The sequence below is a fragment of the Eulemur rufifrons genome, chromosome 29, assembly GCF_041146395.1.
Source record: "Eulemur rufifrons isolate Redbay chromosome 29, OSU_ERuf_1, whole genome shotgun sequence".
Classification (NCBI taxonomy): Eukaryota; Metazoa; Chordata; class Mammalia; order Primates; family Lemuridae; genus Eulemur; species Eulemur rufifrons.
This window is the reverse complement of record NC_091011.1, coordinates 34167180-34275829: the sequence shown is the minus strand read 5'-3', so window position 1 is coordinate 34275829 and position 108650 is coordinate 34167180. Positions and strand designations below refer to the sequence as shown.

Genomic DNA, 108650 nt, shown 5'->3' with positions numbered 1-108650 from the left:
TAGTAAGAGAACCCAGACTTTTTACTGGTTACACTGAGGGGAAAAAAAGACTACATTTTCCAGCCTCCTTTGTGGATAAGGGTGGATAACATGAGTAAGTTTTGCAACCGTGTGCCTAACTGCCATTCTGTCTAACGATAAAGAAGAAACAGAATTTGGTAAACCAAAAGGGCCCGATAAAAAATAAGTAGCACTCCCTCTTCTTCCCTTGAATTTTGAAGCTATTGAGAAATCAGATGAAAGTATAAGCAGATAGAGAAGGGGGAGAAAGGTCCTCATTATTAGAAACCTTAACTTAGCATGAGCGCCAAAGGAGGACTGCCCACCCCATTCCCCTGTCTCCAGTCTGGAAGTTAGGACAGACTATCCTGGCACACTCAAGGTAGGGCAAACCTATTTCACGTCACAGCCTCCTACAATTCCAGATAGACACAAGGGCGAAGGAGACCAAATTTCTCATGTCCAGGACCACTGATAGATTTGCTTCACATATTTGAGGAATGTGGACAAGGGCTGCCACCCACCTTGCCCTTCTACGAGGGGAAGAATTAAACGGTCAGACAAGAGGCTGGGAGCATTCATCCTCATGGAAACCTGAGGAACAGGAAAAACACTTTTCTATCCAAACCATCGCAGACGTCATCATCATCGTCATTGTTATTATAAAGCAAATTCATAAAGTTTTGCCAATTTAACTAAAAAAATCTTTTGTTAAGGGCTCTTTCCATTGCCCATTATTTTGTTCAGTGGCTTCTATGTAGCATCTATAAGAAGCAGAAGTTTTAAGTCAGAGTTCAGACTTAGAAAAATAATCATCTCTTCTGCCAAAATGCTGTATAATTTATTTCATTTACCTCTTGATTATGCTTCCAGGAAGCACAGAATTCGGTTTTGCACTTAGATGCAACAGCTTCCCTTCTTCCCCTTTGTTTCAAGCAAGAGTATCTATGCTTCGGTATTGCTATCCCCACTTCATTTGTTACTTCCCTCTTGATGTCACCGGCTTTCTTTTAGTGTAATGCAAGCTGCTGCAAGTGTCTTTTACAGTAGGATATAAATTATCCATATACAAATGCAGGCAGTAAATGCAGTGACGCAGAGAAAATAGTGGAAGAGAAGTATGCTATTCGTGAGCGCCTTTAGATAAAATATTGGCCAATAAAACTTAGCAGCCTTTGTAGAATTTCGATTGGCTCAGTCTAGAACTAGTGCCCACGTTTGAAGCTCTGACTCGGGGTGGGGGGGGGGCAAGGGCAATATACGTAACCTGAACTTTTGTACCCCCCCAATATGCTGAAATAAGAATAAAAAAAAATAACTAGTGCCTAAGTAAAGGGATGATGACTATGAAGAATGGTTTCAATTCCGTCTATCCAGAGGCTGTGACATTTTCTCCATGCTCATTCTCTTGGACACTGGCTAATTTAAGATTCTTTGCAATGTCTATGAAATTCTTTGCTTTTGGCCTCTTTAATATTCCAAATCATAATTGTCTTAAATCATGTATTATTTCCTGTCCTCCATATTATCTTTTTTTCTTTCTAGGCCAGAGTAAACCAGAGGGGTCCGGGGTGGAAAGACTTGAGAGAGCTGACTGTGTGCATACGTGTGAAGCACCCCCTTCCTACTCCTAGTAAAAATAGGTGAGACAGTGGGGAAGTTGTAAGCCCTTCCTTTTGTAGATGAGGTCATACGGAAACTTGAGTCATCACTGCCAGTTCTCACAGGCTGATAAGAAAATTCAAGTTATGCAAGTAGAGATGAGGAAACTAAGGCCAAAGTGGCAAAATAGCCTGTTCGGGTCACACAGGTGGAGACAGAGACAGACCTAGGCTTTGCACCTGCTAATTAAGACCTCTTCCACAGAGTGGACCTTCTAACAGCCACCGTGTGCTTCATTCAGACAGGTTATCCCATTCACTCCCTACACCCCATGAGGCAAACATAAGTATCCCAGTTTTACACATGATAAAGCTATATTTTTTTTCCAAAAAAAAAAAATTTTAAAAGGCAATTGGAAAAAAAAAAAAAGCAATGAAAATGACCAATACAGTTGTGGTAGACAGACTAATGTCCCCACCCCCTGCAGAGATGTTCATATTCTAATACCCAGAACTATGACTATGAGTATGTTAATTGAGATGGCAAGAGGGGCTTGGCAAATGTGATTAAGTTAAGGACGCTGAGATGGGGAGAATACACCAGATTATCTGGGTGGACCTAATATAATCACAGGGGTCCTTATAAGAGGAAGGGTCAGCATCAGAGGAAAGGATGTGATGACAGAGCAGGGGGGGTGAAAGAGAGAGAGAGAGAGATTGAAGATGCTACACTGCTGGCCTTGAAGAGGAAGGGCCACAGCCAAGCGATGCAGACAGCCCCCAGAAGCTAGAAAAGGCAAGGACACTAATTCTCTAGTGCCTCCAGAAGGAACATGGCTCTGTCAACACCTTGATTTTAGGACTTCTGACTTCCAATACTGCTAAGATAATATATTTGTGTTTTTTAAGCCACTAAGTTTATGGTAAGGTAATTTGTTGCAGCAGCAATAGGAAATTAACACAATCGTCATAGATTTTAAGAAAGCAAGAGATGCATTTGGGAAGAAAATATTTACTCCTCCATGATATCATTTCTAGAGAAAAATTTAAAAATCTGTTCTCTGTATCTCTCCCTGGCTAAGACAACTGTGCTATTTTGCAGGGGAGGACTAGGAAGTTGTGGCAGTACTTCCCATCCCTCCTCTCCACCCTCAGATGCCTCAGAACCTGCAAAAGAACCTCCACTTTATGAGGCTGACAGGGGTGCCTAATGGGCTCCAGCCTTGCCTTGGCATTGCAAAGAAATGTGGAAGAACATAGCCAACTCGTAGTTTCATTACAGCTTTGCCTTAACTAGATGTTTAACTCATGTCAGAAGCCAGGAAATGCATTGCTTACAGCCCTGCATGTGTTTCTGAAAAGGGGTCCTGATAAATGTGTCTGGTCTTTGCAAATAATCCTACAAATTGGCCTGATTCCTAGAAGAAAAATGGCCTTACTACAGTGGGTTAGACATTACACAAACAGTGTCAGTTATACATCTTTAAGTGTTTGTTCTGTGTTTAAAATTAACAAAGCTATTTTGGGGATACTTTTTACAGCTATGCATCTAAGGCATTTGTATATGAAAAAATAAGTTTTTATGTATATCATGATATTATCATCTAGTGGAGTCTAAGAAAAGACCATTAAAAGAGAAAAGTGACCCAGAAACTGTCAGAAAAGCTGTTTTTTTCTAAACACAGTGCAGCATATATTTGTTCAGTGCTTTATCTGCTCTGCAATTTTGCATCCATTATCAGAATTGATTCTGACTACTACACTAGAAGGTAAGTTTTTATGGAAAAGAAAGAATCCAAGAAGATTTTCAACACTGCAGAACTACTAACTAGTGGCATCAAAGACTGGACTGAAGTCATCTGACTTCCAAGTTCAAACATTTTGTTAATAGTTCAGGGTGGTCTTTGATAGGATACAATAAGAAGTGAACCATTAGTTTAACTACATCCATCAAGCATTTCCAGTTTACCTTTGAAGTTCATGTGTAAACTATGGGTCAATCCCAGATGGATAATAAGGCAGGATTACTATTGTGGAATCCATTGAGGAATTATTATTCCTACAGTTAAGGAAATTGAGGCTAGAATGAGAGATAATTAATGCTTATTCTACCTAAAGTGCTCCTCATTTCTATAATAAATTAATATAACCCGATTTAGGAATCATTAGGCCATTTGGATGAACAATGTTTTAGGAGGTTTCTGTCCTCGATTCCAGTGAAATATGAAATTAAATGTTTCCCTCTGGACATTTTATACCATCTAGGATATTCCAGATGACTCTTCTCTTTCCAGAATTCTATCTTTTCTGGAGAATTAACATGTGCCTCTCCACAAAGGCCATTTACAAGATTTATTCTTACTTTGTATCTATCAAAGAAAAGTCCTTAACAGAAAATGGAAGATTTAAAATGTTATGAGATTATCTCAGTTTCAAGTAAAAGTATTAGAACACTTAGATAATAGAATCCCATATTTTCCTTCAATTTTCAAACAACTGCATTTAAAAATTCCTTTCAAAGAACAAGTTATCAAACAGATTTTATAATATAGAAAGGAGCTTTCGCTTGTATCTTCCATATGCCAGACATTCAATATATAATAAATTTTCACCAGCCTTTGGGGATTTCAATGGAGCCATATTTCCATTTTATACTCATTGGAAGTAGATATAGCAGAATTCTTTTTTTTTTTTTCTTTAAGATATACCAAAATTGTATTCCATTCTGGCTGTGGGTGTGCAAGAGCTATGAGTTAATGTCTCCTGTTTCCTTTCCCATAATATTCTTCACAATGGCATTTTCTTAGTGATTTTAATCTCAGTAGCACATTGAGTCAATGTCTTCAGAAACAATCTACAAAATGGCTTTCAATGTTTGCTTTGTAAGATACTAGTCATTCAAGATGTTAACATGTGGCTTATCAAATAAGTTTGGGAAACGCTGGGCAAGAAAAGTTAATCAGATCACTTTACCACAGGTCTCTAATGTGTTAATATACATTGTAATTTTTTTAAAAAATGGAATTTGGGATGCAATATTTTCCAAACTTATTTGATGCCAGAACCATTTTCAGAGTTTATCACGTGGTGCTAGCTTTTCAAGGAAAATACTTCGAGAAAATCTGATCTATGGTAAAAGATCTCGGGTTCTTTTCTTTTACCATTCCTATGGCATGGAGTCCTTAGTTGATATTCTTTGGGATACATATTATGTATCTGTCCACATTAAGGTATTTGACATTTCTCTACCTAAACACACAGAGTTATAAGAATTTCCTATATTTCTCTACCCCATTCCCCAATCCAGCTTTTTCCAGGTGTGGAAAAGCTTAATGTTATCTCCACACCTGAAGTATTCACTGTATTGTCTCCATGTGACTTAGAAATATATTCTCAAATTTTCTTTTAATCAAACTTGACTGTCAGATAACTCTTGTGGTTCACCCCTATTGTTATATTTTGGCCATCTGCAGAAAGTGTTTCACTTAGTTTTGTTTTGGTGTTTTTGATCATAGTTTTCATTGAGGGTCACTAAGAAAAGCAACATAGTTAAGCCCCTTAGAAAAGATCCATAGGCCTTTTTTTAAGTGTTAGACCTAGAAAAGACCATGAGTTTTTCTTATCAAACTGTAAACGACTCCCTTTTTATTTTGAACTCCAGGAAGCTTAAAACCAAATGAGGCCACAACTAGCGCAATGATTTATGTCCTTAAAAGCCTCCCTAATTGTGTTATATCTTCTCCTTTCACTAGCTTGCAGTAACCTTCTACTATTTTGTCTACTGTTATTTTGCCTTTATGTTTTTTTCATGCTACATACTATTTTACTTTATGCATTCTTGCACTAATGAAATTCAAGTCCTTCTCTATCCCCCTCGCCCGCCGCTCCCCCACCAACACTTTTGGGGAATGATTTGGAAAAAAGAACAAAACAAAGAATAGAAAAAATAGAAAAAAACCCATTCTGGTCACAGTCCTGACTGCTAGGAGTTGTGGTATCAGATATAAATAATGCTGACAGAATGTTTAATATTCCTAGTTCAATTTGGAATTCACTTCAACATAGCTCATGGTAGCGGATTTTTTTTTTTTTTTTTTTTCTGATTTCATAATGGTGTCCATATACACGAGAGGCTCCAGATCCTTCGGTTCTCCTTAATTGCACCACAGATCCATCTGTGTTTTTTAAGTTCCCCAGGTGACTCAGATGATCAGCTCTCTGTTGGGAAAGTGTCATAGATTGAATTTACTGAGTGGAGCAGGCCGAGCCGCTGGGAACTTAACCTGCGTGCGTCTCTTCTGTGGGTGCCCTTCACGGAGGTTCAGGAGGAAGTGACGATTGTGCCCCATTAGCCAGGTATGGAAAAGAAACTCTTGCCTTCTAGCGAGTGACAGGCTAGTCTCTTCTATTTCTAAGGTCCAACCTCTTCCTAATGGCACAAGGGACGGGATCCCATCTGCCGAGGGCGGCACTGGCCGGGCAGAAGCTAAACGTGCCCGGGGCTGCCACGCCAGCCCCGTGTGTGAGCAGAGCCCTGCACGAGGAGCCTGCGGGGTCTGCAGGAACCACCGGTCGGACGCCAGCCTCGGGCCTCCAGCCTCACCACCTGCCTCTCTAGGCGGGGCTCAAGCCCTCTGCGTTCTTGAATGACCTGGCGAGAGGAGGTGCTACTGGAGTTTCTGCTATCTGGTGGTTGGCAGCTAGGCCCAGTTCTAACTGAATTTAGGAAACGAAAAAATGTGACGTTATTCACAACTCTAGATCATAGAGCACTTTACACCTACACAATAATAAACGTATTTTTCCTATGCCCTGGTTTGTAGTAAAAAATAACTTTTACTTTTCTACTTTAATTATTTCATCTTTTTCAAAGGAAAAGTAACTTTGAGGGTCCCTCCAGTACTTCACAGAAACAGAGGCGTGGTGGTATCTGTGATTTGGCTTGCAGGTGTGATCTTGATGTCTCTGTCTCTGTTTTGCATATTCTTTTTTAAATTAGTTTTGACCAAGCAAATATTTAAGATGTTAGGTTGTATATAATACAGCATTTTTGTGTCCTCACATGTACGTTAATTCCCATATATATTTTTTTTCAATTTCAGTGAGGTATAATTGACAAATAATTATATATATGTAAGATGTACAATGTGATGTTTTGATATATGTGTGCATTGTGAGATAATTACTACAATGAAGCTGATGCAGTTTCTTGAATGTACAAAAAAGAAGCAAAAGTGTCATCTTCCCAACTCATTCTGCAGTAGTTCTTCAAAGAAACTGAATTGCAGATCAGTTTTCATCTTTGTGAACTGTACTGTAAGATCCTCCCACACCCAGCTTTTCTGTTTGCAGACAGTGTTCACTAGAAGGTAGCTGGGCAGCCCCTGCTTCAGGGCTCCAGAGGGATGACGAGGAGCAAGTGGGCCAGGCGCAGGAGCCCACCTTGGCAGAGCCCGCTCCTGCAGATGAGGCTGGTGCTGAGTAATGGGCTAAGTGACACACAATGTCCAGGCAACCAGGGAGGCAAAGGATGCTGATGCAAAGTGTAGGCCCAAGTGCCACCCAAGCGGCACAGCCCTTCCAGAGGCTCAGTTTCGAGGCTGGAGGTAGAGTTGTGTAAGAATGCAGTGACTGTACATTAATGTAGCTCCATGCTTCTGTGCATCTGTGGCACGTACTGGCCAGAGACCCTCTGTTTTTCACATTTACACTCACTGGGACAACCCAGACCATTATGGATTGTGTTTACACTGGAGGGAAAGGATACATTTCCTATAATGTTAGAAAAGAACTGAGAGACCCTCTCATCTTTACTCCCTCTTTTTACAAATGGGAATATCTGAAGAGGTAAAACCATCTGTCCTAATGCAACATCACTAGTCATAAACAGATGCCCACATATTCTGGTAAGAGTAAAATCCATTTTATTCACAATCTCAAACATTAGGACTTTATTACCATGGAATGAAGATCATCCAGCAGTGCTTCTTGATCTTTAACAGCTGCAGGATTCCCCGAAGGATCTTGTTGCAATGCAGACTCTGATCCAGCAGGTCTGCTTAGGGCCTGAGATTCTGCATTTCTAACACACTCCCAGGTGGTGTCCCAGTGGCTGTCCTATGCTTTTGAATATTGAGTGTTTATGGGTAACACCCTGGCCTGGTGTGTGTGGACATGAGCCTCCAGCAGGAAAGGAAGCAGGGCTTTCCACCAAGACTAAATTCTTTTTTTTTAAAGGTCATTCTTTTTTAATGCCAACTATCTCAATTCCTTGCAAATAACAGGCATTTTTTTTATTTCAGCATATTATGAGGTTACAAATATTTAGGTTACGTATATTGCCTTTGCCCCACCCAAGTCAGGGCTTCCAACATGTCCATCCCCCAGACGGTGCACACCGCACCCATTAGGTGTGAACATACCCACCCTCTCCTCCCACCTCCCACCTGCCCAACACCCGATGAATGTTACTACCATATATATGTGCACATAAGTGTTAATCAGTTAATACCAATTTGATGGTGAGTACATGTGGTGCTTGTTTTCACTATGACTAAATTCTTTCCTGGAATGGTGAGGAGTTCCCATCAGAGAATTCTTTTGTTGTGCCTAAGATGAATAGAAATTTCTTGTGAATGATTTCTTCAGAAATAAAGTGAAACTAAGAAGATGGGTCATTTAAATGTCTTCTTCTATTTCTGTAAATGCATAAATCGTATTCCTGAGTACGTCTTTAGCAGAGGGACTTTCTCACAGTTAAGAAAGCTCATATTTGCATCTCCCATTCAGTCTGAGCATGCTTTGTTTCTCTTAAGTAATAATCAACATTGCAAAATTGCAACTAGGCAACTAGCAAAATGTTCCCAGGAAACACAGCTGCAAGCTTTGCCTCGTCGCAAGTTCCCTTCCCTAACCCACAGCATTCCCTCCTGTGTGCACTCATTCCTGGGTTTCTCAACTTCAGAACTATTGACACCTGGGCATGAATCATTCTTTGTTGAGGGGCTCTCCTGTCAGCCTGGATGGGCTCTGGTGGGCTCTGCCTACTAGATGCCAGCAGCACCCCACCCCCAGTTGTGACAACTATCAATGTCTCCAAACATTGCCAAATGTCCCCTAGGAGACAAAATTTTCCTCAGTTGAAAACCACCACTTTAAAAAATAATTTATACTATGTTGGAAAGGATAACTAGCTTAAAACATAGACTTCTATAGTTTTAGATCTGAAAGGAGCTTTACTGCATTCTAGGGTCACACACTGAATTTAGTTTAGAAAGACCTGTTGGGTACAATTCTTTCTATTCAAGTGGTGAATTCAAGGTATTCAGTTAAGGAAAAATCCCGGATTTCATGTCTAGTTTGAGTCTTTGTTAATGTGGGGGAGAGTGGGAAGAAATCAACACTTCCTCCATGGTCATCAGTGCAGGCTTAGAAAAGAGGAGACTAGAGCTGTATGCAGCCCCCAACAGGTCCCCAGGTCAGGGAACATCCAGCTGGCTTGTGAGATGTCTTCAGTCTTATCTAAAACTTGCAAACACCACCTCAAGTTGCCCATCCCCTACTTACCCCACGGCTTCTCAGCTCCATTCTGGAGCAGCTCGTACTGACATTCAGTGACAGTAAGTCAGCTAAAGACTTTGAGGGAGTATGTTTTACTGATATTTGATTGACTAAAGTATAAGAGAGAGAGAGCAATTAATCATGTCTTCACCTAAATGCTGAGCAAAAGGGAACTACTAATCACTTGTTTTTAGTTGTGTTATCTCACTGTTAAGAACTCTGCAGTAAAATACATATATTTAACATTAAGTACCTAAAAACTCATTTCTTGGCCGGGCGAGGTGGCTCACGCCTGTAATCCTAGCACTCTGGGAGGCCGAGGTGGGCGGATCGTTTGAGCTCAGGAGTTCGAGACCAGCCTGAGCAAGATCGAGACCCCATCTCTACTAAAATAGAAAGAAATTATATGGACAGCTAAAAATATATACAGAAAAAATTAGCCGGGCATGGTGGCGCATGCCTGTAGTCCCAGCTACTCGGGAGGCTGAGACAGGAGGATCGCTTGAGTTCAGGAGTTTGAGGTTGCTGTGAGCTAGGCTGACGCCACGGCACTCACTCTAGCCTGGGCAACAGAGTGAGACTCTGTCTCAAAAAAAAACAAAAAAAAAAACAAACTCATTTCTTATTCATAGATTCTCTAACATTTTTAAGATATAACAGCCTAAAAACATGTCATGTAGATGTTAGTTGTTGATGGTACTAATATCAATAGCTTGAGGCCCTGGCACAGGGCCGATGTGAAGAGACCTTTGTTCCCTTCTCTTCTACTGAAAGAAAGGAACAGCCATTTGTCTCTCAGTTCTAAGCTGGGATGACACCCATTACCTGCCAATCAACATGGTCTGCTGCTTAGCAGCTGGCCCCACCACCTCCCTTCACACTCCACTAATATTTCTTGTTCACCCACCTCATGCCAGATACTAATTCAGGCACCACCACATAATTTATCCTATTTGATTTTTACAACTCAGTACAGTTGGGCACTAATGGGGAATCTGAGGAAAAGCATTAGGCTAATAAGGCCAAATCTAGAGTTCTTTGTCTTCAAAAAAATTAAAAATGAGTATTTGAATGAATTTGAAGTATTCAGATTAACTAGACGTTCATTACTTTCTTGCTTGCATGACTTCTTTATGCAACAGATGTACTCACAGAATTTGGAAGCAAGCTGCAATTTTGTAAGTTGAAATATTTTAGTGTGGCTCCAGAATATTTACAATTCATGCAGTAAATTTGCCTTTGATAAACAAAACATACATTGGCAAAATGACTAGCTAGTCTGATTTTTAATTCTAAATTTTTACTTAGTAGTTTTCTAAAAGATGGACAGACATATATGTCTTCCCAAGTCATCAGTGAAATCTAAGCCAACAGCATATCATATTTTGACAGCAATGTAAAAAACTTAGATACTTGGTGTAGGAATCAATATTAACACCAATACTTATACCAATCAAATGGAATGTACATCTGTATGCATTGAATGATGTCTGTGTTTGTATTCGTATTCTATTGTTACTATATCAAATTGCCTAAAACAACACAAATTTACTAGCTTACAGATCTGGAAGTCAGAGACCCAAGTCCAGTCTGACTAGGCTTAAGTCAAGGTATTGGCAGGGCTGGTTCCTTCTGGGAAACGAGGAGAATCTGTTTCCTTGCCTTTGGCAGCTTCTAGAGGCTATCTGCATTCCATGGCTCTTGGCTTCTTCCTCATGTCATCCCAACCTCACATTTCCACCTACTATTACTCTAATCTCCTGCCTCCCTCTTATAAGGACTCTTGTGATTACACTGAGTCCACCCCCGTAATCCAGGATAATCTCCCCACCTCAAGATCTTTAAATTAATCGCTTGTGTAAAGTCCCTTTTATTATACAACATAAGGTACCAGTCACAGGTTCTGAGGATTAGGACTTGGACATCTTTCAGGGGCCATTATTCATCCTACGACAGTGCTGAAACAAACCTCAAACTAAACTTACTAAAAATTGCTAGAGAGCCAACGGATTACCTAAGTCAGTTTAAGTAAATAAGAAATAGATCTGGAAAAAATTTAATGCCTGATGAATTTTAATCCAAAGTACCCATACAAATCTGGGACTTTCTGTTGTTACGGCAAGTAACAGCAGCAAGACTGAAAATAATTCTTAGAAGGTAATTGAAATATCCTGTAATTGTAACTTGCTTCCTGGAAATGAAAGGAAAACTAAAAAATTATCCAGAAAACCCAGAAGTTGGCTCTATTTAACAAAGACATTGATAAGTAACAATATCATAGAACATTGGTTTTGGGTTATGATCTAGAAAGATGAATGAGCTTGACTGAAACCATTTATTTTTACCCAGATGCCATTTCTGAGCAATTCTATGTATTTATGAAAAGCTGGTTTAGGATTAGAATATGGTGTATATATCTTCTCCATAAGCACTCTGCCCTGACCACCCTGAGTGAGCTCGCTTAGACATACTGCTTACTAAGCAAAGTGCAATTTATGGATACCCAAAAAAGCCTTCACTTCACCACTAGGCAATCTATGCATGTAACAAAATTGCACTTGAACCCCATAAATTTATGCAAATAAATAAAAGGCAAACATAAGCATACTTTCTTTAAAAAAAGGAATACAGTTCTATTTATCTTCCAATAGCTGTAAAAATCATTATAAACTATAAAATGCATTGGCTGTACTAGTGCGTTCAATAAATATTTCAATAGTTATTAAGATAAGTAGTATATACTTTGATGGAGACATAAAGATGGATATTATTCTCAAGTCTAAAAAGCATGTGAAGGGTGTTTGTCTCCTCTCAAGCAGATTTGTGACCACCTTAAGCAATAGAGTTCAGTAGAAGTAATGCAAAACGACTATCCCAGGCAAGGTCAGAAAAGACCAGGAAGCTGGAAAGACCACAAATGTTAGGTAGCACGAACATTCACTCTCAGAGCCCTGGCCCACCCTGTAAAAAGTCCAACTACTCTCAGGCTGAGAGGGCGTGGGGAGGAGGCCAGGCCACGTGGAGAGCCCACGTGTAAGGTATTCCAGTTGACTGTCTCAGCTGCAGCCAGCATTCAAGTCATTGCAGCCCAGGCATCAGATTTGTGAGTAAAGCCGCCTCCAGATGATTCCTGCTCAAGCAATTCGAGTCTTCTGTAGCTGTTTGAGCCTTCTCAGCTGCGTTCCCTACACCATGGAGCAGAGAGAAACGATAACTGCTGTGCCAGGTCCAACTTTCTGGCCCATAGAATCTGTATTTCATATCATTCTAACTAGAAGAGTCTTCATGGCTGACTAAAAATTAATGTAATGAAAGGGTAAATGAAACTTTTTGTGTTAACCTAGAATTGTAACTGAAGCCATAAAGCCAACAAAAGAAGGTGTTGTAAGTGTATCAATTTTCATGAGAGCTGCCCAAAATAGGGCCAGACCAAGCAGCAGCAGAATAAGCCATTGTATAATCACAGCAGCCCCCAGTGTATTTAAGGACAGGATACTTATTTTGCAAATCCTCATTTATTGCTAAGAATAAAGAAGTGCTTGCCTCATTTCCACTGGTCATCAACCTAGGTGATAGCCTAAGCCCCTCCCTACACGAATGAATCAGAACCCCTTGGGGTGGAGCCAAAAAGTTTTTTTTTTTTAAAGCTACCCAGGTGATTGTAATGTGCAGTCAGGTTTGAGAATAATTGCAAGCAAACACATCTCTGGGAAGCTCTCCGAAGAGTAGGCTCAGTGGTATGCACTTGAGAAGGTAAGAGTGCAGCCTTATGCTGGAAAGTGCTGTGGCGTCCTCGGGCTGGTCTGCTTGCTAGCGGTAGGACCTTGGCCCAGTTAGTGGGCCTGTGGTCCTCAGATTCTTTATCTTTAAAATGGTTTTAATAATGCCACCTACCCTCTGCGGGGAGGACGCAGTGAGGACTAAACGAGATAATTCACACAAGCCCTGAACTCTCTGGTCCTGGTAAGGTAGAAGTGCTCAAGAAAGGAGCTGTTGTTAGTATAAGGTTAGCTTGGAAATTTACAATGAAATATTGCCATGTAAGAAAGTTTTTTGAGTTTCTCAAGCACTTCGTAAATGTATTTTATTTCAGCTATGTTAGTATCCAAACAACTTTGCAAGATTGACTTGCTTTTTCTCAGATGTTTCTCAGTATCAGGAAAAACTGTGCTTTGCTTAAGAAGTTAGTTTTCATTTTTCTTCCATTTTTCTTAATTTGGATGCTACGAATCTTGCAATTTGTGTCTTTGCTTCAGATTTAGAAAACTAAATTGGTCCAAATCTCAGAACTGAATAATACTGGCTTTATTATTCTCTCTCCCTTTATTCCTCTTCTGCTTTAAAATCTCAGCTTTGGTTTTATACTTTTACATAAGACATATATGTTTTTGTAGGATGACTCAAGTACTTTGTGGAGTGGGAACAATATAAGTTATTTATATTAGAAGAGAAATGAAATAGAAATGATGACATCTGGACTAAATAGGTAACTGGTTAATGGAAAAATTCAGTTAAAGCAGAGAGTCACGAAAACTTGATATATACATGCCTTAAAATTTTTATTTTTAACCTAAAACATATTAAGTGTGCATTTTTAAATTAATCTTTTGATATACAGCTAGTGCCAAGCCCTTGTCTTTAGAAATGGATCTACTGACAGCTTGTCACACTGTCATGTATCTCCCAACCCGGTAATTAGCTACTGTACCCATTTTTTTTAAAACAGAGTGAGAACTTAGAGATACTTTTAAAGAAGAAAGAGTAAAGAATTCTTCTAGACTGTTAATATTTCCTCTCTAATCTTTAACAGTTTTCTTGCCCACATCTAATTCAAAAGTAATTTTTTAGTGATTCCCTTTCTCAAAATGTTTTAAAACCTTTAACCAAATTTTCATAGGAGTAGTAAATTTCTTCCTTGTTGCACTTCTTTCATTTGTAATATTCATAATTACAAGTTTGGATTTGGGATAAACTGAATCTCAGTCAGGACACAACTGGTGGACACAAAAGTACCTAAGGCCACCATCCAGTGGCTTGTTGGTTGTAAGTGGTCTGTGTTCTCTGCATTTGGTCTGTGTGTGTTGGACAAAGTGGGGAGCTTTGCAAAAATGGTTGATGTAGAAAAATAGCTAAATGAATAGGCCCATATAAAAATATATGGCTAAACATAGCAATAAGAACATTCAGAAGTATCCACATATACAAATACGTAGAAGAATGCAAGTGCTTGACCTCAGATGATTCATTTTCATTCTCTTCCTCTTGTGGTATTGCTTTTGCAAGGACCTGGCAATACCTTTTATTGGGTTGCCATTTCCAGAATTAATGCAACTTTCATTTTTATATTGGTTCCATTTAGTTCAAAGGGTGTTTCCTAAGCGGATGTTTGCTATTCTTTATTATTTCTGGGAATATTTTAGAATTTTTTCAAATTAAAAAAAATTATAACACAGTATGCTTGGTAGAGCACATTCTTTCCCTTGTGATTCTCTTTTTTAATGTCCTTTTTTAATGTCATTGTGCCTCAATTTATAGAGTAAATCTTAACTTGCTGGACTAACTTCATAAAATAATGGATCTCTTTAAACTGGTAGGTAGATTTAACATTGAGCAATGAAAACTACTAAATATTAAGGGAAGAGTTAAAGTTCTACCTTTTCTGCAGCCAACTGTGACAGGTACTAACATGTCACCTGAGGCTTTCTAAGACACTCAGAGAAAAAGAAATTCATTCCTCCCAGGGTGAGAGGAGAGGTCTTAGTGATGGGTGTGAAACTTCTTCAGGTGCACTCAATGAAAAGCATGTAAGGCAAAAGCTTTTATCTAATGGCCATTAAATCAATCAGGGAAATCTGTAGAAAGGTATGTTTTAGGTATATTTTAAATACAACATTTGGACCAAGAATAGGCTCCTGCAGGACCTTGGGATACAAATTGTTCACTTTAAAAAAGGCAATTTATAAAAAAAAATTAACTTGCCCCAAATTACCAAATAATGAAGCACAGATATACCTTATCAGAGCTCTCCCATTCACCCTATCAAATATTAAGGTACCTTTACTCTCTAGATCCCTTTATGGATCCACTTCTGCCCAGCTTAATCATTCACGTGACAAACTAAAAAGGAAATTTGTAGAAATACAACTATATTAAGTTCAATCACAAAGTTCAACTGGACAAGTGCCAATCTCTCCGCTCTGTGATTACAGATTACTGCAAACTTCTGAGAACTGCTGGGAAGCATGTCTAACTGTGCCTTACTATTTTTAATCACACAGCTTTCAGGTTTGAGGTTTTATGATAAATTCTAAAATTTATCCCAAAATACTTTCTTCCAATGCAGCTTTCAGTATGTGAATATTCTAGGGGTGGTATATTTTCATTAATAAAGTCTTTCTATTAATTATAAGTTAGAATATATGTCTTCAAATACGTTAAACATGGAGAAATGTTAAATCTTTAGGCAAATTACATACAAAACAATAAGTATCTTTATTTTTCTTCCCCAGAGACCAAAGGATTAATATGAATATGTTAAATGGTCAGTTTAAGTATTTATATTAAAGCAAAGTTGATTATAATTCACAGAAGAAATGCTAGCCAGATGAATAATTAACATTATGTGTCTCCACCGTTTGGGGAATGGTAACACTTGAAGGTGCTGACTCGGGAAGGGGGGGTGGGGGGGAGGGATATATACCTACATGATGGGTGCAACGCGCACTACCTGGGGAACGGACACGCCTGGAGCTCTGACTTGGGGGGAAAGGCAGTACATGGGCAACGTATGTAACCTGCAATTCTGTATCCCCCATAACAATAAGATGAAATAAAAAACAAAACAAAACAAAAAAACATTATGTGTCTCAAAGCCTAATAAATCAGTCATGGACTGAAGAGTAGCATGAAAACACTAAAAGCGTTAGTCTCTAAAGTGCAATTCTTGCCTCCTAAGAAGTATACCAGAGATCTACTGGGGTACAGGGAGTTAATACCAGAATTTAGAAATTTAAATTTACATCATATATGAAAAGGAAACAGGCAAATTTTACTGATATTTGATCCACTCTTCAACACCAGCGTCCACAGTGCATTTTTGTTGTCACAGGTCTTAGACTGCTTGTGAGATGTCCGAAGAGTAGGACAAGAGCTCTGCTACCCAGAATAGAGAGGTTGTAGCATCTGTAGTTTTCTGCCTTTTAAAATTTAGAGACTTACTGCAATTTACCTATGAAAAATTTTTGTTTCAATTTTCTTCTACATGTCAGAATAATTTATCTTGATTTTACTAATTGACTTTATTGCTTTTATTCGTATTCTAATACTTTATCTGTATTTTCCCTTAGTTCTTTAATAAATAAGTGTGAAGACAACAAATTAAAGTAGCTCAAAAAACGAGTCTGTAGCTTCTCGCTTGTTCTATTGAAATGTTCCAAAATATCTTTAGAACTTGCAGTTTAAAATGGTATATTTGAGCTTTATTAACTTTTAAAATAAAGGTTATATTTTGTTTCAGTTTGAGCTGTTCCCCTCTGTGTCTTTAAAAAATATATTTTAGAGAATTATCATTGTACCACCTTCCAGGGCCTGAACAACTTTGCAATGGGTGGACCATTTCATTAAATTTAGATTCTTTAAAGGAAAATCCAATTTGGCGTGTGTGTTTAAAATATTCCATCTTTGAGACAAACCTGAAAAAGTAATATAGAACTGTTATAAAAGCATGCAAATTGTCCACAACTTCAGGATGTCCTGAAGGTGGCTCCTCCTCTCATGGAGGAGCTTTTAGAGAATGAGCTGTTCACAGACATATTCTGTGTCCTTATTAATGTATTCAAAAGAATGCTGTCTATATCTTTCATTACAGCTATATTGTCAAAAGACTGATCACAAATAATGTCAGTCATTCAATGGCAGGGTACAATTGTCCAGAGCTGCTTTGCTGAGTAAAGTCACAGACAGATGGTTTTCAGTTGGCAAGAAAAAGTTAAAAATCACTCATAGGTTGTCTATTTTAATAGTTTCACATAATAACTGATTGGTGTTTGTCACATCCAGAGCAGAATCTGCAATAATAGACTCATGTTTGGTACTTAATTTATTTATCCCACTAACTACTTTATTTTATTCATGTTTTCTGATTATTTTGATTAATTTGTTGATAACATGAATTATTCAAATGTATTTGATAATATGTTGTTGCGTATAAATGCTATAACTGCTTTTTGAATCTTGACTTTTTACTAGCAACCTTTGTAGAAACAGGCCCAAATCAGCAATTCATTTAATGATCATATGATTTTCAGGAGATTTTCATTATTTGAAGAACACCATATTTTTATCATGCCCTTTGAAGGACAAACCTTTTTCATTTAAAAATGTAATAACTGCAAAGATCCTTTTTAGCACTTAAAGATAATACTAAATGTTCTGTCTCTTCTATTAGTCAAGATGTTGATCTGATGGGTTTTTATTTGATTTATGTGTAATCCAAGCAAATATAGTTTTTATTTCCATCTGCACTACCAAGACTTTGTGAGGTCCTTTGGTCTATAGGAAGTACACAGATCTGTGTGCTTTATAAACTGTGTTAAGCCATAAACTTATAATATCTTCAGAGAGATTAAAAATTATTTTTTATAATAGAGGTATCTAAAAGAACCTTGAGTAGATTAAAATATTTAATATAAATGGTCTTACAAACTTTCAATTTTAATTAAAGTTTGCATCCACTGAGACCCTTTTGACACTGAGTCTACTCTGCTTTTCATTAAAAGGTGAAGTCTAATAGAACTTCAGAAATCGGATAAATCCTAAAAATCCCTCAGGCAGAGCCAAACTAAAGCAAAATTTTCCATAGAAAGTAATTTTTCCCTCCCTGATCTTCTTCCAAAACATTTATCCCTCCTTCTTCTATATCCTCCAAGGTATACTTAATCTAAATCCCATACATATTTAATTTCAACTTTATGGTGCAATTGCTCATGAAAATTTAGCCCAGTGGAGATCAAAGCCTCTCCCTTCTTTTGTCAGTTTGTTAACTTTATTTGCAAAAGAATAGCTCCTTTTTCCATAGGGCCTTCTGTATCTTTAGTGAATTAACCTGCTGTGTGGTTCTAATCACATTTTTCTCCGCTGCCACAGCAAACAACCAGCAGCGTTTGGAAATCAAGTCAAATTGATTTAAATAAAAAGAAATGAGAATAGCTATACAGCATGATTTCAAATGAGTGTTTTCCTTTGTATCATTTATTACCCTCTTATCAGAAAATAGACCAACGACCACAGTGCTTATTTCACTAGGAAGAAATGTGATGATTCAGTGAGTTGCTCCCTACAGAACCAACAGAAAGCAGATGTTTCATTCACCGCCCCTACGCCTTGCAATGGGTTTTGGTGCTTGGAAGCCCTGTTTGTAACATCGTATACAGCATGTCTGCTTCTAAATGTGGATTGGTGTTATCAGAAGTCACATGTGAAGGCTTGCTGCCCCACTCCCATTTGAACACTAGGCAAGTGGGATGCATTTTGTTTATCACAACTTTGAACCAAAATAAGTTTGCCCGGATCTACACAGGTCCATCATGTTAGTCTAAATCCAGCTTCTTTAGCAAATGTGCAACTTTAAACTATCCTTATTCTTCCATGGAAAAATCTTATCCAGGTCAAATTAATTACTTCCCAATCAAAGAAAACAGCAGGCCAAGATAAGAATGATCTATGAAATAGGCTGTTTTAATCATAAAGTTGGCAGAATGAGTCCTACTGGTTTTATAGATTTTGGCTTTATCTTTGTCACTGTAAGCAATCATTTTGGGAAACTGCCACCTAAAATACATTGATGAAAGTAGTATTTTATTATATTTTTATTTTTTCTTATTAAAAATTCATGTCAATTATAGAAAAGTAAGAATATTATGAGTAAACAAATATAAAAAAATACAAACTAATATGTAATCCCACTAGTAGGAAATAACCATGATTAATTAGCATTCTGATAGGCATATTTCCAGACATTATAAACTCATCCTAAGGCTTTTGCACTGCTGTTTCTTCTGCTTACAGTGTTTTTTCTTAGATCTATGTGTGGCTGCTTCATTCAGGTTTCGATTCAAATGTCACCTCAGAAGAGAGGTCTTCCCTAGACTAAGCAGCCCTATCCCATCCTCAGTCACTCTCTACCGATACCCTATTTTATCTTCTCTACAGCCCTTCACGGTACCTGCAATTCATTTGTCTGTATTTGTAGGATCTTTCTCACCACTTCTATGTCACCTGTGATTTCTAGAGTCTAGAGCAGAGTCAGGCACATTTTTGTTTTTCAAGAAATGTTTGTTGGCCTATTGACTGGAACTGACCATACCATGAATATTACTCCATTCAGTAAATATGTTCCTAGAACATCATGCAGTGGTATGTGTGTATAGAAATGTGTATGTCATAAATTATTTTTATTGGTCGATCAACAATCATAGGACATTTTGATGATTTCCAATTTTTCACTGTGCTTAGGTGTATAATGATAAGCATCTTAATAGCTGCATTGGTGTGCACATCTAGGATTATTAGAAAAATTCCTAAAAGTGGGATGGCTGTATTAAAGGGTATGTACTCCTTAAGGCCTGTGGCAATAGGCATCAAATTCTGAGGCAGAAATATGAAACCAATCAACACTCTCACTAGTGATTTAGGAAAGTGCTCACTTACCATACTCTTGCCAATCTCTGAGTATTTTCATTTAAAAATCCTTGCCAGTGTTACTTTTAATGTTAAAACTGAATTGAAATTAAAAATATTTCACATGTATGCCTGTGCCAAGCAAGCATTGAGGAAAAGTGACCAGACCTAAGTCTCAAGATCACTTGTCAGGGCACTGGTCGTGACACGCCTCTGAGCATCCTCTCACTGTCAACCAGACCTCTTGTTGTTATCCATCTTTCTTGCTTAGTTGCAAAACTGAAACTGAATTTAACTGTCTCCAAATGGGCTGCTTTAAACTGTAAATATTATCCGATGTATTTAGCTCCAATAATGTTCTAAATTTAGATCTCATTGTTTTTGTTTACATCTAAAAATTATACAAGGAGAAATACGTCTTAGGCCAAAAACCAATTTGGTTTGGCTGTGGTACAGTCAGCCCTCTGTATCTACGGGTTCTGCAACCGTGGAATCAACTAACCACAGATCAAAAATATTTAGGGGAAAAAATGGGTGGTTGCATCTGTTCTGAACATGTACAGATTTTTTTCCTTGTCATTATCCCTTAAACAATACAGTATAGCAACTACATACGTAGCGTTTACATTGTATTAGGTATTATAAGTAATATAGAAATGATTTGAAGTAGGTGAGAGGATGTGTGTAAGTTATCTGCAGATACTATGCCATTCTGTTATACGTAAGAGACATGAGCATCTATGGATTTTGGCCTTGCGGGGTGAGGGGGTACTGGAACCAATTCTCTATGGATACTGAGCAACAATTGTATTTGGAAATTATTGTTAAATATCTAAAAGTCTTCATAAGAATTGCAAAAATACTAATAACATCTGAGTATTACATGGGTTTTAATGAGAAATTAATTCTATTTCCTGACAGACCTGAGCAGAAACAGAACGGGGTAGATTAAGAGAGCTCTTCCTGTGTGTTCAGGGTGTTCACACATTCCTCTGCTCAGAATTCATTAACTTGGTCAAAAAACAAGATCTGAGCACAGAATCAGTATAAGAATGTGCACTATAATATGGAGAACACCAGAAAGTGTCACAATTGATCCCCGAACCCAAATGTACTCTCAACTCCCAAAAATAAATACCAGGTAGAGAAAAAAGCTTCAAAGCCAGAGTTTCGAGTGCTCCCAAGGCCGTCTCTGACAGGTGAATTTTTGTTTCTTGGAAGAAATCGGGCACAGAGGGTTACGGAGGACTGCATGTGACCTGGCAGATGTGGGACTAGAACCTGAGCTCACCGTGGGAATCAGCACTGGAGTCAAAAAGCCAGGTAGGAAGATTAAAGAGTCTCTTCACCAAATCTGATGTGTGGGAAGGAATATCATTTATTCAGGAGATGGACACTGGGGTCCCAGGTATGGGAAACAGGGTTGGGGACGTTGGCTGCAAGCAGACCCCAGAGGGCCTTTGCTAATAGTGTGAGCAAGTTTGTTGAGAAGCTTATTCACTGAGAGGAATCAAATGGTTGCAGTAATATGTTTGTGTTACAGTTTAATATCTTTAAGTAGAAGAAAGTATTTCAAAAAAAGTTAAAACCTCATCTATCCTTTTTTAGGTAGATTATGGACAATAAAAACCTGACCCAATTGCCCTCAGAAATAATCTAAATTTATAACTTGTGACTTAACTTCCAGCATGGGTTCTAAATAGCCTTTTCAGTTTTGTCCCTTCAAATAGCATATGTTCCAACCAATCCAGGTGACGTACTGGTCATTCTTTCCCATTGTTACCTTTGCCTTCATTGTTTCCTCTGCCTGAAAAGTATAGATCTTCCCATGTACTTAATGTTACTTTCAAAATCCAATTCATTGGGGGCCTTAGTAGATACTATCTTCGCTGTTAAGTATTTGTTTTATCCTCTGCTGGATCAATTTCCTCTTTTCTTTGTGCTAGTAACACATTCTGCCCTGATAGTTATTCCTATTCTTAATTTGAGTCCCCAACTGAATTCAAAACTTCCTGAGGACAGATAACATGCCATTCTTTTTTAAAAAAATCAAGTCAAATGTTTCAATAATTTTCCCTCTTTTAAACTAACTCATACTCATCATAAAATGTTAGAAGAATAAAGTCAAAGATTACCCATTGTTCTACCAAGTAAACACATATTTATATTGTGGGATGTTTTTTCATGCATATTTTTGTCATTGTGATCTTATGTATGAGTATGAACTTATATGAACTTATGTATATAATAATAGCAGCTAATATTTGTTAAGTATTGATAGGAACCAGATACTGCTTTAAACTCGTTCATATGTTAATTAAATGTCTTTACAAGAACCATATGGGGTAGTTAGCATTTTTATCCCTCTTTACAGAGATAAAAACTGGCCCAGTGAGGTTATGTCACTTGCCCAAGGACACACAGCTAATATGTGAGGATTTGAGAAATGTCAGGCTGGTCCCAACATACCACTGCTTTCTGAAAAAACTCAAATATCTTTTTAAGTGGGAGCAAGGTGTTCCATCATGTTGATAGTGATGTACATAATTTACTTAACCATTTCCCTGATATTGACATTTAAGTTACTTTTATTTTTGTCATTTAAAATGGCATTGTAATTGTCATTTTGATGTCTGAGACTTAAGATAAAGTAATAATCCAAGTAAATTATTGGGTCAAAGGATAGGGTGATTTGAAGGCTTATGGTGCATATTACCAAATTGGTTTCCAGAAGAGTTTTAAAAATCATGGTTCCTGGAGCAGTTCATGAGAGAGTCCTGTAGTGATCACATATCACTAACACTGAAATTTTAAAAATTTTTTCAGGGTTGTTAATTTCATAGGAACACATATTACCATAATATTAGTTGGTACCTTTTCCATTTCTAGTAGAGATAAATACTTTTATGCAAATTGCCTTTTTGCATCTTCTCTTTTGTGGCAGTCCATTCCAATTCTTGGCCTCTTAATTTATTTTTAATCAGCTTGAATAAACAGCTCTATAATTGAAGTAATAAAATATGCCTGTTAGAATTATTATAGACTATATCTGTGTTGTTTGGCTACCTATTTCAGTTATTTCTAGAAACATGAAATTTTTTAAATTATATATTTTGATATTTCAATTGTAATTTCTTCTGGCCCTTTTAAATCTATGAAGCCCTTGCTTCTTTGGAGAGTTATCATGTATTCATTTCTATTTTCTTTTAATTTTTTAAAAAGATATATTTTTAACAAGGAATTCTTATTTTATTTGTAATTGGTTTGGTAATATGGTTGAGACAAAGATAAAAATTTAAGAGAAATATATTTTCTCTAAATATTTAATCAGTTAACACCAGTGGCTCCATCTTAGTCATGTATGTACATTTTAGAGGGCTCAACATAGAACCTTACAAAATCCAGGCACAACATAAAAGCTTGTTATACCCTGCCCGGGACTTTGGTTTTATGCCATTGGCTGTGATCAGAAGAAACAACTTAAAGTCATTGAAATGAAAAGTCAGTGGTGCAGTGCCTTATTGAATGTTGCAGTTTGGCTTTGCCATTTCTTCCAAGATTCTTTTACTAAAAGACTTCTTTCAAGAGAGGAAATAAAATGCCTAAAGAAAGATTTTAATGCTTCTGTAAGAAAAAAATATGCGGTATCACGGGCAGGGATTCTTTGAGTTTTCCTTTCATTATCTTATACTGTAGCAAATAAGTATTTACATTACAGCACAGTTCAGACATGCTGGCTTTACCATTCTTGCAAAACAAAGAAAAACTTTTACAAAATAAAAGGCATATGACTAATACTGAAACATTAAACATTACAAATAATATTTATGCTAAAGTCAAACAATATTTGGAATACAGTAGAATTTTGAAATCTGCTAATGTGTCTAGTTTACATGTTATAAGCATTACATATGGAAATATATGCAATATGTACTAGTATGGCATATTTATATTAGATGTAACTATTAAACGAGACCATACTTAAATACTTTGAGAAATGATACCATCAGTTTTGTAGTGACTAAATTGAAAGTATAATGCTCATTTGCATATATAAGTCCCAAAATCTTTGTTAAAGGCTATTTTATATAAATGTCATACACACACAAGAAACTTCTGTGTATGTTTTAGCCCTTAAGTATTCCTATAGATTTTCTCCAAATATTCTATCCAAATTCTTTTACTGAAAAAAAAAAGGTATACAAGGCAAATATTTTGTCAACCATGGATTAATATTGCTGGGTAAACAAATGAAGGAAAACTTTACCCTTCAACAAAAAACAAAAACAACAACAAAGCCTAAGTCTGAGGTTGAAATGATACATAAAATTCAAAGAATAGAGAACAGCTTTGTTGTGACTAAATGAGAATTGTAAATCTAATATTTTGACAGAGCCGATGACTTTTAATATTGGAGAATAGTGTAAATCCATGTGGAAATACTTTCACATAAAACATACTCCTAAATGCAGACATGTAACACCTACACAAATGCATAGTGGCTTGTACCAAGAAGTACAATAGATGGAAATTAAGTGTGAAATTTCCAATCTGAAGTCTTTGTCAAAGAAAGTTCTCCTCAATGGTAGAAAAATTCAAGCAGTTAATTCCTTGGTAGAACTTTTAATTTAGAACACATAGGTGTCAAAAGTCATTTTCATCATAAATGCAATGAAGTATGGCTCACCCTGTCCATGTGCCTTGCTTCTCTTATTTATAATCAGGGTTTGATTCCTGAGGAAATTTGTAATTTAAAATGACACAAAACTCTTTTATTTCCTCTAAAGTCTTGCTCTAAGAATTGATTTAGGATTGGAAGCATTCTGAACAACGTAATTGGGCCCATTATTTCCTGCTCCCAGGCTGTATTAAAATTCTTTTTATGTATCCTGCAATGAACACCATGATCTTTCTGAAAACTCAGCCCTTTGTTGTCATCTTCTGAAGCTTATATTCTATCCTAGATCAATATCCAATTTTATGCAAATTTCTTTTTATTTGGAAGTTCTCATGATTTTCACACAAACTTGTTTCTTTATTTACTGTATTTTCTGCCTCTCTAAAGGAGAATACATATTCCATGTGAGCAAGGCCTCTGTCTTAGCTACAACTGTATTTCCAGCGCTTGGCATCTAAAGATATATTTCAAGAATGAATAAAAACATATTAATAGCTTTATTCCAGTGACGTAGCAATTTGCAAAACATTCTTGGTGCGTTGTCCTATCCTTGTTACCAAGTCTTCTCATAATTGGTATCAGAATTCTTCACCTAAAAGTGTTGGATACAATGCTTTTTTCCTAGACTCCAGCCCCTTCTCACCCTAGACAAGCAGGTCTCAAAGTATGGTCCAGGGACCCCTGGAGGGTTCCTGTGAGTCCCTCAGGAGGTCCATGATGTCAAAAGTATTTTTGTAAGAATACCAATGTGCTCTTTGCCTTTTTCACTTGTTCTCTCACAAGCAAACAGTGGAGCTCTCCGGAGGCCACATGATGTGTGAGGATGTCATTGCTCTGACCTCTAAGGGAACAGGTGCTTGTGTACTCTTGTATTTCAAAAATTTCTGTTTCAGTATGTTAAATGTCAATAACTGTGACCCACATAAACATAAGCCTTTGAGATCCTTTCTCAAAGCATGATTTAAACATGGGTTTTAGGAAACATGAACTCAATGTTCCAAATAACTTAAATGTGGACCTTTCGAAGCACCATTCATAAATAGTGCACCTGCTATTTACGTATGGAATAGGATATAAAATCAGACCTTTTCAGTTGTCAAAATTCAGCAGAGGACCCTAAAAACCAATAAGTGCCAAGAAGCCCAAGATATTAAATAGAGGAGCAAAACTATCCAGGACATGCTAAATTGTGCAACTGATCGTCCATATCCAGATTATATATAACAAAGTCTTGCATGAAGATGAAGGTAGTAAGGATTCCTCTGAAGCAAGTAGTAAATGTCTTGTATGTGTTTCCTGTGGGGAAAGGGAAGGGATTCTTCCCATGTACCTCAAACTTGTCATGCTTCCCCTGGAGTGTGGGGTTAGGACACAGTCTAAAAGTAGTCCAGAAGCAATGTGCAATAAGTTGGCAGCATTTTGAGAAGACAGACTGAAGAGAGAAAGGGCTGCTCTTCAATGAACAGTGGAGAAAAGATGTTCATTTTCCCTGGGCCAGACAGGCAGCTGGCTCAAGCTCTCTTGGAAAGGAAGAGGGCTCCTGGCTGTGAGCAGCAGGTATCCATTAAGAAAGCTGAGGGTGCTCCAGGCAAAGGCAGTGGAAGGTCTGGGAGGTGAAGGGGGTATAAGGTCTAAGGAACTCTCAAGAGTGTCCCATGAGTCAGCTTCTGTCATCTGCCACAACTGGAGGTACAGTGCTCTGTTAACTGTACTAATCAAGCAAGACTCCCCTTCACTTACCTCTTCTTTCTGCCCTCCTCTGGCCACCAGTAAATGCAGCTAGAAAGTAAGGGAGGAGGTGGTCCAAGAGAGAGAAGGAGCCAACCACCCCCATGTTGCCCACTGCAAGCTCTCCAGCCTGATGAAGAACAGAAGTTGCAGATTAGATGACACCTTTGAGTTTTGATATTATACTGGACAAAGCCTCTTGCTACCTGGGAAAGCAGACTACTTATTACCTGGGAAAGCCATGACATCCACCTAAGATTCCACCCAGGAGTGGGAGGATAGAGTCCATAATGTAGATTCAAGGGGACAGAAGTAAAAATAAATAAGTAAATAAGCCATCTTCTTGTAGGATGTATGACAGGCAAATTGGTTTTGTGCTCTAGCAACTAGAAATGCTAGAGACATGCTAACCCCTGCTAAATTTGTGAATATCACAACTTTCTCATCCTGGTTTTCAATATGACCCCAATTCTCTTTTCAGCACTGCCTCTCTTGAAACACTTGTTTATATATATTTTTTCAGCCAAATATAGCTATTAGCTACTGCCATCTCCAACCTCCCCCACTCTTCTGCACACCTGTATTTACATGATTTCCTCTTTCTAGAATTTTCTTCATCTTATTTCTGCTAGTTGAAATACTTTGTGACTTTCAAGGTTCACTTCAAAAGCTCTTTTATAAAGCCTGTAAAGAAGAAACAGCTGGACGCTAAATCTTAAAATCCTTTACGAGCTGCCAGTGGCAGATGACACCACCTCTGCTGGATTTCTGAGGGTTATTTTCATGGGATTCATTCCCCCCCAAAAAAACTCTTGATTTCTAGATAAAGATTAGGAACAAATCCTGAGCTCTCTCTTGTTTAGCACACAGAGCTGGGCTGTTTGTACTTCACCACTACATATATCCCTTTGTTATAATACCAAGAATAGGATGTGCCTCATTTCTAAAGGGCCCAAATAAATGCTGCTTCAGAACACTGGACACTCCCATAAAAACCATATCAGCCAAATGAGATGGAAGAGAGCACGACAAAGAGGAAATTTAAATTCTTCCTTTTTCCCATGGAAAGAATGCTCTACTCTTTATTATAGCATCTTAAATATGCATATTTGAGGATTGAATTTTCTCTATCCTGTACTCATTATCATGTTCTTCTGTCTTTGGATAGGTGATCTTATTTATCAATTTATATCTTAGTGTTGGTTGTAAGAATGGGAATAGGTAGCTCTCCCCTACAGATTAGAGAGTGACACCTGCAAAGCTTTTTCCTGATCTACTACCTAGAACGCAGAAATATTGTCTCTCTTATAACACTTAAGTTATTTTGTCTTATAGAATTGTCATGGCCAAATGCCTACATGGGAGACCATGAATTCTACATAGGCAGGGTTTTTCTTTATTACTAACACTATATCCTCTGTGGAAGCCGGAGTATAGGAAGTATTCACTAAATAGTTATTGATGTTCATATAATTAAAATATTGCTGTATTGCAATTCTTCTTGAATATAATTTGAGATAAATTATGACTTTCTTGAACTACATTTAAGAGGTTCATTTGTTGGTGTCCCAGAGACCCTTCTCTGTAAAATAGTCTCCTTTTAAGACTCTTTTCATGTATGGACACTTCAAGGTTACAGTAGGACTCAGTATGGTAAGTTGCTTATCACCTCATTTATATACAGTTCTTAGAAAGTCTGTTATCCATTGTAAAAGTTCTTGTGAAAGTGCATGGGCCAACTTTATTCTACAACTCTTATGCCAAGTTCAAAACCACAATATCTTAGCAGCTTTATTTTTCTTCCAAAACACCATAAGTTATTGCGCTATATTATGCATTGCATACTTGCCAAAGCATTTTAGCCAGACTTTTTTGTTACATAAGCACAAAAGCATCCAACACTAATAAACTCCTATTTTTCTTTCCACTTTTATATAAACTCAAAGAACCAATGCACATTTCTTATACCCTTGGGTTAAAAAAATAAAAAGCAATCACTAACACTTAAAAAGTATTGTTCCAATCCAAAATCATGAGATATATTAATATTCCTCAACAGACAGACTTTTTTTCACTACAGGTATAAAACCTGGTAGCATATGAGATTTGTAGCAATTTTTCTTGGTAATACATCTGAAATGGGGTGCTTTATGGATCCAACACAATGACCACTGGTTTTTCTTTTTTTTTTTTTTCTAACTGTAGTATGTTTGAGTCAGTACCTTGCTTTTTGTTTTGTTTGCCCAGCTACGAGGTTAATCCTAGTGTCCTAATTTTTAAAATTGAAATGCACACACATATGCATATTTAAATAATAATTTGGGAATTTTTGGAACTATCTAGAGAAAGATAATGAATTTTCTATCAACAAATGTAGTTTTGCAAGCAATGGTCCAAATCTTGCTTAAAAATTCTGCATAAATTTCTCTATGGTTTGTATATTAAGTCATTTTATTCTATGCATTTTTATAAGACAGCACCAGTTTCTCTTTTTTAAGACTTACACATTCATCTGAAAATTAGGCTTCCCACAAAAAAACAATAAAGGACTATGGAACTACTAACTGCAGGAGAGTTGACAATAGCAGAAGCTGTGTACTTAAGGAACAAGAAGACAACATTCACAGAAGAGAAGCCATTCAGAGGACTAGATCTGTAGCACATCAAGAGTTATTTTTCACTTTACAAAACCTCACTCAAAAATATTTGCAGTGTTGCCAAAAAAAAAAAAAAAGCAATTGTGAATAAATATGGCAATTGAAAGATGTAAAGTGATCTGACTCAAATTTTTCAATGAAATGATAGAAACATTCTCCAAGATTCTTCAGAGCCCTATTAAGTGACAGATGTTCTTTTCTGTGCTTTAGTAAGTAGTAGCCATCGCCAGCATGGCCATTTTGAAATATGACATTTGAAGAGTGACTACTTCGCAGAGCATCTAAAACTAAAAACAGGGTCAATATGACACCAAAATAACTAGTAAAAAATATAGAATTTGTCAACCTGCTCCTTCCTCTGCAGAACACAAACCACCAATTTGGTTTTGTTTTCTACCTATCCATTATCAGAATGAGTTGGGGAGCCAATCTGGGGGACAATTACAATCAAAGTGGTCATTACGGAATAATAAGTTCTGAGTTTTAGGCCTAGGCTGACCCTGCCTGCCATATCTGATAATCACCATGATGAGACTGACCAAAATTTAGTGTTGGAATTCTTCTAGAAAAATTACATTGCTGGAGATACCTCCTTAGTTAGCTGGTAGTTTTTCTATCTTATAGGTGCACTTACAGATTAGGGGGAGTGTCATATTGCCTCACTTCATTGTAAAATTTACTATGGCTTCAAAGTTTCTTGTGAGACATCTGGAGGCAAAAGTGAGATGAAAATGGAGGAGAGTTAGAAGCCAGAAATAATTTTTATTTAAAAGGAAGTTGACCAGTTGATTAAATAAGATTATTCATATGCCCACACCCACCAATACCAAATGATGTGCTGGGGTCTGAATACGCAATGGAAAATAAATCAGATACTGTTTCTGCATTCTTTTAAATGATATTCAACAGAAGAGACTGGATTTAAACAAATAAATGCAAAAATGCCTACTTACAGGTTATGACAAGGGTGGTTAAGGAAGAGAACAAGGTGTCATGAGAGGATAGTCGTGAGAGACACACTTCAAATTGGATGGTCAGGAATGGCCTTTCTGAGGAAACACTAGGTAAAATGAGGATGAGGTAGCCATAAACAGAGAACATTTCAGGTTGACAAAAGGCCCAGAGGCAGAACCAAGCTTGGCTTGCGGGGGAAACGAGACACAGTGGCGGGAGACTGTGAGCAAAGGGTTGGCTGGGACAACACGAACCGAAGGCTGCTTAGGGCTGAATCACGCCAGACTTTGAAGCAAGAGAGAAGTCTGGCCTTTTTTCCTGTGTAAAACTACAATCCAAGGAGGGCAAGGGGTGGGCAAGACACAATTTATAATTTTTAAGAAATTAGTCTGGCTGCTGAGTGGTATATGGCGGGGACAAAGGGTAGAGTCAAATCTGGAATGTTGTGAGTGTGTGTGTGTAGGTGGATGTGATGGGTGTTTTCAGCATTCAGGGTGTTAAAACACTCTCCAAGCTTCTAAAGAAAGTGTTTTTATGTTTGAACATTCTATACGTCAAATAATCATGTCAAAAAAATACTTAGACGAGAGGAATGGTAAACAGAAGAATTTTAGAGGTTATGTTCCAGGGATTTCTCCCTTTACCAAGAACTGTTAATATAATTTCCTCATAGCCAGGGTGAGCTGCCTTCTACGCACTGTGCGTATTTGTGTGTCACACGCGTAGATACTGGATATCTAAGTATGTGTACAATTACTCACTTCCCCTCAGTGTGTTTTTTGTAAGGTCAATCATATTTTCCTCTGTCTTGGCCTGTTCCTTGGGACATCGGCCATTCTTTTCTAAGGTTGAATTAGCATTTTGTCTCATTCTGTGCTGTCAGGTAGTCCTGTCAATAATGCGTAGGAATATTTTTGGAAAGGCAATTGTTGAAAGTGCAGTTTTTATTCGTGTTGTGGCTTCTGTTGAGGGACTTTCCAGAACTCCACATTCTTAGATTGCCAAAACTGCGGGAAGTTTATAATTTGGGAGTCATCTCTAGTGTTGCTTAAGGCTCTAGAGTATGCAAAAGAATACTGACTTAAACTTTTTTAAAAAAACAATGTTTTATTATATATAAATGTATATGTGTTTCAGTGTATATGTATATATATTATATATGGTGATATATAATATACAGTTGACTCTGGAACAACAGGTGGGTTAGGGCACCAACTCCCCAAATAGTCGAAGATCCATGTATAACTTTTGCCTCCCCTCCAAAACTTAACTCCTAATAGCCTATGGTTAACTGGAAGCCTTACCAATAACATAAACATCAATTAACACATTTCGTATGTTATATGCATTATGTACTGTATTCTTACAATAATACTAGAGAAAAGAAAATATTAAGAAAATCACACGGAAAGGAAAAGATATTTCCTATTCATTAAGTGGAAGTGGATCATCATAAAGGTCTTCATCTTCATCAGTGTCACACTGAGTAGGCTGAGGAGGAAGAGGAAGAAAAGGGGTTGGTCTGGCTGTCTCAGTGGTGGCAGAGGTGGAAGAAAATCTGCATCTAAGTAGACCTACACAGTTCAAACTCGTTTAAGATGCAACTGTGTGTGTGTGTGTGTGTGTGTGTGTGTGTATTATTGTTGGGGAGGTCAGAGTAGAAGCTGGGGGCATGTGTGTGTGTTTATATATGCATGAGTAGAAAGAGAACTAGTCACTGAAAGTTCAATATCTAAAGAAAAGAAACACCTCTTTTCTTTCACACATCCATTCATTTTCTTAAGCCACCTGGAAGAATATGATATTGTTTACAAAGTCCACCTGCTGGCTTCTAAAAGCCAAATCTTGTAGCTGTAAAATGAGAAGCTGAAAAATAGAACTCCCTGCATTTCTTCCAACCATTTCATTGTGTCCTGAGGGTAACTGATTATCACATTTCATGACATATGGCTTTCAAAGAGGATGAATGACAGGGAGGGAGACTCTTTCGGTGTCAGACTCTGGGTTGTGTCCTGGATCTCTTAGATTTGGGAAAAGAAGGAAATAAGCCAATATTTGGACATAAGATCTTCCATTTAATTAGAAGGATCTGTGGAATTGCCTTAAGGAGAAGGGAAACATTTTGCAACTTCTAATCACTTTCTGGACACATCTCTTTAAGGAAGAAGTGCTCATGACAGGATCAAAATATCATTTTCCCCCCAAAGGACAGCAATATTACTTTCCCAGTGAGAAACTAGTTCAGTCAATTCAAAGGCAGGATTTTAGGATATATTATTCATGACTGGGCTTTTAAAAATCTAAGTATGTGTTTCAGAACTCTAAATCCAAAATTGTCTCTATGGTTTCACTTTGAGAGTTCCGCACAGAAGTCCAGCGGATCTTCTGAGGCAGAGTTTAAAATCTCAGGCTTAGAGGTCAGGCAGCTTCCATTCGAACCCTGGCCTAGTCACTTACTTGCTGTAGGACTGGCCGGATTGTTAAATCTTTGTGTCTCAGTGTCCTCACCCTTTAAATGGGGACAAAACTTGCACCGGCCTCAGAGTTTGTAGAACGATAAAACAAATTACCTCATATATTACACTTAGCACAACTCCTTATGCATTATAATCACTCCATCATAATAAACGTGAGTATAACAGCTAAGGTAACAAATTATTATGTTGAAATAAATTATTTAATTGAGTACGGGCAGGGCCTGAAATGTTGATGTGACTTTGGCATATGCTAATCTCTTAAGGAGAATGTAATTTCTCCTGCGATGGTGCAGATTGAAAGTGTCCAGCCACATGCAGGCAGAGCTTTTGCTCCTCCTTCAGAGCCCTCAGTATCCTACAGCAATCAAAGAGACACCTCGTCCAATACCTACAAATCAAAACTGAAAAGCAAGGCAGGGCGCGGTGGCTCACACCTGTAATCCTAGCACTCTGGGAGGCCGAGGCGGGTGGATCGTTTGAGCTCAGGAGTTCGAGACCAGCCTGAGCAAGAGCAAGACCCCTGTCTCTACTAAAAAAAGACAAAGAAATTATCTGGTCAACTAAAAATACATATAGAAAAAATTAGCTGGGCATGGTGGCGCATGCCTGTAGTCCCAGTTACTCGGGAGGCTGAGGCAGTAGGATCGCTTAAGCCCAGGAGTTTGAGGCTGCTGTGAGCTAGGCTGATGCCACAACACTCACTCTAGCCCGGGCAACAAAGCGAGACTCTGTCTCAAAAAAAAAAAAAAAAAAAAAAAGCTGAAAAGCAATTTAATTCTCTGTTGAAGCATCTTGAAAAACACCAAAGATACATTCTACTCATGATGCAGAGAAATATTTAAAAAGTTTCCCATCGCTCCTATTGTCTCACCAGACAAGCAGTTGCCTTCTCTTTGCTCTGTTTGGCTCAAGCTGCTCTTTAGTGCAGCCCACATTGGTTCTTCTCCTTGCTCTCTGCACAGAGACAGCTCTTCTGGGTTTCTATTCAGTAACGCTCTGCCCTTACCAGTGCAAGTTAATCAAGCCCCAGTGGACTACTTTGAACGATCTCTCTTTCTCTCTCTCCTATTGTTCAACATCTACAGAACAAAACTTGAGAGACATAGAAATAAGACCATAAGCCTGGATCCCTAAGTCAACATCCATCTCGGCAGGTAGAGTGGATGGTGAGATTGTGATAGTCATACTTTTTTTTCTGAAGTATACATACAACTGCTTAAGTCTTAGGTCATTTTCTCCTAAGGTAGACCTAAAAAAAAAAAAACCTTAAATAAAACATCAATATATAATGAATTGATACACATCAGTATATATAAAAGAAATCATCTCACTAGAATTGCTCAATTCAAAAAATAGATTCAGTGATGAAGACAGAGCCAATATATAGAAATGGGCAGGAAGAAAAATGACTCCAAATTGTTGCCCTCCCAAAACTCAAGAGACCAACCTCTCTCTTCCCTACTGTTGGGGGTTGGGGGCAGGGGTGAAAACGAGCAAATAGAAATATGACCATTTTGTTATTTTGTTCTTACATAGAATTGAAATTCAGCTATATGGAAAGGTCACTAAATTCTGTGTCTCTTCAAGAAAGGGAAATGGTAAGTCCTGAAGAGCACAGCCAGCTTCCTCTCCAAAGGGCGCTGCTAGCAGAGTTGAACACACGCTTCCTGTTGCCCCAGGTGCTAAATAGGTTGAAGTTGGAAAAATCTAAACACTTGGAAATCCTGAAGATATTCTCTGAGGTGGCTATAAAAAGACTAGTCTTGGCTTCTGTTAATGTAATAGCAGACATTTCCATCTTATTTTACTTTATCATGGAAGGAAGTTTATTGAGTCACCACCCACCACCTCCCCTCCAACACACCTCAGCTTCTCTCTCTCTTTTTTTTTTAATATGTGTAACTTTTTTCTACTTCTGTCTCTCAGGAACAGGTTTTTAGTGGTTCTTTTTCCTGCTTTTACCTGACTGTGGGCAACCTCAGCAACAGAGGCTCCCAGAAACATCCTCTACCTATTTTTCTCAGAAGACATGAGAACCGTTGACTGGAGTTATGAGGGGGAAGTGGTTGGTGCGGAAAGTTGCCAAAGGGGTAGTGGAAAGTTCTTTCTTTACTGATTTAAAAAGAATAATAATTCATATTTGTCTTTTGACCATGCCAAGATAGGGACTGAGGTGCCTCTCTCTTCCTTTACCTCAAGCAGGAAGTGAGAGAGAAGTTGGTCTCTGGGTTCTAGGAAGCCAATCATTTGGGGTCATTTTTCTCCTTCTCACTTCTACGTGACTCACAGATTTTATATTGGCCTCTGTCTTTATCATTGAATCTGTTTTTTAAATTTAGCAATTCTCAATTTGTGAGATGAGTTCTTTTGTGTTCACGCTAACGCTTCGTTGAAATAAGACTTTCAGCAGTGTCAGTTGTGAGGCACTTACCTGTGAACCCAGAGGTGAGAGTTGTCACAGAGCAAAGAGGAATTTAGAAATTACAAAATATTTTTAGCTTCTTAGAAGTAAAGGATGAAATATCTTTACATCAGAAACTACTGAAGTAGTGGCAAAATTACAACTAGTAATTAAGTAGGATAGGTTATGTCTTGGCCATTTTTAGGCTTTTCTTGATTTTACGAAGCAGTCAGAAAGAAGTGAGCTGACAAGAGAATTTACTAGGAGCTCATGCAACAAGAACTGATAGCTGCCATGTAGGGGAAGAGTTCTGTTTCTGTCTTGTTGAATTTATGTGAGTTTAAGAGGAGGTAACCAGGAAGAATTAGAAACTGTACCTTAAACTCAGGTGGCTATCAGAGCTGATGATATATCTGTGTGAGTCATCAGGGTAAATTTGGTGGTTGCTGCCATGAACATCCCAAAAGGAGATCGGGTGGCATGAGAAGAGATGTCTGACAGCACACAGTGGAGGAGGAGCAATGTTTAGAGGATAGGCCAAATGAGGAACCAGTGAAGGAGTTTGAAAATGAGGAGGTGGAGAGGTGGGTTTATCTGCTCTAGTCCCTAAAAAACTTGCCACAGCACTAGCTTCATCCTGGTTTCTTGCCAACTGCTAAGGCAGTAAGTCCAGATCTTAGTATTTAACTTACTCTGCCTTCTCCAGATCATGTTCACTGACATTTCCTTTCTGAATTTGCCTGAAAGAAGAGAAACATTTCCATGCAAATATCACTTGAACAACATTATTTATAAATTTTAAGTAAAAGGACACTTGACTACAAAACAGAGAGAGGTAGGTCTCATAGAGATATTGATGGCACCAAGCTATAGTCTTCTTTTTCTTCTTGAATTTTTAACTTTTTTTTCCTAAAAATTATATATCTTTAATGTATACAAGAAGATGATTTAATACATGTATACATAGTAAAAAGATTACTTCAGTCAGCTAATTAACATATTCATCTCCTCACAGTTTCCTGTGGTGGGGGGGGAGGGTGAGAACACTTAAGGTCTACTTCCTTAACAAATTTCAAGTATACAATACAGTATTGTTAACACAGTCACTGTACTGTACATTAGGTCTCTAGAACTTATTCATCCTACATATCTGAAACTTTATACCCTTTTTGTGCATATCTGAAACATGCCTTCATGTCCCCCACCCCTTCCCCAGGTAATCACCATTCTATTCTCTGCTTCTGTGAAGTTAATTTTTTTAGATTCCACATACAAACTCTTTCCTTCTTTATCAGACATTGCTGAAGAGTCACTGATGAGCCTGCTTCCTGCCTCGTTGGTGCTGCCAAAAATCAGACCTTGACCTGGCATTCTGGTGGTGATGTGACTTACAGCTCTAGAGCCTTCCATCCCAATCATTCCTATACAGCTGTTCTGAAGTTGACTTTTATAACTTCTGTAGAACTGGAAGGTTGCCATTGAAAATGGCACCTGGCCATTTATTCCCTAGTATTTATTTCTAAGCAAATGAATCAACTGTGAATGAGGGGTGCAACCAAATAAGTAATGGACAGGATTTTAAGCAACAGACAACTTCTAAGATGGGCTGGTACATTTTTAAAATAGATAAATGCCAGAGCAGACTTGAAAGATGAATGGTTCCTGATTAAGAAATAGAGGTATGGAGATGTATGTATGTTCAGTATCTCATTGGATAGAGGGTCAGGAAAATTTCCTTAGTTTAGTAATGTCTCTTAGAAGAACTTTTTAGGATAAAAGGAAGTTGTGAAAATAACAACCCAAGAGTTGAAAATGGCAAATACCAAGTTAGTGTGTGTGTGTTTACAGACGCCTCTGTAATATGAGGTAAAGTAAGGGAGAAGAGTGAATCACAGAGTGTGGACAAGAGTTTCAGAAGCTGCAGAGTGAGAAAAGACCTGATGAGTATTTATTTAGGAATTATGATGTCACTGGTGACCTTAGCAAGAGCAGATTTTGTAAAATGCTGGGGGCAAAACTGGGTTACAGGAAGGTGAAGAGTAGACAGAGACTTCCTTTTCCAACAATATTGGCAGAGTAAATATCCTGAAAAACTACCCTCCTACAAAGCCCCTAAAAGTAGTAGATACAAAATGAAAAACATTCTAATACAAGCCTGAGTTGGAAAGAGTAAGGGAAACCATCACAGTCAGAAGAGGCCAAAAGTTCTGGGAAGGACTGACTCAGAGTTGTGAGCACTGAAATCACCTGTTAATTCTAGCGACCTAGGGCTTCAGTTTTGACTTAGACAAACTGAGGTCAGCACTCGTGGGAGAGTTGCATTCAAGTTCTGGGACTTATAAAGAATTACATGATCAATGACAGTGTGAATTAGAAACCAGTAAGAATTAAAAACAAAAATAAAATCTGCCTTCAATGAAGAAACAAACAAAATGTGCCCTGAGAATTCATAAGCCGGAACTAGTCCTCAAATAGCTCTAGGTTAGGGTTCGTGATAGTTAATTTTAGGTGTCAGCTGGACTGGATTAAGAGATACTGAGATAGCTGGCAAAGTGTTGTTTCTAGGTATGTCTATGAGGGTGTTTCTGAAAGAGACTAGCATTTAAATTAGCGGACTAAGGAAGATCCACCTTCAATGTGAATGAGCACCATTCTGTCCCCTGAGGGCTGATACAGAACAAAGAGGCAGAGGAAAGGCAAATTTGCTCTCCCTTCTGGAGCTGGAACACCCTTATTCTGGTGCCCTTGGACATTAGAACTCCAGGTTCTCCAGCCTTTGGACTCAGGGACTTGCACTAGCAGTCCCCAGGTTCTCATGCCTTTGACCTTGAACTGAGAGCAACACCATCAACTTGCCTGGTTCTCCAGCTTGCAGACAGCCTGTCATAGACTTCTCAGCCTCCATAATCGTATGAACCAATTCTCCTAATAAATCCCCTCTTATCTAACTGTCTGTGCAACCATCCATCCCGTTAGTCTCTCTGGAGAACTCTAATACAGAGTTCCACATCTCACTGTCTGCATTGTCTGAAAAAGATTCTAGCAACCCTCGGTTTGAAGCATCTCTAAATGCCTGTCAGAAACAAATAATTTTCTCTAAATTGATCAACCGTCAAATCAAACCTCAAGGGGTTTACGTGTATAAAATTGCAATATTATCCTAGAATTAAAAAATATAAAATAAAAAAGGAAACAAAAAATAGTAAATTTCAACAGAAACAATAACAGAATCAGACCTAGATATTGAAATAGTCATATTTATAAGATTGGCATTTAAAATAAAAAAAGAGAAAATTTAAAGTTAAAGAAAGTCCAATGTATAAATAAGGAAGAAGTGACCATAACAATAACTGGACAGTTCTAATAAAAATAAAAAATGGACATCAGACATGAAAAGTATAGTAATTAAAAATTTAGGCCAGGTGAGTGGCTCAGGCCTGTAATCCTAGCACTTTGGGAGGCAGAGGTGGGAGGATTGCTTGAGCTCAGCAGTTTGAGACCAGCCCAAGCTAGAGTAGGACCCTGTCTCTACTAAAAATAGAAAAATTAGGCGGGTGGGGTGGTGCCCTCCTGTAGTCCCAGCTACTCGGGAGGCTGAGGCAGGGGGATTGCTTGAGTTTAGGCATGAGAGGTTCTTGTGAGCTGTGATGACACCACTGTACTCTACCCAAAGTGACAGAGTGAAACTCTGTCGCAAAAAAAAAAAAGGAAAAAGAAATTGAACCCCCCTCCTCACTACCCCCTTTCATATTTAAAAAAAATTTAATTAAAATTCAGTAAAGATAACCGCTTAGCCTCTTAGCTATGACTGAAGAGAGAATGACTAAGTTGAAATACAGAGCTGAAGAAATCGGCCCCAAGAGAGCACAGAGAAATAAAGATGGAACATGAAAGCAGTTGAGAGACATAAAAAGAGAAATGGTGGAGAGAGAATTTTGGAAGGGAAAAATGTCTGAGAAATTTCAGAATTCCAGATGACATGAATCATCAGATTTAGGAAACAAAACAAATTCCAATCTTCACCAAACGGTAGAACACAAAATGCAAAAGACCATTAAAAAAAATCCAAAGAGAAAAACAGTACTGCCAAAGAAACAATTAGAATGATAGCTGAATTCTACATGACAATGATGGAAGCCAGAAAACTGAGAGATAATATTAAATTGATGAAAAAATATTATGTAGGTACATACCTAGAATTGGAAAATTGTGTAATATGACTTTTAGATAAAAACTAAAAAAATCCAGAAAGTTCCCACAAATGGCTCCTCCCTACAGGAGCTTTTTAAATATTGACTTCAGAAATAAAGAAAATGACTTCAGAAAAACTAAGTTTAAGAAAAAGTGAGCAAATAAAGTGGTAAATGTGACTAAATCTAAACAAATGTTAAATCTGTGAAACAATAATAATAGTTTAATTTGAGAGTATGTTAATTTTCTATTGCTGTGTAACAAATTGCCACAAATTTAGTGGCTTGAAACAACACATTTATTAACCTTAAGTGTCCATGAGTCACAAATCTGGGCACAGCTCAATTGGGTCCTTTGATCTGGGTCTCACAGGGCTGCAAACAAGATATAAGCAGACTGTTGTCATCTAGACAGGCCACAGAGAAAGAGTCCACTTGCAAGCTCATTCAGGTTGTTAGCAGAATTAATTTCCTTTAGGCTCTACAGCTGAGGGCCCAGACTTTCTGCTAGCTGTCAACTGGAGGCTGCCTTTGGTTCCCAGAGGTCACCCCATTCTACAGACCCTCTGAGAATATGACAGCTATCTTCTCCCACCCAGCAAGGAGACTCTGTCTCCAGTATATATAAGATAAATAAGTACTGCAATGACATCCTATTACCTTTATCATATTTAGTAACCTAATCATGGGAGTGACAGCCCATTGCCTTTGCCATATTCCACTGGTTAGAAGCAAGGCATAGGTTCTGCCCACACATAAGCAGAGAGAATTTTGCAAGGGTGTGACTCAGAGGGGGTCACTTTAGGGTGTGTTCACCACAGAGAAGTTGGGAAAACAAAAACAAGGTAGAACTAAAACCGAGTAAGTCAGAAAGGTCATGCTCACAGTTAAAGCATGCTAAAGTCCTTGTAGGAAGTGCAGATAGAGGCAGATTAATTGCAAACTGTATTAAGCATGAATAGAAAGTACAAAATAAAATGATAGAAATAAAATATATCAGGAATCTAAAATATAAAGACACAAACTTTTTAAATAAAAAGGTGAAAAAAAAGCAAATCTGGCTATATTTTTATCAGATAAAATAGACCTTAGGGGAAAAAGCATAATTTGAGTTAGAGGATCACTACATAGTGATAAAGTAATTCTAAAATCTTATGCACTGAATTTCACAATTCAAAATTGCATATGGTAAAAATTAGGAGAGATTCATAAATCATAGTGGGTGGCTTTGAGACATGTTGCTTGGCAATTGATAAAATAGAAAAAATCAGTAAAATATAAAAGACTAAGAACACAAATAACTACTTGAACTAATTTCAGTATGTAGAATAAAATGTGAAACACATTATTTTCAAGCACACATGACACTTATTGACTGTATAAATATGTACAAATCATGTAATCTATAAAACTAGTGTTAAATATGAAAGATTTGATAAGAGACAGGCCACATTCTATGATCATAATAAAGTTAAGTTTGGAATCTGTAATAAGATTATGAAAAAGCTTATATGTTTGGAAATTTGAAAACAAACTTCTAAATAACATATCAAAGTAGGAATCAAAATTGATATTAGAAAATTTTAGAACTAAACAATTATGAAAAATCCTATATATCAAAACATGTAGAATTACAGATAAAATAGTTCATAAAAATGTATAGCCTTTCAGAAAAGCTGAAAATTAATAAATTAAGCATCTAACTAGATTTTAAAAGTATTGAAAAAATAAATCAAAAAGGTAGAAAAAGATTAAAAGCAGAAATTAATAGAAAATAAAGATATAATAAGGAGAACCAATAAAACCAAATCTGTTCTTTGAAACAACAAATAACATCTAGATGTCTCTGATAAGATTAATCAAGAAAAAAGGAGAGAGATTCAAATAATATTGGCAAAGTAAAAGAAAACAGCTTCAGAAAAAGCAAACACTAGAAGGATACCAGAATGTTATAGACAACTGTAGATTACAATGACAGGTGAAACAGGCACATTTCTAGAAAAGTATATCTTACAAAAAAGTAACTTATGAGAAAACTAAAAAACCTGTGTGATCTTCTAACTTATTTTAGAAATTAGTTTCACTTTTTAAGATTTTTTTTAATTATGGGCACATAATACTTGTATATCTTTATAGGGTACCTGTGATGTTTTGATACAGGCATACAATGTAAATTGATCAAATCAGGGTAAATGGGGTATCCATCACCTCAGGCATTTAACATTTCTTTGTGTTAGGAACATTCCAATTCCACTCTTGTAGTTATTTTAAAGTATACCCTAACTTATTGTTGATCATAGTCACTTTGTTGTGCTATCAAATATTGTTCATTCTCTCTGACTATATTTTTGTATCCATTAATCATCCTCACTTTATTCCCCTCTCCCTGCTATCCTTCCCAGCCAGTGGTAACCATCATTCTACTCTATGTCTCCATGAGATCAATTGTTTTTTATATTTATCTCCCACATGTGAGTGAGAAAATGCAAGATTTGTCTTTCTGTACTTGGCTTATTTCACTTAACATATAATTTTCTCCAGTTCCATCCATGTTGTTACAAGTGGCCAGATTTCATTCCTTTTTGTGGCTATGTAATATTCCATTGTATATACGTACCACAATTTCTTTATTCATCTGTTGATGGACACTTGGGTTGATTCCATATGTTGGCTACCGTGAATAGCGCTGCTGTTAATCTTCTCATGCAAAAATCCAAGTACACAGTCTTACAACGACAAATTCTACTAAATATTTAATGAGCCAATAACATAAACTCTTCCAGAGAGTAAAAAAAATAATGACACATTGCTCTTTTAGGTTGTTTTATGAGGCCATTATCATCATCTTCATTTCAAAATCCATTGCAAGATATTAACAAGCTAAATCCAGCAATCTCTCTCTCCCTCTCTCTGACACACACACACATGCATATTACTGAGTTGGCTTTATCCAAGAAAAGAAAAGATACTTAGCATTAAAACTATTAATATCAATTAACAAAATAATGGTAAAAACCTATAAAAAATCATCTTGTTTGCAGATGAAAGTCAATATTCATTCACATTAGGAACTCTTAGCAAACCAAGAACAGAAGGAAACTCTCCTAATTGTCAAAAGAGTATTTATAAAAATCTCTTAAGAAACAACATATCTATTGATGACATGGTAAAATCATTTTCTTTAAAGACAGGAACAAAAGAAGTATGCCTACTATTACCACACATATGCAACTTTGAACTGAAGATTGCAGAAACCACATGAAAATAAGAAAATAAAATATGTAAGAATAGGAAAAGAATGACAAAATTCTCATTTGCAGAAGATATGATTATTTTCACATAAAACCCCAAAAAGCTACAAATTATTCAAATTTATAAAAGAGCTTAGCTAAGTGACTATGTAAGATCAATACACAAAAGTTAATAAACAGAAAATGTAATTTGCAAAACCAAAAACAGATAATTAGAAATCAACAAGAGATGGTCAATCCTTTCATAGAGAAATTTATACATCTTAAAACATATTTTAAAGACATAAATTAAGAAGAATATGTATTTATGAATAGGGAGGTTCAATATTTTAAATATATTATGTCCAAATTAATGTAGAGAGTTCATGAAATTTCTTCCAAAAATCGAAGCTGGACTCTCCATGAAATTTTAAAGACTTATATGAAGATTTAGGTAGAAAAGTTAAAGAATCAATAAATAAAAAATGAATGTAGCAACTTGTCTTGAAAGATATCATGGTTTCTTTGGTGAAGAAATAGAAAAATAGACCAGTGGAAGTGAAGAGAGAGCCCAGAATTAAACCAATGCTTACAGAACCTTGATATGTGACAGATATGGTATTGCATCTCACACAAAAGTCAGTTCTAAATGAATTAAAGAATTAAATGTAAAAGTCAAAACTTCAAAAATTTTAGATGGTGAAATAGGAAAGTATCTTTATGTCCACAGAATAGGAAAGGATTTTTTTTAACAAGAAAAAAAAAAGGAAATAAAATGAGTTGGTAAATTTGATTCTATTAACATTAAGAACTTCTGTTCATCAAGACACCATAAAAATTGAAAGGAAAAACACATGCCATAAATGGAAAGATATATTTGCAATCTGTACCACTGAAAAACAGTACCTAGAACTTGTAAATAACTCATACTAAACAAATTTTAACTAGAAACATAGGCACAAACATACAAAGAAAACACAAAAGGCCAATTAAAATATGAAAAGATAGTCAACCTTATCAGGAAAACAAAAATTTTAAATGTAATTTTATGTCTCTCAGATTTGCAGTTTTTTCAGAAGAAAAAAACTACACCGTGATGTATTGTGGTTTTTTAAAAAAATTTTTTATTTTAGCATATTACAGGGGTACAAATATTTAGGTTACATATATTGCCTTTGCCCCACCTGAGTCAGAGCTTCAAGTGTGTCCATCCCCCAGACAGTGCGCACCGCACCCATTAGGTGTGAATATACCCATCCCCTCCTCCCCCCTCCCACCTGCCCTACACCTGATGAATGTTATTACCATATGTGCACATAAGTGTTGATCAGTTAATACCAATTTGATGGTGAGTACATGTGGTGCTTGTTTTTCCATTCTTGGGATATTTAGTAGAATGGGCTCTAGCTCTATCCAGGATAATACAAGAGGTGCTAGATCACCATTGTTTTTTGTGGCTGAGTAGAACTCCATGGTATACATATACCACATTTTATTAATCCACTCATGTATTGATGGGCACTTGGGTTGTTTCCACATCTTTGCAATTGTGAATTGTGCTACTATAAACATTCTAATGCAGATGTCTTTTTTATACACTGTCTTTTGTTCTTTGGGGTAGATGTCCAGTAATGGGATTGCTGGATCAAATGGTAGTTCTACTTATAGCTCTTTGAGATATCCCCATATTGCCTTCCACAGAGGTTGTACTAGTTTTCAGTCCCATCAGCAGTGTATCAGTGGTCCTATCTGTCTGCATCCATGCCAACATTTATTGTTTTGGGTCTTTTTGATAAAGGCCATTGTCACTGGAGAAAAGTGGTATCTCATTGTGGTTTTGATTTGCATTTCCCTGATGATTAAGATGTTGAGCATTTTTTCCAAATGTTTTTGGCCATTAGTCTGTCTTCTTTTGAAAAGTTTGTGTTCATGTCCTTTGCCCACTTTTTGATAGGGTTGTTTGATTTGTTCTTGTTGATTTTTCTAAGTTTTAAATAGATTCTAGTTATCAGCCCTTTGTCAGATGTGTAATTGTTGAGAATGTGAAACAATGGGATCGTGTATACTTTGATGGTGAGGATATAGACTGGAATACTCACTTTGGAAAACAGTTCAATATGATATAGTAAATGTGGAGGTGCTCATTCTGTTGGAACTATGAATTCCACTTCTACCCTAGCTTAGAGAAATTTTCACACATGGCATAAGGAGACATGTACAAGGACATAGCAGCATTGTCTGTATAGATTAAACCATATTAAACTGGTTCTCTGGTCTTTGAACTCACCCACTATGGAGGGAGACTTCTCACCCTCCATAATCTCAGGAGCCAATTCCCATAATAAATCTCTTATCTGTGAGTGTGTGTATCCTAGTGATTTCTCTGGAGAAACCTGACTAATACAAGGAGGAAATGAGAGCCAGGGGTTAGGTAGAGAGTAGCTATCATCAGAGGTGGGTGTCTCTCTTCCTACTAAAGCTGAAGCGGACAGTTTATCCTATGTGCAGATGTTGGCTGGAGGAGATGAAGAAAAAGCAGTGCTGGTCTGATGGTCACTGTTTCCTCATGAATTGGAAGTGCAATCATCTGTTGAAATTAATAGGTAAAACAGAAAGCCAGGATGCTTGAGGAGAGTGGTAGACATTTAAAGTAATTACAGTGAGGCTGAGAAAGAGAATGCTTACAGAGCAGCGGTAGGTGTTTGCATCAAGTTGGAGACCATGAGTTTGCCATCACACCCACTTGTTCCTTCTCTCCAGGTGTGCCAAGCTCCTCAGGTATAAAGGAAAGGTCTGCATTGAGCTAGGCTTTGCATTTTCCCCAGCAGGTTCTACAGCGGGCACACCTGGGCTCACATGGATGCATTCATAAGCCACAGTGTTTCTCTTGAAAAGTCAAGAAGAGAAAACAAGAAAGGGTAGAAAGAGAATAAAGAGTAAAAGTGTTGGTGGTCTTACTGTGGTCAAATAATTGGAGTGCTGACAATAAGGAATTGAGAGAAATGAGAGTATAAGGAAGAGACTACTGAAAGTTTAATGATGCATTGTAATACTTGAAGACATGTCTGTCTTAGCCACAAGATTAAACTCTGCTTACGAGCAAAAAAAAAAAAAAAAAAAAAAAAGTCATATTTGCATTTATGTCCACAATACCTAGCACAGTGCCCAGAATATAAAAGGTGCTTGATATGTTTACTGAATAAATGAATGGAAGGAGTAGAGCAATATTAACAAATGCAAAGGATTAGGAAAGCCATGGATGACACCTGTGTGTTTGTATTTGTGGATGAGTGTGTGCATGCTTCTAGCATGAGGTGGTTAGAGAAGAAATAAAGATACCCTGGAGGATGGTTACAAAGTTTAGTCACCTGAGAGGGTTTTGGGCACGGAGTATCATTTAAATGTGAAACTCAGGAAAAGTCACTAGAAAAATAGAGCATTATGGAAGCGAAAAAACTATCACAATCACTCTATGGACAGCTGTGAAGGGAAAAATGCTTATATAGTTCCCACTGGTATATTCTGAAATTAATAATCATCTAAATACCCACTATTGAAGTTTTTCATTAAAAATATACTTTAACAATACAAGTACTATAGATTACAAATTCAACAAAAGAAGCCTTGTTTCATAGTGTTGGAAATTAGAGTCCTATGAAATCAAGTTTGTCTTTAGAAGTGGGTTTTAGAAGCCTGAAAAGAATGGTAATACTAAGGGAAATATGGAACAGATGTTGTCTCAAGCAGAGTCCTGAGCAAAATTGTATTTTAATATGAAGCTAATGACAAAGGGTGGTATCATTGGTATGGTTTTTAACGAAACTTATACGGACCCTAATCTGCAGTATACAATTTCTTTTGAATCTCGGGAACAGCTAAACAATTTTAATAAGTATTGAGTATGCTTTGAATTTAGATTAAATAGGTCATATATTTATAGAAACCACTAGATGAGATTTTGGAAGGGGAAATCTTGCTCTTTTTTCAGTGGAAGTTATTTCTTATTAAACAGTCTATTCCAGTCTTTGTAAATAAATCTGCCTAGAAGGTATGCCTAACGAGATAATAGGTAATAATCTAATAGTGTATGTAACAAGTGAATGAGTTTGCAAACTGTGGATACTCTGTGATGTAACATTGCTGTGCTGGATATCTCGGAAAGATTTAAAGATACACAAACAATGAACAGAATATACGCTGTCCTTTCATACTTAGGAGATTCATGGAATCTTAAAAATAAACACAACCTGATATTTTCTCTCAATACGCTGACTTTTTTATATGAAAAAACAAAGGCATTTTAAGGGAGATTGATGACAGAATTGGGACAAAAGGTCAGATGTCCTGTGTCCAGACCTATATGTCCTCCCCTTCTCTTCTGCCTTGTATTTAAAAACTATATTCATGATACAGTTTGGCATGATCCACTAGCATTTTATGTTACAAAAAAAAATCTTGACTTTTACACACAAGCAAAATGACTTTTAAAAATTAAGTTTAAATTTTATTATGCAGGTATGGACTTTAATAGAACTAGTAAAGAATAAAGGAAATAAGGTTTCAGGTGGAAGAGTAATTATTCCATTAGAGTCATAGGATCTAAAATCAGGAATCACATTAGTCTGGCTTTAAACAGAGAATTTATATTCATAAAGGTTCTCTGATGAAATATATATCCAATCCTACCCTTCATCATAAACAACAAGATTCTCACAATAAAGAGGTTCATTTGTGCAGTGATATTCCAATAGTGTAACTTGTTTAAGGGGCTGTGTGCCAAAATAAGTTTACAGTTATGTAGAACCAGAATTGACTAGCTAGAGGGGCTCTTTGGGTTGAATAGGGCTGGTTGTTTAAATGGAGGAGGCATTGGCTGAAGCATATCTATTGTTCTGCCTGTCCCTAACAGCCACATAAACCCAGAAATTTCTTTCTTTCTTTCCTTCCTCCCCAAATTAATGATCTCAAAGTAGAGTTGAAAGCAGAACTTTAGAATGTCAACCCACAAAAATTTTATGATTTGGGGGTATTTAATCTTGGTAGACTATTAAAAAGATCTGAGTGGGTATTTGGTTTTATTTGTGTCTAACAGCAGTCTCCAAACCAGAAAAATGCATCAAGAAGTTTCACAGCCACTTAAATTTTGGCTTATAAAGAAAAAAGAATTTTAAGCCAGATACAAAAGATATATCATATAATAGAGCATTATATATACAATTATTTTCTACCACTGAAATTTTGGAAAGCTAAAGAAAGTATCCAATTCTGATCCTTAAAATTTATTTTTATCTATGTATTCCTACCTTTTTCCAAGAAAGATGATAAAATTTAGTCACTTCTTCCAACTAAAAGAAAATTCTAGTCTGTTTGCCCCCCAAGTGTCCCTTCTTAGAAAAGCTATATGCTTTGTTCTCTTCCTCCTACTGTAAAATAGTTCCAAAGAATTTGGCTTCAAGAAAATTATCTCCAGGCTCTTATTCAATAAGAGTCACTAAGTCGTTTATTATGCATGAAATGCCCTAATTGTAGAACAAATGTATTTTATAGTTTGAGAAGTATATAAAGTAGAGACATTTTCCATATGGTTTTACATCAATTGGCTCATCAAACCTCTTGTAAATAAACTAAAGGGCAAAAATTAAGAGGAAATTTCACTGGATGTTAAGTTCCTTGCAAGGCGAACTGTACCTTACTCATTTCCTAAGAGTAGAGGGCCGGATACATAGTTGTGTTCAATAAACAGTAAGTGAAGAAGAAATTAAACTTTCCTTACTGATTATGGACTTGTGGCATCATCTTCAGATGACTGTTTCTAGTGAGGATTAGCTCACAAACATTATTGGGTCTTCCCTTTTATTTCTTTCCATGTTGTGGACCGCACAAATGAAAGAGGTTGGCAGCTCCTAAGTTTGCTATTCTGTAATTAGGTTATTGATCCTAAAGTTATTTTTTTCCATAAGGAAAATTAAAGGCCTTTTCCCCCTTGTTTTTTAAAATATAACTAAGTTCTGCATTTATGTCTACTACTCAACAGAGTGTGTTTGTGTAGTTAGTATCACCTCAGGCCACCCTGTGGATACTGTCACTATATGCCCACTTCCATTTTTCCTGGGGCTAGTCAGTTTCTATTGTTTTTCCTTCCACTGAGAGTAGCCATTATTAGTGTTGCTTCTTTGCCTATGGGATATGGCAGACAGTTGGACTGGCTAATTCAACAAATATATCAAATCTATTTCTCCCCTGCCTGCCACTATCATAAGATAGTAAGAGTTAAAAAGCAAGCTTATGTTGAAGCTGTGAGTGGCTATGTGATTCAGTTCTGGCCAGTGAAATGCAAAGCTGATGCTGTCTGTTCCCTCTCCACTTCCTCCCTGCCCAGAGCATGGATGGTGAAGTAGCCATCTTGCAAACATGAAGATTAAAACCATATGCTAAGGATGGCAGCATAGAAAGATGTAACAAGCCTAGGACATTGACCATATTGTGGAATCACTGCACCAGAATGGAGGACCTATCTGAACTTTTTCCAATTTTTTTTTATTGTGTTAAAACACATATAAGATAGAATTTACCATCTTAACCATTTTAAGTGTATAGTTCAGTGATATTAAGTACATGCATATTGTTATGCAACCATCACCACCATCCCTCTCATCTCCATAACTCTTTCTATCTTGCAAAACAGAAACTCTATACCCATTAAACAATTGCTTTCTATTTCCCCCTCCCCACCATTCTACTTTTTCTCTGTGAATTCTGACCACTCAAGGTACCTCATATACATGGAGTCATATAGTATTTATCTTTTTATGATTGGTGTATTTCACTTAGCTTAATGTCCTCAATGTTTGTCTATGTTGTTGCATATGTCAAAATTTCCTTCCTTTTTAAGGATAAACAATATCCCATTGTATGTATATACCACATTTTGTGTCTTCACTCATCTACTCCTGGACACTTTGGTCGCTTCCATGTTTTAGCTATGGTGAATAATACTCCCGTGAACATGGATGTACAAATATTTCTTTGAGAACCCGCTTTCTTTTGGATATATACCCAGAAGTGGAATTGCTGGATCGTATGGTAATTCTATTTTTAATTTTTTGAGGAAATGCCATACTGTGTTTTCCTCAGTAGGTATACGATTTTACATTCTCACCAATGGTGTGCAGGGGTTTCGATTTCCACACCCTTTGCAACACTTGTTATTTTCTGTTTGGGTTTTTCTGGTGGTAGCTGTTTTAATGAGTGTGAGGTGGTATCTCATTGTGGTGTTTGACTTGAATTTCCCTAATAATTAGTGATGTTCAGCATCTTTTCATGTGCTTATTGGCTGTTCTTTTGTCTTTTTTTTGAGAAATACCTATTCAGATCCTTTGACCACTTTTGAATCAGGTTTTTTTTGTTGTTGAGTTTTAGAAGTCCTGAATATTAATCCCTTATCAGATATATTATTTGCAAATATCTTCTGCCATTCCATATGCCATGGTCTGCATGTGTTTCCCCTAAAATTTACATGTTGAAACGTAATCACTAATGTGATAGTATTAAGAGGCAGAGATATGATTTTGGAACATGATTAAGTCATGAGGACTTCTCCCTTGTGAATAGGATTAAGGTTCTTATGAAAGTGCTGGAGGAAACTAGCTTGGCCCTTTTTGCCCTTTCATCTCTTCTACTATGTGAAGACACCTGGATGGTGTCATCGATGAGTAATAGGCCCTTACCAGAAACCAAACCTGCTCGTGCCTCAACTTGGGTTTCTCAGCCTCCAGAACTGTAAGAAATAAGTTTCTGTTTAGAAATTACCCAGCCTCAGGTATTTTGTTACAGCAGCACAAATGAACTGAGTTCATGGTGATGGATACCAGTTTTCCAATTTTTTTTTTTCATTTCAAAATATTAAAGTGGTATAAATATTTTTGATACATGGCTTGAACCAGGGCTATAAATGTGCCCATAACCCCTGCTTGATTTCCAATAACTTTGACTTCCCATTGGTTAGTTCCAGTTTATTAGGGAGTACGGTGGTGTGTGTTTGTCCATTCATGAGTTACTTTGCTTAGGATAATGGTCTCCAGTTCCTTCCAAATTGCTGAAAAAGACATTAATTCATCCTGTTTATGACTAAGTAGTACTCCATGGTATACATATACTACATTTGGTTAATCAATTCATGAATTGATAGACACTTGAGTTGATTCCACATCTTTGCAATTGAGAATTGTGCTGCAGTAGTCATTTGAGTGCAGGTGTCTTTTTGATAAAATGACTTCTTTTCCTTTGGGTAGATACCCAGTAGTGGGATTGCTGGATCAATTGGTAGGTCTGCTTTTAGTTCTTTGAGAAATCTCCATACTATCTTCCACAGGGGTTGTTCTAATTTGCAGTCCCACCAACAATGTATAAGTGTTCTTTTCTCTCTGCATCTGCACCAGCATCTATTGTTTTGGGGCTTTTCAGTAAAAGCTATTCTAACAGGAGTAAGGTGATATTTCATTGTGGTTTTAATTTTCATTTCCCTGATGATTAGTGATATTGAGCATTTTTTCATATGTTTGTTGGTTATTTGTCTACTTTTGAAAAACTTCTGTTCATGTCTTTTGCCCACTTTTTAATGGGGTTGTTTTTATGTTGCTGATTTGTTTGAGTTCTTTGTAGCTTCTGGATGTTAGCCCCTTATCGGATGTGTAAATTGTGAATGTTTTCTCCCATTCTGTAGGTTGTCTATTTGTTCTGTTGATTATTTCCTTAGCTGTGCGGAAACTTTTTAATTTAATCAAGTCTCATTTATTTATTTTTGTTGCTACTGTAATTGTCATTGGGATCTTAGTTCCAACTTTCTAAATTTCACCAGAATGCTCAGATTTTATCATTGACAACAGATTGCCAGTGTCCCCTGAAGTAACAGGCTCATTTATATCATTTTCAAGAAAATGTCTGTTGAATATCAGATCTTAATAACCATAGCTTTCTGTCAGTCATCTTTTCAAGTAAAAATGATGTTCAAGTAATAGTGGTTACCTGTGTTCTGAGGAAGTTCAGCTCACAACCCAATCAGTAGCACAAGTACTTGTCCTTAAGACGATCATTGTACTTAGAATGCTTTAGGTTTGCTTCATGTTGTGTCACAGAAAATAGTAAAAACAGATGTACTCAAGAGTGGAAACTTAATAGTAATTTTGGCTGCTTCATCGAGGAAGTAAACTTTTTAATTCATAAAATTTTTATTTTTTATAGTGAATATGTATCAATAGTGGCAAAAAATACAGTGACAACGAGTACAGTTTGGTGCCACCACCTTGATTCATGCTAAGGCACCAACAGTTTTACCCTCTACAGTTTTGGCACCATCAATGCAAATGTCAACACAATGAAAAAGTCAACTAATGTTTTAGTGCTATTGTGAAAACAGTTTTGACTCTAGGGACCACCAGGGGGTCACACCACATTTTGAGTTGCACTACCATGTGATATACCAAACTGACCAATAATTAAACCGAAAATACATAATACATTAAGTAAAGCGATCACCTAAGAAAATCAGGTCATTGACAAATCTTATAAAAAATGAATTCTCTTGCTGAGGTAATTGTACTTGTATTGTAAAAACAAGTTATCGCATCAGAATTTTGGGTTTTTTCTTCGGAGGTAAGTAATAGATATTGACATTTGAAAAAGTATGCAGAAAAAAACTGTTACCTCCTACCAGGGAACTAAATATTGTTGGCATTGGACATATTTTCTCAATATTAGAAGCTTTTAATCTATAATTTAAAATTTTCCCAAAACACAACTTTTGGTGGCCATTAAATATTCTGTTTTGAAGTGCTACAATAATTTTCCAACAATTTCTACAGGGTTAGGCTATTTCCATTTTTTTACTATTGTAGGAATTGCTGCAACATTGAATATAGATGCTAATTCTGGCCATTATTAAGTGTTGTCATACTTTTTAATTTTAATTATGTTCTGGTCTGTGTAGTGATATTTTGATTGTGGCTTTAATTTGCATTTCCTTGATAATATTTGATAAATTTTTCATGTGCCTATTTGCTATTCATATATCTTGTGAATATTATTAATACATTTTCTCTTGTGTTTTTATAATATATGCTTTCTATAAAGTTTCATTCTGTTATAGACATCATTTTTACCACAGTTCTTCTTTAAGGAACATAGTATGACTTCCTATAGAACTAATAAATGCAGCTCATGGGAAACAAAGTATAAAGAAAACTTAAAGGTTCCTCATAACCTGACCACTAAGAGGTTACCACTGCCAACCCTTTGGTTTATTTTTCCAGTCTTTGCCTTATGCAATTTTCCATAATCAAGTCAATATTATGTACTCAATTTAGTGACCTACTTTTCTTTGTTCCACCACCATATCATAAACATTTTTGGACATTGTTTAATATTCTTCCACATCATCCTCTCTTCTTCCTACGCCACCCACAGGAAATTAAAGTTTGTTTAGGGCAAATCCATGCAAAGTAAGAGATAATACAGTACTAAAATTTATAAGGTAGGTACTGGAGAATATGATTAAGTTTATATGGGTGTTATGGAAGATCAATTAGAGCTGGAGTTCTCAAGAAAGAGAGGTGAAGGGAAAAGACAGCAGGTGTAAACCAGTGAGCTGTGTGAGCAACTGTACCAAGGCAGAAGTGAGCTGGGCTGTGTTGGGATCTTTAAGTTTGGGTAAGGATTCAGTAAGGAGAGCAGCATTATTGGTTCAGATTAAAAGTGGGAGTGGCCAGATTTCAGAGGTCTTTTAAAGGCTGGCAAATGAGCTGTTGCTCTCTGGAGAACTGAAATACGTTTAGAATTACATAGAATTTAGTGATTTGTAGGAGGAAAGCCAATTTGATTACAAACCTTATTTATGATTATGGGGAAAATAAAACACCACGTGTACACAGCTGTTCCCAGAAAAGACTGTGAAAATATTATGTTGTGGCTACAAACTGTATAACCCTTCCTTTGGTGAATGACACATACATTTTCTAATTTTATGCTAATGAGAAATATGAGAGTTTGTTGTCTTAGCTTTTTAAATTAATCAAGGACATCAAGATAGGTTGAGCCATTTGTCTGCAATCACAACTTGTCCCAAAAGTCATAAGCGGGAGTTCAATCCCAGATCTGATGCCTGTTCTGTATCTAAATCATGGGTCTCAGCCCTGACTATAATTAAAATCAACTGCGGAACTTTTAAAACTTTTAATGCCCATGTTTCCATTGCTAAATTTCTGATTTAATTAATCTGAAATGGGACCTGATATTGACTTAATCATTTAAAAATTTTTTTAAATATCATACCCTACCACCACCACCAGTAATTGTCATGTGCATCCACCTTTGAAAACCATTGCTATAGACCACACTGCTCGGGCAGCATGGATGTTGGTGTTCCTCAAATTATTATGGAAAACATCAGGGCTTTTTCTCTAGGGTTACCTAATTTTGAATTGTTAACTTAGTTAATTTCTTGAGCACATGCTGAACTTCTCGATTAAATTTATTTTCAAGAAATGTACACATGTGATGTATTTCTGAATATTTCATATGTTGGAATGTCTTTTTTTGTTTCTTTACACAAGAAGGAAAATTTGGGTAAATATGGACTTTGGGAGCCCAATATTTACTCAAATTTTGTAGATATTTCTCTATTTTCTCTCTTGGTATTATTGCAGAAGGCAAATGTTATGCAATTTTTTTCCTTTTTATTAATAATTTAACTTGGATTGCTCTTTTATTCTTGACACTTGCAGGGCTCTCTGTCTCTGCTATCATCTCTTCATTATTTTTACCTTTCATTTTTCTAATGAGTTCTGAGAAAGCATAAATACAGCCTTACATATTGTGTTAATTCCTTCCCTGATTCCAATATTTTTAATTTCTTGAAATTTCTTTATCTCCCCTACCCAGCTTCTCAATTCTTCTTTATGACTTCTGGCTCCCTTGTTTCATGGAGTTGATATTTTTTGTTTGAGTATGTCAAGCAGTATTAAAAATACTTTTTTATGTTCTTGGGATAGTAATCACTTTCCCATGTTATGAAATATATTTTCCCTTGTGGTTTTGTTTTCCTCCTTTATTTATTCTTAATGAAACAAGCTCTGTTTAGACTCGTTGTTTATCACCTGATGGGTACATGGATTTCCCTTCGTGACATTGTGTCTGTTGGAATCTAGCTATAAATTGGCTAAAAGGCAGGCTGATGAATATACTTTCTGGCCCCATTCTTAGTTTGTTAAGAGTCAGTCACCTTTGTAGTGATGCTGTCTATATTGGAATGATTTGTGATATTATTCTTTCCAGTCTATGATTTTCCAAACAGATTTAATAAATATAAATTTATAACATTCATTTAGCATTTTTGCAAAGGCCTATGTGTCTTTGCCTCAACCTACAACACTTTTAAAGTCTCTGTCTCCATGATGCAATGTGATAATGCTATTCTTTTTCTCCCTTCCTGAAGTTTCCAGCTTAAGTATAGGATACCCCATGAAGTTTGAATTTCAGATAAATAACCAATAATTTGTCAATGTACATCTGTTCCATATTTAGGATGTACACTAAAAATTATTTTTAGTCCCTATTTAATATTTGTGACATATTAAAAATTATTTGTAGTTTATGTGAAATTCAAATTTAACTAGGTATCCTGTATTTTTATTTACTACATATGGTAACCTTAAGTTTCTCCACATTCCTTTCAAGTTGTTTTCTGGGAACATCAGTCTACTGTGTATAGAAATAGTTGGTTTTTGTTTTTTTGTTTTCTGGGTTTTTTAATTTTTTTTAATTTCAGCATATTACAGGGGTACAAATGTTTAGGTTACATATATTGCCTTTTCCCCGCCTGAGTCAGAACTTCAAGCATGTCCATCCCCCATTAGGTGTGAATATACCCATCCCCTCCTCCCCACTCCCACCTGCCCGACACCCAGTGGCTGTTTTATTAAAGTGAGTGTATGTGAGGAGAGTTTGGCAAACACAGAAGGCTCTCTAATCCTTTCATAAGGCTGTGTACCTGTACAGAACAGCAACAGCTGCTCAGTGTTCTTGTTGGTATAGTTCTGGTGTTCTTGAGCCATAGGACAAATGGTTTGAAGATTTATCTACTTCCAGCTGGGCAGCTTGTTCTGTTCCAAGGACCTGGCATTAGTGCATTTTTCAACTGCATTTTTCAATCCAATTCTCAACTGCATTTCTCAACTGCATTTTTCAATCCAATTCTATCCATCTTCCAGTTGGATATAAGAGTTCCTAGATTCTGAAAATTGTAGTGTTAGGTGGATTTTATTAATTTTTATCTTTCTGTGTGACAAATTGGGAGAGGCTGACTCTGGGGCTCTCAGCCAGAAGTTATTGGAAACCAGACTCCAGTGGGGAAGGTGGGCAGTGTATGTGTCTGCTTCAACTACAACTTGTGACGCATTCTCAGAGGCCCAACATGAAAGGGGACAATCGTCATTTATTTCTGGCATAATGAACCCTGACAAAACAGGATCAACTGAGACGTCAAAATCTTCTACAACAGTAAGGCAGGATTTTGGGGAAAAGGTTATGGAGCTGCTGTGGATGCAAGACTATGTCACCTAAGGATGTATTTCAGGTGATACTATAGTTCAGTTTGTGAGCTTTTGAGTGTCCACAGGTGTGTAGTGGAGTGATTTAGGGCTTTTGGGCCCAGTGGTTGGTTTTGTCCCAATAAGGGACAGTTTGTTGAAGGTCTACTCACCCCTTGCCTGCTTTACAGCCACACAACAGGCATTTTTTTTTTTTTTTTTTCAAGAATCCCTTGTTTCCTGCTACTGTGGTGAAATAATCAACGATGCCATGTCTCACACCACTTAAGACACACTAGGGTTCAGGACCATCTGCCACTAGTTGTTTGACAATTCTCAGAGAATATAAAAACAGGCTAAGCATAAAAAAGCATTTTCAGAATTGCTCTCAATGCTCTTAGCTCAACCAGTTCCCAGCTACCAACTCTTTCTAAATAAGTCATGCATTTAGCTCAGTTCAAAGCCTAAAGTTATAGATCTTGCTTTTGTGTAAATGTGCAATGCCTCCTGCTGTGTTTCATCCTCCCAAACGCAAGCAAACCCACCTGCTCTGCCTGTTGGATTTCTTCCAGCTGGTTTCCATTTGTCTTAGTTTACTCTCAAGGGTTTTTTTTTTGCCTTATTGACTTATCAAGGAGACCTATTCATTTATTTCATGAAGATTATCTTTTATGGCTGTGCTGTTGGATCAGCAGAACACAATTTTGGTGTTGATTATATTTATTTAGATTTAGTAGGACAAGATGATGGATTTGGGGGGGGGGGTAAAAAATAATACACTCCCTGAGAGACAGGGACTGATGAGGAATTCATGTGGTAGAAAGAGTCCTTTCTTCCACTGCTGTTCACCAGAGGTGTTGAGACAAGCTGGGGTCATACCACGTAACCTAAAACCTACGCTGAGCTCTCTTTGAACTTTTTACACGGAGGACAGGCTGTTCTGGGAAAGCAAACCTCTTGAGGAGACCTGCTAGACAAAAAGGTGCTCATTTGAGATCCAGACATAGAAAGATTAAAGAGCTTTAACTGGATCCTGTAGTAGCTGAGTGTTCTCTGGTCAAGGGCCCTGTCAGTTTTGTTCTGTTCCATTCTTGAGGGGCTCAGTGTGTTTCAGTGGAAATTTACTGGGCTGAGCAGGGAGGGGATGATGGGAAAATCCTAACACATTAGTGACTTTCCCCCATGAGCCTTGCTTTTCTTGACCTGTAAAATGAGGCCAATAATTATTATTTAGGGACTAAGCTGCTGAAAGAGACCTCAAATTACATTTTTTTAAAGACACTGGCTTAGAGGTTTGCTTCTCTGCTCATGTAATTGTTTTGAGGCGGGCATTCCAAGCTAGGCAGGCGGCCTGCTTCTCTAAATCACTCAAGAGCGTACTTTCCTTCTGTCTTGCTGCTGGCTCATGTCGTAGGCCATTTTCCATACTTACAAGGGCAAAGCTGGGTCTCAGCAAATTCATCTGGCCTGCAAGAATGTCAAAAAAAGAAATTCAGGATAAGCAATTTTAAGTCTCAGAAACAAGAGCTTTTGCTCTTCCCTCACATCCCATTAGTGAGAACTTAGTCCCATGACTGTATCTAGCCACATGGGAAGCTGAGAAATGTAATCTTGAACAGGGAGAACATGTGCCCAGGAAAATGGGATTTTTGAGGACAAATAGCTATGTTCTTTTTTAATTTCAAAATACTAATTAAGGGGATATAGATTTTTTTAAACAAAGATATCTTGTATAATGCTTAAGTCAGGGCTTTTGGTGTGTCCATCACCAGAATAGTGTTTCTTGCTTCTTAGTTTCTTAAGTCCTTTATGTCACTTTGTGCCCATGTGTACCCATCTATTAGCTCCCACTTATCAGTAAGAACCTATGGTGTTTGTTTTTCTATTCCTTAGATATTTCACTTAGGACAATGGTTTCCAGTTCCATCCACGTTGCTGCAAATGACATTTTTTCATTCCTCTTTTTGAATGAGTAGTACTTCATGGTATATATTTACCGCATTTTCTTTATTCACTCATGAATTGAAGGGTGCTTGGATTGATTTCACATCTTTGCAATTGTGAATTCTGCTGAGATAAACATTTGAGTGCAGGTATCTTATTAATAAAATGATTTCATTTCCTTTGGGTAGATATCCAGCAGTGGGGTTGCTGAAATGAATGGTAGGTCTACATTTATTTATTTGAGAAATATCCATACTGTTTTTCATAGAGGTTGTACTACTTGGTAGTCCCACGAAGAGTATATAAGCTATCTTTCTTTCTGCATCCAGCCAGCATCTATTGTTTTTTGTCTTTTTAATAATGGCTATTCTGATAGGGGTAAGATGGTATCTCATTGTAGTTTTAATTTACATTTCCCTGATGATTAGTGATTTTGAACAGTTTTTCATGTTTCTTGGCCATTTGTCTATCTTCCTTTGAAAACTTCTGTTCATGTCTTTTGCCCACTGTTTGATGGGGTTGTTTTTTTGTTCCTGATTTGAGTTCCTTATAGATTCTGAATATCAGACCTTTGTCAGACATATAGTTTGTGAATATTTTCTTCCATTCTATAGGTTATCTATTCACTCTAAATTAAAAAGCTTCTGAAGAGTAAAGGAAATAATTAAGTCCCATTTACTTATTTTGCTATGTTTGCCTTGGGGTCTTAGTCATAAATTCTTTGCCTAAGCCAATGTCTAAAAGAGTTTTTCCTACATTTTCTTCTGGAATTTTTATGGTTTCATACTTTAAATATAAGTCTTTAATCCATCTTGAATTAATTTTTGTATATGGCAAAAGAGAGGGATCCTGTTTCATTCTTCTGCATTGGCTACCCAATTTTCCCAGTGCCATTTATTGAATAGGGCTTCCTTTCTCCAGTGTATGTTGTTGTTTTCTTTGTTGAAGATCAGTTGGTTGTAGGTAGTTTTATTTCTGGTTTCTATATTCTGTTCCATTGCTTTATGTCTCTACCTTTATACCAGTACCATGCTGTTTTGGGTTACTATAACCTTGCAGTATCATTTGAAGTCAGATAACGTGATGCCTCGAGGTTTCTTGTTTTTACTTAAGATTGTTTTGGCTATTCAGGCTCTTTTTTGATTCCAAATGAAGCTTAGGATTATTTTTTCTAGATCTGTTAAATATGACACTGGTATTTTGATGGGAATTGCGTCAAATCTGTAAATCACTTTGGGCAGTATGGACATTTTAATGATGTTGATTCTACCAATCCATGAGCAGGGGATGTCTTCCATTTATTTGTGTCATGTGCAATTTCTTTCATGAGTGTTTTGTAGTTCCCCTTGTAGAAGTTTTTAGCTTCCTTTTTTGGGTATATTCCTAGGTATTTTATTTTCTTTGCAGCTACTGTGAATGGTATTGATTCCTTGATTTGACTCTCAGCTTGATTGTTATTAGTATATTGAAATGCTACAGATTTGTGCACATTGATTTTGTAACCTGAGAATTTGCTGACTTTATTTATCAATTCCAGGAGTCTTTTGGTGGAGTCTTTAGGACTTTCTAGATGCAAGGTCATATCATCAGTAAAGAGGGATAGTTTGACCTCCTCTTTACTAATTTGGATGCCCTTTATTTCCTTCTCTTGCCTGACTGCTCTGGCTAGGACCTTCAATACTATGTTGAACAGAAGTGGTGACAGTGCGTCTTGTTCCAGTTCTTAGGGGGAATGCTTTCAACCTTTCCCCATTCACTACGATGTTGGCTGTGGGTTTGTCATATATCCTTTTATAATTTTGAAATATGTTCCTTTTATGCCTACTTTGGTGAGGGTTTTTATCATGAAAGAGTGCTGGATTTTATCAAGTGCTTTGTCTGCCTCCATTGAAATGACCATGTGGTCTTCATTTTTCTTTCTGTTTATGTGGTAAATCACGTTTATTGATTTGCATATGTTAAACCACCTTGCATCCGTAGGATGAAACCCACTTGATCATAGTGGATTATCTTTTTGATGTGCTATTGAATTCAGTTTGCTAGTATTTTGGGGAGGATTTTTGTATCTGTGTTCATGAGGGATATGGGTCTGTAGTTTTTGGGTTTTGTGGGTTTTCTTTTTTTTTTTTTTGGTGCCCTTTCCTGGCTTTGGTGTTGGGGTGATACTGGCTTCATAGGTGTTGGGAAGATTCCCTCCTCCTCAGTGTTATGGAGTATTTTCCATTGGATAGGTACCAGTTTTTCTTTGTACATCTGGTAGAATTTGGCTGTGAATCCATCTGGTCCAGGACTTTTTTGGGGTTGGGAGATATTTTTGCTTCAATCTCACTGCACATTATTAGTCTGTTCAGAGTTTTTCTATTTCGTCCTGATTCAGACTTGGGAGACTGTGTGTTTCTAATAATTTATCCATTTCTTCTAGGTTTTCCAGTTTGTTTGCATAGAGGTTTTCCTAGTATTCATGGATGATATTTTGTATTTCTGTGGTATCAGTTGTGATGTCTCCTTTCTCATTTCTGATTGAGCTTCTTTGAGTCCTTTCTCTTCTGTTTCTGGTTAATCTGGCTAGTGGTCTACTGATTTTATCTTTTCAAAGAACTTTTTGTTTCATTGATCATTTGTATTATTTTTTTCTTTTTTGGTTTTCATTTTGTTTCATTTTGCTCTGAGCTTTGCTATTTCTTCTGCTTTGGGGTTTGGTTTATTCCTTTTCTAGTTCCTTCAGATGTGACATCAGATTGATAATTCGGGTTCTTTTCATGTTTTTGATGTAGGCATTTTAAGGCTATGAACTTCCCCTTAAGGCTACTTTTGATGTATCCCATAGATTTTGAAAGTTTGTGTCCCCTTTGTTATTCAGCTCAAGGAATCTTTTGATTTCCACCTTAATTTCATCACTGACCCAAGAATTTTTCAGCATCACATTGTTTAATTTCCATGACTTTGTGTAGATTTGAGAGTTTCTCTTGGAAATAATTTCTAGTTTTATTCTGTGGTCTGAGAAGATACATGGTATGGATTTTGATTTTTCTGAATTTGCTGAGAGTTGTTTTGTGGCCTGTGATATAATCAATCTTGGAGAATGTCCCATGTGCTAATAAGAAAAATGTACATTCAGTAGTTTTTGGGTAGAATGGTCTGTAAGTGTCTGTTAGGTCCATTTGTTCTAGAGTCCTGCTTATGTCCAATGTTTCTTTTTTCATTTTTTGCTTTGATGATCTAATTCTGTCAGTGGAGTGTTGAAGTCCCTGACTATTAAGATTCTACTGTTTATCTCTTTGCTTAGATCTAGACGAATATGCTTTATGAAACTGGCAGCTCCTATGTTAGATACATATATATATATATATATATATATATTTAGGATTATTATGTCTTGTTGAATTGCTCCCTTTACCATTATATAATGACCATCTTTTTTATATACCATTGTTGAAGTCTATTTTATCTGATGTGACAATGGCTATACCTGCTCCCTTTTGGTTTCCATTTACATGGAATATTTTTTTTCATTCCATTACCTTGAGTCTGTGGGGCTTAGATGTGTTTGCTGGAGACAGTAAATACTTGGGTTATGTTTTTTCATCCATTCAGCCAGTCTGTGTGAGTCTTAGTATTGATATGTTGGATACTGTTCTGTTCACTATGTTGGATACCTTATTGTTTTGTTTTCCCTTGTGTGCTATTGTTTTATAAGAGCTGTGAGCTATAACTTTCAGGTATTTTTATACTGATTGGTATCTATTGTGCTATTGCAGCATATATAATGCACTTCTGAGAATTTCCTGCAGGGCAGATCGACTAGTGACAAATTCTCTTAGTGTTTGCTTGTCTGGGAAAGACTTTATTTCTCCTTCATTTGTGAAACTTAGGTTAGCAAGAGACAAAATTCTTGGCTGACATTTATTCTGTTTAAGGAGAGTAAAGATAGGACTACCATCCCTTTCTGGCTAATAAAGTTTCTCTTGGGAAGTCTGCTGTTGTTTGATGGGTTTTCCTTTCTAAGATACTTGATGTTTTGCCTCATGGCTTGTAGGAGTTCCTCCATCATGTTGACTTTGGCCAGTCTGATGACTATGCCCCTTGGTGATTCCCTTTTGCAGTGAATCTCCCAGGTGTTTGTTTAAATCTCTGGCAAGATTAGGGAAGTTTTGCTCAATTATTCCCTCAAATAGGTTTTCCAGCCCTTGAGTGTTTTCTTCTTCACCCTCAGGGATGCCTCTGATTCTTATATTTGGCCATTTTACATAATACCGTATTTCTCATAGACTTTATTCCTTCCTCTTGATTCTTTGTTCTTAACTCTCTTGAATTAATCTAGTCAGTCAAAAGTTACCTTCAAATTCTGAAATTTTTTCTTCTGTTTGGTCTAAAAACTTTCCACTATGTTTTGTATTCCTTTAAATGAATTTTTCATTTTCAGAGGTTCTTTTTTTTTTTTTTTTTTTTTTTTAATATATCTATCTCTTTGGTAAATTTTTCATTCATTTTCTGAATTATTTTTCTGGTTTGAGTTGGTTTTCCATTTTACATTGGATTTCATTGAGTTTCCTTACAATCTGTATTTGGAATATTTTATCTGTCATTTCAATATTTTCATTTTGATTGGGATCCATTGCTAGAGAGCTGGTGTTCTCCTCTGAGAGTGTCATTTCCCTCTGATTCTTCATACTTCTGGAGTTCTTGTACTGATTTCTTCTCATCTGGAGCAGCTGTCACTTCTTGTTTTGGGATTTTCTTTTGTTTAGATGGGGCCATTTTTCCCCTACCTCACTCCTAAGGGTGTGTCCATAACATATGTTGGGTAAGGACCTTTGGCTTTGCTTCTGGGTACTTTGATGGGGGTAGATGCAGTGATTTTCTCAATTGCTAAGTTCTTTGTAGGCTGTAGTGGGTGGTATATTATATGTATGAGCAGATTCCCTATCTCTTAGTGACAAGGGAAGATGGAGGTCTTTGAAATCCTTTCTCTTTCCGCAGCCCTGTGGTCATCTTAACAGTGAATTATATTGGGATGTCCAGTTTAATCTCTGAGACAGTAGGTGGTGCTTGTGGGTAGGAGTCAGCCACACCCTATATGATTGAGTCAGTAAATGCTGTCCTGGGCTGTACAAGTTGTCCTTGCTAGTGGGTGGCACTTGCAGGAAAGAGCCAGCTACCGTGTTGTTTTTTTGGACCTATGATTGGCTCTAGCCCCTTAGCAGAAGCACTTAAATGCCTCATCTTGTGGGCAGGGCCCTGGAGCTCCCAGGGGACTCCTTATTCTCCACCACTGCAGAAGTTGGTGGAGGAGCAAGGCTAGGTGGGGCAAGCCTGCCTTCGCACTCCACAGAGGTGGAGGGTCATCTCCCAGACTGCTGGGGAAAGCCACCAGGGAAGGGGTAAAGTGGCCCCCCAAGCCAGAAAGTCTGTTTGTGGGGGAGGGGCCATCTGGGATTCACAGACTGGTTGTGGGGAGTGGGTTCACTCTTCTCCCTCCTTACCTGCCCCAATGTTTCCTTCCAGTGTCTGACTGCAAGCACTCAAACTAGCTGCATTCCCCAGCAATGTCACCATGGCTGGGGGCTTCCCTGTGGGGGGAGGGGTTCTTCAAAAGTGCACTGGAGGTTGGACCCACACTGCACTGCCCTTTCAATTCTGCCCATATGGGCTCCCTCACCTCTTGAAATTAGTTCACATATTTTTGTGTGTCCTGGAGCAACATGATCGAATCCTGGGGGTATGGGACCTGGCCTGAGGCCTTTAAAAGGAAAGGTGAGCCCCCCTCTCTGTGGAAGTCTCAGTGTAGTGGACATGCCAACAAAGTTGAAGCAGCTGCTCCTGAGAGTCCTGGCTCAGTTGCCCCTTGGGGTACCCATGCTACTTGGCAAGAGTTGGAAAATATTTGTGTGGGGACCAGTGACACGAAAACAGAAGGGCTAAAGCTCCCTAGGGAGGACAAAGGCACACAATGGGTGGAAAAACAGTATGGTGCCCACTTTATTGGTTCTGGTCTATGGTGATGGGGAGTGACCCAAGGGGCCTGGAAGCCTGTGCTTTGTTTTCAAGAAGCTCCCAGTTCACTGCCACCAGCAGCTTGTGAGCTCATGAGTGTTGAGAAGCTCTCCAGCAGCTTCAGAGCCTGTTGACTTCCAGACATGTAAGGGAAGGAGAAACAAAATCCCCACCTACCCTTTCTGCCAGGCTCCAAGCCTATCGGGGGTTGATCTATACTAAAATCTTGCTCATTCTCATTCTGCTCCACAACTTCTCCTGTGGAATCTCCATTAGGTTCTCGTACTTTTACCTCTGAATTAAACCTGAGCTATGTTTTTTTTTTTTCATCTTTCTGAAACAATCTGGTGACTGATATCTCTATTCAGCCATTTAAGACTCCCAAGTAGCTATTAACCAGAAATACTGAAATCAATAGTTGGAAGTAAAAATTAAATAACAAAGTGCTAATATAGAGTATTGCTGAGGACCTAACAATAAAAGCTTTCTTCTGCTTGCACTTATTAGCAGAAAAGGAGGGGAAATTAGAAACATGATGCACAGCTCTAAATACAGACAGGATGGAAATGGGAAGAACAGAGTCAGGTCTGGTGACACATGAAATTTATGTAACCCTCATTCCTGAATGGTTTAATTAATGGGGTGTCACAGTGGAGGTTGTATATAAATAATTCTTTTAAAGGGCTTCTGTGAAAATATGATGATGAGGTCGATTCATTCCTTTTTAGTTACGGGACCATGGCTTGTACTTTTTGTTTCTAATGAAGTTTTTTGGAAATTATAGGTGTTAGATAATTGCTGGTTTATTATTTATTGTTCAACCGAATTCAGTATTAAAAGTTCTAAGGTAATAAGCATAAGCATGGATTAAACTCTGACTACAGCCTTGTCAGTTGAGCAATTCATGCTTGAATTTTTGATACAGATTCCATGATTTCTGTAACTTTGGATTGATCCAAGGATTTAGATGATACTTGCTTAATAATACATGTGGAATGTCTAAGTCCATTTTAAGACAATTAATAAAAATTAGGATGTTTGGCAAAAACAAAGTTTTGTGGAAAATAAAATCCACAGACCTATATTTTAATAAACGAATCAATCCCATTTGTTATGACTTCCAAAACTCTTCTTTGACAAAACAAACAATATAGATGTTTATGATTGTGAAGATACATATGGAAAGTTATTTCTGTTTGATGTAATTATGTAGGGTTATTTTATGTTCTTCTAGTATTTTCTATCCCTAAGAAGGAGAAAATTAATGTAGGGAATTGGAGGGTAGAAAGAATAAGATTTTATATCATCATGACTGTTAGGCTTTTCAGATTGTCCGTAATCACAGCCACCCAGTATCCCTATTAGGTGACCAGGGGAAGTAGGTAGGACATTGGTTGTTTTCTCAAATGTAAACCTAAAGAGGTATTATGTCTGGCACCCAAGACAGTGGTGGGAACATACTTGGAACCTGTAACGTGTCCATTCAAGGCCCAAAACTCATGAAATTCATTGTTCACAGAAACATAATGAACGCAAAAAACTGACATTTCCTTTGCCATTGTTTCCTTCTTTAATGCTCCCTAGTGCCCCATACTCTTTCAGGAAACGGCTCCCCACTCCTTCCTCTCAATGAACATCAAAAGGCCGAGAAGCTATTTGTACATGCACCATATGTTCAAATCAAATCTTGTTTCAAGTTCGAAGTGGGAATTCTGGGCAGTGTGGCAGGGCTCCTCCAGGATATAAAGGCTATTACATTCATTTTCCACATCTACCAAATCTAATGTAGCCTATCTCCAATAAGAGATTTGTCTTTTAAATTTAACTCTGTATTTCCAGAGTTGAGTTCATTATCTTTGTGGTTTTTCAAATGTCTTCACACTGCAGGTTGTGACAATGAATTCTCAATACAAATAACTGGGGAAGGGGGGGTGGTAGTAATTACTAGTTATAAATGAAAAGCACTTAGTCTTAACTTCAAATAGTGTTGCTATCTGGCCTGGGGTTCTAGCCTCACTCCTTACCTTAGCATTTGCTCTTATTCAAATCTTATTTTCTGTAAGTTGGTAGTAAGAGCAAACTTGGCCATAAAAAGCTCAGTGCTATTATTGGCTCACGAGTAGAGAACATGTATCTTCTTGTCATATATATAACTATGATTTCATTTACCTATTTGGGGTGGGAGGAGAAGAATGGGAAAGAAGGGATACTAATAAACCTATAGGTTTACTTATTCTACCTTGAGAAGTTTTTCTTTAGGCAAAAAGTATTTAATCTCCTATTTCTTCTTATTCATCTATAACTCAGCAATACAGTAGGATGGGGAGAAAGTATGACTGAAAATGTCATGTTAAAATAAGGTAAATGTGTATTCCTGGTAATTCTTTGTGTGGGGTCCATTTGAACCAATATTTAAGGGGGTTCTTTGAGCTTAATAAGGAAAGAAAATCTGGCTTAAGAAATCTCAATGCTTTCAGTCAACATAAATTTAATAAAACACTAGTTCAAAGGCATCATTAATAGGTACTACACAAAAACTAGCCAATCTCAATTTTTCAGATGTGCAAAAAAAATCACCTATGAACATGATACAGGAAATAATTGTTAAATATGAGGCCATGTAGCTTAATGCCTGAGTTAAGAAAGGAATCTTTAAAAAGAAAGGTCCAGGGGAACTTATTTCAGTATAGGGTATAATCAATAACTTCTGTCTAGAAAAGGAAATGCATGCCAAAAATCTGAGTATCCTTAGATTTAAGTAGAAAAACAGTCTCATTGGGGAACTTCCCTAGAACAAAAATGACACCAGGAACCTGGCAGTCAGGCCCAAATTAGGAGAAGTTGCTGCTAGGTCACCAGGGAGTTATCTATGAACTATGAATATGTAAAATCATGTTAAGACTGTAGACACTGCTGTGGATTCCTGGACCTCACTTCTTAGAGGCCATGAGTCCCAGGGAGCAACAAGAACAGCACATGTCTTGATCTTGGCTGCTGTAAAAAGGATCCTACAGAAGCTTAACAGCCCTATGGGAAATATCTAGATTGTTGTCTTTGGATGGTGACATTTCGTCTTTAGTTTTATGATAATAGTTTTACTTTTCCACAAGTAAAAAAATAGCCTTTTTACATATAATTTATTACCAATATGTAAAGGAAAGGGAAAAAGGGTTTAACCCTAGAAATATTTGAAATGTAAACTGAAGAATGCTAACTTTCTAGTTGTAACTGTGACAAAACAGGCTTAGGTGTAGTTCGGACATGTTAAGATACCTTAAGAAATGGGGTTTAAAAACCACACAACTTATTATTTGGTCTTTTATCTAATGTTACCTAAGGTTCCATGATTGACTGCTTCTTGCTAGAGCTGTGCTATTTAATGGAAGCTCCACACTTGAGAGTAAGTCTGATCCAAACCTCTAAATACTTAAGGACCTCATGAGTGCCCTGAAATGCTTTCAGTAGAATGAAGGAAAACTTAGTACGAGAGGATGCTACAAACTCAGACTGTAGTGAAGAAATGACCTACAGTATGTATAAGAAAAGACAAGGAACAAGACAATCATTTTCTCCCCCTGCACTCATCCTGGCAAACATCTTGAGACAGCTGTAAATTTTAATAGAAGTAAATGACAAAACAGGCAATCGTAAGAGATACATACATATCACAAACCTTTGAAATCCAAGCTTTTACATGCTTTGCCCATCCCGCATGAGCTAAGGGAGAAGGATGCACTCTATCTGAGGAGTTTTAGAGACCATGTCTCTGACCCTCATGTCGTAACGAGATGTGCCTCGTCCATTCCTGTGGGAACTCTCTCTCTGACAGGACCTTATCTGTGTATGCTGCCCTCCATTTCTTTGAAATTTAGGATTCCACACAGATCCCTGTAAACTTCATTCAAAGTAAGAGGCAAATCTTCCTACTTGGCCAATTATCTATCCATCCTATGCCTGCCTCCTCTCTCCTTGTTTTCCATCAACACGACCGTACACTGGACACCCATACTAGGTCAAGCATTGTGCTAGGTGTCTGTACCACGCATTCTCTATTCTCATCTTAAATCCTCTTATTTAGCCATCTTCCTTCAGGGGGTACAGACTTTGGTTTCCATGTACTCAGAAGACTTTCTCTTCCTCATCAAACTACAGATAAGATGACAGAGTGAGCATGGCATAGTAGAAAGAGCATGGACTCTATCACAGAGACTTAGGGTTTTAAGCGTTGGCTCTTCTATTTCCTACCCATGTCTCGTTGGATGAGTTACTTACCTTCTCTCAAGTACTCTCTCAGGGTAATAATACTTCACAGAGCTGCTAAAGGAATTCAAGTAACTTGCCTTGAACAATACTCAGATTATGGGAAGCATTTGATAAATGGTAGCAGTTCTAACATCCGAGAGATAGGTTCCCATTCATTTAATACTGGCATGTTCAGAATGGTCAGTTGACTTTTTAACACCCTTTTATATGCATTACGTGGAGAGCCTACTCAGTAAATATTTATTGTAATAACAAATGAAAGTACATAGTTTAGTGTTTCTCTTCATTTATATAAGCTTTAAGACAACCCTCTTCTTCCAGCTCTTGTGGTACATCAATTAATGGCAGTTTTACTATGACCCCCATCCTCTTGTTTGCTTTTACTCTGCATTTCCTTAAATTGAGAAATACCGATAAATTCAGATTAGCCACAACTAAATCATGGTTTTTCCTTCCTCTCACCATTTCCTTCCTTTCATCTTCTTGTAATTTAAACTTTCCACATCCTAGAAGTGAGAAATGTGAGTTCCCAATGTTTCCACAGCTTCAATAAGCCTAAGGAGGCTGGAAAATATTTTATTGGACTGTTTGAACCAGTGAATTTTAATGGTTTCCCGACATGCGCCTGAAGATTTTCCTATTTAGCTCTTCTCTCCCTCCTGTCTTCAGCATCCCATCATGAGCTCTAATGAGTTCTTTGTCATTTCCCTTGTTTTGTTTTTTTGGTTTTGAAACAAAAACTCCTAAAATAGTTTTCTCTGTACTTGTGGTACCCAGCTAAGACAAGAGATCTAGAAGTATCCTTCACTTGCCTGCCTGAAAATTCTTTCTATCCCAGTATGTACCCAGGTTTAATACATTTTTACCATATTTAAATCTTACCTAAAGGTTTTTTTCTAGAAAAATCACATTCTGGGCATGCTATGTTCTGGCTGAAGTGTCTAGGCTCTGTTTATCCTGTCAGAGGTATGACTTGTGAGTTTCCCTTTATCTGTGAGAGAAAGTTGACCTTTTGTGCTAATTCCTCTTCCTGGTGAGTCAGCCTTCTTTCTCTGGGGCTTGCCGCCTTGCTTGGTGCCAGCAGCTTCGCACATTCCACGGATTCAGCACCTGCCTCTCCTTCGACAGGCTCTTATTCAAACCCACCACGCATGGTCCTTGACCCAATGACTTCTCTGTATGGCCAGTCAATTTTCAAAGCTTCAGTTTTGCCATATGTAAAAAAAAAATATATAAAAATAACATATTTATCATCTTATTAGGACATATTAAATGAAAATAATGCAAATGAGGGCTACTAGCAATGATAATCTTTTCCAGGAAGGAGGTAATGGTGAAATAATGAGAATTTATTTTATCATAAAAATTCAACTTCTGGGCAGCTACAAATAAGTAGCAATTTCCTTTTTATTATCTTTTTCCTGTAGGAATTTGGCCTAAAATTATTCAGGAACTATTTTTCTTCTTGTATTTTCAGTTCACAATTAGTAGAATGGAAAGGAATAGAAGTAAATCTTCTTAAGAGTTTGGAGAGAGGAAGGTTGTCACGCCATTGATTAATTTACTCAGCAAATACCGAGTGCCTGCTCAGTGCTACATCACTGTTTCTATATAGAAAGGAACTATCCCTCTGGGACAATGTCCTCACTTAGTAGAGGACAGCAATCTAAGGAGTAGAGCACATATGTGTTTGCATAAGCTACAGAAAAATCATATGCCAAGGATCCTACATCTGTTTGCTGATTTCAAGAGCTGAGCTAAGCCTTTTTATATATAGTAATAGGAATCAACCTCTCCATAGTAATAACACCATGGTTCCAGTAGGAGAAAGCAGTGATTTCTACTGAAATGTATTTTTAATAGAGACTGCCTTTTTTAGGTTTCAGTATCAATGCTGGTAATTTTTTATTTTACTTCCATCTAGCCTAGTATTATCTAGTTTTTTTTTTTTAATTTTCATGACTATAAAATTTTTCAACAAAACATACAGTATATCAGGCTTTCACAGGAACATGTGTCTCTATTCTAGTAGCCTTTTTTTAAAAAAAGAAAAAAAACAGCAAGATATTTAAAATTAAAGAGTTTTTATGAGGTCTAAAGCAGGTCTTATTACATTCCCAAGCAAAGAGTGGTAGCATGTAAATCGTTAGATAAGATCGTTATTTTCATAGACTCTTCCATCCCTCAAAAATGAGTTTGTCTCCAACTGAGCACCATTTCGTGTGCTAAATATTAACATGGTTGTAATTCATTTGACCTATGAATCGTTTATCCCTTACACATATTTATACCTGTTCTAAAACTTGGCTTTATGGCACAAATTAATGTCATGTACTTAAATTTTTAGTTGCAAATTACAATATTATTTTGAAACTATAAATAGTACTTAGGGAAGGGGCATGGTTTCATAGGAAAAGTACTGGCTACAGGTAAGAGGACCCAGATTCTATTAATAGTTCTAGCTGTAGCCACTAACTAGCTATGTAAACTTAGACAAATCATTTCATTTATTTAAATTCATTTCCTTATCTGAAAATACAGCTGGACCCCATTCAGTGTTACCGTTTGAAAATAATAAAGATAGGCACACCTTCCCTTTCAAACTCAAACTAACTAACTATCTAAATACATTGACTAATTAAACTTTTATATTTCTATTTAATACAGAAGAATAGATGAAAACAAAGTGGCCCATAATCTCACTGCTCAGATAACTACTTATAAAGAAATACATGCATAGAGTTGGAAAAAACAAAAGTCCACACACGGCAGGAAATGAATAAAATGAAAGTCAAGTCTTCCTCTCCCCATCCCTAATAGTCCCCATTCCGTTTCCTGGTAGGTAAACATTGAGCATATTTCGCTGTGAATCCTTTAAAACTTCACAGCATGCTAAGAGATGTGTTTCTTATTTCCTAATATATGTAGATCCTACCGTAAAACCACATGCATATCATATTTTTTAAAGAGAAATCATTGTTTTAGAGAATACTTTATAACATTAGGGAGTAAAGAGTATTTGCTAAAATTTCTTTAAAATGCCTAAGTATCATTTTCCTGTCCTCTATACAGATAGTAAACCTGAAGGCACAGCTGGAGACAGGCTCATGTGTTTTCCCAAACCTCCCTCTTAAATAGTTTCAAGTCGGCCCCTACAGGTTTGGCTTCTTAAAGCAGTTTTTAACATTATGCTCAATTTCTTAATCCAAAGAAAATAAGCTGCTATTTGGTTATCTTTGTTCAGCAAGGTGATTGTTTCTCTAAAGTTTAAATAAAACATTTAAAGAACAATCCAAGTAGCTGGAGCAAGTTAACTGGGGTATAGGACACTACATCACCAATTTAATAGGTTCTTTCCAGTTCTCTGAAAGGGCAGTTACAGTTTCCGAAAGCCCTACAGGAAGACCTGGGTAGCGACAATAGTACCATCTGTTCTGGAAAACTGACTCAGAAATGAATTATACTCAGGGCAAGAAGATCAAGCATTCTTCTGTATTTCTGGGTAGTCTGAAATGTACGTCACAGCTGTTTGGGGCAAATTTATAGGACTGCTGGAGGTTACATTTGCAATTCATGATGGCAAGATGAGCTCAGTGTTTGACCTAAAGAGAGTTTAATTCCTCAATATTTAGCAACCATAGGATTCACATTCAAAAAGTAAATGCAACCATCTTTTAACATAAGGGAACCAAGAGTACATCTGTAAAGGAACAGCCATGCGTCACTTCTTCAGTCAAACCAACATCGGTCCTCATAAATGATAACTGTATTAGAAAAGTCATCTTTAAATGTAAAGAAAACTCTACTTGTGTATATTGAAGATCACCAATAAAAAGAAACCTACAAAAGGGCCAGTGCACCCCGATATTCATAAATGGACAGCAACATGTCATAACAAGAGCACAGCCTCTAGGGCTTACCTTCTAGTTTTCAAATCCCACCTCTGATTCTCACTTGCTGTGCTTATCTTGGGCACATCTTTAGTCTCTTTCTCCATCTGAAAAATGGGGAAAACAATAGTAGTTGGCTCACTGGATTGTTATAAAAATTATCTAAGTTAATACATGCAACACTTTTCTGGCATATAGTTACATGCTATGTAATACTATTTTTATTCATATTCAATGGGTCTATACCTAAAGCATAGGAAAGGTTCAAATAAAGACAACAGAATGGTAACGTCAAAAAATAATTTATTCAAAAGCAATGTTACTGTTAATGCAGTCAAAAATACATGCAAAATATTTGAAAATATTGTATTTGTGAACTTAACCCTCCATTTATGAATCCATTTTTGCATAGAGATTATATGTGTGCAAATACGAAGACATGGGCCAGAATAGATGTTGTTGAATTGATTTTAAAAATAAATTTTACAGATTTTCCTGAGAATCCCTTAATGAAAAGGCAGCAAGAAGATAATGAGAAAGGACCAAACAGATGTTGGTTTCCTCTGAAATTTGCCAAACTTTTACAGCATCATTATGATAGATTTCCATTTAGATCTCCGCAGTTTAAAAGTGGGACATTTGGACGCAGAAGAGAGCAGAAATGATTAAAGTGTTGGAGACCCAGGCTTAAGAGGAAGGGATCACGGAAATGATGTTGGTTGGCCAAAAGAGGATCAGGCTGAGAGTGACTTAATTACAGTCTCCATGTGTATATATAATACACCATATAAATGGATTGGGGAACAGATGTTGTTCCACAATGAAAATAGAACAAGATGAAATAGGAGCCCTTTGGCTCTGACTTGAGTAACATCTTTCTGTCTATGAAGAGTTGTTGAGCTGCTAAACCTTTGTCCACTCAACTAATATTTATTCAATTTCTTCTCTGTCTTGGGTACTATATTAAGTGCTAAGGATTAATTGATAATAATTCACATATAGACATAGATACATTGAGTGGGATTTTCCTCTGCCCCAGAATTGCACTTGCAGTAGACTTGGTAACCTGTCCACACTGGAGTGTGGGAAAAGAGGAACAACCTGGTGGTGAAGGCAGCAGTGGATCATTTTGAATTCCCACTTATATTGCACAAGGATGTATGAGTTCCCCGAGAATAGCACAGAAGGACAGCTAGGAGGGAGTTTGCTTGTTGATACCCATCCAAAATGACAGCCCTGGGGTGGGGGTGCTGAGAGGGTTTGGCAGGGAGAGAAACAGTGAACCTTCCAGCTCAAGGAACTATGTAGAGGCAGACTCCCCTAACAACTCATCCAAGGGCATTCTCTCCTTTAAGAACACCATAGGAGAGCCATCATCAGGGATGCCTGCTATACTCAAAGGCACCAATTACCCAGAGGAAAAAATAGCAATCAGGAGATGAGAAATGACAAAGAAATAATCAAACAAGAGCAATACTTCTGATACTAAATGTGTGGGGTTTATTTCCCATACCACCCAACTCCCAGGAGACACCAACTGGGTGTCCTACAATTCAATTCCGACACTATCTACCTGGCATTAGCATCAGATCCCACAAGACTGTCCCCAATTCAGAAGCCAGTAGCAAAGTCCTGTCCTCCCACACGTCTGACTGACTGACTAGAAATGGGGGATTCCCATAATCCCCTCCTCAGGTTCAGTAATTCACTAGAATAGCTCACAGAACTCGGGGAAACATTGCCTTACATTTAGCAATTTATTGTGGAAAATACAACCCAAAGAGATGGGGAGGGGCACGGACTTTTCATACCCTCTCCACACACACCTCCCTTCTAGCACCGCCGTGTGTTGACCAACCGGAGGCTCTCCAAACCCCAAGGTTTTTTAGGGAGGCTTCATTATGTAGATATGATTGATCAAATCATCGTCCACTGGTGATTAAGGTCAATCTCCAGCCCCTCCTCTCCATGGAGGTGGTGCATGGAGCTGAAAGCTCCAACCCTCTAATCACAGGGCTGATTCCTCTGGCAACCATCTCCTTCTCACCCCAAATTTTCCCCAGCTGTGGCTATGAAACAATTGATGACTCTTAAGAGAAGTTGGAAGGAGTTGTAAACTAATTTATGAAAGGTACCTGGAAAAAAGTTATTCCCGTGATTATGTAACAAGATGTAGAAATTCTTGTAATAGGCATATTTTATTATTTCATTTGAAAAACTTGCCTTTAGAATATGTCATCTATTTTATTATAGAGCTGTGAAAATGTGGTTCTGGCTTGAGTGACTCTGTGACAAAGGTTTCTGAAATGGCATCCATGCACATTTTCCCATGTAACTATCACTGGTGAAGGAACATTCTGACGTGTAAGTTAGAGCTGACTAGAAACATTTTTATAAAAATTGAGGAAGTCTTTAGGTTCAATTCCCCCCAAAAGCAGACGCTGAGATAATGATTTGAATCTGCATAGTTTATTTGGGAAGTGATCTTAGGAAGCCCCAGTAGGGGAGTGAGGAAGTGAGACAGAGAAGGAAGGAAGGAAGCCCAGACAGGAGGTATGGATGAACAGGTTAGGACTCTAGGCAACTAAGGCCCAATCCTCCCAGGTAGAACACACCTTAGAGTGGTCTCACCTGAGATGTAAGGAAGCTGGAGTATTTTGCTACCAACTCCTGACCTTTGTGGGTTGAGGGTTGCTTCTAGAGTTGTTGATGTCCAAGAACTTCCATCCTCCTCCACACATGCATGGACCAAGCTTGCTTCTGTAGCCAAAGAAAGCTCTAAGGCAGAGAGTTGCAGTAAGGAGCTATGTATGTGCACCAACAGTATCTGCAATAGAAGTTATGCAATACCTTTCCTGAAAGCCTTTGGAAAATAGGCCTCTGACTAGACTACTTAAAATCCAGTTCTTTTATTATAATTCTAGGAGTCCAGGACCCTAGAAAATTTCTACTGTCATTGAGGAAGAAAAGTAAGACATTATTTGGTCACAAGGAAATAATTTTATCATTTTTAAAAAGTGTATTGTGAATTATGAAATGTATAAAAATTCGTATTCAAAATGTAAGACAGAAAATGGTCATTTTTAACATGTTATGATAAAACCAGCTGGGGTCTGTTCCATGGATGATTTACTTGTTTAGAAGCTTACTATAAATATGACATTATCCATTGTTCTTAGAAGTTAGTCTCAGTAAGGCAGTTAGTTGGGATTCTCTTCATGACATGAATGCCTTTTTCTTGTCCTGTCTCAAGTGTTGAGCCCCAGATTTTCCTAGCATTATAAGGGACAGTACTAGGTTCACCTCAGGGAGGGGTAGACGCTGTTCTCAACTCTGATTCCTTCCTCTCAAAATCAAGTTGAATACTGAGAGGCTGAAAGTTTGTGATTAATGCATACTTACCTGGTGCCCAAGTCGCCAAAAGTCTGCCCAGAAAAGAACGTGCATTGTCAAAGGGCCATCCTCCAGCTGACTCTATAAATGGGGCCTGTTGAACCCCAAAACACATCAGTATTACCATTTGTAAAGCACCTTCTATTTAGATGGTGTCTTGCAGTTTACAAAGTTCTGTTGCACACACTGACTTATTTAATCCTCAAGATATGCAGGACATAAATTATTATATCCCTTTTATTAGGATGGAAACCATGATTTAAAACAGATTAAATTCCTCATTGCTAACCAAATAGTAAGTGCTAGAGCTAGAGCACAAATTCAGAGGGAGGTTCTTAACCCCCTCTTTCCACCAGCCCACTCTTGTCTCATATAGGAGAGTAGATATATCATTGTACATTTAGGCAATAAATCATTGAACTGTGACATAGATCTACCTTAAGCTAAGGAAAAAATTGCAAAGTACTCATTTCTTTTATTAGAAATATGATTGAACTCTTGTTTTCTAAACCTGAGTACTCAACTTTCTTTGCCCCCAAGCAAATAAAATTGGAATGACATATGCTAAATGGTTTTAGTTATCTAAAACTAATTGCCTGTAACAAATTATCCCCAACTTAAGCAGTTGTAGCTGGTGGTTCTGAGTCAGAGTAGGTATTCTAGAGGCTACAAGCAAGCTGTTGGCCAGGGCAACAGTGACCTGGGACTGGAAGACCCACTTCCAAGATAAGATTGTTGGCAGGCCTCAGTTTCTCACTGGCTGATGTCTGGCTGTCCCATTCCTTGCCATGTGCACCTCTCCCTGTGCTGTGTGAGTATTCTTAAAGACATGGGGCAGCTGGCTTGCCCTGAGTGAGAAACTTGTGAATTCCAGAAGGTGGTGGGGCCCCTGGGAAGTGCCTCAGAGGCTGGCCTACCACACTCAGAAGCATACAAATGTGGGGCATTTTATTCCTCTGTTACTCCTCAGAGGCAAAACAGAATATAAGTGGAATTTTTTTTCCATGTGTAAGTACAGGCACACAGTTCAGTGTACCTACTATTATGTCATCTCTAATAGACTGAGCTCAGAACAGATGCTAATATAGGAGTGAGAAGACATTAAATACTCATCTCTGTATTCAAAGAGCTCAATCTAAAAGAATATGCCAAATAACATAAATCACGAGGTTGTCAATGAAAGAGCTCAAAAAAGTACAGTGGGTCCAAACAATGATGGTGAGCTGCTGTGCACTCAGGGAAGAACAAAACAGTACCTAGAGGAAGTGGCATATGATATGGGCCCTTTGAAAGGAGATAATATAAGACCCAGAGGAGAGAATCTTTGAAGCAGAAATTCTGCTAATAGTAGTTTCGTGACTATAGAACTCCAGCAGGGAAGACAAGTGCATGTAGTTTGAAGTGACAACGGTTTGATGTAGAAGCAGTGATTTGTGAAGCCTCTAATAGACTCAGATTCTTGCTTGAATTTCTTCAGTGTCTTCCTTTTACCTGCAATAGGTTACCTGCAAACTCCTTAGCATGGTCTTCAGGACACCCTAGTCTGGCCTGCAGCTTGGGAGCCTTACGGCTAACCACCACCCTTGCCTCCATGTCCCCTGTCCCATCTCCTTATTATCCCAGGACACACCAGACTGGGGCCCTGCTGAACAAACACACTTTTTCACCCATTCTATTTCTTCTGCATGGAAAATCCTGCATATCGCTCTTCACACCATCACCTCCTTCACCTTTCTAAATTCAGTCAAAGGTTGCTTTGTTTAGAAATATTTTTCTAATTTTCCTCTTTCCCCATCCTCATCCCAGTTGTAACAGCATCACTGGAAACACATTGACGTCTGGCATGGCATTTACTCTGTGCATTAATAAATAGGCACATTCGACTCTTATGATTCATGGCTTACTTGAAATAAACTAGCATGACATGGTTTATTTGACATCTTTTTCCTTGATCAAGGAAAATAGGTAAAATAGATAAAAGGATGCATCTTAAAATCAACAGTGCCTTCAATTTGATGGAATTTGCATGTTTACTCTTTCCCTGAAACGGAAAAGATCTTGAGGTCTGTAATCAGTTATTTTATATCCCCATTGCATGTCACATCGCCCTGTATAGTAGGCGCCCTACAAATGTTTAAAAGAAGCTTCACTGTTCTCTACCTAGTTTAGGAAAGGTGACCCTGATTACCCTGTGTTATTTCAAAGGGTCAGCTTAAGGTGAGTGAAAATTCCATGATCTGTTGACCTTATTACATCGTTGGGCCTTAAATTTAACAACTCCCTTCCTTTCATGTCATATATCCCCAAACCTTCCTGGAATTGATGTCAAAAACCTCAAATTTCTTGGCAGAACACTGTGGTTTTGGACTTAGAACTGTAAATATATACAGGTGGTGAAATGCCGGGTCAACAGAGTCAGGCCTGAACCAAAAGTTAAGCTTTCATATTTATTAGCATGTGACCTTGTTGTTTGTTAACCACCCTGAACCTTAGTTTTATCCTCTGTAAAATGGGGGTAATACAACTCATTTCTCAGGACAGTTGTGAGAATTAACTCCATTAACAAATATAAAATGTGGGGCCTGGTGTGTGAAAGTAGTCAATTAATTTCAGATCATCATTGTTCCCCAGCACTTAACAGAATGAACAACCAAAATAAGAATCATCCACAGGGACAGGTGAGCAAGGTGGACTTAGAAATCCTTCTGAAAGGCATATGAATTGGGCATGGAGGCAATTGCCCAAATTAAAACACCAATTCTTGTGGAGGATTTATTTTGCTTGCATTTCCATGTCTTTCCATTTATGATTGAGTCATTTTAAGTTTGGATCTGGTTTTACCTACTGTTGTTTTCCTATTCTCCACATTTTTTACCACAAGCATATAGAATGTATGACAATTGGACCATGTCTTCTCCCACATATCATGGTTTGGGAGACCAGTCTGTGATCTGGCTTCCAGGCACTGTAATTCAATAGGTGGTATACAATAATCTTTAGCCTTCATTAGTGCTGTCTTAGTAAAGATATTTTATTTCCTCTAAACCTTTCCCATGGGCTTTGTAACTTTCTTTTGAATTTCCTCAAGTTGCTCACCCATATTTCCCTTTCTCTTCTCTCACAAGTTTCTCTATGTTGAGATGTCTTTGAGGAAGCAGGGAGTCACTCTGACAACTGATGAAGGAGAGGGTAGGCATGGGTGATGAAGATATTCTAAAGGTCGTAGAACTATGGGCATAGGGGAGGGAGAAAGAGTAGAGAAGAAAGGAATTGAGTGGATAAGGGAAGTTGGAGAGAAGGAGAAAAAAAGAATGGAAAGAGCAGTAATTATGATTTGTTGCCATGCAAAGACAGAGATTAAGATCGAGGGGCAGGTTTTGGCTGGCTTCCATGTCGAGAGGATGAAATGCGAGGATAAAGATCCAGTTTACACAAAGTTTAAAAGCTCGAAGTAAGACCCTAAATCCTCATATACTGATAAACCCTGCCACGCTATTTGGGAAGTAGGTTCTAGACGTCAAGAGGAAGAGGAGAAAAACCCCTTTGATCTTTCATAATCTAGAAACAGAATCCCAGAACCGAACAATAAAATAGACAACTAATCCTATTATTTTCTGATCTTTTGCCTCTTCTTTTACCATTTTATAAACTCAGCTCTGTGGGGGTCTAATCCCTGTTCCAACAGTCCATGTGGCTGAATGGCTGCCTGGTCCAAATGCTTTGATCAAACCAGACTCTTTTCTAGCCTTCTTAGAGGCACAACTTTCAAATAAGCCTTCTCCAAAAGCCTTCTGCTTTGATAAACAGGTTTAAGTGCCATGATAACTAGGCATTTGAATGCAGACTAACTCATAAACGCAGATAATAGACCTTGTTCTGTCATGTTGTTTTCAGCCAAAAGTTGAAAGGGAAATCTTTGAAGAATGTGGAGAAACTTTAATAGCCTTGAGGCACAGAGACTTAACACAAAGAAATAATCGTCATTCAAAGAGTACTCATGGCCTTGGTAGAAAGATTAATGCCAAAATTCTGTGATTAATTGCAGTTGTTGAATAAGCTGGGGGAAAAAAGGCACCACGAGTTAATCAAAATTTGAATAAATGGCCCTAGAGTTAACAACAGTAAGTATTTGATCAAATTCTCATGAACCTCATTTGTTGCTTTGAATTATGACTTCTTCACCTTCAGCCTGAAAACAAAAATGCCAGACTGAACATTACTGAATTGGTAGAGAAGATATCAGTTATTTAGCTACATAAAGGTGACTCCTAAAATCTGAGGTTTTGATATTGAAGTTTTCTTGACTGAGAGAGGTCATTTCGCAATCATCTCCGGAAAAGATAAGGTCTATATGTTGTGATTGGTAACTTTCTATAAAGATGATGAAGTGACATGAACAGGTATAAAATAATTGACATGCACACCCCCCCTGACCAACAGAGCATCATCTGCTTTCTACAATGCAGACAAAGCCCGCCCCCAGTGCGCCAGCTGGGGACCGACATCAAGTCCTGGCAGAGGGAAGGGATACCTGGCTGGCATTTGATCAAAGACAATCTCTAAGGAAGATTTTAGACAAGATTAATGTTTCATAAATAGAAAAATATATTCCTCAAGTGTATGGCTTCAAGAGGAAATTTGCATTCAGTAGTTTGTTGTGGCTATGGCTTCCTTTGTTCGGCAAAGGAAAAGGACATACATTAGATCACAGATTTCTTAGAGTTCTGATTTAAGTAGACGCCAACTTTATAAACATTCTTGAAATCATCAGCTCCACTTAGATGCTATTTTTCATATAAAGATAATTCCCACACACATTTTGCAGACTCCTCTTTAATACATACACTAGCTATTTTTCAATGTGGTGTGTTCAAGCCTAAATCCATTACCCAAGTAGCTTGGTTTTTCCTAAGTGAACTTGAATCCACCTATAACTAAAAAATAGATGTATTACTATAAAATTTATCTCATTTAAAAGTAAATGGATAATAGATTTTAAGGAAACTCTGGCAAAGTGTTAAATCATGAGAACTATTTTATTTTCTTGATATCTTTTTCTAACATTTTTAATAATACATTCTTTTATAATATATAAAAGAATTAAAACAGTACATTTTATACATTTGAAAACAAAAGTTTCTATCCTTCCTGTTCTTTAAAGAATTGAAATTTCACTGCCATATTTTTATTACTTGTCTAACATAACTAAATATGATTTGGATATTATTCTCTCTCTCCTCAATAATCAAATACATGAAGTATGGATGTGCATATATATATATATATATACACATAAAAACTTATGAAGTCCTAAAAGTCTGGAAGAGTGGGAGAGACATGCTGCTCCAATCCCAATAAAACAAACCATATGACTAATTACATATGTATGTTCTCTATTGATCTCTCCATTAATTGCTGAAAATATATGCATGTTTTCATCTAATCAGCAATTAGTTTCGGAGGTCACTTTAATTGGACATTGTACATACTACATCTCTTTCTTATCTGTTGCTGAAATTAATCCTTTATATTTGCAGACTTGGGTTTCTTGCATTTTATAGAGTTATAAATCCATGATGCAAATCATAAAAGTAGTCCTATGCATTCACTTTTTTCTTTGCTGTATCAAGAACAGGATAAAAAACAAAGCCAAGGCTATGTTTCTTTTCCTGGAAGAATTATATGTAAAATTGAGAGGGATTCTTTCTCTTTTCACCCTTTGCTGACTCAACACACTACAAACCAAGCCCTGCTTTCCTTCATTTCTTTCTCCATCATAAAATTGTCTCCCCATAAAGTACAGGTGAAATACAGAGATCCAAATTTTGCCCCCATTACAGAAACTACAACTCTCCTCCGAAGAGAAGGAAAAAAAAATGGACAAAAGGCTGATCTAGATGTACTTACTCTAGCACTCACAAAATGCAAACTCCTGAAAAAAGCAGGAACTTATTTCTGTATTTTGCAGTTTTAAATATTACGTAGTATAGGATGAACATTCAATAAATAAATTACCCAGTTCTCTCATTATCAACCAAATATTGAATCTGAACCATGGTGAATTGATTTAGGACTATTACAGAAATGAGTATTTATGCTAAAGTTTATTCAATTCCAGTTTTTAGTATGGAAATACTACAATTTGATAAAAAAATGGAGCTTGCAAAAATAAAAACAATACATTCTTTTTTGAGGTTATAAAGGCTCAATAATGTATGTGTTTGATGCGCTCCCCACTTTTTAAGTAACAATGATTTATAATAAGGCCTGGTTTAGCTGTAGGCAAAGAACTGAACACTTGGAACAAAGAAAAATGATGTGTTGGCTCCCAAACTCATGAATACTAACTTTTTCCAAAAGATTATTACCCTTGCGAATCTGGATTCTTCTTTTCCAAATCTATTGTTGCATGTATGGTTTCTCCTTCCATTAAAAGAAGGCAATCAAGAGTATTCAAATCAACTCATTTTTTTTTTTTTTTTACAAAAGATGCCAAAAAATCATTTTCTAATTTTATCAACCCCATCATATACATGTAAGCTTAAGTTAGAACAAATAGAACTACTTTTATATCCTGTATTGAGGGCATGAAATTATTTAGATTCCAGTAATTGTTTCTATTGTATTCAATGGTCTTCCTACATGACATTCTCATTTAGGTCGTTTATATTTGTCTCTATCTTCCCAGCTCATAAACACTGAAAACCAATTCTGTTGTCCCTGGTGCAAAGCACAGTGGTCTCTACAAAACTGAACTTGGATGTTATCTGAAACATCAGGTCCTCCAGAAATAAAGGCCTAAAGACCCCTTTTAACTTCTGCATTAGCATTGTTCTCCTGGCAACCAGACAACTTCATCAGAGAAGTCAGCCAAGGAGAGTCTTTAAATGGAAGTTGTGCACACGAGGAGCAAATGCATTAAAAAGTTGCTGACGGGCATAAAATGCTTTGATCTGAAGATGGAAAACTCCAAAGCAGGAAGGATTTGGGGAATTTTGAGTCTGATTGACTTTGTGGTTTCTCAGCACAGTTATTCCATGGGCTAAAATAAATGCAGAAATGATATTTTGAGACCACAGCTGCAGAGGGGGACCATGGTGAATTTCAAAGAAAATCCAATTGAATCTTGAGGTTAAGATCTTGAAAAAGCAAAGGACAACATGAGGGAAGTAATATTGTTGCTTAAAATTTCACTGTTTAGGTGTAAACGATTAAAAAAAAATCCCATGTATTTTTAGTTTTAGGAGAAATGTTGAATCCCTATTGCCTATAGCTGTGTGGTAGCTGTTCTGAGGTCCCCCCGCCCTACATAAAAAGAGATGATCTTAATTCCTTTTATGATTTAAATGGTGCAAAGAGGCAGTTCAATGAGTAACCTGAGGTGAAGTTCAGAGACAGGCAAGCACATGCAGGAGTAATGATTTCTTACATTATGTAATGACTTTCTTATAGTAGCCAATGACAAATTAATTTCCTACAAAGCTTGTTTCAATGAGCAACAGTTTGATGCCAATATGGTAATTATTTACTTTGACTAGCATATTCATAAAAGCAGTAAAAAGAATATTTGAGCAGAACTATAGGGAGGGAGGCACCATGATGGCAGACTAGAAGCAGCCTTCACACTCCATTCTCAAGGAGAGGAACGAGGAGAACACTGTGGATAATCAGAACTGATGGTAGATGCTCAAAGTGAAGGGGATGGGGAGGTCTACTCGCCAAGATTAGCAGATGCCCACACGTGGGGAAGGGATAAAGGAGAGGGCCCCCCACGGACACGGAGACTAGAGCTGTCAGGGCCCCACCACCACCACTGCAGGCCTCCAAACTGATTGGGGAACTTACTTAGAGACTGTGTAGTTCATTTGCATCAGGGAGCAAGCCCAGCAGGGACCCACCAGCCTCTATTGATACTACTCTGAGCTCACAGATCGGGAGCACGAGTTCTACACAGGGATTGGCTTTGCTGCAACTGCCCCCACACATTGCTCCCTCCCTGACCTGGAAAAGGGGGAAGAGAGCAGACATTCTCATACTCCTGTGACTTGAAGCCAAGTGCCACCCATGCCAGGAAATTGGAATGGTGCTGACACCACTGGAGAGGTCTCATGGTAGCAGCCCAGCACCTATAGCCCCACCTCAGCCCCATGTACCACTGCACTGAGGTCCATGTCCCCACCAGTGGAAAATGTTCCCCAGCACTGCACCCTAGGTGGTGCCCCCCCCTCCCACTCCGTGCAACAATGCACAGAACAAGCCCCCTGCACAGAGCACCTAAGTTGATGCTGCCACAGGCCTGTGTGATGCCATGCCTGTGGTCTAGCTTTCTCTCATGGACCTGCTAGCCAAAAGCCACCTCCTGGCCATATACTGCCATTACACCTAGATCTAAATGGAACAAATGCCTGAAGCCCTGACACATGTAGCCACCACCCAGATAGCTTCACCAAGCAGCCACTGCCACAGAAAGACCCAGACAGAGCAGTCTCCTGAAACACCCACTTCTGTGGAGGGGGACTCAGCCAGTCCCCTACATGAGCTTCCAAAAGCAGCCTAGAGACCAACCCACCACTCCACATGATGATCCCCCAGTACTAGTTTGGACTCTGACAACCCTAGGGGAATGGAACAACATATAACAGCTACATTACAAGATCTCAGTGCACCCACCCCTCTCCTACAAATCAGTATTTCAGAATAAGACACAGCAATGCCATCTAGGGACCTCTTCTTCTCACTAAATAGAGTTCCCCACAAAGGAGAACTGAAACACTGCAAACCTATCTGCTCTGAGAGAAGAGGTTTCAGATGAGTAGAAACCAGCAAAAGAACTTTGTCAACATGAAAAAAAAAAAGTTAGTTTGAGACCACCAAAAGATCACAATAGACCTACAGCAATGGACCCCAAACTAAATGAAATTGCCGGTCAGAAATGGAATTCAGAATATGGATGGCAAATAAGATGAATTAGACTGAAGAGAAAGTTGAAAGCCAACACAAAGAAGCTAAAAATATATTTCAGGACATGAATGAAAAAGATGCTAAAGAGATAGACAACGTAAGAAAGAGAACTTCAAAATATAGCTGAAAGCTTTACCAAATAGGCTAGATCAAGCAGGAGAATGAATTTCAGAGCTTGAAGATGAGTCTTCTGAACTACAGTCAAAGATGGAGAAAAAAAAAATGAACAATCAGAGAAATATAGCACTATGTAAAGCAAGCAAATATATGAATTATAGATAACCCTGAGGGAGGAAAAAGAAAAAAACATGGAAAACCTGTTTGAGAGAATTATTGAGAAAAAAATTCCCTGTTATCACCATAGATTCAGATATCCAGATATCCTCAAACACAAGGAAGATTCATCACAAATAGGACATCTCCAAGACATGTAGTCATGAACCTGGCCAAAGTCAAAATGAAGGAGAAAATTCTACACACTGCAAGATCAAAGCAGCAACTAACCTACACATGAAAATCCATCAGGCTCATGGCAGACTTCTCAGTGGAGACCTTACAAGCCAGAAGGAGTTGGAGCCCCATCTGTGATCTTCTTAAGCAGAAAAAGTGCCAACCAAGAATTTTTATCCCGCAAAATTAAGTTTCATAAATGATGGAGAAATAAAGACTCTTCCAGACAAGCAACCACTAAAAGAATTTATCACTACTGGAACTGCCCTACGGGAAATACTCAATGGTGCATTGTGTAGGGAATAGCACAATAGATACCCACCAGTTTAGAAACATCCAAAAATTAAAGCTCACATCTCTTATAAAACAAGAGCAACAAGAAGGAAAATAAAACAAGGTATCATTCAACATGATGAGCAGCACAGTATCTCACATATCAATATTAACACCAAATGTAAACAGTCTTAATGCTCTCATTAAAAGACACAGATTTGCTGAATGGATGAAAACTTATTGTCCAGGTATATTCTGTCTTCAAGAAACCCATCTAACTTGCAAGGACATATGTAGATTCAAAGTAAAGGGATGGAAAAAATATTCCATGCACATAGAAACCAAAAGCAAGCTAGTGTAGCCATTCTCATATCAGATAAAATAGACTTTAAATAAACAATGGTTAAAAAAAGATAGTCATTATATAATGATAAAGGAGGCAATGCAGCAAGAAGACATAACAGTCCTATAATAAATTTATATGCACCAACCACAGGAGCTCCCAGATTCGTAAAATAAATTCTACTAGATCTAAGCAATGAAATAAACATCAGCATCATAATTACCAGGAACCTCAACACCCCACTGACAAAACTGGATAGATCACTGAAGCAGAAAATCAATAAATAAATACTGGACTTAAATGGAACTCTAAAACAAATTGAACTAACAGACATCAGCAGAACACTCTACTCAAAAAGTACAGAATACACATTCTTGTCATCAGCACATGGGACATTTTCCAAGACTTATCATATCCCAGGCCACAAAGCAAGTCTCAGCAAATTCAGAAAAACTGAAATCATGCCATGTATTTTCTCAGACCTCAGTAGAACAAAACTAGAAATCAATTCCAAGAAAAACTCTCAAATCCACACAAAGTCATGGAAATTAAACAACCTTCTTCTTGGGTCAATGATGAAATTAAGATGAAAATCAAAATATTCTTTGAACTGAATGACAAAGGGGACACAAGATTTCAAAATCTATGGGATACAGCAAAGGCAGTGCTAAGGAGAAAATTCATAGCATTAAATGCATACATCAAAGAGACAGAAAGATCCTAAATTATCAACCTGATGGTACATCTCAAGGAACTCAAAAATTAATCAAACCCAAAGCCAGCAGAAGATAAGAAATAACAAAGCTAATAGCAAAACTAAATAAAATGGAAACCAATAAATAAATAAATAAATAAAAGGATCAACAAAACAAAAAGTTAATTCTTTGAAAAGATACAAAAAAGATCAATGCACTACCACCCTGATTGACCATAAAGAGAAAGGAATAAGCTCAATCAGAAATGAAGGAGACATTACAACATTACAACTGATACCACAGACATATAAATCATCCATGAATTCTACAAAAATCTGTATGCACATCAACTAAAAAACCTAGAAGGAATAGATAAATTCATTGAAACACACAACCTCCCAAGACTTAATCAGGAAGAAATAGAAATCCTGAACAGATCAATGACAAGCAGTAAGATTGAGGCAGTAATACAAAATCTCCCACCTAAAAAAATCTCTGGACCAGATGGATTCACAACCAAATTCAACCAGACCTACCAAGAAGAAATTGCACCTATCCTACAGAAATTATTCCATAACACCAAGAAATAGGAAATTCTAATTCATTCTATGAAGCCAGTATCATTTTGATACCAAAGCCAGGAAAGGACATAACAACAAAAGAAAACTACAGACCAACATCCCTTATGAACATTGATGAAAAATGCTCAAAAAGATACTCACAAACCAAATTCAGCAGGAAATCAAAAAGATAATCCACCATGATTAGCTGAGTTTCAACCCAGGGATGCAAGGATGGTTCCACATATGCAAATCAATGAATGTGATTCACCACATAAACAGAAGCAAAACAAAGACCATATAATCATCTCAATAGATGCAGAAAAACATTGATAAAATCCAGCACACTTTCATAGTGAAAACTCTCAACACTCTAGGCATAGAAGGAATATACCTTAAAATTATAAAAGCCATATATAACAAACCCACAGTCAACATCATATTCAATGGGGAAAAGTTGAAAGCATTCTCCCTAACAACTGGAATAAGACAAGGGTGCCCACTTTCACCACTTCTATTCAACATAGTATTGGAAGTACTAGCCAGAGCAATCAGGCAAGAGAAGGAAATAAAGTGCATCCAAATCAAGAAAGAGGTGGTCAAATGACCCTCATTTGCTTAGGATATGATTCTGTATCTAGAAAACCCTAAAGATTCAACCAAAAGACTCCTAGAATTGATAAATTCAGCTAAGTCTCAGGTTACAAAATCAATGTACACAAGTCAGTAACATTTCTATATACTATTAACAGTCAAGATGAGAGTCAAAATACTTAGGAATATACTTAATCAGGAAGGCAAAAGATCTCTACAAGGAGAATTACAAAACGCTGATAAAGAAATCATAGATGACACAAATGGATAAGCATCTCATGCTCATGGCTTGGTAGAACCAACATTGTTAAAATGACTATTCTGCCCAAAGTGATTTACAAATTCAATGCAATTCCCATCAGAATACCAACATCATGTATCACAGATCTAGAAAAAAATAACCCTAAGCTTCATTTGGAACCATAAAAGAGCTCAAACAGCCAAAGCAGTCCTAAGCAAAAAGAACAAATCTGGAGGCATCACATTACTTGACTTCAAGTTATACTACAAGGCTGTATTAACCAAAATAGCATAATACTGGTATAAAAGTAGAGACACAGACCAATGGTACAGAACAGAAAACTCAGAAATAAAACCATTTAGCTACAACCAACTGATCTTTAACAAAGCAGACAAAAACACACTGGGGTAAGGATGCCCTATTCAGTAAGTGGAGCTGGGAAAATTGGATAGCCACATGCAGAAAAATGAAACAAGACTCATATCTCTTGCCATATACCATAATTCAAGGTGGATTAATCTCTTAAATGTCAGGCATAAAACCATAAAAATTTCAGAAGAAAACCTAGGAAAAACTCTTCTAGACAAAGGCCTAGGTAAATAATTTATGACTAAGACCTCAATGGCAAATTCAGCAATAAAAATAAACAAATTGAACTTAATTAAATTATAAAAGCTTCTGCACAGCATGGGAAATAATAGAGTAACAGCCTACAGAATGGGAGAAAATATTCACAAACCACACATTGGACAAAGTTCTAATTTCCAGAATCTACAAAGAACACAAACAAAATGGCAAGAAAAAAAAATAAAAACCCAATCAAAAAGTGGGTAAAAGTCGTGAACAGAATTTTTTCAAAAAAAGACAGATGAATGACCAATGAACATATGAAAAAATGTTCAATATCCCTAATCATCAGGGAAATGCAAATTAAAACCACAATTAGATATTGCCTTTCTTCTGTCAGAATGGACATTATTAAAAATTAAAAAAATAATGTTGGTGTGGATGTGGAGAAAAAGGTATACTCATACACTGTTGGTGGGACTGCAAGTTAGTACAACCTCTATGTAAACAGTATGGAGATTCTTCAAAGAGCCTAAAGTAGACCTACCATTTGATCCAGCAATCCCACTTCTGGGTATCTACTCAAAGGAAAAGAAATCATTTTATCAAAAAGACCCCTGGACTTGAATGTTTATCACAGCACAATTCACAATTGCAAAGATGAAATCAACCTAAGTGTCCATCAATACATGAGTGGGTAGAGAAAATATGAGAACTGTGTGTGTATACAGAGCATGTCATAGAGTGTATCTATATAACAAATAGAGTGCATTATAGAGTACATCCATGTAACAAATACTTTTGTACCCCCTTAATGTTTTATGGTGTGTGTATGTGTGTGTGTATATATGTATGTGTACATACATATATACACATACATACCATGGAGTACTACTCAGCCATAATAAAGAAAGAAATAATGTCATTTGCAGCAAGTTGGATGAAACTGGAGATCATTATCCTGAGTGAAGTATCTCATGAATGGAAAAACAAATACCATGTGTTCTCACTAATAAGTTAGAGTTAAATGATGGATCCATATGGGCACAAAAAGATGTAAAGAACATTGGAAACTAAGGATGTAGGGAGGGGATAAAAACTTACCTATTGGGTACAGTGGACACTGTCCTGGTGGTAGGCACACTGAAAGCCCTGACTTCAGCATTATAGAGTGTATCCATGTAACAGATACTTCTGTACCCCCCGTTAATGTTTCAAAACTTAAAAAAAATCAATACATAAACATAAATAGTATTTTCTACCAAGAGTGATGGAGGGATATGCTGAAGTTAAATGGGATCAGATATGTGATGGAATCTCAAAAATTTTAGCACAATAAATTATGCAGACATTCATTTTGAACAGAATCTTAAGGACTGGAGCTAAACAGAATAAATAGAATAAAATCATACAGAAAGCCATTCCAGGATTTTAAGTGGGAATGGGGTTATTCCAGGGATGCAAGGATAGTTCAATATTTGAAAATCAATGAATGTTATCAACTATATTAAGCTAAAGAAGAAAAACCATATGATCACACTAGTCAATAGAGAAAAGATATTGGACAAAATTCTACATGCATTCATGATAAAAACTCCAGGAAAAATAGAAACATAAAAGAACTTCCCACAGTGGTAAAGATTATTACTAAAAACCTATGACTAACATTATACTTAATGATGAAAATCTGAATGCTTTCCTAAGATCAACATCACTCTTGCCATTTTTATTCAACATAGCTAGAAGTCATTGCCTATGAAGTAGGGTAAGAAAAAGATATAAAAGCCAGACAGATTGGAAGGGACCTAAATGTAAAACATAAAATTATGCAATTTTAGGGGGATAAAAAGCATGGGAAATCTTTGGCTCTAGGGCTAGACAACAGCTTTTAGACTGGACACCTAAAGCATAACCCAAAATCAGAAAAATTGATAAGTTACACTTAATCAAAATTAAAAACTTTTGCTCTGTAAAAGACCCAGTTTCCCTATTATGAAAAGACAAGCTATAACCTGACAGAAAATGTTTTCAATTCACATATCTAAGAAATGACTGGTATATAAAACACATAAAGAACGCTAATAACAGTAAAAAAAATTGAAAATTTAATTAGAATGTGGGCAAAAGACGTAAGTCATTTCACTGAAGAGGAGAGAAGGGAAATAAGCATCTGGAAAGATGCTCAACATCATTATTAGGGAAATGCAAATTAATATGACAGTGTGATATCATCACACACTTATCAGAATGGCTAAATTAAAATTAACTTACTATACCAAATGCTGGTGAGGATGTGGAGAAGCTGGATCACTCATACATTGCTGGCAGTAATATAAAAGAGCCCAGCCACCATGGAAAACAGTTTGCCAGTTTCTTAAAAAGCTTAGCATTCACCACCATACAACCTAGAAATTGTACTGCTAGGCATTCATACCAGAGAAATTAAAACATATTCACACATAAATGTGTACACAAACGTTATAACTGCTTCCATTCATAATAGCCACAAACTGGAAACATGTATTCTTTAATGGGCAAATAGGTAAGCAAACTGGGGTACATCTATACCTTGAAATACTATTCATCAATAAAAAAGAACAAACTGTTGCTATATACAACAACATGGATGAACCTCCAGAGAATTATGCTAAGTGGAAAAAAATTCCCCAAAGACTACACATGGTATAATTTCATTTATGTAACATTTTTAAATAACAAATTATAGTCTACTGACCACTAGGCACTGAGGATGTGGGAGAACGTGGGGGTGGGAGGAAAGTGTGTGTAGCTATAAAAGGGCAACATGAAGGATCCTTGTGGTGATGGTCATGTTTCTTTACCCTGACTGTATGAATGTCAATATACTGGTTGCAATAGTATATGTAGTTTTGCAGGAAGGTAAAGGGTACACAGGATCTTTGTATTATTTTTCTTACAACTCCATATGAATCTACAATTATCTCAAACTTTAATTACAATCATCTCAATTGCAAAAGGATACAATTTTCAAAATTCTAGCTATATTTTTCTGAATCTTCAATAATGAATGTGTCAACTAGAATTTAACTGGGTATTTTTATGAAGGAAATCTACCTAACCATGCCTTTTGTCAATTGAGTAATCATGTAGTATTCGATTCAAAGGCACAGAAAACCAATAGGTTAAGAAAGAAAGTGCCATTTTAAAATATAAATTTTCTAACCAGAAATATACTCACAGGTTGAGATCACATGATCTGGAAAGAAAATGAAAGCATAATTGCTGTGTTATAATACAGTGTAATAGAGCATAGAATATTAAAATCTTTTAAATGCTTTGACATTTCAGCTAAATTGCTTATATTCTATGTAGACGTATATTAGTGTTAATCCATTAGCAAATACTCACTAAAATGATATGACTGTTATTAATTTTATTAGAAAAAAAGAAGTGTACTCTCTTCCTTTGATAGCACAGTAGAGCTGGGATGAACATTAAGATCTGTCCACCACAATCTGTTTACTTAAAGAGGAAATGGAGGTCTTTGAATGTTAAACATCTCATCCAAGATGATACAGCTAATATCCAGCACCCAAACCCTCCTGCGCTGATTCTTAGTTATTATCTATCCAATGATCTACTTGAAATCCACAAACGCAATGGCCTTTTCCTAGTGTCACAAAATATAGCAAGGAGACAAAGACGGAATTATATTATGTACCTTGTAATACAGATATTATCATTATAGATTGGGGGAATGGAGACCAGTGTTGCTGGGCATGGTGGAGAGTGGAGTGGTACAAGAGCACGTACGTATTCTAACACATACATGAAATTATATTAACATCTTCAGACATCTGATTTGACTCTATTTCATCAGGACTGTATTGTTACTGATTTTAATTAGCTGTATCTTTTTATAAATCCTTACTCTTCCTTTCCTTTTTGCATGTTTTTGTCAGGCTAATCTCAACTATAAGTTACCCAGAGAGGAGGAAAATACTTTTTATTTGATCCTATGTTTGTGATCACTAATAACAGTGTTAAAAATTAAGGTACAAGGAAGATATACAATGATTACAGAATTGTAGGAAAATAAAATAGGAATCTAAAGACAACTCTCAAGAGGTATTATACCTCTAAGTACACAGTCTCCAATCATTGTACTTGATGAATCATAAAAATTGTCTTGCAAGTTAAAAACAGCTTGTCTGCTAATGGCCTCAAAGATTTTTTTCTTGCAATGATGCCAACTGTAAAGTTTAGCAAGTTCTCTTGAAACATCCTAGTGTACCTTATTGACTTCTTAATGTTCATTTTTACACATTATGCCATGTGTAAATGTTAATACATCTGTTTTACTTTCAATAATACATATATTTTCAACCTATTCTGGTGTCAGGTGAAGCACATCAGGCAAAGGGAGCCTTGTTAAAGCAACATTGACATGATTTTGACTGAACACTAGATTTTTGCTGAAAAAAAATTACCTAGATGGGTTCTTTAACTCCACTTTGTGAAGACACTAAAGGATTGAGAATGGTCAAGCATATTATGGAGTGCTTGATACCCAAATTTTAATATTTTATTTAAACCATTATTTATAGGTAGATAAGAAAATACAAATTACAACGGGTTTGTGGGATATTTTAGAATTTTCTATTCACTAAGCAATTCAGGACAATACACAGCCAGAGTCTTGGTTCCAGTCTAGCCTGGAGCCATGGAGGATCATAACCCTCCATGTGTCTGGAGCAGCTTTAGTCACAGTTCGGGGATGAATTGGGATTCGTGTCCACGTTCTGAATGTGGACCCTTGTTATATGCAAAAATGCCTCTTCTCTAAATCTGTTATTGCTTACAATTCATAGTAAATACCTACTCAATCTTAACAGGTCTGACATCTTTGGCCTATTTGGTCAATAGGATCCAAAGAGACATCAGAGAGCCTCAAGGAAACAACAAACAAAAATGAAAATGAAACAAAACATTTGACCATAAAAATGGAGAAGATGAAGTCCCTCAGACTAGACCTGTGCCTCAGAGAAATCAGTGGGTCCGGGCATAGTAGAACCCCCACCACTCCATAATAATCCAGCCTTCCCTGCCCAGAATACTTATTCACCCTGACAAGGAGAAGACTGCAATTAAGGGTCTGGTCCCACTGTGGGATCTCTCTCCTTGCAAGCAAGCTGGTCATGAGAAGTGAATAGGGTTTTTCTCCATTCTCCACACAGGGAGAGGAGCCCTGGGAGTCAGTGAATCTGAGGTACCAGTAGCCGGAGTCTGAGGAAGGTGTGGAGGAGAACGGTAGACAGAGGTCAGCTCCAGTGCTGGGCACAGCAGGGACCACAGGCAGAAGTGTAGCTAGGGCAGTGCAGACCGGCACCAAGGACCTAGAGCCGGCCTCTTCCCCCACAACACATACACCAAAAGCCTGAGGAGGGGGTTTCAGGAGAAAGCCTGGACTTCCTCCTAATCCAAGGCACAGGTCCAAATGTTAAGATACTGGGTATTGCTCCAAAGTTGTTTCACCGCTTGAGACATCCAGCATGGGGCCACCTCCTCTCTCATCTGTGCTCTCACTCCCTCTGTTCTCTCCTTCCAGTTGGTGCCCTTTGAGCAACGAACTTCATTTTCTCATTGCCCTGAAGCAAATTCCTAGTTGGTGTCCAAGTTGAAAAAAAATCTGACTTTCAGGCAAAACTTGAACTTCTTAAGGTTTCGTGTTTACAACTGATGTGAAGATGAATAAAAAGGAAAATATTTATCTGATCACTAATGGTTTATTTTCATATAAGATAAATAACAATGACTATTTTTGTTAGAAGTTGTATTTGGTTATTCTTACTAAATTTAAATATAGAAAGTATTTATTAGCTTATCCAATATAGTATAAATATCATGTGGGCAATGATAAGAAGTTCAGAAATAGATTAGTCATGTTGAAATACTTATTAACCTAATTCTTTTTTTAAAAGTAATAATAGGATTTTGGAAAATTTTTTGCAAGGCTAGAGTGGGTACTTATGCTTAGCAATCAGCAGGTAGTTGATAGAACAAGTAACTAAACTTAGGACTTAAAAGATTATTCAGTTTGAAGATTAGAAGATTTATCAACTACAAATACTATGAGGGATAATTAGTAATAAGCTTGACATTTTACTAAATGCTATCACTTTTTGTATTATTTCCACTTTTATTCTCACCAGCAAAATGAAATCTTTTTTGGATTACTTTAAGGGAAAATCTAATGTTTCTATGTTAATCATAAAAATATTGTTTAAGATTCTGCAACATAAGATTTAGAATGGCATTTCATCAGAAATTAAATTAAGGAAATTAATGTGAGATGACCTTTATGTATGTTTTTATGCAGAAAAGAATTCAGATAACTTAAATTCTCTTATTTCAGAAAAGTAGAGCATTCCCTGGTAGGTCCAGACCTGAACTTATTTCCTACGGAAGTATGTATATCTAAAGGGGTGAGTTTCTGATTAATGATTCCTAAACCTTTTGCAGAAATCCCTAGCACTTGAACATAGCAATATTTGCTTCCTCTTGAGCCTTAATATTTATATTAAATGAAGTATATTTATCTGTTTTTCCTGTTTGTTTTTGAATCTGTGGTTTCTAAAGAGACAATGTGGCCCAACTATGGCCCATTGACCTAGGTTGGCTATGCCTTTGGCCTTAATAACAGGCTTTCCTATGACTATGCTTCCTCAGCCACCACTACCAGAAAAGGACTTTCTATTCCTCCATAACAAAGCATTCAAAAGATGCTGATGTACTAGCGTCCTCATGGATTCCAGATCTAAATCTCTGATGCCCCCAAACTTGCTAATAACTAAAACTTAAGAATTTAAATGTTTATTGCCTTTGGGCAAAATGCTGCTTCTAAATCCAAACCTGTCATTGTCTGGAGCTGGGAGTTCATTCATACGATGTTTGAACAACTAGAAAGGGGATACTATTTCTTAAATTGCTTCAGAGCTTCCAAGACTATGGATGAAAAGTTTTGAATTAAGGAATGAACCATGAGTTCTCCCCCTAGCAAGTCTTAAATTCACGTATAGTTGAATGGTATCTTGATATTGCCTATAAAAGTGTCATCTAAGTAGCTTTTAAAAGCTTTATTGGAGGAAGTTATATTAATATTTTAGGAAGTGTTTGAATAACAGAATAGAGAATGCTTTTCAAACTGGAAGACCAAAGAAAGACAGTGAAGAAAGAAAACTGGTTCCAAGCAGATGTAACTTGAAAACAGTGACTGAAGCTGGAGTAGCATTATCAGGCAAGGGATATATTTATCTAAGACAAGTGGTCGTTGATAAAGATGAAGAATTGATGAATTCATTAATAGGGATGAAATATTAGTTGAAACACCCAAACCCTTAACCCTTAAGCTATTTCCACAATTTCTTTTAGTTTTGTCACACATAGCATCAAAAAGAATGGAATAAAAGGAGACATTTGAGTTTCTTTATGCATCCTAAAATAATACTTATGGTGCTTCTAAAATAGATAATTTTTATAGTATATAAATGACAGAAAAAAAACCCTCCAGAAATAGAAGAAATCCATTTGGAACAACTAAATCAACCAGAATTTGTGTTAGTAATTTAAAATATACTCAATCATTTTGTCAAGTACATATTTTCCTTATTTGGGGGGACTTGGATATTTGAAGGAAGATGTAATCCACATGTTTTTTATTCTTTTACACTTGAGGTATTAAAATGGGGCTCAAAATAAGTATTTGTGTACCAAGTGCCAGTTGTTTCTGCTAAAATGTCTTTTCTTGATTAAAAATATCACACCAAATTATAGTTCAAAGTTGTCAATTCATATCATCAATGCCTCATCTAGAATACACATATTCTCTCGACATATCAGAAGATATTCTAAGTTTTATAAATAACCATTGGGCACACTTAAAGATTAAGCTCTTGGGTTGGGTTCAGTGGTTCACCTGTAATCCCAGTACTCTGGTAGGCTGAAGCAGGAGGATCTCTTGAGGCCAGGAGTTCAAGACCAGCCCGGGCAAAAAAAGCAAGACCTCATCTCTATAAAAAATATTAGCCAGAGGGGCATGTACCTGTAGACTGAGCTACTCAGGAGGCTGAGACAGGAGATCATTTGAACCCTGCAGTTCTATGTTGCAGTGAGCTGTGATCACATCAGTGTACCCCAGCCTGAGCAACAAAGTGAAACCCTGTCTTTAAAAAAAAAAATTTAAAAATAAAAAAAAGATTGAGTTCTTTCCTTTTCTGTCACTATTAATGACCACTATAAACTATGACAAAATCATATACTAACAACAATCTCTATTTAGCTCCAGATTACAAGACTTAGTACATTTCATTATATCTTAGACAATTTCAGATTTAGAAGTTCTTCCTTTATGCCTCTTCTTCAGTTTTTACAAAATAAACTTTCATCAAATACAGGGAGTGCTACCGTATGCTTTAAAATATAGACAAAATACAAAAAAACATAAAACAAAAACACAAGTTTTAGTTTTCGTGAGTATAAAGACTTCATCTAACACACAGTATCATTCTTTGGTTTCTAGATCGGCTTGTCTTGTTCATTAACTGATTTATTTTCATTTGCAATAGTTTATGTCATTTTCCCTCTCAATAGATGTCTTCATTGCCACTTTTTGTAGAGAAAAAAAGCAAAGAGAAAAGAGGAAAGATTATACTGCAGCACTGTAAGCCAGATATCACAGGCTTCACTGCCAACCAAGTGCCGGAAGGCACAGTTGGGACATTGTCTGACAGGAGGGACAAGATGCAAGGGGCTCCTGTGACCCTTCCAAGGGAAGCTTCTGCTGTGGCTAGTTTGGTGGTAGCTTTAACTCATCCTCCTCAGTATCAAATGTCACTCTAGGGGGTTAGCCTACTGGCACTGACACTTGTTTTTGTATGCTAGAGTTCAAAGTACCACACTATGAAATAGCTCCAGAATGTGCCTTGTAACATTTAGTCACAATAAGGGCATTTACATTCCTCTCAAATATTCTTTAAAAACAAAAAAAAAGCAGTGGATTCACGCTCTTGAGATGCAAAATTGCAGAGGGCTAGAGATATGTTCTCAGTCCTTAGAACAGAAAACATATTCTATTTGTACTCTGCTTAGTGAATTCTGTTAAAACTATTACTTTCTGAGCTGTTTTGTAAGCCAGGCGTAAGTCCACTGCCTTCTCCCCTGCCTATATATTCAAGAAGAAGAAAATGATTATGCAAAACAGAATTTTCCTGAATCATGATTGAAAGTGTCAAAAGAAAGTGTCTTGTTTATACAGATAATATAAATAATAATCACAATGTTATAGATTGCATCATGTCCCCCCACCCACCCTCCTCTGCCAAAAGATATACTCAAGTCCTAAGCCCTGGTTCCTGTGAATGTAACTGGATTTGGAAATCGTGTCTTCGCAAATGTATTCAAGTTAAGATAAAGCTATACTGAATCAGGGTGGGCCCTAATCCAGTATGACTGTTGTCTTTATAAGAGGAGGAAATTTTGGACACAGATATGGCAACAGAGACACAGAAGAAAGGAGGAGAAGTAACTCACATTCCAAACCTCGATGCCATGTGAAGATGGAGGCAGAGATTGGAGTGATACTGCCACAAGCCAACGGATCCCTGGGCTACCAGAAGCTGGGAAAGGCAAGAAAGGATCCTTGTCTGGAGGTTTGGAGGGAGCATGGCCCTCTCAGCACCTTGACTTTGGACTTGTAGTTTCCAGAATTAAGAACAAATTTCTGTAATTTTAAGCTACCCAGTTTGTGGTACTTTGTGGCACTCTAATCAGCTAGAGGAATAAGTCTTCAAATCTTGCAAAGAGTTCTGGTGGCCTATCACAGTGTCCACTTCAATGGGTTATATTTGTACTCATAAAAAGAAACATCTGTACTCTAAAAAGAAACAAGCATGTTTTCTGGTAACCTAAAATCTGAGTCCATTATAGAGAAGATGCACAGTCAGTAATGAAAATATAGTTACCCAAATTTAATGTTGCAAAGAGCCTTCCTCCAGAAATATCATTCCTGGAGAGGCCATCTCCCAAGCCCACTATTTGATATATTCTTCATTGTAAGGATTGTATAACCTATAGCCAATTGAATATGAAGATCGTGTGCAAAAGCCTGGTATTTCTAGATTTTTTCTTGGTGCTTCTTAGGCATGGCTTTATAACATACATACTGGTAACTACTCAGATTAAATAACAAATAGCTTTGTGTTTAGCTACTTGAGAGCAGGGATCATTTTAGACAGATCTTGGTATCCTAATAGCCTGGCACAGTATCTGCCACAAAGTGGGTGTTAAAAAATGGTTAAGGAAGTAACAAATAAACATTGGATATGTGTAAGTAGTTGGTTAAACATGAAGAAGATGACCTGTAACTGAAAATTAAATGAAACTATTAATACTTTACATTTATACAAATATTATAGTTTACAAGGATATTCACAGATGTAATTTCACTTAATTTTCAAAACAACTGTCAAATAGACCTTATTGTGTTTTATGAACAGGAAATTGAGGCTCAGATAGTTTTAAATGACAAGCCCAATTTCACACAGCTAGTGAATATCGTAAAAATGGTAGAAGTGAGTCACATTCCAAACCTCAATGCCAAATTCTATGCTCTGTCTCCTATACTCTTATTGCCTCTTGGGGAAATGCCTACACGTGCCTGGAGAAGACTCCAGAACTCATTGTAAACTTGTGCACCTGGAAATTATACACTTCAACTGTTTCTATCCCAGTTTGTCCACTTTAAATGGGCTGAAGATTATCTGAAAACTTTTTCTCATTTGAACAATCTGAGAGTACATGTGTTAATGCTTAACTTACATCAGAAACTGTAATAAAAAAAATTCCTGTTTAAATCCAAGAAATTAGTTTTATAATTATACTACTAAAATTTTAACCAGATACAGTCCCAAGTGAATACAGTAACTCCCTTTCCAAGATTACAGAAATTTTGTTAATTTTATCTATACTATGCTGTAATAGCCTAGAGATTCTTAACTAAATGCCAACTATCTTGATTAAATGTTTCTTTAAAGTCATCATTTATCATCTGGTATGAAAATTACATTGTACTAGACACTGGACGCTTTAACTGGCCAGCATCTCTCTACACGTAGGAGCAGGTCCGGAACTCTGCCCCTACCAACACATCCTTCCAAACCATCACCGTGAGAGCCACCATGAGAACAATGCAGCTGTGTCTTCCAGACCTAAGCACGGTGAATCCCAGTCCTTTTCCTAGGAATGTGGAATTTGGACCCAAGAGTCAGCGAGATGGCAGGAGTCATGAAACCTGAATCACGTAACTATGACGTTCTAGGAAGGAGATTCAGGGTGCCTGGCTACCAAATTCCCTAGAGCTAGCCTGATGTGAAATTGATTGCAAGGGACCCTGAAAGATTAGCCAGAAATAAATCAGCCAAAGACCAATTGTGAGAGCACAAGCCTGACTAAAATGGAATTTAACCATCCCTTCGCAAATGAAATTAAAAAATCATTTAGACATTTCGCAGAATCAAGCCCATCTTCTATCATCCAAGCCATGCTATAGAAGACAACCACACTAAGTCATACTACTGAAATGTATACTTAAAAATGGTTAAGATAGTAAATTTGATGTTATATGTTTTTTATCACAATTTTAAAAAACATTTTTTAAAACCAACCCTCCCACAAAAAGTCACATGGAAATTAACTTATTAGTTATGAACATAGTATTTATCCAGTTGAAATTTCCTGTTTCCAGTTGATGAGGACTCATTTATATTTGTTGGTTATGACAAAGAGATGAGGCACCTAATGTGGCCCTGAATAATGAGGAAACTTACTCTTGAAGAAATTGATACACATTAGCAATGGTGTGCTGGTACATGCTTAACAACAGGCTCTCAAATAATAAAGCCCTGGTTTTGTAGCATTTGTCAGTTTCCATGAGGTAAATACTTCCATCAGGGCCCATTTCAAGCTACCAATGTGACCTCAGTCAACACAGAGTTAGGAAGAGATGCGGACAATTGGCTCTCTTGAGAGGCTTCCAGCACACCACTGGGGACAGAGCAGAACAGAACCACCCAAACGTCGGCTGTGTCTTCATTTGTTTCAGGTTCAAAATGTATTGATGTAGGAAAAGAGGACTAATATTTATGAAGTGACTACTTTGTGCCGGACCTATTTTAAATGATCTCATTTAAAAATATTATTTACACCATTGACTTGTACACTTAAAAGGGTTAATTTTATGGTATGTGAATTATATCTTAGTTTTTTAAAACTGTTATGTACAGTTTATAATCATAAAGTTGATTAAATATCCGGATAGATTTTTTCCCCCCCAAAAAATCCTTTTAAATTCTCCCAGATGAAAGGTTGCAGACAATGAAAAGTCATTATCTTTTTCATCATCAGAGCTGCTGTGACCTAAGTGGTTATCTAAATTGAATGCCATAAGAGTTTACAGTGTTTACCCTTTGGGGCACAGGTGACAAGAGGGTAACTTGAAGGTTTCTCCTTTCCTGGAAACTGATGCTGCTATTTATAGGAGATTATGGGTCCCAGCAAGAATGACAGTAGACAACTGTTCCAGTTATGTCTCAAAAGTACCAACGATATTGTAGAATATGAGAGCTTCAATTTTTATCTATAGGCTAATTTTAATATATTTAACAATTCTTATAGAAAATTGTGTCTTCATCATTAAAATAATTATGCAAGTTCCAATACTAAAATCACAAAATTCTGGAGTGGCGAATGCTTAACGATTTCTTCTGACATATTCCTTTTACAGATGAAGAGAATTATCTAATCATATCACCTTTCTCTTCAAAGGAGAACTAGAACTAGTAACTGGAGAACTAGTTACTAGAACTAGTTCCTAGCTTCCTCCTCACCAGCTTGCCACGTGGTATTGAAATTCATAACATTTATGTTTTATAAAAATTTCTACTCTTATGTCCCACTCCAGAAACAGCAGCTCTCTTTAATGAAACTGTATCAGTTTTTCACATTTTCAGTATAGTAGTACCCCGTTATCGAGGTTTCCCTTTTCACAGTTTCAGCTACCCGGGCACCATCTGAAAATAGGTAAGTACAGTACCAGAGACATTTTTTGAGAGACAGAGAGATCACATTCACATAACTTTCAATACAGTATATTGTTATAATTGCTCTATTGTATTATTAGTTATTGTTAATTTCCTACTGTGACCAATTTATAAATTATATATGCAAGTATATATAGGAAAAAACATATATAGGGTCCAGTACTATCTGAGGTTTCAGGCATCAGATAAGAGGGGACTAATGTACATCTAAATAGTAACATCATTAAAAAACAATGCCTGGAAGATATTAGGTTATCAAGAGTAATTCAGATCTTACTACTAATCTTGAAACTTACAACTATTATAAAGAATCCAGTGTCACAGTTTCAACTATCTGTTGGACTTCATATTATTCAATACATGTGAGTAAAAATATATACATACACACTCCCCCAAATAGGTGTTTTTGCACTGGCTCTGCCTTTAACAGAAAAGTAATTGACAATGAGGTCAACAATGATATATGGTAGTTAAGAAAAGGAAAACTTTCAGATTTCAATCACAGTAGACTTTATGGAGCACTGCATTCCATACCTTAAATGATTAATTTAATTATCACAACTTTAAAAGTAGAAGCTTTTTTTTAATAATCCCATTTTTTACCTGAGGAAATTGGGAGTAGAACTAATTTGCCAAAGGCTGCTGCTAAGTGTTGCAGCCAGATCTTGAACCCAGGACGTTATCGCTAGAGCCTAAGGCACTTAACAATAAGCTACACAGCCCCCATCAATGGGCTTTCTACAGCTCCAAGAAATGATCACTTTGCCCTGCAGAGGAAGCACTGAGGGTCAAGAGGCAGCGATGGAGATGGCAGGAGAACGAAGGCTCCTACATTCCTTCCTTCTCTCCTCCCTCCTCGCTCAGGATGGAATTAACGTCCATCTGCTCCACAGTCCACAAACTCCTTAAAATCATGATTGTAGGACTTTATGATATTCAGCATTGCATCTCTAGCATTTTGTACAATACCAAACACATAATAGGCACTTAAAATCTGTCAAATGAATAAATGAATGAATGAATGATCTTTTCAGGGTTGTGTTAAATGAGACAATGCACAAGGTATGAAGAGCTTACCATCATATTAATACCTGACACATACTAGGTGCTTATTAATAATTGTCATTATTCTATTACTGTCTGCTGTTATCACTTGTCTACAAAATAATTGTAAGCAGAATGTAAATGTTTCAATTGCTCCACTATTATTTATTTAATCAATCACTTGTTACAGAACTTTTAGATGGTTCCCATTTCCTCACGGAAAGAGTAAACAGAAGTATGAGGATGATTATTATTACTCTCAACACACAGGCAAAGTTACTACTTTTCAATAAATTTCCTGGAAGTGGAATTGCTGGATCAAAGTCTACACAAAATTCTAAGTCTTTTGATAATTATTAAAAGAACATTTTAAAAATCTCTGATAAGAATTCATCTATCAAAACTCAAGATGCATTTGACAATCTATTATCCTAGAATAAAATATTTCTATAGAAGAAAAGGCTATATGCATAAGGTTTCTTTCAACATCATTTAAAAAGTCAACATTCAAAACAACTAAAACGTTCTGCAATAAGGTAGTTTTTAAGTAAATTATTTTAAGTCAACATAAAAGAATATTATGTAGGCATTAAAACAACAATCTGATGACTATATGCAACACAGAAAATATAGAAACATGGAGAAATGTTTGACACATTATATTAAGTGAATATGGGAAAAATAATGACTGAAAGAAAATTTTCAAAAATAAAAACAGTACTGGTGGGTCTTTTCCTATTTCTAAAAATAATTAAATGGTGAACAGTGACACATTCTAATAAACTTTTTGTCCATGGCAGACAGGATTAGGCAATATAAATCAGATCATTGTGTAAAATTACAACTTTAAGGTTCACTATTTTAAAACCTGCCATTAATTTGTACTGGACAGTTAGTTGGCAATAAATATTTTTAAGAGTTTGCTTAATACATTTTATATTAATTTAAAATGTTAACTGAATTTTCAACAAATCACTGAAACTGAATCATAATTTCTTTCTTCTGATAACTATTGTAATCAACCTTTTGTGTTAGCACAGCACTTTGTGTGTACTTATTTATAGTGCAGGCTATTAAAATATCATATTAATGCAGTGCAGAGTATCCTTATTCTACTCATCTTTCTAGGAAGCTGGCATAGCGCACTGGAGTTCTGTTTACCATCTCTTGAAGGGATAATATGGGAATGAGCACCTCCCCCCCACTTCAGCCTCATATCAATTGCTCAATCTTAATCAAGTCCAAGAGGCTTTTGAGTCAGTCTTGAAAACAGGCACTTAAATTCTGACCATTGAGCTACTTTGAAAATTGGATCCTCTTGGCAATTGCTTAGAGTCTTCATGTCCTCAGCTATCTATGAAAATTAAATTTAAGTCATACCTATATTATACAGAGGCTGTATGGGTTAAATGAGGGAACAGGGCAAGGAGCCTGCCAAACCACAGGTACTCCCATGCACATGCCCTCCCCTTTCTATGCTGAAAGTCCAGAGCAAATGCTCCTTGGTGGCTCCTACCACTCTCAGGTCCAGGCCCCTTTGGGAATCTGAGGGGATCTAAGGACCCACTGTACTGAAAAAAGCAGGTCCTTCCATACAAAATGTGGCGCACGATTTCAAGGGTAACACAGACACCGGGGAAGGTCTCCCATGAACTGCTACAGGGCTCCACAGGCCAATGGTTAGGAAGCCCCAGGTCAGTAGAGAATCCCTAATGAGCCACAGTGAAAGGGAATGTGGAAAAGGACCGAGAACAAAGATGGCGAGAAGTGAAGGATTGAAGAAAGAAAAAATAAGTAAAATAAATCAATGAGGGAAAAAGAAAGGAAAGCTGTAAAAACTCAGTTTGGACAGAAAAGAATATATAAGAAATATGGACCCATTTGTAGCCATTGTCCCTAAGTCAATATACTTATCAGCCATGGATTTAAGCAATTTGCACTGTGCTTAAATAGTTAATCATAGCCTTAGAAACATTTGACAACAAAGTGTACCCTAATCCTAAATATAATCAAATTGTAAAAGCCAAATTGACCTTCCAGATGTCGAGGATGAATAATTAAAGTCAGTCCTTCCCCAGCCCCACATCCTGTGCATTACACTGATGAGGGTTTGCTTTTGTGCTTGGCTTCACTGCTTTAGAATTACAGGACCACGATTTCTGGAGGCTCCTTTGAACCACATTCACAAACAGATTAGCTTAATTACTTACTGCTTTCCCAACTCAGATGAAATGATTGTTAACCAAAAAAGTGACTCCCAGGAAAGGACAGTATCAAAGCCAAGTGAGAGAGCTCTCTCCGGAGTCTTCTGCTGCTGTCTTTCTTGCCGTTTCAGCCTGGATTCAAGGGCAGACTGGTACATCTGCTACTCTCCTGCCCTTCTCCCTTCCCTAGTGTTAGCCCTCCCAAATAAAGAAACAGGGCCCACTTATGCACTCTCAGGGCTGGAGTCCAGCAGACCTGAACACACTTTTCTCTCACCCTGCCCCCATCCTCAGGCCTTGTTTCTTGTCTCCTGGCATACCTGGCATTCTCAATCAGTGAAGCCACCAGGGGCGAGGAATTTACCAGGGTTTACACTTCAACCCAGTGGTTCTCCACCAGGGGCAGTTTTGCCCCCAGAAGTCATTTGACAGTGTCTAGAGACATTTTTGGGTGTCACAGCTGGTGGAGAAGGGGGAAGTTGCTATAGGCATCTTGGAGGTAGAGGCCAGGGATGCTTTTAACACACAAGACAGCCCCACACAACAATGAATTATCCATCCCAAAATGTCAATAGTGCCAAGTTGAGAAGCCCTGCCATGACCCCAAAGTTAGAATATGGACATTTGAGAGAGCTATTTCCATCTGTCATTCTCTTTCTCCAATTCACACCACCATAGTCTTTGTCTATGTCTTTCTCCTTAACTACTCACTCAACTCTCATGGACCCAGCAATGCCACTTAAGCGGGCTCTCTAGTGGTATTATAGATATAATATAGAATGTCCCCACTATCCTCATTAAGCCTGGGGCCTAGGAAAGAAGGAAGATGGCTGAAAGGAATTCCAGAAAGGAATCCCAGGTAGAATTCCCACTTACAGACCAATTGACAAGATACTTCAACTCTCTGAGCCTGAACTTCTCAATAGTAAAAGGAGACAATGGATCTTGTAAGGGTATTGGGATTAAACAATATGTATCTGTGTCTGATCCAGTGCTTGCTGAATTAGGTGCTTGATAAATGCTATTATTAGTACTTAATATCAATGGATCCCGAACTGTATTGTGTATGATAGTTAACCCGGGGAGATTACAATTCACATTCCCAGGCCCCATCCCCAGAGGTTCCGAACTTCTGCGGCAGGAGTGTTTATGTAGCATCTGCGTTTTGTAGAAGGGACCAAGTGATTCTGATCTACATAGTCCATGGGCCACATGTTAAGAAATGCTGCTGCCCAGGGGTTGACACTGGACTTCCCCAAATATTCTGAACCAAACACTCTGATGGCTTAAGACTCCAGAAAGAAGGCAAAACTGTGATATTCTTTCTTGCCTCCTTTTTCTCTAGAATCTAAGGTCTGGGATAATTAACCCAATGATGAATCTCATTTTCCCTAACCTTATGCCCTTCTCTGAGTCACAGATTTATTGATACTTTGATCTCTTATTGAGAGAGAGAAAATTTGGCCAAATGGGTCAGCAGGTACAAACATGGAGGAGAGGAACTGACATATGCTGATGGCCTTGGAGAGTATCACAAATTCAAAAAAAAAAAAAAAATTGGCTTCAGAGTTAAACAGACTGGAGTTTCTGTGTTATCCCTGCCCTTTGCTTGCCCTCTGAAACTCAGTAACCTCAGGTGTAAATGGGATGCAAACACCTATGTCCTCCACTAGCAGGTGTTCTCAATTACCTATTCTGTAAGTGTTGGTTATTTGGGGATTAGTCCCTCTTATACATGGCAGACAATACTAGTTACCTATCCATTCTTGCTTGCTCGTTTGCTAACAGAATCCCCATCATTTGGTGAGGGGGAAAGGGGAACAGCAACGTACCTAGATAGGGGGTGGGTGGTAATCTCTCATCCTTATTTGCAGATAAGAATGGTCAATAAGACCCAAAATGAATTCAGCTGAGGGTTTTCTAAGAAAGTATTGTTTCCCCTTCTTCCTTGCTACTGTCTCTCCTCTTCCTCCCTCTTCTTCCTCCTCCTATTAATGCTATACTAATTAGAATGTATGAGGCTAGAGGTGGAACAATCAACTTGTATCTATGATGATGAAGGTCCACACTAAGGATGATGGAACAAGGAATCCTTGGTGGGGTCCCTAAATCATCTGTACCAGCCTTGGACTATGTACCTCTAGACGTGATGCTACATGACAAAAATAAGCCCCCATTGGTTTAAGCCACTATTATTAAGGTTTTGTGCTACGTGCAATAAAACATAATCCCTAACCACACTACTGCCTCCAGAACAGCAGTGCTTCATTCCAGCCAGAAGATCACTGACACTGGCAAGATCCAGCCTCTCTAGCGTAAGCCTCTTGCTTTTGTAGCTTTCCTCTTTGCTTGGACTTTTCTAACTTGGGCCTGCTCTCTGGAGTATTCTGCTGCAAACTGATTTGTTGGGTGATCTTTCAACCTGCTGTTTGCCCTAAAATCTTTGCTGCATTTTCCTCTCTGGACTCATTTACCTTCCTGGTTCTCATACCATTCCTCTGGCAGAATGAAATGGGTGTATCCCTATTAAGGAAGGCCTTCTGGTCCTCAGGGCTGAGAGTAGGGCATGGAGTGAGGTGCCAGCATGCAAAATTTAAGGAGGCACTCACAGGTCATGCAAGTAAGGGGTTGGTGTATTAGACTAAGTACCTCCTTAATTGCCTACTACCCTCGTCCTATTTGCCCTTCCCCCCACATTTCTCCAGCCTTGCCCCCACAGCCAAGCTTCCAGGGTGGGTCTGACCTTCAAGTTCCGTACTTTTCAAACTGCAGTTTATGACCACTATCTTTTAGTGAATCCCTATAATGGATATGGTGTTTTTAAAAATGTTATATAGTAGAATAGGAAATACCAAAAAGAATCCCATCAGGATAACTATCATTATTTTTGTTTCAGCTATACAAATAAATATGGTGTGTACATGTGCATTACTGCATCACAATGGATTGTAGTACAATAATTTGGTGGGGAAAGGAGTTCTAGTCTTTGCTCCTGGCTTAGTCTCCCCCTTGATCTAGGCTTCTCACCTTCTACCAGCACATAAGCTATCTACTAAATTTCATCTGAAAATTTAGCTTAGATGAGCTTATACAAAATTTAGAATATATTAGCTACAAAGAGCTTCCTAGTATGTACTGCATAATGATTCCCCAAGTCTAAAGTTGTTCTGAATTATGGATTCCTTCATAAAGGTACTGGCCAATGTATCACGAGTACTTAACAACTTACTTTCATTCTTAGTGTTATAAAACACTACCTTCTTAGGACAATTAATATTCCTTCATGTATTTCTTTGAAGATGAAGACTTGGTAACTTCTAGAGTTTTGCCATCACAGAATAGGTTAAGCCTGTATTCTTATATTAGGAGCCTTTGGGAACATCAACCTAGTTTTTCAAAATCCAATTTCTGATAGAGCCATGCCTCAACTCTGCTAACACTTGAGGTTTCTCAGCACACCTAGAAAATATAGAAGGCATCTGGGATTCTTAGAAGGACTCATAGTAACAGCAACCTCAACTTCTACTGTTTTGATTGGTGCTAAAGCCTTTGCAAGGGCTTATTGGCATTTATGTGATCTATTCCACCTGAGAAGCTAAGCTTCAAACAAAGCCAATAAAAATCTAGGAGACATCTACTGTAATCCTATATAATGTATGAAACAAATGAAATATATGATCTCTAGCATAAAGACCTTACAATTATAACCAAGAGAAGGAAGAAAAAAGTATTTGTAATTGGAAGTGCAGCAAATATATAAAAGAGTTATCTGAAGAGCTGATGGAAGATAAAGAACATCCTTGCAAGATGAGGCCTAATTGACCCAATTTGTCATTCTTGCACCTTGGCATACCATAGCCAATCATCTCCACACAAGGACAAAAAGATGCAAAAAACTAAGAACATTTTTTACATTTGGATTTCTGACTTTCGAAGTCCTTCAGGGAAGTGATGTCGAGTCCCTAAATAACAATTGCTTGCTGTACCTGGCACACTGTAGGCTCTCAATGAATGTGTGTAAAGCCATGAATAAATGCTTGACCAAGAATATGCAAATTCAGATATACTTTTTATCCTTCACATAGCAGGCTACTACAAAACTGTTTGAGTCTATTAAAAAAATTCAGAAGTATTCATAAAGTATCTTTTCCATTCATTTTGAATCATATTGGAATTTAGGAGACTCAGGTCCGTATATTTTGTGTTCATTTACATTAATCTGCTAAAATGTTATTGGTAACTGATTGCTCTGTAGAAAGTCACTGCATTTGAAGCCATTTGTAAAATAAACCTTTTAGCTTTCAAACAGGAAGTTTTTGTTTTGCCAGGAGTAAAACTCTTGAACACAGACACATCACAAATAGACTT

General features: G+C 37.2%; 1 long non-coding RNA gene across 1 annotated transcript; it reads left to right on the top strand.

Moving 5' to 3' along the window:
- Positions 1-12854: 12854 nt before the first annotated feature.
- LOC138377120 (uncharacterized) lies at positions 12855-82829 on the top strand. Its single transcript, XR_011231773.1, has 3 exons — positions 12855-12914; positions 21060-21161; positions 81906-82829. It is a non-coding gene; the product is annotated as an uncharacterized lncRNA (long non-coding RNA).
- The last annotated feature ends 25821 nt before the right edge of the window (positions 82830-108650 follow it).